A 142,542-nucleotide genomic window follows, 5' to 3' on the forward strand; every position below is an offset into this window, starting at 1 on the left:
AAGGACCCCAAAGCGCTTTACATATCCAGTCATCCACACATTCACACACTGGTGATGGAAAGCTACATTGTAGCCACAGCCACCCTGGGGCGCACTGACAGAGGCGAGGCTGCCGGGCCCTCTGACCACCACCAGTAGGCAACGGGTGAAGTGTCTCGCCCAAAGACACAACGACCGAGACCTTTACAGCGAAGCGTGACTGCATGTGTTATTGCAGTGTCAGAAGCACGATGATGAAAGAAGACAACTGATCAAAAAGCTTGACGATATTAAAGTAAAACTGGACTTGGTTGATTTATTTCGCAAGAACTCAGTGAGTGAAAGCTAGCAGGCCATATTTTCGTTTTTAAGGCAGACTCGTTTGTTTGGGAGGATTTTTTTTATTTATTTCTCTGTCATTTCGGTCCACACTCCACGCCACTTGGTGGCGGTAATGCACCATTTTGCTGTTTGCTAACCGCCAGTAAACCCTATAAAGAAGAAGAAGAATTTGTTTCCAGCAGCTTCATTTCCTCCCTTTTGCCCCAAAAGTCTGTTTTTAACCACAAGAACCGCTTTAATGTCCGCTAAGCGAAGACACGATGACAACGATGCGGACGGAGCTGCTTCTTCCGACATGAAACAGAAGAAGAGACAAGTAGCTGCTTCTTCCAACAAGAACCAGAAGAGACATGTAGCTGCTCTCATTTTGGCACGGGGGGGAAGCAAAGGCATTCCGCTTAAAAACATCAAGCCCTTAGCCGGTGTCCCCCTCATGGGATGGGTGCTGAGGGCTGCTGTGGACTCCGAAGTGTTTGATAGGTACGTTGCAAATGTGTGACGGTGATTTCAAACTGAATTAGAGCTGCAAGGAGCTCATATCTCTGTCTGCTGGACTCGAGACTCCTCCATGTCCCTGTGGAACCACCAGTTCAAATTAGATCCACATGGGATGATCATTGTACCCTACTGCGCATTTCCCTGTTTCTTATAGGTGGCTCTTTAAGTATTAACGAATGGCTTATCAATCTACTCTGAGTCGGTGTTCCAGGCTAACTGTTTTTTACGGGTTATTATTACTGGTTAGATTTGTTTACATATTCCACTCTCCGTGTTGCATCCACAGATTCGTCATAAACACAATCAAGAGGGATTTATAAAAGAAGAGAAAGGGAGAAATTGGAGAACAAAGTGCTTTGAAGTAGCGCAAAGGACTATGTGTGTGTATAGAGTCCATGTGTGAGCGGTCTGAGTGATGGGGTTACTCAGCCGACTTATTTGTTGGTGGATATGTTTGCCCACTGTTATCAATTTGTCCATCTGTCAGTATGGGCCTTTATAGTGTCCGATAAATAAAAATGAAACGTGAAGAAGAGAAGCACCCTTCAACCATGCTATGAGTGTTTATATTGTGTAGTTTTTTCACCAGAGGGCTCTCTACAACTTTCTTGTTGTTGCAACATGCCTCTGTGAAATGCAATAAAAACAACAGCAACGCGTCTTTTCTTTCACAGTGTGTGGGTATCAACGGACCATGCCGAGATTAAGAAAGTTGCTGAGGCATGGGGTGCTCAGGTGCACCAGAGGAGTCCTGAAGTCTCCAGAGACTCTACTTCATCATTAGAAACTATCCAAGAGTTCCTCGAATACCATAATGGTAGGTACACCTGCAACCCACAGCTGCCCCTCCCATCACGCAAAACTGCTGACGTGTCAAAGAATCAGTTTTTACGCTGTTGTTTCACGAGCATCATTCTTCTGCCACACAGTTGAAAATTCTTTGGCTTTTGTTTTCACAGAGGTGGATATAGTTTGCAACATCCAGGCTACATCCCCGTGCCTCCACCCGTTTGATGTGAAGGAGGCCTTAAAAAAGATCACAGAGGACGGCTATGACTCCGTCTTTTCAGTGGTCAGGAGACACCAGTTTCGGTGGAAGGAGGTAGATGAATTATGTAAGTTAACACATGTTTGACTGTTATGTGCATGCTGAGTTCACAGACAGTTGTTCATAGCATTCACTGTTCGTGAGCTAGTCTACAGGCCATGTTAGGTTTGGAGGTCTGAAGCGACTGGCAGCCTCTGCACACTGTGTGCCTCACCATTAGCTGAGCCTGCTCTGTGATTTTATGTGGCCTACCACTTTGTAGGCGAGTTGCTGTCTTTCAGTCGCTTCCACTTGGATATAAAACCACAAACAGCTGACTGTGAAATATTTAATAGCAAGGAAATTTCACAACTGGACTTGCTGCACAGGTAGCATCCTGTAGGTGTAATAGTAGGTGTTTGATTTTATACACCTGAATTCAATTATTTGGATAAGTGAGTGAATAATATTGACATTATATTGTATCTGTAAATGACATTACAACAGCCTATTTGAAGTAATTTTAGACAGTCTTGGTTCGTTGATGTTTTATTTGTTGTTTTGCTAAATAGATCTATGTGCATATCTTTACAAGTTGCAGTCTGTCAGTTCTGCAAAATCTTTTTTCTTTTTTTTGTCAGTGTGGACCTACTTTGAATGTGCCAGTGGACCTCCACCTTAGTAACTTATTAACTGGGATGAAACAAATCCTACCAATGCAACTCGAATATTCTCCTGTCTGAACAAACAACTGATCACTCACATCCTTTGAATTTTAGATGTTAGAGTGACATCAATTAATTAATTAGATATCAGTTGGTATGGTGGTATTGTGTGTAGGTTGTCTGTCACAGCAGGCCCAACTTTACATGTTAAAGTGGTTTACTGTCTTAGAGGGGCTTGGCCTCAAATATGAGGAACAACCATCTGGCTGTTTTTGTTCTGTTCCTCCAGTTAAAGCTCTTTGCATTAAACAAAGAATTTTGCTCCCTAAATTCCCACAGTCATCCTCACTGTCTAGTCAAAGACTTATAGCAATGCAGGACTATAAATGTTGCATTAGTTGATGTCTGGAAGATCAAGAAATCTTTTTAGAGTTGCTTGTTGTTCTTCACTAGAAATCTGAACTCCTGGTGTAACTGCAAAAGGCTTTCAGGAAGACTGGCGGACTGAGGAGTGGCAACGTGCTGTTCTCATTTTCGTGGAAAACTTATGTACACAAGTACGGATCGGGAATGCTTTGGGCTCATGTTGTAGCTAGTACCACTTCACCAATAGAGGAAAGAATTGATTACCTGAAGGTGAAACTAAAAATGGAAAGATCGGCGAGATGAAGATCCTAGTCCTGAGTGATGAAGGTTTTGCCTTGGCTTTTAAAATTCTGGATACATGAAATACAGAAAATGAGCACTCACTATCAAATTGATAACAACCGATAACTCTGTTATTAGGTTCATTTTATGTTTTTCCTCTTTCCAAATTTAGTTACATGGCTGCTGCAATGATAGCCTGAGTTTCCACTATGTTTGATTTTTGAAACTCTATTCAGTCATATGCTTTTAATCCTTCAATTTATGTAATTGAGCGTCTTTCCTCCTAGCTGATGAAAAAACTGAGGCTATAAATCTGGACCCAGCCAACCGGCCGCGGCGTCAGGACTGGCCCGGAGAGCTGTGTGAGAATGGCTCGTTTTACTTCACCACAAAAGATCTCATTAAGACGGGACAGTTGCAGGTAATGGGGCAAAACTGTGCCTCAAGTACCAGTGCATGAAACTACACCATCTTTCATTCAGGTAACTGCATATTTTTCTCACCCTTGCATTTTCACCTCTCTAGGGCGGTAAGTCGATATACTATGAGATGCTACCGGAGTTCAGTGTGGACATAGATGGAGACATCGACTGGCCTGTTGCAGAACAGAGGGTTCTCAGGTGAGAAGCACCTCTCAGTCTGCTTTTAATCAACTATCGACTCCTTTTTCTCATTTAATCTGTACTTCCTCAATCAGGTACGGGTACCCCGGTAAGGTAGTCCGCCTGCTGTTCTGCAATGTTTCTGCATGTTTAGCAGAAGGAATCAACGCTCTGTCTAGTAATACCAGAAACACATCTGCTATTCACATGCTGCAGGAAAAACAAGTGGAGGTTGGCTTTTTTTCATCAGCTGTCTGAACAGAATTGAGTAAACTGACCCGTCATGTATAACATTGCCCACAAACTGCCCTCTGTCTTGTTTCACAAGGTCATTCTGTTGACCTCCAGTGATGACGCTGTGGCCCAGTCTTTGGCTGCCAAACTTCAAAAAAGGACAGGGTGCCAGGTCATGGAGGTGGGAAAGAAGCCGCTGAACGATTTGCAAGAGGTCATGAAGAACAAGAGTCTGGACTGGAAACATGTGGCATTCATGGGTAAAACAACTGCACTCTTATTTCTTGAGAGTTATCATTTCAGTTTAGCCTCACTATGTTTTTCTGTTCCCCCCCCTCAGGTTTTGATCAAGCAGATGAGAAATTGCTGAAGCTGGCAGGTTTGAGTGCAGTACCCGGGGATGCTCCAGAGTTGGCCTCAAAGGCTGCAAAGTACATCTGCCCCCTTTCTAGGGGATCGGGAGCTGTGTGGGATTTTGCTGAGTACATTCTCCTGCAGAAACCAATGGCAAAACCTCAGTAGGACCACAGAATTTGTAAGAACTTCTAATGGCAGATTAATTTTGATAAATGGAAGAAATAAAAATAATTAAAATTAGTCATGTATATGTTAGAAATGTCAAGAGACTGGTTTGTAGTAATGGTAAAAAAGCAGATCCTCATTCAATTCTAAGGGTTTTTTTAATATCAGGACATAATAAAATAATCATCTGGTCCTCACCAGTTGTTAAAAATGGGGAAAGGCAACTTTGGATGTGTAAAAACACACGGCCTACTACACTTTGTCCCAATTTAACAGAAGCTAAGCCAAAATGCAGGAGGTTAGCAGCACCTGCTAGTCAAATTCATTTGATTAATTTATCATCAGCATGTGTGTGGACCTCTATAAAAGCAGAGGTTTGACCATTTTTAAGGTCCAGAGCTCTCACCTGTGAGTTAACACAATGCCACACGCTTCCCAGAAGTTGACGTCTCATGATCCCAAGGTCGGACTGTGCGATGTTCAAAGAGTGCAAAAAAACAAACAAACAAAAAACAGAAAAAGACTTGACGAGTATGGCTTGTTTGGAAGGGTTGCTAGCAGAAAGTCTCTTCTGCTTCTAAAAACAATGTGACAGCATGGCTTAGGTTGATTAAAGTGTATCTGAACAAGACTTCTGACCCGGCCAAGGTGGAGATGTTTAGCTATAATGCACAGCACCATGTTTGGAGAAAACGAGCACAGCATCAGCAGAAACACCAATCAGCTGTCAGACATGGTGGTGTGTACCAAACTATTCAAATGTGAGGCATCTGTCTGTCTTTACTGAAACTAGGTCTTGTGTTGCAGAGAGTTAAAGTCCAGCTCTGAACCCTTTAACTGTGTAAAGAATGGTGAGCTAAAATTCCTCTACAGTGATTTGAGGCTGCTAAAGTGCATACGTACTCATTCCTGCTGAAGGTGGTTCTACAAGCTACTGATTCATAGACTGCATTTGTTTTTTTGTTTTTTTACACATTGTTTTTGAATTTCGGTTTAGTTTTATTAAACAAACAATGTCATGTTGTAATATGTTGTGTTTTTGTTCATCTGATGTTGCATTTACCTAATTTTAAGATCTGGTAAGGGCCAGAAAAGTTTATAACATCCTGATATGCAATTTTTTATTACCATCTCTAAGCAAGAAACCTTTCCTGTGTCAAGCAAGAGGAATGTCAGCAGTGTTTTGAAAATTAAATCAAATGTTAAGAAAGGCTGTGTTTGCATATGATCACATAAAGTGAAGTATAAACAGGAAGGATCACTCATTTTACTGCAAGGACACCAGAGGCCTAGACTATGGAGCAGAATCTGGGTTTTATTCTGAGTTTCTGTACTACGAAACACATTCACATCTTATCAGAGAACATCACCATGGTACCACATGATGTAGAAAAGAAGGTGAGGTGCTAAAATCAGAATCGTGTTTATTGGCCAAGTATATGTGCAGACACATACAGGGAATTTGGTTCCGGTAGATGGTGGCTCTCAAGCACAGCAATATAAATCACACACACACACACACGTGTCTATATACACACATTACACATACATACACAAAGCTGTGTAAACCAACTATAAATATCAAATCTAAACTTATATACATAAAATACAGAAATGAATGAGGTGGAATGAATACTACAAAATGTACATAAGGTGCAGCTGCAGTCTGGCAGTGGGAGCAGTGTGACAGGTCAACTGTTAAGAAGGGAGATGGTGAGGGGAAAGAAACTGTTCCTGTGTCGGGTGGTCCTGGTCTGCAGGCTTCTGTACCGTCTGCCAGAGGGCAGCAGATCAAAAAGTCTGTGTGCAGGGTGTGAGGGGTCTGTGATGATTTTCCCTGCCCGTTTCCTGGTTCTTGAGAGGTACAGATCCTGGATGGAGGGCAGGGGGGCGCCGGTGATCCTTTCTGCTGCCCGTACAGTCCGCTGCAGTCTGCTCCTGTCCTGTTTAGTGGCTGCACCATACCAGACTGTGATGGAGGAGCACAGGACAGACTCAATGACCGCAGTATAGAACTGGATCAGCAGCTCCTGTGGAAGACTGTACTTCCCCAGTTGTCTCAGGAAGTACATCCTCTGCTGGGTCTTTTTGAGGATGGAGTTGATGTTGGTCTCCCACTTCAGGTCCTGGGAGATGGTTGTACCCAGGAACTTGAAGATCTTCACAGTCGACACAGGGCTGTCTGATATGGTGAGGGGGAGCAGAGTTGAGGGATGTCTCCTGAAGTCCACTGTCATCTCTACAGTCTTAAGAGTGTTCAGCTCCAGATTGTGCTGACTGCACCAGAGTACCAGCCGCTCAACTTCCTGCCGGTATGCAGACTCATCACCATCTTGAATGAGGCCAATGACAGTGGTGTCATCTGAAAACTTTAGGAGTTTAACAGCCAAGTTCTTGGAGGTGCAGTCGTTAGTGTAGAGGGAGAACAGTGGTGAGAGGACACATCCTTGAGGGGCACCAATACTGAGGGACCGAGTTTCAGAGGTGATCTCCCCCAGCCTCACTTGCTGCTTCCTGTCTGTCAGGAAGCTGGTGATCCACTGACAGGTAGCTGGTGACACGCTGAGCTGGGAGAGTTTGGAGGAGAGAAGTTCAGGCACAATGGTGTTAAAAGCCGAACTAAAGTCCACAAACAGGACCCTGGCATAAGTTCCCGGGCGGTCAAGGTGTTGCAGGATGTAATGCAGCCCCATGTTCACTGCATCATCCACCGACCTGTTTGCCCGGTAGGCAAACTGCAGAGGGTCCAGCTGGTGGCCTGTAATGTCTTTCAGATGGGCTAACACCAGTCGTTCGAAGGATTTCATGACCACAGACGTCAAGGCGACAGGTCTGTAGTCATTCAGTCCTGTGATGGTGGGTTTTTTTGGGAACAGGGATGATGGTGGAGCGTTTGAAGCAGGAGGGAACTTCACACAGCTCCAGGGATCTGTTGAAGATGCGGGTAAAGATGGGAGCCAGCTGTTCAGCACAGGTTAGGGAGGAGGGTGAGATGCCGTCTGGTCCGGGGGCTTTCCTGGGCTTCTGTTTCTGGAATAGTCGGCTCACATCCTCGGTGTGTATTCTGAGTTTCAGGGAGGAGGAAAGGGGGGTGAGAGGTGTGGTGGAGGTCGTTGAGTCTGGATTGGAGAGGGTGGTGGTGGTCGTTGAGTCTGGATTGGGGAGGGTGGGGGTGATCGTTTGGTCTGGATTGGGGAGGGTGGGGGTGGTCGTTGAGACTGGATTGGGGAGGGGAAGGGTGAAGGGGGGAGAGGTGGAAGGTGTGTTGGGGGTCAATGTCTGAAGCAATGTCCCTGAGGAGGGGAGGGTGGGGCGTGGGAGTCTGTCCGTCTCAAACCTGCAGTAGAAAGTGTTTAACTCGTTGGCCAGGTCTTTGTTTGCTTCAATAGTGGGTGGGGGGCGTCTGTAGCTGGTGATTTCCTGCAGGCCCCTTCACACTGACACTGGGTCGTTGGCTGAGAGCCGTTCTTCCAGCTTCTGGGAGTAGATGCTTTTAGCTGCTTTGATCTCCTTGGTCAGTGTGTTCCTGGCTTGCTTGTACAGGGCCCTGTCACCACTTCTGTAGGCGTCCTCCTTGGCCTTACAAAGATGTTGGAGTTTAGGAGTGAACCATGGTTTATTGTTGTTGTATGTGCAAAAGGTCTTTGTTGGCACGCACACGTCTTCACAGAAACTGATGTATGATGATGTATGAGTTTCTGGAAGTAAAATTAGTCAAATGTCACATAGTAAGGTATTCAACACTCAGTCTTGAAAGGTTTCTTTGACTGTGTGCTGACGTCTAGTTCCAAGACGGACAAGAACATATCTGTAGTCCCTCAATAACCTCAGGAGCTATGTAAGCTACACTATATTATGCTGGACAACATTTTCTATCAAACATAATTAAATCTAAGGAGCTTGGAAAGAAAAGTTTCTGTACTTAAGTTTCTTGAAGACATTTCACCTCTCATCTGAGAGCTTTCTAGAGTTCTGAAGAACTATGATGACCTGGATGGGCCAGGTCCATCCAGCATTAACTACAGTGTCTTACTACCTCTCCTTATTACTGCAGCACCTTGTTTCATGCACTTTTAAGGTGACTGTCGCTGTGTGCGCATAATCTTATTGTCCACGCACTTGCAACAATAAGGAGCTGTAGCGAAGCATTGAACTGACAGATAGGTCCTCTGAATCCTTGACAGAAGACATGCAAGAAGCGAACAATAAAAAGGTCAGTGTGGGAAGAGAAAAACATTTCACAGTTATCATGCTGCTCATATCCCCTTATAGCACTGGTTCTCAAATGGGGTTTGCAGGGCTCAGAGTTATTCAGTCCATTCTCTCCTAATTATCCAAGTCATCAGAGAGACAGACGTTCATACCAACAGTCAGTTTAGAATCACCATCTTACATAAAGCCATGCATGTATTCAGGAGTACCCAGAGAGAGAACACAGATATGTGAACATGCAGACTCCCCAAGGAAAGATCCTAGAGTGAATTTGAACACTGGATCTTTTGGTTGTGAGGCTGTAGTGCAAACTGCTGTGGTCCCCTTTGCAATCAATTGTAGACCCTGTGCATCTCCATGATTGGCAGGACAGGCTCAGGCAGCTTTTGTTGCAGACCTGAGTTCCTCTAGAACATTTCTGTGTTTAAGATTGAATTTGATAAAGTAAGGCTGGAGTTCTCAAAGTTCTTTAATATGCTGCTTTTCCTGCTGAGAAGATTGCTGCTAGCTACATCTACTAGCCTGTTACACTTTAGCCTAACCCAAAGACCAGAAATGACATGGTGTGTGCTGGAAAGACCTTCATATATAACCAAAGGTTTTTTTGTTGTTTTTTATATTTTTGTTTTTACTTGGTAAAGTTTAGACTTCATGCGGGATTTTGCCGCTTCCACCCACATTGAGGCTTTATGCTTGGCTAAACTGCTCATGATTTTGTTAAAAATGTATTTTTTCTGTTTGCAGTTTCATTTCTCGGAGGCGTCTGCTTTGTTGGAAAATCTCATGAATCATTTCTGATTTTAATTTTATTGAACTGATCATTTTGTGATTCTTTTTAAATCATCAAATAAATAAACTTGCTGATGTTGACGGGGATATAGTTGACATAGTTCCATAATTAGATTTAGGTTTTAAACAGCACAGTAAAAACTAATTTGAATTATAAGTGTGTGTGTATATAATCTATCTATCTATCTATCTATCTATCTATCTATCTATCTATCTATCTATCTATCTATCTATCTATCTATCTATCTATCTATCTATCTATCTATCTATCGATCGATCGATCGATAGATAGATAGATATGGTAGGATATTGACACCAGTTGAAAGTGCAGTCAAAAAAATAAAGAAGTTTGTTGATTCAATTTCCAAAATGACCAGTGATGGACTTTAAAGCTGTGCTTTTACATTTTATGTACAGATGTATGCGATAATTTGCAGGTTAGCCAGCAGGTGGCAGTGTTGACCTTTACTGACTTTCTGTAAACACAGCGAATCGTTCTCCAAATCGTCGGGATGTTAAGCCTCGGGAGTGAGAACGGCCTGCTGTAATTTCAGGGAAACCGCGCTGAACTTAGTCTTTCTGTCTCATGTGGAAAAGCATACAAGTTGATGTAAATGCTGATTATTAATTATAAAATCAACTTTTGTAATATAATTAATATAAATAAATGGTCTGGTGTGAAAGACTCACAAACAAAACCATTCTGTAATGTTGACTCCTGATCGTCATCTGACCTGTCACAGTGTAGTTATGTAGATTAGTTAGAAACAGTCAAAGGATAAAATAGTGTAGACTTTAGCTCAGGCAGGAAGTGAAAACACTGTGTGGACGGAGGATCTGTTGATCTGGGTTAGCTGTGGAGTAACACCCACAACAAATTCACAGAAATAAGAAAGTCATGTTGATGAGTTCTGGTGATTCACAACTGAGCAACTTTTCTCTGCATTCACTTTTTTTTTGCTCAACAGCGCCACCTTTTGCTTTTGGACCGACGAGCAAATCTGCTTTTTTCCTGGATAATGACTGAATTTCTGGACCTTCCCTTTTTCCTTGCACATATAAGTCATTATGTTTAGTCATGTGCTGCTGCAGTAATAAAGGCTACTATCCTTTTGTATGTGGTTAGTCATATAATCTAGAAACAACCTGTCCACAAATAATATAGTTTCTTCCAGGTTATTGTTTATACAGCCTTCCTTTTGTAATTAAAATAAACAGTGTTGTGATGACTGTTGAGATTTTCAGACTGTCTTGTGTTATTAGCAGAAAACTACTTGATCCTATATTATGTAGGACAGTTGCTAATTATGCAGAGAAATGTTGTTTTTAATATAACAGTGATGTAACAGTGAAATCTACTCTAACAGCTCCAACAGGAGAAGAAGAAGGAAATTGGTTATGTTCTAGTTTATCAGAGTCTATCAGCGTACCAGTGAAATACTGTGATTATTATTGGAGCAGTCCTAAAGATTTAGACTGGGACACTGTAGTATACACTTCCTGGCCACTTCATTAGGTACACCTTGCTAGTACTTGGTTGGACCATTTTGGCTTTCAGAACTGACCTAATTTTTTCATGGCATTGCTTTAACAACATCTCAGAGGAAAATCTTCTCAGAGATTTTGGTCCATATTAACACAACAGCGTCACACAGTTGCTGCTGATTTATTGCCTCCTAATCCGTGCAGAAGAGCATTCAGAGATGCTCACTGCATACTGCATGCTCACGTTTTCTTTTTCAGATTCAGATACTTTTGCTGTAAACCCTAGAGATAGTTTTGTAAGAAAATCCCAGCCTGTTTTCTTCCCGGTTCTGATGCTCATGTGATTGGTTGACTTTGTTGACAGAGAGTCTAATAGAGTAACCACTAGTGTACACTTTAGTCCGTATTTTGGTCTTTGGTCTCTTTTGTCAAAATTTCCTCAACAGTGTGAAGTGTTTGAATTGGACTGACTTCAGTAATCCTTCATGCACATTTATATTATATTCAAAATGAACAATTTATTGCTGAAGCAGTTTGTTTTTTTCTTTCTATGAGGCAGAAATAAAAAGAAGAACAACAGAGGAAAAGCTTATCAATGCAAAGGTTTGAATAAATACGCCATAGTGATTCTGATTCAATGCATCACACTGCAGAAAGGAAATGAACAAAAAGGGAATTTGAAAGCATTTAAAAGACACAAATGACACAAACACTACAGATATACAAAGAACTACAAGTCTTTACTGATGGATATATAGTAAATGAATTAATAATCAGTTAATAATCTAAAGATTTATGGCCTGACAACCTTGTTGACCTTTTACTTCCCAATAGAAATATCACAACACAAGATTTCTTTTACTGAGTCATGGAGACTGCAAAAATATGAGGATTAAAGTAAATTCCTCTCCCTTACAGTTTAAGTTTAGCCATTAGTCGGTTTTAGTTTGTTTTTGTAGAGCACCACACAGACGTTCATAAATCCCACATGAAAAATGACGTATCTAAGAAGTGCTGACAGTAGCCGGTGCCTCTTCCTTGTAGCTGTCGAACTCGTTTTTTTCTTTTCATTTCGTTTCATCTCTCCTGCAGGCCCTTTGTTACATTTCTTCTCAGGATTAAAGAGAAACATTGTGCATCTGTCAGTCAAAAACCAAAATATACTTCACCGGTGCTACACCCAACACTTGGAAAAATATGCTGTGCCACGGCAGGCTTTTCTTGTCAACAACTGCACACACACACACACACAGGTATGCTACCTGACCAGTGCTCCTACCTATGGTTATATATAAAAAAAAAAAAAAAGCAAAGGCTATAAATATGAAGTACCCAAACTGACCTACTGCAATAATATATGACGGGCAAAGACGATTAAAGAGGATTAAAAGTAAAGAAAGAAATTAAAATAAGTAGGTCAGTAAAAATAGTGGCCGTGATGAGCCTGAAATTGGATTCACCACCTATAAAACACCAGAGGGAGTATTTTTAAATATTAATAATTATTTTGTATTTTTGCTGTAGCTGACTGAAGATAAGTGGGATAACTTACAAATGGCGTGTTCAGATATCTTAAGTCTTAGTTTAGCATCTCACCTTTTGGGAGCAAACACAGGAAAAACCAAGGACACTAACTCCCATCATCCTCTGATATGTTAACACGCTAAACCAACATTGTTCAGATGCTTTCTGGTGGGATACACAAGCTTGAAGGTGTTCATGTCATACATTTCAAAACCGATCAACAATAAAAGATGGATCAATGTTCTCTTACATACATCTTACATCTTTACATACATACATACTTACTTGAATAATGAGGCCCCATCTTATCTTAAAGACCTCTCAAAACCATATCACCCCTTTAGAGCACTTGGCACTCAGACTGCTACCTTGTGGTTCCTACAGTATTAAAAAGTAGAATGGGAGACAGACACTATCTCTACTTTTAATATTAGGCTTTAAACTTTCGTTTATGCGACAGCATATAGTTAGGGCTGGATCAGGTGACCCTGAATCCTCCCTTAGTTATGCTGCCATAGGTCTAGGCTGCTGGGGATTCCCATGTTTCTTATACATTCACTTTTCTTCACCCAATATGTGTTTTTACACTTCTCCACATTTGTAACAATTCTGCAAATATGAGTGGACCATTATTCCTCCACAGAGCTGTAAAAAACTCATCACTTATCACAAAAAAAAAGTTCAAAACTATAGTAAAAAAAAAAGAGAGATCGGGTAAAAAGAAAATGTAGAAAGGAGAAAATCTCTACAAATCAAATTCTAAATATGACACAATGTGAAGCTTGGGTCCTAAAAGAACGCAGGTTTTCAGCTAAAACGTGGGTTAGACAACACGTTCAGCTGTGTGTCCATTAAGCGGTTGGGACTCATTAATTATCCACAGCCACTGACGTTTGGATGACTTCTGCATTAGCTGATGCCGAACTGGCTTCAAACACCCACAGGAATAACAGATTCCCTCAGCAAGACATATTGATGCGTTCCAAACAGGTGGCAGTTCAACATTCAACCCACAGAAACGCTCCTTCACAGTAACACATCTAGGATTACACAACCAGTGTTGTCCCTCCATAATTCATATATCCACTCTGATTAACTTTCACTCTGTGACACCTACTCAGCCACAACAATAAAAAAAACATATTGATTAAAATCTTGTTAGAATACAAAGCTCTGCTGGGAAACTTAGTTCCTGCCAATAATGTGGATGTCACTTTGAAAAGTACCACCCACGTAAACAGAGACAATTTGTTATAGGCAAAGCACAAACCCCAGTGTGGCAAAGGACATCACAAAGATCCCAAAGTGTCAAAGGGTCCCCCCGATCCATGGGGAAAACTCCACAGCACATCCCAAAAAAGTCAGACAAGACCCTGTGCAGGTTATAAGTTTGGCATCAGTTGTATGAAGAATTACGCTCCCCAGGTCATCTTAGCTGAAACTTCTCCACAGCCTCAATAGCCTCTGACATTCATGTATTACAACTGTTGACTGTTACTTCAGCTGCTGTTGTCCGGTCATCATCTTTGGGTTTCTATGAGCATGCACATCTGTATTTTTGTGAATCATCTCTTTTGAGACGCATGTGAGTTCAATAGTAAAACGTAAAGTTAGCCAAAATGTGACATACATTCTCAGTAAGAGGCATAAATAATAAAAATGCTGTGCAGTCTCACATAAAGATGGATGCCAGGTATGTGGGCTTGGTGCGCCTAAGCAAAGGGGAGTGATCGGGCTATTTTCTGCAAGAAAATCAGCATACTAACACTTTGATTTGTATCTTATTTCCATGCTCTCCGATTTTTGCCACTCAGAGCTGCTGAACTTACACATTAACCAGTTTTAACACATGAGGCCTTTAAACTTACCAGATCAGGTCAGTCGTGTATGGAAAAGCACACTGTGAGGTGTCCTGACACAAATGATAGCAAATCGAACAATCTAATATTTTTACTCATAGTTTACACAGAAGAACAAAACTTATGGGAATCTCTGCCTGTTGTGTGGTAACACACAGTGAGGGGGAAACTCAACAAATTAATGTTCACGCGGAGGCGGACCGAGAAATTACAAGGCCGTTGATCAGGTCCAACTGGTGTAAAAGTTGGCTTTGATCCCTCTGGTCTTGCTGGTTTGAGGTTAATGGGCAACCAGGAAAAGTAACGCTGGGATTTCAGGTGATAAATTGGGATAAGTTGCACCAAAGTGTAGTGTAGTCTACACAAGTGTAGATGGCAGTTATGAAGAATGAAAGTAAAGGAAGAGAGGGGAAGCCACCCCAACCCATCTTCTAAAACTCCTCCAACAGCACGGGCGACATACCGCTCATTCATTTATCCTGCACCACTCCTTTTCTTCTTCTTCTTCATACCTGGGTCTGATTTCTCCTCCTCTGTTCAGACACTGCGTAAGTTTTGCATAGGTTTTTTTGGATGGGAAAGGTTTTGTTTACTGCGTGTCAGAGTGAGGGCGTGCAAGGTAAAGGAGAGGAAGACATCCCAGCAGAGGTGGACAGCGGAAGGAAAAAAAAGAGTGAAAATGGCACTTGGTAGTAAACAAAGAGGGTAACTGAGCTGTACATGACAACACAATGTGTGCGTACAAGCCTTAAAATATTTGCTTTGAATAAATTCTTACATTTAAAGACACGTAAGCTACCAGGAAATGAAAATGACTTCTGCTTGTGACATGTGAAAAAAAAGGGTTTCTCAGGTAGTTCCTCTGATGCATAGTTGGAAATGATCCAAAACAAACACAACCAGGGTTGCATCTATCAAAGGCGACTCTTCTTGGAACACAGTTTGTGTCCTTTGACGTGGAATTCATGAGCTGATTTTACATTTCAGTCACATCGCGACCTATTCCAAATCCAATGACCAAACCTTTAGTGACATCACAGGTTTAAAGACTACTTACAGTAAGTATAATGTTGCTTTTAAATCTGTGCGATTCAGAGGTGCTGATAATGTGATTTGCTTTTTAACTGCATCTGTGCCCAGATGCAGTCAAGCAGCATTCGGTGCTCATTCACAGCTCAGTATGTCGAGTGCCAGTATGTTACTGTTACTTTCAGTTCAGTACAAACACTTCCCGTAATGTTTATTGTTCAGCAGCCTTTTATTTATGACAGGTATTGCAACAACATTCTTTATGTGGTTTTCAAAGGCTTTTAATGAACTAAATCGATCACTGAGCCTTCAACTAATTTATACTGAAGCTGTATGATTTTCCAGCATATTTTATAGTCCATTGGTTTTTGGCAAGTGACCTATATTTTTGGCAATTTTGCCTCAACTCGCGCAGCCCGGTACCATGAGGCCTCACCGACCGCTCCATGGCCCGGGGGTTGGGGACCGCTGAGGTAGGATTATCACTGTCAACGTCTACAATCAAGAGACACATTCATGAATGTAAATACAGAGGCTTTACAACAAGGTGCAAACCACTGGTTACACTCAAGAACAGGTCAGATTAGAGTCTGCCAAGGTTATCTTATATTTTTACATGCTGTAGAGCCATTTTTGGGAGCATTTCAAGTTGTTATACATCAATACAACCGTTATAGCCCAGATTTTAATAAGATGTATGCATTAAGTCCATAGGAACTACATAAATTGCAAAAAAGTGCAATAAACTACAAAAAAAATGAAAATCGTTTTTGTTTTGTTTTTATACATATATTTCTAGTTAGAGAAATGTAAGAGGTTTATCTCTCAAAACTGTAAATACAAAAAAGGTGCACAAAATAGTTTCCAACCACAGGAAATTTATTTTGGGTGTCTTCGTAGTTTTATTTTTGAGATACACCAATTTTTATACACTGCAGGAAAAACAAAAATAAATATTATAATGCAAAATGCAAGAAAAACATCATATGCATCAAAATAAAACTATTTCCAGCAGTGCAATTTAAGTTCTAAGCATCCCAGAAACGATACAGAAAAGCATAAAGTCGAACATGACTTCTAAAAACACGAGTGTAGGCTTACAAGGTCCTGAAGGTTTAAAAAGAAAAATGACATCATTTCCGGTTTCTGGCAAGTAATGGCGGACATGCGATAGTAAGCACTGACATCTATTCCAGGGTAGGACTTTTTATGAAGAGCTGATCAGATCGGCAAAGCCTGTTTCTGGAATATTATGTTGTTATTGCTATAAGTGCTTTTTATGCAATTTTTGCAAAGCTATATGTGAAAGGAAACTGTGAGAAACTGATGGCATAAGATGTAAGTGCAACTCCTCCAGTTTCATATGCAAAAAAATTTATTGCGCTAGCTTATGTGGCTGCAGTTCTACAGGGATTTGAAAATAGTTACGCAAAACGGAGCGTGCCCTTGATAACAGTCACTGTCATTCGGATTAGAAATACTTAGTAATCCATTAAAGTTTAAAACACTGCATAAAAGTTTAACGTTCTCTGTAATATCCATGAATGTCCTCCAAGGTCTACATCTTTTCCTCCTGCCATTTCTCTGTGAGTGCTCCAACTTCCTCCCACAGTCTAAAGACATGCATGCATTTAACTGAACCGCGGTTACTCAATGGCTTTGGATAAATGGTTAAATCTGAGATGGATGGAGGGTCCAGATCAGCAGTTTCTGTGTTTCTGTGTATTGCCTTTAGGTTTCAGTTTTTTCAAGCAGCCATTAAGAGACTAGGGTGGGTCTGAGTGGGTGTGTTAGACTACTTAAACTCCAAAGATGAGGGAACAGTGAGAAACCAAGAGGGGGCTGTAAACACACAGCAGGGATGGAAAGGTGGGGGGCACACTTGCAAATTTGCATACCTAAAGGCTGAGGTTTGTCCCTTTATTAGTGATAATGTACTAGATCAGTGGTGTCAAACACAAGGCCCGGGGGCCAGAATTAGCCTGACAAAGACCCCAATCTGGCCAACTGAACAGCTTTGAAACGAGGGCACAGATTTTGGACTTTTAACTGTACTTTAAAGGTTTTACAGCATTTCCTACTTTCTAAAAAACTCCCCCACTACCATTCATACTACAACAAATTAATTAAGTAACAGATAAACAAAAACAATCAAATCACAGAAAGGTTCCTGTTTCGTTCACTATATTCTATTTTACAGTGGGTCCACAGGGGGACAGGGCATTTTCTGTTCAGTGAGCTACGGGAGCTTTGGTCTGTAATTTTACGGATTTATTTATTTGTGCTGACAGATTTCTTTCATTTAGTATGGCAGCATTTCTTTATTGAGTAGAAAAACTGAGGAATACTGTTGATATTGCACTGCTCTTTATATTGAAGCGGGTTAAACGTGTAGTTACACATCTTTACACTGACAGAAAGGGCAATTTTGTAGTTTCGGCCCACTTAAGATCAAAGTGGGCCGTATGTGAGATGTACTGCACTAGATCAGCGGCCATGACGTCACTGTCACACTGCTGCTGTGGATATGTTGATGTCTGCATGATTATTAAACAGGGAAAAAACACAAAACATAAACAGGGTTGCCAGGTCAGTGGTTTTCCACTGCGTTGAGCCTTTAAAGTGTTTTCACAGGTTAATTGTTTTGTCCATTGGTTGTGAAAATCTATTTGGCATTAAACGTAGTAAATATTTGTTATCCATTAAAATTATCCTCAGATCATAACAATTTAAACGCCCATGATCTCAAATGACAACGTGCCGCCCACACACCCACACAGACAATGCAGTTACATGGCATTATAGCGTGTCTCCTGTTACAGCCAAATAAATACTTTGCGTACTAGTTGTCTTGAGAAGCATTTCTTTTGCTATTAGTCATGAGAAGAACAGACAGGTAAGACGTGAATCTCGCTGTACTGGAGTTTCCTGTTGTATTTAAAGGCAGCGTGGAGAGAAGAGACTCTTTACACCCCGAGAGGTCACCGCTGATGTCCCTAACCTTCACCCAGCACCTTCGTGATGTGTCATTTTGATTCTTTTTTAATTGTTTTGCCAAAGTTGTTGCAAAATTTTGGCAATCGGGGCACAAAACAAAGTTCCGACACACATCAAAAACTGGCTGTGGCAAGTTTGCTGTCACGTCTCTTTCATTACACAGAAACACAAATTATAACATCATTACATGAGGTCCTGGTGTTCAATATATTATGCAAATACATGTGTGTGATCTGATCAGGCCTGCACAGGAAGCCTTTTATAATGTCACAACCAGCCAGCACACCTGTGCAACCAAAGAGAAGTGTTATTTAAAAGGGAGCTGCAAGCCTGCATCAGCTGATTAACAGTAAATGGAGAGGACAAAATAACAGAAATATAGGACCACACACTACATATTCCAGAGCATTTTTTAAGGTTTGAATATCAAGACTGTTCACAGTAGAATTTACTGTTTATCTGCTCGGACTGCAAAATGTTTTTGCGTGTTTTAATAATAATAACTGTCTGGGCATCATTTTTATGATTGTCAGACAGGACGGACTACATGCTGCTCCCTCCATCAGTCATCGTGTCTTTGTTTTTCTCAGTGTGCGTGATGTCAGGAATGAGTTACTCAGTGTACAATGCCAATCATGTTTAATATCATCAAAAGTTTCCAAGACTCTGGCTACAAATCAACACTAGATGTTCACACTGGAGGGATATTCCGGTTTTCACAGCACTGCCTGGAAATGACTACATGGACACTTTAACACAAGTAAAAGCTCCATCATCCAAAGAAGAAGCCATATGTGAGCATGATCCAAAAATGCTGCCATCATCTCTGAAACAAAGCTTAGTAAAAAAGAAAAGAAAAGATTGAAGCAACTGTTCTGTGGTCAGATGGGTCAAAGTCTGAAATTCTTTTTGGAAGACCAGATTAAAGAGGAGACTGGCTGCTGGGCTTGTTTTCAGCACGTCCCAACAGGTTAATTCTGGTCATCTGGACGTAGCGTTTTCAATGGAAGAAACGTTTCGTCACTCATCCAAGTGACTGCTTCAGTCTCAGCTGGATGATTGAGTATGCATCAAGATGCTTTCAGCAACGTTTTCAACAGGCCTATCTCTGCTGGTACGTAGGCATGTCAGTGCCCACTGAATCAGTAACTTTCACATCTGGAAAGGCGCTGTTAATGCTGAAAGGTATCTATAGGTTTTACATGTCCTCATCCAGATTACATCTTTTTTAAGGAAGGCCTTGAATACTTCAACAAGACGGTACTAAACCACATACTGCATCTATTACAGCAGCATGGCTTCATAGTAGAAGAGTCCAGGTGGTGAACTGACCTGCCTGGTGTCCAGACCTTTCACCATTTAGAGTATCATGAAATGAAAAATATGACAACAAAGACTGTTAAACTCATCTATCAGACAAGACTGAGGCAAAATTCCTCCCCCGGCAGCTGCTCTCCTCAGTTCTCAGACCATCACAGGCTGTTATAAAAAAAGAGGGGATGCTACACAGCGGTAAACAAAACCCTGTCCCAGGTTTTTTGAGACTTTTACCTGTCATGAAATTCTAAACAAGGTAATATTTTCTCAGTCTAAACATTTGATATGTTTTCTGTGTCCTAGTGTCAACAATAAATTGCTGTGCTGTCCGCTTGGTACAGGCTGTTGACTCCATTTCCCAGTTACACCTAGCTACGGCGATAGCATCATTTACACAATATGTACACAGTTAATTGAAGGAAAACACTCAACAGCTGGTAGAGAGCTCTCTGTTCATACTGATCAACCGTACAGCAGTGAGGAAACCACAGAGGAAGACTAAAACAAACATCACAACACACGAGTCTTTCTGATGCAACAGTACCGAGTCTTCCCAGCTGCAGTGTAGGTTTTCCTTTATTATGACACACTAGATGACATAAAAGGACTGACCTACACGGTCCTGTTTTTGTGAGTGTGTAATCTACACCTGGTCTGATGATACGTCTACAACAAGGAATAAACAGGAAAATATTGCATGTGAACAAAGCAAAGCATGGTGGCTTTTATTCAAATTCACAAATAACTTTGTCCTGCAAAATCTCAATTGCAGTTTGTTTTCCTTTGCTGGGCCTATCTGAATGAAGTCGGCACCTTCCTGGCAGCAGATCAATGCACATGGAGACCTATGACCTTCTAGAGTAATCAACTTAAACAGTAATGAATTGTGTAGCCAGTTTAGACATCTCGGAGACACTTGATAGACACAATGGTGAATTGGGGGGTGTGGGAGGGGTCTATTTCAGCTCCCTGACTCTGATCTAATCACTCAGGACACATTTAAAATAAACTGAAAACTTCACACACAGCTGAGCATCCTCAGAGATCAATCTGCAACATGCACACTCAAACTTGACTGTTGTTTTCACTTGTTACAGCAGATCCATGGTTATACCTCTCATAGGTTCTCTTCGTTTCGCCTGAGATTCAGACGAATGTTCGTTTCTGTTTCAGTGATTCATGATAAACTGGTTTTTTGTCACGTCTCGAAACATTAAAATGTTCCTGACTGTGAAGATTTTTCATCTTTTAAGTACTCCGACAAAAAAAGATAGTAAGATGAGCATTAGACTCTCATATTTAGCAGATATTTGTCTATATGTTCTACAAATATCTGCTAAATAAGTGTGACTGTGACAGTGATAAAGAAATAACGAACTCCTCCATTAGTCTCTTTATTCTGACTGCTGTGTTTGTGCATCTGCACAGTTAAACTGTGCCTCTGTCTCTTTGTGTCTACAGTTTCTTGTATAACTGCCCTTCACTCCTTCACACACACACTTCCACACACACTCTCAATCTTTCACTCTTTCTTCTCGTCATTTTCACCGTTCCCACACCTTAAAGCGGAATGGAGAAGAGGTGGAGAAAGAGAGGATAGGAAAGGCCGAGACAGAGAATAAAAGGAGGGGTAAACCGGTTCAGCAGGTAGAGGCCTAACCTAGGCTCTCTCCGGCTTGTTGTCACCGTTATTTCTCCCGCGCATGCGCGCTGCTGCCTGTTTCCTGCTTTTAAATGAGTACCTGTGCAGCTCTCTGACCCACCTCTATCGACACTTGTGTATGTGTGTGTGCGTGCGACCAGGAATATCTGCGTTTTTTTCTCCCTCCCAGCCCCGCTCCCTCACCTAGTGACGCCACACTCCCGTTATTTCAGGGCGCTGTGGGCGATATCTGTCTGTACCTGACCTGGTAGCTCACCTGAGCGGACTCACCTGTCCCGACGCCGAAAAGACTTTTGTTTAGAGCTCGAAAACAAATCTGGTAGAGAGGAAAGGTGTGCTGGAAGGAGGTGAAAAAGCGGGACGAGGCTTGCGAAACGAGAAGAAAGGTGCGAAGAGGAGGAAGAAGGAGAAGAGGGGACCGACCTTCCAGTTTTTCCTCTCGGTTTCCTGCTTTTTTTTGGTCACTTTTAACGTGACTTTACGTCGCCACAGCGGCTTTCCCTGCACATCGCTTTCTCTCAAAGGGACTTTGTGTTGACTGAGCATGCCGAGGGCCTTTCTGGTTAAAAAGGCGAACGTTTCGCCGGGAAAGCGGAACTGGAGTGAACTCCCCGATCATGAACGAGGGGACGTCTACATCCCAGGTGAGTCCACTGCCGTGATGAGCCATTTTTGTTGTTGTTTAAAAAGCAAAAGAAATGTTGGCGATAGCGTGTACGGGCTCGTTTTCGGGCGCCTTTACGCACGGATTTGTGGATTTTTGTTATTTGTTTGTTTGCGCGGTTTGCGCGGTTTGCAATCCAGCGGGTATACCGATGTGACAGGTGGCGGGGGAAGGGGTGTCCGGCGGTGATTGTAACGGGGCCACGGAATAACGGGAAACAGCAGCGGCCCGCCGTGCTCGGAGAAAGTAGTTCCTGTTTTGTGGGGTGTCAGAGCTGTGCTCTTCTTACTTTAGATAACCTTTTATGTTAAACTTATTTCATTTTAATGAAAATGTTAAAAACCATTCCTCGTTTTTCGTGTTTTTGATGATTCACATATAAACAATTTGAGCAGGGTGTCACAAAAGCAAACAGTGACAGGACTAATGTGTTCTTACACCAACTCCAGTGTTGTGGCCTATAAGCGATCGCAAAGGCCCGGTGTTTGTTTTTTGTTTTTTCATATCGACCTTCAACCCCTGATTGTTCTTCCTTGTACAGCATAGCACCGGCCTGACTTATGAAGCACAAATAACGACCTATTAATCGGCTTCTGATTAGTCATTCAGCACAGTCCAATTAATAAACACTTGAATTCAAATCTCTTCATTTTCTTAGTTTTAAACGATGAGATGATGTTTTACACCTTTAATTTTTCGTTTGTTTGTTTTTTGTTTTTATTGTATCTACACGTGTTGGTCTTACTTTTTTTTTTTTTTTTTAAAGAAACTAAACACATCAGCTTTCCTGACCTGCACAATGATTTTCATACTTTTTCACTGAGCTGGGTGTCCAAGTTTGATTCTTTGAATGCGTTACTTTACATTTAAATGACACGTTGAGGTCCCAAATGACTCCTTCTGCCCCCTCCGCATCCCCCCAGTTTTCGTGAAAACAATCCCCATTGTTGCCATCGGCGGAGTTTTTATTGTAAGACCCCGCCGGTATCAGATAACAAGTAACGGACTACACCCTAAACGTCTCTCTCGCTCTCCTTTCTCTCTTTTCCCTCCCCCCTCTTTCGTTCCCTCTCTCTCTCTCTGTCTCTCTCTCCCTGTGTGTGTGTGTGTGTGTCCTTTTTCTGTCCTCATCCCATCACCGTTAACTTTTAATCATTGACTTTTACATCCTCTTGGGATGTTTGCAACCGGAACACTTGGATGAACTGAACCAGGATACGCTTCAAACGGTTTTTTACCCAAACAAGATCGATAAAAAGAAAAAAAGGAAAAGAGGAAAAACTCACGCTCACATAGGATGTAACCACCTAAATAAAAGCGCGCGGGCATTTTGGGTTTGATTCAGGCCTTATGTGAAGCTTTCGTGAGAAGAGCAAACATGATTTCTCTCTGCAGTTATTTCCACCTTCCCCTTCCCCACTCACACACAAAAGGAATCTGCCGTGTAATGTCTTTATTCAGGTTATTTCTCAACATCCACGAGCCAAAGAAACGTCGCAGAAAGTTTCAGCAACTAGTTTTCCAGGAAAAACCTTAAGATGAAACCTGAACGTCAGTGCGTAATTGTGCCGCGTACTGTTAACGCTTTGCCAAGCCCAGCAACGGTCTCAGCTAAATCTTCTGGTATGTGCCGTTACTTGATGTACCTGCCCGGCGTGTATGAGAGACGCACGCACAAAAACCTAATAACAAGCTGACACACTCAGATGTGATAATTGTCTTCAGTAATCTGCGTGTTGAATAATTCTGTGACACGCCACATGCCATGGCTTTGGACACTTTTGCGTGTGTGTGTGTGTGTGTGTGTGTGTGTGTGTGTGTGTGTGTGTGTTTTCATCAGTCTGAAATCAACCTTTGTTTCGAGTCTGTATCATCCCTCCTCCATCTTCCAGACACACATTGAACCGCTGCGTGTGAAAAAGGCAACAGAGAAAAAAACATATTCCTAAATAGAAATTAAAGATATTTCGCAATTTTAATCTCCCAGTGGCTATTGAAACGAAAGCTAATTTAGACAGTACGTCATAATAACTGCCCTTGCAAAGATTGCTGGTGTTTCAGCATCACTGCCAAGTAGGTATACTTTCTTCTTAACTTTTACATAAATTAAAATACTACTGAGTACCGCTGTTAACATGCGCAGGTATTTGCTGCCTATGCGCTGATTCTGAACTTGTGCGCCGGTCGGTACCAGTGTTTGAAATAAAAGTTTATTCCCTCCTTATACTGGTGGCAGAGAAAAGAAACAAATCTTCAATATACATAAATAGATGCTTAAAAGTGTTTGGGCCCAGATGTAAGGACCAGATGGTTCACTGGAGAAAATCAACTTGCATCTCATCAGTATCCGCCATGAAACTCATCAAACCCATACAGCGTTGATTTCAAGCGCAGTAGACGAAACATCCCTTTTTTTTTATTCAAATAAAAGTTGTAATTGAAAATATATCGAAAGGTCATTTAAGTGTTTTACATTTTGAAAGAAATTTAAAAAGTAAGAAAACTGAAGTAAAACTGAAAAAGAGGGGAAAAGAATGAAAAATGGAAATGAAAAAATCTTCTCCTACACGCCGCTTTTCTCTAATAATAATATTATTAATTATTAATTATTAATTATAATAAACCGTAAAAATTTGCTTATAGCATACTTAGTTTTTGAATAAGTCTATGTATCATTATGCCTTATTTTTCTGTTACACTCAGAGGTCACATATAATCTAATTATTACTTTCCAAATGTATATAACTTAGCTTTTATCTATAAAGCTAAATAATATTCTTCTTTTTGAGGTTATATTATAACACAAAAGTTTTGTTGTTGTCGTGTTGACTTCATTCTGTAGTTTTAGCAGACGTTAGTTTCACCTTTACACAGACGGGCTCATGTATGCACACACAAGAAAGATGTTGCGAAAAACGACTAAACGTGTTCCCCAGAATCTCAGAGCAGTCCAGGAGGAGCTGATGTCTTGTTTTGTTTGGGGGGTTTGTTGCATTGCACCAATAGTTTCCACTATCTGCTCAATGTCAAGGTTAATGTTTATTGGATGGAAGGAAATGTAACGGACCCTATGGACAGCCTGCTGCTGCAGGCAATACGCCTTAAGCAAACACACACACACACACACACACACACACACACACACACACACACACACACACACACACACACACACACACACACACACACACACACCCTCTGTTTGATCAAGTTATCTACTGATTGTTGACTCTTTCTACCAGCTGAGCGATGTTAAATGAATAAAAGAAAAATATTACAGAGCATTTAAAGCAGCACCACTCCTCCTCCTTTACTTGCTCATGGAGTAGAAGCCTTGAGTTGTTTTAACCCTCCACGTTGCCCTTTAACTACCACACACACACACACACACACACACACACACCTCATTCATTGGTCAGGGGGGCAGGAGAGGTGAACAAACAATACAAGATGAGATTAAATGTACAGCCAGCAGCAATCACCACAGAAACTATCAGCACTCAGGAGTAATTAAGAAGGATTTGAAAACGTGGTAAAGAAGTACAGTGAAAATTTCTGATCATCTCGGCGGCTTTTAATCATAGGATTAGGCTCTCGGTGGCAGATAGCACACGTTTTGTGTCACACACCAGAAACAGGTTCAAAAAGTTTTAAACTGCAGATGAAACTAAATGTGGAGATCAAGTTCCTCATGGAGATAATTTGATTAACAGATTTGTTCATGAAATGTGAAATGCTAATGTTGAAGATGCGAGTCTTTCAGGCACTGAAGCGAGGATACAGTCATGGTACAGACATGTAGTGACTTAAAAACAAAAGATCTCTCATTTTAAAAGTCATAAAGTCTCTCTAAGAACTTTTATCATTAAACCTCATTTATAGGAAAATGATTGGCCAATAAGTTTGTTAATCATTACTGACTTTATAAGGATCTATAAGCAATAAACTCAGATCATTGCCACTTCTTTCTTTGAAATGTGAGGCTTCACTACCTTTGTAAATGATTGTAAATATAAACTCTTTAAACTTTTAAGAGTTTATTGTTCAATTTTTTTCAACAAGAGCATTTTTCAAAATGCTGTTTATACACCAAAAACATCAAAATAAGTCCATTAACCATTTCATTCACTGACAAAGTCGTGAATATTCCACAGCTGGATTGATCACTTGCTATAGACAGTGATTATGTCCAGCGACATTTCATTTTTTTCTTAAATTCCTCTAAGCCCTCAGTCACACAGGCTGGCAGATCAGCCTGACAGCCCTTTGGAACTACTGAATAATTAGTATTCCCACACTGGTTGCAAGTGGTTGCTGGGAAATAACTTGTTATCAACATCCTGGTCACCAGTTGGCCACAACCTGGCAACTAGAGTTCACCAAGGAAAAATTTGTATTCCCAAAGGTCTCTAGCAGCATGCCTGTAGTTTGCATGTAAGATGCCAACTTGTCTGCAAACACTTGCCAACTGCTCACAGAGTAGTAGTGAAACTATGAAGACTGTAACAAACTGGAAATGAAGAAAATTCTCTTCAAGTAAAAAAGTTCTGCCTTTGACACATGTTGGTAGCAAACAGAGGCCGCAGCATTTACTCTGAAGGTGACCACTCTTCGTTTCTAGCTTGCGCTGCACTTTTTCAAGTTTTACAGGTTTCTCGGCATTAGTTGACAAGTGTTTCCAGACTAGTAGAGACTTGTTGGTCACCAAAGCAATCAAAGAGGTTGTTGGTGCAGCAACGTCTTTACGACTGATTTTTATCTGGCAAGAGCCAGTTACCTCCAGTAACCAGTCTCCTACCAGTCGGGGGATTGCCACAGCGACCTGTGGTTGCTGGGGATCACACGCCACCTGTCTCTAGGCCAGGGGTGGGGAATTCCAGGCCTCAAAAGCCGGTGTCCTGCAGGTTTTCGCTGTATCCTTGATCCAACTCAGCTGATTTAAATGGCTAAATTACCTCCTCAACATGTCTTGAAGTTCTCCTTGAGGCCTGGTAATGAACTAATCGTTTGATTCAGGTGTGTTGACCCGGGGTGATATCTAAAACCTGCAGGACACCGGCCCTCGAGGTCTGGAGTTCCCCACTCCTGCTCTAGACATTTGTGACTGAGGGTTTAAAACACTAGAAAATGCTCAGTGAGGCATCTTACTGATGGTCTGATGTCCAATGTGTTTCACAAATGTTTCTTCTATAAATAAATCCGACTTTCAACTATGAGTTTCACCAAGTTGCCCTCTCATCTAACTGTCACCTTTCAATGCACATACTGAAATTCAGCTGTTTGTACAAATAACCTGCAGAGCTGGTTTTGAATACATGATTGGAGGAGTCTCTTCTTGTGTGGAATGATCTCAGTGTGTGCCTTAGCTTGATCTATTTTAATCAGAATCGTAGGGAGAGCAGGGAGGTTAGTACTACAGCACTGAATGCGTTTGTTTAACCAAATAATGCTCAAGTCTTTCACCGGGTTTATTTTGAGCCGTTGGCCTGTTTGAGCCGTCACTGTAAACCCAACCCGGAGACCCACAGAGGCTGGAAGAGTGATATGTCTTCACCAGTTGTGGCGTTGATGTTGCATAGAGCTGTCACTGTTTCTCTCAGCGTTCCGTTAATCCGGCTGCTTCACAGACTGGCTTTATGTCTTCTCTTCATATAGCTCACTTCATTTGCATTTACATTTGGGTTTTATCTGATTGAGGCCCGACGGCACATTCAACTGATTCGTTGTCTCGGCTGAGCTCAGCCACGCCTGCCTTTGAGTAACACACACCCCTGCACACCTGCACGCCTCTCTGTGTTTTACTGTCAGTTGAATGGCTTGTCTCTGGTTCTTTCAGTGACGTTTTGTTGTGTTTTGCACAAATCATACATGCAGTTGGTTCAGTGTATGCACACACACACTCACACACACCCCTGCGGAGGTGGATTGTTTGAGGAAGGTAAAAAGCTGGTGCTGCAAGACTGTCTGGTCAAACAAGTAATGGTAATCTGTGTGTGTGTGTGTGTGTGTGTGTGTGTGTGTGTGTGTGTGTGTGTGTGTGTGTGTGTGTGTGTGTGTGTGTGTGTGGTGAGGGTGCAGAAGTCGTACTAAACAATAGGAAAAAAACCTGTGCACACCCACACACACAAACACAAGTACACACTCCTATTTAGCTGTGGTTCTTTGCTAATTGTGCAAATATAAAGCAGTGCAAGCCGACCGCTTGTTGTGAAATTCTGTACATTGGATTGAATTTGTCCTCATACGTGACTCTCTCACCCTCTGACCCCTTTTAAAGACATTTCTTGTCTTTTTTAACCTTTAGTTAAGCTTATAAGTTGTGTTTTGCAACAGTGGTAGAAAAAAATAAAAATTTCAGATTAAGACTTTTTGGGTTATTGTCCATGCAAAAATGCATTTGCCTGTTTTTCTTTGTAACTTAGTAAAAGTTTAGTAGAAGCACACAATGTGAGCTTCTATGTGAGGTTTTATTTCGAATTATTAACATTTAAGAGACTTTCTGTATAAAAGAATAAAATATACAATCAAAGGCAAGTGGAATTAAATTTAACTGCTGTCTGTATGTCTTTAATAGGCTACAATTAATGTTAATGTAAGTAACATATCAATAATGAAATGACACAATAAAAGAGACAAAAGATAATCTGAGGAGAATTATGAAGCCAAGAAGAATCTGAAGTTTCTCCTCGGCTTTATTGCTAATTTCAGGTCAGTGCTGCTAAAAGGCCCCTGTAGTAATGTAACATCCATACACAGGGGATCATTTGGAAGCTGAATCACCGGATTTTTCCCTCAGGAAATTTTGGAGGTGTCAAAGAAGGAAATTCAGACATGACACATGACACTTCCTCTTTCTCTTTCTCTCCTCTCTGCAGTCTCCGTCTTTCCTCTGTCCATCCTGACGATGGAGGTGGAGGCCAGCCCCGCTGAGACAACTCAGATGACCACGCCCCTCTGCCTCACCAAACACTCTACCATTGACACACAAACTCACCCAGAACTGCCCTCCAGCACGGTGCTCGGCAGACCCCAGAGCCCGGCGGGTTTACCAGAGGGGAGATCAGAGATCAAGAGGAGGCCGCAGGCCAGCTCCACGTACGTCCGAGCCAAAATAAAGGTAAGAACTGAGAGGGACAGAGCACAGCACAACGTGTCAAAATATTTTTGATTGAGTTTACAAGGTAGAATTTTGTGTTACTGTACAAGGTTTTAGACTGATTTATTATTATTTATGGATGGCATTGTGAATCATGTCTTTCTTTCCCATCTCAGGTAACTACAGGCGAGTTACCCCCAGATCCAGCTCCCCTTGCTCTGGCTCTTCCTCTCATTCCCACTCCGCAACCATTAGCTGCACTTCCTCCTGCACCGACCCCACCCCCCCCAGAGCCGGTCCCAATGGTGACCAGATCCACGGGTCAAAGTCAAAGTGGGTCGATGGGAGCGTTCGTGTGCCAGGTTCGTTTCCCTTTTTTTTTTTTTTTTGTGCGTTATGATCGTAGAACCTGAAATACACATTTCAGCTTTATTACTTTTGTAAAACTAAATGATGTGTAGAAACACTGCCATCATAGCTGCCAAATGCAACCTAATTTTGTCTCAAACACCCACTGCATTAAAAAACCCTATAAATTGTGTTATTATATATTAATTACATATATAAGATAAGACGTGGTTAGAGACGTGTTACATAGGTGCAGTTTGCACAGAATGCCTCACACAAAGATAAACACTGACTGTAAACTTGGCTAATGTTTGTCCACAAGAAAAACGAAAGGTGGCTGAAGGTCGGCGAAGTGTGGAAGTGCCCTGACCTGATTGTCGTGTTGTTGCTTCATTTACAGGTTTGCCAGAAGACTTTCCAGTACCAGCGGATGTTGAACAGACACATCAAGTGTCACAACGAGACAAAGAGACACCTGTGTAGCTTCTGCGGCAAAGGCTTCAACGACACCTTCGACCTCAAAAGACATGTGCGCACACATACAGGTAGCCACTCACTTTGTGTGTTTAGACCATAAAACAAGTGTACAAAACGTACACAATTAAAATTTTTAAAATGACCTAATAAGTGAATAATTTTTAAAAGTGCAAGTATATATTATATTATTTTTGGCATATTCAGACCTCCACACGTACACAGAGGTAACGGATGATGTTCCTTTCATTTTCCACACAGGCGTCCGTCCATACAAGTGCAACTTCTGCGACAAGGCCTTCACCCAGCGCTGCTCTCTGGAGTCCCACATGAAGAAGATCCACAGCGTCACCCTGAAGTACGCCTACAAGGAGCGACGCAACAAGCTGTACGTGTGCGAGGAGTGCGGCCACACGGCGGCAACTCAGGATGCGCTGCTCATCCATCTCCACTCACTTCACCCTGACAGCGCCCTGCTGAAGAGCAAGGCCGCGAGAAGAGTGGGAGAAAGAGACGGCGGGTCGGTCGGAGGATCCATTCCCGGTTCTCCGCAGGGAGCTGAAAGCGATGATACCACTGGATCGGCCGAGCAGTAAAGGGAGAAGATACAGAAGATACTCAGAAATTAACTCAGGGGGCATCGATGAAGGACTGTGTTGAGTGCAGAGGTGACTGTTTGAGCCAAGATGCATAGCCATGGGAGAAAGAAAGCTACTGATTGCACTGTATAGGTGTGCATATCTACGTGTGTGTGTGTGTGTGTGTGTGTGTGTGTGTGTGTGTGTGTGTGTGTGTGTGTGTGTGTGTGTGTGTGTGTGTGTGTGTGTGTGTGTGTTTGGATTTGGGCATCTACTGTAAATAACTCAGTGGAATAATGCATTAAAGAAGATTAAGTTTGACTTTTACAAAAAGCTGTTGGGGTACTCTACTTTGTCTTGAGTAAAGTGCTCGAGTAGCGCAACATCAGAACTTTTAAATATAGGAAACCGTGTTTTGGAGTTGCTGCAGATCAAACTTGTTGCAACACACACCGCTGGTACTCTCCTCTGCTGATCAGGAGTACTCACAAAAACACAGTGCCGTTTAGGTGGTCGTGTATCAGGCCTTTCCCATAGACTGTATAGCAAAGATGGACATGGCCCCCTTTTTTTTTTTTTTTTTACTGTGTTCATAAAATGCTATGTTGAAGAATAATTGAAAGTGTTTACTAAGATCTCAGAAAAATGAGAAATGTTTTTTTGTGTTTTCATAGACTTCCGTGCATTCAGGCTTGTTTTGCAACCTGCCGTTTGTTTCAAAGACTGCAGGTGTCAGGGGTTTCACCAAATTCCAGCAACCTGATTTACGAGAAGACCGGTCCTAATGTTTTGGCTCATCTGTGCATTTACATGTGGCATTTTGATCTGCATGAGAATCGCTATCATAGATAGAATATTTTTACATATTTGTTTTCATGTGAATATTACCAGTGGGTTTATATGTACAGCAAGAAACTATGAAAATGTGCTTTTAAAAAAAACAAACAAACAAACAAACATTTATCCATTAAAGGGACTAATATATTACGAGGATTTGTTTGGTCACAGTTTGTCCTTTACAGTAAGCCACACTGCAGATGCAAGCTAAATGAGGATTTGAGGTTAACTAAGTGACTTATAAGTAGCTGCCTGCTGGTACTGCCAAAGGAAGGGACTCCTGAGACAAAAGTACAGTTACATAGTAATGAGGTCCTTGAGGTGTCTGTGAGTTTGAAAGCAGTGCCCTTGAAAATGTTTAGTACAGGAAATATATGTAAAATATATTGAAAAGCAGCCGTGATGAAGTAAAAGTAAATAAAGTAAGAAAGTAAAGCATCTTTATTGGCCCTGAGGGGAAACCTGAACATGAATCGTGGGGAGAAGCTTGAACGCATTTTGGATTTTCTCCAATCCACACAAGGTCCAGAGTATAAATACAATAATTTAAATATTTAATAGATATAGTGCCGAATGTTCTACATTGTCTTTAAGTTTGACAAGGCCAAGGTGTGTTAACTCCTCTCCAATAATCATGTTTGACTACTACTGGTAGTTTCTCTTTGTCAGCTTTGTCAGCTGACTGACCAATGCTCATAACAATGGGAACGTCTAAAGAACCAAATGAGGATCTAAGAAGAAGAATTGTAGATTTACACACATTGGGAAAATCTCTTGTAGTCGTTTCTGAACAAATGCAGATTTAGAAATCATCAGTTCATTTTTCCGAGATCTGGAAGAAGAACAAAGTTTTATGTTCAGACGAGACAAATATGGAGCTCTTTGCCCTCGCTGAATAACAGGTATGTTTATAGGTATAAAGGTGAGGCTGTAAACCTAAGAACACTGTACCAGCTGTGAAGCATGGTGGTAGCATCATGATCTGGGGCTGTTTTGCTGCTAGTTGTACTGGTACATACATGGGTGAACCGTGGACACAGTTGGGTATTCCAACAGGACAATGATCCCAAACACAGATTAAAACTGGTTTTGGAATGGATAAATTTAAGCTAATATTAAGCCCGACCTCAACCCTACTGAAAATATGTGGACTTCACTTCAAAAGCTGGGTCTGTCCCAGGAAACTTATCAATTCTGCCAAGAAAAGTGATCGAATATCAAGTTAGTATTATGACAGAAGCTTCCCACATAGCAAGCAGGTCTGGCCCGGATCTGGTATCAAGCCGGCACTGCTGACTGACTTCTGGCATGATAAGACGTATGTCATCCAGATAAGGGTCAGGCCTGGCATAGATGGCACTGTCTATGTGATGGCAGCCACACCTAGCCCAATTGTGGTTTGGTGTATGTGGCCCAGGCTCATAGAAAACAGGTCTTGCCCAGATCTGGCATCAAGCTAGCACTTCTGACTGACCGGTGTCATGGCAGGGTGTATGTCAGCCAGATGTGGGCCAGGTCTGGCAATGATGGCACTATTTATGTTCCTATTTTCCTATTTTAGTTAGAAGACCCAAATGCCATGTTGCAATACTATACTGCTATGGTAGCCAACGTTTCAAATGCAGGTTTGACAGGTTTGTGAGTGTACACTTAATCCAAAACCTAGTGAGAGTTTGCTCAGGTTTACCAGTGGGTGGCTGTAGCTCAGGAGGTAGAACAGGTCACCTACTGATTGGAAGGTTAGTGGTTCGATTCCTGGCTCTTCCAGTCTGCATATCAAGAGTGTGAATATAGTTAGGAAGCACTCAGCTTAGAGAAAGCGTGGTGTGATTGGGTGAAGGTGGCATGTTGTATAGAGCACTTTGAGTAATCTGGGAGAGTAGAAAAGCGCTGTGTAAGATTCAGTCCATTCACTGTCTGAACAGAGTTTTGTTATGTTGCTTTTGCACTATTATGTTCTGGCACATGTTGTTATTACATGGCTTGATTAAGGTACACATTAGGCTGACACACATACTGCAAAGAATGACGGCCCTTTGGTGGCCCAGATCAGGTTTGCCAGAGGTAATCCACACACGGGCCAGCACAGGACTAGCAATGTGTCTGCAACTGGCCTTGTGCTGGCCCATGTGTGGGCCAAATCTGGCAAACCAGATCCGGACCATACCAATTTTGCTATGTGGGTTGATGATGGCTATCAAAAGCTTCTGGTTGACGCATAACTTGCTAAGGGACATTTAACCAGATATAAGTGGGGGTGTTTTGATCTGTGTCGATTAGAGAAAATTCAAAGCAGATTGCAACTTGTGCACCCAGTTCTTGTTTTTCAAAGTCATTTAATATGCTTTATGCTGTAAAATCATTCCACCCTGGAAAAAGAACAGTTCAAAGAAATCATTAAAAGCCCAAAATCACCACAAAGTTTGGGCCCATGATGATTGGATGTACATTTCTGACCACAGCTTTAGTTGCTATTACTGCTGCTGAGTTCTTGGTACAATTGACTGTTAAATCTTTAAGTCCATATTTCTACATAGGGCTGTGTGTTCAGTATCATTATATCCGCTCAAATATGAAGCAGTAAAGCCAATATTAAGTCTCATTGGTGGATTTTCTTGAGCTTCCTGTATAAATCCTCAAATAGCTTTATTATTCTGCCTTTCAGTCCACCCAGACCAACCCGTTCCAATACACCGCAAATGCTTCAGCAACAGCATTTCATTTCACACCACCGCCTTGTTTTGTTGCTGCTAGTCGCTAATTATGCTACCTTTCCCAAGTGTTTGGCTGTGTGTGTGCTAGAGAGAGGTAGAGGCTGTGGTTGGGAGGGTGAGGTCGGATTCCTGATCTCTGTCCGGTCTTGTTGGAGGATTCCAGGAGACTGCTTTCAGCCTCAGGATATGTGTAAAAAGACTCAGGTGACGACAAGATAACGGTCTTGAAAGTTAACTGAAACAGAAGTTTGAGAGTCATACAGTTGTTCACACCTTCCCTTTTCACACATTGTTAATGAATAATGTTCCACATAGCAGCACTATTGACATTTTCCTGTATCTATCTTTTTATGTGCTTTCTAAGACTGTTGAATTGTTTAGGTACATTAAAGTGTAAAGATATTTGTGTTGACCTGAAGATTAATGCTACTGACTTGTAGTAACTCCACATGGTTGACATTGTGGTTTTAGGAAATTTGTTTCTACCACTTCTGTTTGTATTGGTGTCAGAAGTTATTTGGGATGTAAAAAGAGCCTCTCAATGTTTGCCAGGCACTCTTCAAACATGAGTGTGAGCTTAGAGGTTAGTTTAGTTTAGCAAAGTTGAAATCTGTGCGAGGCTGAAAACCAGTCATAAATGGTTATGTCCTTTGAGCCAACAGGTGGAACTACATTAAAAACAATTACAAACAGATATTATTCAGCAGCGGAAATCACTACAAAGCCTCAGAAAGACTTCTAAAAACTATTGTCAGTGAAAACAGTTCAGTGCTGAATCCATTGATCTAAGTTAAATGTCCCTTTTAAGTATTCTTTTGGCTTTAAAGGCCACTACAGTCGATGATCTGCCTCCATTTCGCCCAATCCATAACATCCTCCTCTGTAACACCAAACTTTAACCTGCTGCTTGCGTCTTAACCTTTCCACCAGCTTCACTGTTACACCTGTCTCCCTCTCATTCAAACGAATGTATTAAGTCTTGCTTCTACTGACTTTCACTCCCCTTCTATCCAGTTTATACCTCCACCTCTCCAGCCTCTCTTCCACCTGCTCCCGACTCTCACTGCATGTCACAATGTACTCTGCAAACATCATCAGATGACACTCCTACCTCACCTGTCAGCCAATCCATCCCCACTGCAAGAAAGTAGTAATCCCACCCCCACCTTGAACCCATCTGTCTTGCTGTCCTCATGCATGTCCTGCACCACCCTCACATACTTCTCTGCCACTCCTGATTTCCTCATGCAGTGCCACAGTTCGTCTCTTGATACCCCATCATATGTTTTCTGTAAATCCACAAAGACACAGTGAAGCTCCTTCCAACCTTTTCTATACGTATCCATCAATACTTTCAAAGCAGGTATCACATCGGTGGTGCTCTTTCTCAGCATGAAGCCATACTGTTGCTCACTGATCGTCACTCGCTTCTTAGCCTTGCTTAACAACTCTTTCCCCCAGTTTCATGGTATGACTCATCAACTTTATCCTTCTGTAGTTAATACAGCTCGGCACATCACCCTGTGCTATAAAAATAGGTACCATTACACTTCTCATGCACTCTGTAGGTATTCTCTCATTCTCCAGAATTGTTGAACACTCTGGTTGAAAAGTCTCATAGACATCTTCATACATCTACCTCTTCAAAGGACAACAAAAACCAAGATGCTGAAACACTGCAGCATTCTCTGAAAACTGCTGTGGTCTAATTAATCAAAATCTGAAAATCTTTTCTGGGAATCATGACATCATCCCAGCTAAAGAAGAGACAGATCATGTGACCTGTTATCAGTGAACAATTCAAAAGCATCTCTGATGGTACGACAGTACATAAGTGCACCCGTCTGAAGTGCTGCACATTTTTGAGTATATGTGCTAACGTCTACACATCTTTTTCAAAGGAGAGCTTTACATATTTCAGTAAGACAACATCAAATTATTTGGCGTGTGATGTATGCTGGAAGGCTCTGTGGAAACATGCATCCACTGAATACATCTGGATAATTCTGAAACAAAGGAGTCCACAAACCATTTCAGACAGCTGGAGACCAGCAATTCTTTTTTCTTTTTCTTTTTAAATTAGTATCATATTTTTATAAAGGTAAAAAATGTCTCTGTGTTGCCTTTAGTTATTAAATATAAGGTTGGATTTTAAAATAAGTTTTTTCAGATTACAGGTTTATTATATCACTATTATACTATTATTGCCTCCTTTGCCGCTAGAGGCCACTCGTCACATTAGGAACCTTTGGGGCTTCCGTCCCTTTTGTGTCACGTGACATATGTCAACAAGGAAGTGGGCTGTGTCTTTGAATACAAGGCGCCAGTAGCCGTTCCTAGTCAACAAGTGAAAGGTAATCAGCATTATAGGACATCCACACAACTTCTCTTTACATTTCTGTCTGATCTAACTGTCTGTACACACGTCTTTGAACCCGCAGAGCTCCCGTAGCTTGTTTGAAAAACTTTATTTGGGGTTGACTTTATCTTACACAGGCTAAATCGATTCCTGCTTTTCCCGACAGATCCCGAGGGATGCCCGCCACCGAGCCGGTCCGGTTGGGTCGGAAACGCGCCCTGCCCTCGTGCCCGAACCCGCTGTTCCTCAAGTGGCTCACCGAGCTCCGGGACGAGGCGAAGGAGAAAGGACTAAAGATCCAATACACCTACCACAAGGTACAGAGGATGTAGCGGTTAGCAGGGGTTAGCACTCTCGCCTTAAAGCAAGAGGGATCCTAGTTGGCTTCTGGGTGGAAGCTTACCTCAGCTATCACTGGGTACATCCTGGGCCGACAATCCACCACAGGGCTAACACACAGACACAGGCACACCCAAGATCAATTTAGAAACACCAGTTAATCTGAAATGCATGCATGGACTGTGGGAGGATGCTGGAGTACCCAGAGAGAAGCATGCAGGCACAGACGACATATAAAGAGGCTCTAACTGGCTGGCAAGTTCAAACCATAAACCTTCTTGCTGTGAGGTGCACAAACCACCACTGTGGACAAATATAACAAATAAAATCCTTCCATGTGTCTACAAGCTTTCCGTTTTTGATGGACAATGTGGAATTAAAAGGGATATAAATCACCAGGAAAGCAGAAATGGCTAATTTCTATTTATTTTTGTGTGCTGCTGTCTTTTTTAAGGCCATCAACTCACTGAATAAATATCCACTGCCGCTCAAGAACGCCAAAGAGGCAAAGATCCTCCAAAACTTCGGAGACGGCATCTGTAAGATACTGGATGAAAAGCTGCAACGGTATTATAGAGAGAACGGTAAGAAGCAAACGCATGGGTGGATAAGATGATCCAAAACACACGCTAATATGTTTACAACACAGAACTAGACTAGATTTCACTGTATGTGTACTTGTGTGTTACTTTTCTTCACTGTTTCAATTCAGTTCTTTATACAGCATCAATTAACAACAGCCGCCGCTTCAATGCACCTTAAAAGTGATAGGGAGGAACAATCAGGCAATACCCTATGAGCAAGCACTTGGCAGCTGTGGTCAAGAAGAGCTCCCTTTTAACAGGAAGAAACCTCCGACAGAACCAGGGTCAGGAAAGGGCAGCCATCTGACATTAGCAACACAAAGAGACCAAGGACTAACTATGAGGGAGACGAGACAAAAGTTTCAGAAATGCAGTTGTGGCATTTAAAAACATCAGAAGTGAAAAGAGAGGAGTGGAGAAAAAAGGCTCAGTGCATCATGGGAAGTCCCAGAGTAGCCTTTCTTTAGAAGTTTTTAGAAGCACTATTAAAGGACGATTCAGGGTCACCTGATCGAGCCCTAACTATTTGCTTTATCAAACAGGAAGGTTTTAAACCTAAACTAATAATTAGATAGGGTGTCTGTCTAATTAGAAGAGGGGTCTGAAAGCTGAAGGCTCTGCCTCCCATTCTACTTTTAAATCCTATCCTAGGAACCACAAGTAAGCCGGCAGTCTGAGAGAGAAGTGCTCTTTTCAGATATAATGGAGCCTGATCATTCTGGCTTTTGTATGTCCTCAATGATCAGGCAATCAAACAAAATGAGCTTGTGATTAAAAAGTAGAATTAAGAGCAAAACTGTAGAAAATCATACAAAAAATGCATCATTGCAAAGTTTGCTTTGCAAATCTGGAAGTTTGTATTCATGTAATTGTTGACCTCTCAATAAACTTATGTTGTGTTCAATGTCTGTAGTTTTGCATCAAATCATAAAACATTAAAGGAACAAATATTTAGTCTGTTTAAAGTAGAGGAAGTGAGCTTTTAATGGACGCTTAACCCCAGATCACTGAAAGCAGTTTTGTAACATTATCATTAATGTCAGGTATGTTTTACCCTGTAAAACAAACAAACATCAACATATATTGAGCTGAAAGAATACATGGCAAACTGAAGTAATCCTCTTTTATTTCTCACTATACAGCATCTCACTAAACAAAGAAGGTATCATGGTGGGACTCTGTAAAGAGATTCTGAGATTAGTAAAACTTGGGAGTTGTTAACAAAAAAGATAAATAAAAAAATAATCAGTGGAACTGGTAACGTGTTCTTTGGTCAGACCATTGCAGAGACGTGTGAGCCTTGTCGAGTGACCTCTAAGTGATATTTACTCTGTGAAAATCACGTATCACAAACCAACCAGTTTACCCAGCTCCCGTGTCTTCACCTGTTCCTCTGCTCCAGGTGCTGACGCTTCTATACACGCTCTCCCCAAAGGAGCGCCCCCTCCTGGCCGATCAGACAATAACATCATCCTGGCTCCATCCAAAAAGGTAAAGTTGGAAACAAAGAGGAGATTCATGGAAATAAATATTTTCCTTCACACCAATAAATGCGTTTTGTGATTACAGTAAAAGTAGAAGCATCAGAAACGACAACAAAAAAACCTCAGCCAGATATTTGCAGTATGAGGGGATGTTTCCATTGTCATTACAGTGTGTAACTATTTTTTCCTCATAGAAAAATGCTGCAGGTGATCAAGGAAAGGATGGAGGAGGAGATGGAGGGAGGAAGAAGAAGAGGGAGTATGTCCCCCAGAAGAGATCCGGGGGCTATGCTGTGCTGCTGACTCTTTACAAAGAAACTCAGGTAGATTTTTCGTCTTTCTTCCAACTACTGCAGCATCAGTCAGTGTTAAACCGGTGTTTCATTACCGCCGTGTGCTTTCTGTCTAGGTCCCTGGTAGTAAAGGTTACATGTTTAAGATGGAGCTGCAGGCAGAAGCTCAGCATCTCTGTGACAAATCGTTCACTGTGGTGAGTGCTTTCACTTCGATCTCATGTGTTCTTCATCCGTCTGCATGCACGCCGTCTTCTTGTGAAGTGTCCATCCTTCATTTTCTCTGTCTGCAGCCTGATTTAGGCAGTAAGTACACCGCCTGGAGCTCAGTCAGCACTCTGATCCAGAAGAACCTGGTGATAAAGACTCACAATCCTGCAAGGTACGGCTGCTTGAAGCGTGTCAGTGCTTTTACTGTAACCTCACGTCTTTTCTTTTAGTCTTGTAGAAGTCGGCTTATTTTCGTATTGAGTGTTTTAAGTGCAGCTAATTTAGGTAGTAAAATGTGTTTTTTAGAAATTAAGCTTTTGACTTATTTGGACAGGATTAGAATGAATGCATCAGAGGGACAGGCTGAAGTCTCAGGCTTGAAGACAAAGAGGTGGGGCTGAGATGGATAGTAGATGCTGAATGTGGAGCTGGCAGGCAGGAGGAAAGGTGGCCACAGAGGTGCTTCATGGATGTAGTGTAGGAGGACCTGCAGAGGGTTTTGGAGGAGGATGATAGGGTGAGGTGGAAGCAGATGATCTGCTTTGGTAAGAAGAAAAAGAATCGGTGTAATTTTGACTGAAATTAGGATCAACTTAGTAATCAGACTGTTAACAAATCAAATAATTTCTAGTCTCTCTCTTCTGCTGTATTTGACAAAGATGCTTCTTAGCTGCTTTTTGTTGTCGCACTTGCTGCTAAAACTTAACAGTTGTTGCTGTTTCAGCTCTACTTTATTTAAACTCTGCCAACGACCACAAAGATGTAATCCACCATGCAGTATTTTTTCTTTGCCTTTGTGCTTCTTTCAGGTATTCTCTGACAGAAGGAGGTCTGACTTTGGCCGAGCGACTGGCATCCGCAGAGCAGACGAACACAGACGGGGACAGAGAGGCGGTTAGGAGTGAGTTAGAGGCGACTGAGGAAGATGATCCCGTCGTAGACCTCACTGGTAGTGATGAAGATGAAGAAGAGAAGGAGGAGAACAGAATACAGTGAGTGGAAACTAAAAGATTGAATCCTCATCTCCTTATTTTTTTCCTGTTTTATTTCCCTCTTGGAATAAAGCATTCCTCTTCTTTTCACAGCCCTGCAGAGAGACAACCCACCGTCACTGAGGTTAGCTGCGACGTGGACGACGTGCGTTCATCGGGGAAACCACAGGATTCACAGACGACGATGACGACAAGCAGAAAGCCGAACGCAGAATGTCTCCTACCCGGAACGTATGAAATTATGCTCTGTGTTGACTTCATCGAGACCACTGGGTAAGAGATCTGCCTTCTAACATGTAAGAAACACGCTACTGATGTTACTGATGAATTTAAATATATTAAAAGCCGTGTACGTATAAAAATGTGTATTAATATCAGCAGTATTTATCACAGTCATTCACATTTACTGACCTAACTGTTGTTACTGTGTTCTCATGCGATAACTGCTCTTACAACCATGTTGTGCTCCATTCAGTCCTCGAGGTTTCTTCCTGTTAAAAGGGAGTTCTTCTTCCCACTGTCGCCATGTGGTTTCTCATAGGGGATCGTCTGATTGTTGGGTTTTCACCGTATTATTGTAGGATCTTTATCTTACCATGTGAAGCACCTCAATAAATAAAATTGAATTGTGTATGTATTTATTTGTTATGTAGTGGGAGTCACCATCGTAAGCAGGAGCTGGTGAAAGAGCTTCAGAGAAATGGAGTCAACTTTGACATCAGGAAACTAAACGTCGGGGACTTCCTGTGGGTGGCTCGGGAAAAGGTGGCACCTGTTGCAGGTAACACATACAGGAGGAGAGAGTGGGAGTGTTGATGTTTGATGGGAGGGATCCCGCGCCACGCCTGTTTAACTTACAGGGAGGATTGTTCTGTCTCAGGTCAGTTGCGAGCGCCTGTAGGCAGGGAGCTGGTCCTTGACTACATAGTGGAGAGGAAGAGGATGGACGACCTGTGCGGCAGCATCATCGACGGACGCTTCAGGGAACAGAAGGTCGGTGTGCAGCCCGGTTTTATCCAATACAGTTATTAATCGGTGAGGTGGCACGCCGCCTTCAAAATTACAGGTGATGATTTGTGCTTTTTACAAGCAAGATGAACCCAAACTGAGTTCAATTTATATGAGTATGAACTGGAAAACATAAAGTAGTGACATCATCAGAACCCGGTGCTTGTTCCTCGTCTCGCGTCGGCCTGCAGCACCTCCTGCTTTTGTTCATTCGTCTGTTTTCTTCCCTCCGTCAGTTCCGACTGAAGAGGTGCGGTCTTCATAAGCCCATCTATTTAGTGGAGGAGTGTGGATCAGCTGCTTCTCACCTGAGCTTGCCTGAAACTACACTGCAGCAGGCCATAGTCAACACACAGGTAGAGTGCACACGTGGGGCCACATGGGTCACTCTCAAACTGAAACAAATGTTGTGGTGTCCTGCTGGACGCAGCCATCAGAAGATGGTACGCTGTGGCACCTGTGTAGCATCTCTACCATACTAAGGAGCCGAAATTGTGCCAAGAAAATATCCCCACACCCTTACATCATCAGCCCGAAACTTTGGCGAGAAAGATCCATGCTTTCCTGTTGTTTACTTTAAATTTTTATCTTTCCATCAGAAAGTTGCAGCAGAAATTGAGACGCGTCAGACCAGTCGAGCAGGTGTAGCTAGTGAGGCGACCAGTGACAGTAGATTTATATTTTGTCTAATTTTTGTTTCCTTGCCGATATTTGAGTTTCATTAATTTTCTTTTACCATTCGTATCATGATTAGATGTAATCACAGCATTGCTCGTCTGGCTCTGAGCTATTAATGACCAGCGCCATAACAAATAAACACACAAAACACACAACATAGTTATTTTCTAACCTCGACTTTTAACTAAAAATTAACCATGTTTAATGTGTATGGTATTTACATAGTGTGTGTGTGTGTGTGTGTGTGTGTGTGTGTGTGTGTGTGTGTGTGTTAGGTGGTTGACGGTTTCTTTGTGAAGAGAGTGCAGGATGTGAGGGAGTCGGCGGCGTACCTCACCATCATGACACGATTCCTGACTAAACTGTACCAGGTAAACACAAAAAGATACATGTTCCAATTTTACATTGTGGAGTTATGTAAGGGCGACATGAGAGAGCCCAATATTTTAATCTCGGCTTCACACAGCTGAACACTCAAGGCGTGAAAACTCTAACACACTGGGTGTGAGTGGAGCCACCTAGTGGTGCTTCCCTCTCCCAACACCCAGTGGGGTCTCCTATTAGTCCAGGACCCTGGGCTTAAGCAAACGGCTGAACCTGGGAGGCAGAGAACTGGTAGAGGAAGCTCTGTCCTGAGAATGAGGCTGGTGTGGGCGGTCAGGAAAGGCTGAAGAAAACTCGAGCTCTGTCGGTTGAGCGGCGCTCTTAGGGGGAAAACCCTTAACCCTGTGGAAGGTGGGCGGCTGCGGCGGGGGACCTGGGCTGTCACTACTTGATTGTCCGCAATAATGTGTGCGGGTTTAAGTGTATCAACACATATAGTCTCCCTATGTCGAGTCTCAGACGCATGGTGTCCTGTGGGCATCATGCCTGACGAAAACAAACTTTCTAAAGTTTCTGAAGTCTTTTGGGCAAAGGTGCACCAGACCAGGAGCACGAAGCAAGTCCACTTGAATCAAAGCACTGGGGTGGGGGCACCAAGATCCTCCTTAACTGCAGAGCGCAGCCCCAGCAAAAGCCCACTGGAGGTGGTCCAACCCAGTTGCCATCTGTTAGAGAAGCATGGAGCACAGCCTTAAGCGACCTGTGAAACTGCTCGCACATCCTGTTAGCTTGTGGGTCATCTGCAGTGGTGCGGTGGATCCTGACCCCCCCGTCAGTCATGGCAGACTAAAGCTCTGTAATGAACTGAAACGCGAAACCCAATTTGTCAAAAATGGCCTGGACACCACCGCCGCAGTTGTGGATGGCAAGGGGACCACCTCTGGCCACTGGGTGGTGCAGTCAACCACAGTCAAAAGGTGCATGAAACCTTGCAACTGTTTCATCCTCGTTTCCCACTGTGTCGATGTTGGTAAGATTTACATCTGAATATATGCTGTCACATTGAGATTAGGCAGCACCAGTTTCCACCTGTGCACACGTCTCTACTGCATGACAACACTTGTTAATTGAGCCATAAGGATCATTTTACTGTTAACATAACATAAAACCAGCCTTACATCTTTCTTAACTGTAACTTTTGCTTTTTTCCTGTTTAAACCTTTTTCAGAACCGAACGCTGATCTGTCGCTCCAGAGAGCTGGAGGGCGATGGAGGCAGTGACGAAGAGGAGGGAGGGCTCCCCTCCTGCTCCCTTATGTCTTTTGCAGAGTTCAACCACGGTGCAGTCAAAAACAAGGTGTGAATCTGCTTCAAAAGCCTGAATTAAACTGGTTGTCTTGGTGATCGTCTCTAATCCTGGCTTCACTCTTTCTTCCCCTGTAGTGTCAGACGGTGAGAGAAGTGTTTGCCAGACAGCTGATGCAGATCAGCGGATTGTCTGGAGACAAAGCAGCTGCTATACTGGAACACTACAGCACGCCACACAGGTAGCTGGTAGTACAGCATACTGCATACTCCACAGCTCACCGGGGTTCCTGATTTGCTTATCTTAAGTTAACAGCCAAGAGAGAGACGAAAATAAAGACAAGGAGGGATTATGATCTCCAATAGTTACAGTTCCTTATCTATTGTTGCTGCCTGTTAGATTAGGGCTATTTCCTCCTGTGCGTCATAAAGAAGTGTACAATCAAATCAACAAGCAGCTTTAATCCGTTAACATTTTAAATGATGGCCAGTGTGGTCGTCTGCCACCAGGTGGAGCTGTTGTGGAGAATTCTGTTAATTTGTTTGTTATTAGTTATTTTGAACGTAAAAGAACGAAATCATGGATACAAGCGGCAGAAATGAGCTTTCTCCAAAGAGTGGCTGGGCTTTCTCTTAGAGATGGGGTGAGGAGTTCAGTCATTTGGGAAGGGCTCAGAACGGGTGGACGGATGGATGATCTATTGTTTTGTTATCATTTCAAGTTTAAATTTTTGTTGAGGTAGTTGCCACATTTTAATAATACGTCTTTTGCATTAATGCATTTTCATATCATATCGTTTAGTGTGTGGCTTGTTTTTCTTCTTTGTCTGGAGTGTATTGTGCACATCTGTAATCGGCACAGATTTAATTGCTCTCTGATCAGCAGGCAGTTTGTTCCAAAAAAACACACTAACTGAAGGCACCCTCAGGATATGTGGATCTGATTGCAGGAATATTTAAAAGATCTGCACCTGATGTTTAAAAAAAATCAGTATGGCAGTAGGTCATTAGATGCTGACTGAATAGCATGGCCCCAGAACAAAATAACTAAATATGTCAGAGCAGTCACGCTGTGTCTCCATACTAATGTAAGATATGAAGGATTATTTATTAAATCTTTGTCTTTTCTGTCATTTTCAGTCTTCTGACAGCATATGAACAGTGCACAAGTGAAGCAGAGAAAGAGAAACTCCTCTCCTCGATCCGATACGGGAAGCTCAAAAGGTTTGTAAATACAGTTTCACATTTTTTCCTGGCTTCTTCCAGTGGTGTTTGTAGTATTTGAGTGTGACCAGAGATGCCAGGTCTGAGGAAGGGGCTCGTAGGCAGAAATATGGCTGTGGAAGGAGTTTGGAAAGGCAATGGAATAAAACTTTTTGTCAGTCTTGAAGTGATTCTGACAGACACGTCAGGAAGGGAAAGAAGCTTCCTGCCCATGCTGTGGTATAGTGGATGTGATACAAAGTGCCCTTTGACTGGAGTGGCGTTCCCCCTTTTTGAAGAAAGGGGACCGGAGGGTGTGTTGAGGAAGATCAGCTTTGATGGAAGGTCTGTGGCAGGGTGCTGGATCGACTAGTTCAACCTCAGCTTCAAGAAAAATAATGTGGCTTAAATTCAGAGCCAGTCTGCATCTGGTTTGCAGACGTGGAGAAGACATTTGACCTCTCACGGTACAAGTATAGAATATCTGACTTTCTGATCCTTGTACAAGTGTGATAAGAGCTTTGTTCAGATTGCCGGCAATAAGTTGGACTTGTTCATGGTGGACACACTGGAGAGAATATTAATACGCAACTGGATTAGCATGGCTGTGGAGAGAAAGGTAGCGATGGAAGAATTACAAGAGAGGTTTAATCAATGTCATGAACTTCCAGTGTTGATACTTTGACCACCACAAACCACTACAGTACCTTGAGTGTGTGTGTGTGTGTGTGAATGCTTCATGCTTTCTCCTGTTGGCTTGTTTTTCAGGAACCTGGGTCCAGCTTTGAGCAGAACAGTTTATCACCTCTACTGTACACAAGGAGCTCTGACATGAAGGCGGCCCTGGAGGTGGTCCCAAAGTATACTCAACAATGTGAATTATACAGTCATTAACTTTTAAGTCCTCCTTTACTTGAACAGCATCATTTTGAGTATGATTATGTAAAAGTGTATATAAAAGTCAAGACACTGCTATATTTTGATATTAATAAAAGATTCCTGTTTGAAGAAGTTCACACGGCCCATTAGTGCACAAATAAAGTTTATTTTAAATAACTTTTTCTAGTCAGAATCCAAATCCAGTGCCCAGACGCTGAAGTCTTAAAGCTGTAAGCCAGCTTGCACCTTTCCAGCTTGTCCAGCGTTACTGCTCATTCGTGCACACTTATGGGAGTGGAGCCTTGTACCCAGGAGGTCTTCAGGAGCTGCTATTACCTGATAAGACCTTTTAACACATCAAACATGAAGAGCCAAAGTTTAACCTTGATTTGAAAACTGCATTTCTGAGCATGGTAAGTATTAGATTGCTACACGGCCACAGGTTTTATCGATGAGTTTACTCGCTGCTGGTGAAATTAAACTATTAAAACTCAAATTTTTCTACATCTGTCTAATATGGGCGATGAGGTCTTTTTTTCCTTATCGTCTTTACCTTGTTGCTTTGAATTCGCGCTATTTAAATGAAATTAAATGATTGAATTTCTTAAGGACGTAACTACGGATACCGCTCATCAACTCTATAGTTTTTTTAGGCCTGTTGCTTCTTTGGTCCTTCACTTACCAAGTTTTCTCAAATTTTTTTAAGGACACACCAATGCTGACACATGCTACGTCAACTAAGGGAATCAGCTTGGGAGTCAACATGTTGGTGCAAGAATACTTTTATTCCTGGTAAACTGTGTCCTCTTTACCATTTTTAATAGAGTCGACCAAAGAAATAAGGACAAATGCATTTTGTGATGGGCTGCTGGTGAAGATCCTAAAGATACTACTCTTTTTTTTTTTTTTTTTTTTTCCCATGGACCTCCGGCCCAAAAACAAAACATGATGTGACATCGCTCTGTCTCGTGACAATGGAGTTTAATCCCAGAAAACATTGAATATCATATTTCAGTGTCAGACCCATAGAATCGATCTCTGACATTCACCCACTTTACAGAAAGAAGTCAATCAGTGATCCAAGAGGCAGAGACAGACTGCTGCATGCCGACTGAAGCACTGTTAGACCAGAGCGCAGCACGGGAACTGTTTGTGGCACGATCACAGTGAAGAATAATTCAGGGCTGGATTACTTTCTCAGTTTAATTCTGAAATAAATATACAGACAACAAAAACCCGGTATGTTTAGTGACACCTGACAATCCCCCAGCAATGACGAGAAGAAACTAATGGCAGCATAGAAGGGAGAGTTTTAAAAAAAAAAAAAAAAAAGAGGGGAGGGCACGCTGTCTTTATCTCCTGAACAGGTCAAGATTTTTATTTTCACGGTTAGACTTAATGCAGATATGTGTTAGCTTCTAAACTCTGCTCAACTCCTTACTTCTTCAATCAAAAACCCAAGCCGTCAGTTTAATGTTAAGGATGCTACATCACCTTAAAATTGCAGTCACACAGATTGCATTCATAAGATTGGCTGTGCAATCTTTTCTACCATCCTCAATCAAAAATCAGGAGTGCATGATTGACGTTTACTTTTTTACCCCCACCCACCCTCGTCAGCGCTATGGTCCCTAACTTGACAAGTTGTGTTATTTACAAAAACAAAAACTAAACAGGAATAGAAAAATCCAACGAGTCAAACTGGGTTCCTCCTGGAACATAGTAACAAAGTGCTATTTCCTTTTCTTTTTAAAGAAAAGATGCTTTTTTTCTTCAAGGGTAGTCTTAAAGCAATGCTTGCAGAGTGCACGAACGCTTTGGAAAACAAAACTTTACTCTTTCCTCCCGTTTGGGGTGGCTGAGAAGAAGTTCCCTCTTAGCCAAACTAATTCGTTTAAACAACTTGCATGTTTGGGGCAGAGTATTGGGGATCGTGTAGTTTTGCACAGCCCTACATATAAGCCCTGTGAATCTTTTCTCCAAATGTGCAATCAGAAAGCAGCCCAACAGCTGCTTCAATGCACTGACACACAAGTATTGCTCCAAGGCAGCCCTGAACAAAAAAGATAGAAACTTTTCCTCTGAGCCCCACACCCTTTTTTTTTTTTTTTTTTTTTTTTTTACACCTAAATGATGAAGAGAGAATTGAAAGGACAGGGTTACATTGATCCCTGTATGGAGCCTCTCCAATGGTCCCCGTCACAAACCCAAAAAGTGTTGATTTTGTTTTTAACATCCTCTGAACATAAAGCAAAGATCTACAGCAGTTCAGAGCAAACATTTAAAGTCTACACGCATCCAGTTCTCACTGATGTCAGCATCATGTCACCCTGAAGTTTAGATCCAATAGAGTCTTGGATGTTTCCTCACCACAGATACAACTGGGAGTCAGCAACAACACTGTGGCTCCAGCGAGAGGTGAAAAACAAAGCTGTCCCTTCGTGGGTTCCATGATTTCACCCTTTAAAGGCAGCAAGTCAGGAGGACAGCGGGGATCTTGGATCCATCGCCGTTTTAGTTCAGGTGGATTGCCCGTGCTGGGCATGCTGATGCACAGTTCAGGGTGGGGGGGGACCAAAATCCTTCAGTGGAGAGTGGATTTAAAACAAAACAAAAGAAACAGTCTCTGAAGCGGTTTTGGCTTTTTTAGTTCGGCACCCACGACTGCTCATGCTTTGACCCGCCATTAGTCCGGCATGTCGATGCAGAGTTTGGGTGGCGGGACGAAGTATTTCCCGGGGCTCTGCGTGATCACCACGCCGGTCTTCTTGTGGAACATGGGGGCAATCTTTGGCGGCGGTTCAGGGACGGGCAGATCCTCGGCCGCCTCGGGGTCCTCACTACGTTGAAGGTCATAGGACACGTTGCCATACTCTCGCAGGAAGGGAAGGAGCTCCAGCAGAAAGTGGCAGAAGTCCTTCCGGATGCCGAACCACCCTGATCGGAAATAAGGACGGAGCAGAAGAGAGAAACAATGAAAAGCTTTTGATTTGCAGACAAAGTTTAATATTATTAAAATATGACCACATAAATAATTAAAAGGAAATTTACCCTCCTCTCATTTACTCTCAGGTCAATCAAAAAGTCAAAATATAATCTTTTCATTTATTTTTCCTCACATTTTACAGACCAAATGATTTACAGAACCAGCAGCTTCATAGAACATTATTTGCTGGAGTCCGAGAAATGACAAACATCGAAAGATAAAAGTTTTAATGAAGCTATATTAAGGGAAAGTTGTGGGATTTCTGAAACAACAGCAGCAGCAGGGACCACAAGTCCAGCTGCAGATACTCACAGTGGTTTCCTCCCTTTTGGCCGAAGGTGGTGGCCATGAGTGTGAGCAGGGAGAGCCACAGAGGGACGAACACGCACACGTAGCTCAGGCTGTTGTGACCGTCTAGCTTGTGCACCAGAAGGATCTGTAAAGACATGTGAATGTTATCAGACATCCTGCTGCTGGGAGGAAAAAACATGCATGTGTGCAGCGATTTTTGACTCTACCAACCAGACACCACAGGAGCGTCTGTCTTTATGGTCTAAGTGCCTGCGCTGAGCATGGTTCACAGCCCACTTTAGACTGTTCAACTGTGCCTTAGTTCGCAAGGCTTTTTATCCGCCATTCTCTCCAGCTCGCTTTACAATATATTTTAGTTTAGTTTTTATTTTAGTTTATTAAAAACAAGAAAGAAGAAAAGAAAGAAGACGAGCATGAGCCAAAGACTGTAACAGTCTAAGGAGCTTACAAAGAAAAGCGTCTGGACTTCTTTAAGTTGCTTGAAGACGTTTCACCTCTCATCCGAGAAGCTTTTTCAGTTCTGGGATCAAATGATGGAGAGTCCCAGATTTAAGCCCTGTGGAAGTTTCCCCCCCGAGAGGGACAAAAGGACCCCCTAATGATCCTCTACCTAATCACATAAGCCTAGATGTGTAGGTCACAATCAGCCAGGGTTTCAGGTGAGCTCACTGGGAAACCTAGCCCACACTATCATGTGATTTCCTGAGGTCAGATGGCCCAGGATGTGAGTTGGCGTTAAGGGATCTCAAAACTGGATTATAGATGGCAGAGAGTTGGTGTCGTAAACCCCCGCCTCTGTTCAAAGATGGTCGCTCACAGTGGACATAGATGCCTTCTTTCACTCCTCTTTCAAACCATCTGTCCTCTCTGTCCAAAATGTGAACATTGGCATCCTTGAAAGAGTGTCCTTTATCCTTAAGATGCAGATGGACTGCTGAGTCTTGGCCTTTACATTGGAGACCAAACAGCTAGCCATTTTAAACAACACGAGATGATGCAGACTTCACGCCTCACCTCAAATGTGAGAAGCGGTACGACGATAGTCATCCAGCTGATCGCCATGGTGATGTGAGTTCGCCGCTGCTCGGCGATGATGTCGATGGAGCGGAGAAAGAGGACTGACCAGATGATGTAGTAAAGGACAACAAGGCACAGGAAGGACATGAGGATCCACAGTGGGACACACACCACCTGCAGCACACAAACACAGGCAGGGTGTCATTAAAGCAAGTTCAAAGAGGGCTTCAGGACCAGCACAGATTGTGGTCACAATGGAAGCACAATAAGTGGCATGTTTTGTGTGCCTCACCAGCCAAGGCCAGTTGATGATCTTGTCCAGCTTCAGAGCGATGAAGATGAACTGCAGAATATTTACTGAACACAACACCTCCAGCTGAGGAGAGGAAGACAGGGAGAAACAATCAGGACAGAAGTTCAGGACTGTACTTTGATTAAACTGCCTATTCTGTTACACGCATCCTACATATGAACACTCTCAGTGGGATTTAAAGCCATGCAGAAGATGCAACAAAAACAACCAGTGTTGTTGGAGACCAAGAGTTACGCCGGCATTGGGAGAACATACAAACGCTTCACAGCTGGCCAAGACCTTCACACGTCACGAACACCTTCAACTCACAGAAAGCACTACCCTTAAGACCATTTCTTGCTTTTTCATACACGATGTTTAAAAAAGTGCAACTTTGCCTGAGTTGAGTCTGATAATGCAAGAACAGTATGCAGAAGACTTCAGACACGGATCAGGCTTTAATTCAAACAACTCTGACTAAAGATTGATGAATAAAACATTTGAGGATAACAAAAATACAAACCCCTCACTGTTGTATCTTTTGACACTGAATCTTGACAAACAGCTGGAAAAGTGTAGTTTTGTGATATTTTGCGATCATAGTTTCTGAGTTTCCTCATAAAAATCAGACGCCTTACCTCAAGAGAGCGGTCGTGTCTAAACCCCCAGACGCACGCTGCTACGGAAACGGGTGACACAAAGAAGAGTGGCATGAAGACGAGAAGCCAGAAGTAGTTTCCTCTCGCTACCCGATCGCACACCAGCACCTCGAACATCAACAGCAGGACGTGGAGCCCCACCGCTATCAGCATGGCCTTGAACTCCACACACGTCTCCCCCTCAGCCCTGACAGAGGTCATCATAAAGGTTAAAACACTTCAGGTGCCCTGATCTCAGCATTCAAGCTGAACCTGGGCTGCTGCTATCACCATACTTAAATGTATGTTCCCAATCTTCTCCTAGATGAATTCATTAACATTCCCCAGGGTAATGGAAATGTCAACATCCTTATAGGGTGTACAAATCATTAATATTGGCAGTTACATTGAGCACCATGTGACAAACTTATGACTGTGTTCACATGCCACATTCGTTAAGCTATGAATTTTAACCATCAGCCCAAATTTTAATATTTGTAGTACAGACCAGCGACCGCTGATTATATCTGTCAAATGATCAAAGTAAGCCACCGATTTAAGTCTAAAACGAGACGACAACAATAAGAAGATGAAGTCTGGGTGAGCATCATCATATTTACATATTTATTTTGTCTAACAAATTCATCACTCTAAAAATCAGTACTGCTCTGGTAAATGTAACAGTATACAGTTGTTTACCTAACACCAATGCAAAGAGCTGTGCACAGTTCAGGGTCTGCTAGTTACTTTAAACCACAGACAGCAAGAAGAGATGGACAGAGCTTCTCTCTGAGAAAGTGAAGCCGACCCTGCATTCTTTTCACTGTCCAGCAGGCAACAACTCCTCTGCTTGCAAAAAAACATTTCTGATGCTACAGGAGACTTTGGGAAAACTGCCCCGCTTCCCTCGCTCTGTTACCCCAGTAAACACTTCCATTATTTACTTTACAGATTCAATCACTACACTCAGGTCAGACTAAATAAAAAATGAATTGTAAAAATGACTACGAAAATAAAACAGAGCCTGAGGAAAAGCTTCACAAGGGGACTTCACTAAGCAATAGTGAACGTCTATCTTTTTACAGACAGTCTACACTAACTACCAATTCACATACAAGTGAGAGAGTCTAACCTGTACTGAGGGTTGTGGGCCCAGACTCCGGTGCCCACGGACGCCCCGATGATGACCAACAGCTTCCACAGCCATATTGGCGTAAACACAGCCCAGTAGCTCCACTGGATAACTCCATCCAGCCTCAAGGACAGCAACACGGAGAAGAGCAGCAGGCAAGAATAGATTAGGAACTTGCTGCAACAGAAGAGAGGAAAAATGAAAGACATGATGATGAAAAAAGATGCAGCTTTGCAGTTTTTATAGTTAAAGGCAAATATGGAAAGCTCATTTTCTCCCACTTGAAAATTTATTATAAGATGCTTAACAACTGTATTAGACAGGTTTATACCACAACTGCCATAACCCAATGGTAATTACAAAAATCCCTTTTAAAACTTTGTGTAATGGTTAACGCTTAGAGCAGAGGTGTTGAACTCCAGGCCTCGAGGGTCCTGCAGGTTTCAGATGTGTCCTTGATTCAACACAGCTGATTTAAATGGCTAAATTACCTCCTCAACATGTCCTGAAGTTCTCCAGAGGCCTGGTAATGAACTAATCATTTGATTTAGGTGTGTTGACCCAAGGTGATATCTAGAGCCTGCAGACTCTGGCCCTAGCGGCCTGGAGTCAGACACCCCTGCCTTAGAGCTTAGAATAGTTTGACAGATTTCTAAAACTTTGTTTTCTGACAGGTAGTTTGATAGATATGTTGAGTGCAGCATGTAGGGTATTGAGTCTTAGCTGTCAGCAATCATGTGGACAAACTTGCTCCAATTTAAGAAAAGCAGGCCAACATAAGAACAACTTTAACAAATACAATTTTGGTTACATTTTAGAACAGTATTTCTTGAGTACCCATACCTACCTACTATATGTGCACAAATGCCAAATAACTTTATTTTAATCATTTTTTATTTTGTTTGTTTGTTTTTACCGAAAAGTGGCAATTGAAACAAAAGGAAACATGACATAACTAGAGCCACAATCCACTGTAGACAACACTAAATTGTCTTTAACTAGCAAATCATCGGTGGTAACAGCTAGCCTGCTAGCCGGGCCTTGGTTAGGTTTTAGTTAGCATTAGTGACTTTATTGAGAGGTATCCCTGTAGGTTAACCAGAAACCAGAGAACGTGATTTCCACACGCATAATGAGTCTTCTTTTTACTTTTTCTTTTCCAAACAGCAGAGAGACGATCTCACCGAACACTTAATCCATGCTAACTAGCTACGGTGCTAGCTGAGACGCAGCTACGTTACCTGGGGTTGAAGTCCTGAAAGAGCCCTCGTAAATTCATGGTGCACAAAACAATGCGATACTGGCTAACATTGGCTTCCCCTCGGTGTCCGCTCCTTCACCTCCTAATCCGAACGCTACACATAGTAATATCAACGGTAACTGAGCTTTATGCCTTGGCTTCATCACAACCTCTTTGCCATACCACCCTGTTTTGTTATTTTTTTCTTAACGTTCCGCCGGAAATCATGTGATTTAATTTTATCGGCCGGATCATCGCCACCTAATGACCTGGAGGAAAAACTACAGAGACTAAACTAGTAATAGCATTACTGCTCTTTATACTATTACTAATTGTATTATTATTCAAGGTCTCTGCTAAAGTGATTTCCGGTATTTGTTTTTATGTAAGTTTTTTTTTCATCTAAGTTTCTTGAGGCTTCACGTGCACACAGCCCCTCCCTGCTGGTCACAAATCTTGTCACTTAGTGACGCCCTCTTCTTTAAATAAATCCAATCAGACAGGAGACGTTTATGTAAAACTTTTGCAGTGTTTTCAAATGATGACACAGTGATTGTGCTCCTGAAAACTTTAGTCAGTCTTATTAAGAAATAATATATTTTTTCCCACTGTGCTTGGACTCAGTGAGTTTCCCCTTTTTTTTTTTTTTTTTTTTTCGTAATAACCCCTCCAGCTTCAGAAAAAAACACTTTCACATGGCACTGAGGAGGCAGGGGTGCACAAGTATCCGACAGCAAGCCTGTAAAGGTTTGGCTATATGCACCTCTATAGATGTTATCCATATATCAGGTGTTGATGCACCCAATTTGTTAGTAATATCAAGCCAGCACTAAAAAAAATCTAACACTCTGCACACATGGCGCAATAAAAAAAATGTATTTTTTTTATTTCGTGTAAGACTTACGAGATGTGAAAGATATTTTTTGGTTTTTTGGTTTAATTTTACACTGATTGGTAGCTTACATCAAATTGTCTATTTGATTTAATTATGTTCACCATAGAAATGTTAAATTATTTTGTTCAAATTAGAAGTTTCAATCTTGTAAATCTAACAACCACCCAATTTCATTTTTTTTGAGTGCAGATGTTTGATTAGTACACTCTGGAAAAAGCATGAAGATAAGTGCATTAACCCAGTGAAACATCAAAAATTTGTTTTACATTTTTGGTGATAATATATAATTTTTTTCGTAACACTACAGATTTCTGACTTTTTTGTGTGAAAAAAGTAGCTTCCCTGCTGCCCTCATGCCACCCTAAGAACATTTCTTTAGGTCTGCCCCTGAGAAAGTTGTTAAAAATAGGTGATAAAATGTTGTTTTACAAAATATAGCATCATTTATCATTTATCATCAGTTCGACATCTCCATTGTGACATGTTGAAAGGCACAGGTTTGCCCGGGGCCCCCTACACTTTGCCCAAGGAGTCCACCCCTACCTTTGTCTGCTAATTCAGAGTGGAGCTTCCTGAGTGATGATGAGTTGTGGCTACTAGTCCCTGAAGTCCACTTGGTCACATATGGTTCTGCGGTGTTTTGGTCTTTAGTTAGTTTGATCTTAATTACACGAGTAAGTATATTTCTAAACTATGTGCAGTCCATTTAGTTTGCCATTAGTGGAACAAGTTCTATCACATCTCAAAGGCAAACTAGTTTCTGCTGCCTTCAGTTTGGAGCGTCACAACAAAGACTTTAAGAGTTTTAATATATTTTTAACATGCAAAAGTATTTTCACATTGTGAATCAGGTTTACAGTGCTGTTTGCTCTTTTATCTCATTGTCCCTACAGCAAGTTAAAAAAGAAAGAAAGAAAAGTGCCATGTTCATGAAACTTGATGGAAAAGTTTAAATTACAGAAGCTGAAGTAATTTCAGGGAAACTAAAAACACTCATGTTTTTTTTTCTTACATAATTTCTTTCTTCCCCGAAACTGACACTGAAGACTAAGAAACAACTCTCAAAGATAAGCCTAGTCTTATTTTCCACACATACTTGGTACTTTTCTTTTTTTAATAAAAGTGTTTTCAACACTGACAAACATGAACACCCAGAAAGACAGCTTTAAGGTGAAAAATCCTGAACTATCTAAAAAGTCCCGACTTTCATGTTTCATCACTGGTGATTTCAGTTGTTATTGTTTTTGTAAAGAGATGATGTAGAGTTAGACGGATCCCTTTCTGATGGCTAAACTGGAACTAGGTCTCAAAACACAAATCTAGAGCCTCTATAGTCAGAAGCCTGTGATGACTGATATATTGACTTTCCCTCTTTCTTCCACACTATAACTGGCCATTTTTTCCTACTTTACCTCACCTTTAAAAATTATTTACCTTGCCTTGTTTTGTACTATTCTTTTCAGCACAATCTAATATCTGGATTTACTTTTAATTTTTCATTTTGACATACTGCATTAACGGGATTGATCTGAGACTAAATCTAAATCCAAGTACAAAAAAAGTACTTTATTTTTTACTGTAACAATCACAAATTTAACAAATAATTTTCACAACTTGAAATTAAAAAAACCTATGCACAAGTTTTGCAAAAAAGATTTTAAAACTTTTAAAAACTGCAATATAGCTTGAAGTCTGCACTTTCAACACAAGTTGAAATGGAGGCTCTGGTTGGCTACATCTTGTTGCTGTGTCGTCTCAAATTGGTCAAGTGATTTGGACGCGCCAGCACATCCATTGACCCCAGAGGGTTAAGTCAGCTACTGCATGTATGGAGGAGTAAGGGCAGAGGTGGGTTGCAAAGGGACTTGCATGTGAGCAACCACCGTGTGCAGGAGAAAGCAGCTTTTATGAGATTAAAAATAAAAATAATAATAAGATATATAATTTATGACTACATATTTTATAATAAATAGACAAAAGACCCAGGTGTGGCATTTTAAAAACCAGCGCAGCAGCACAGCAAGCTAGAATGAGGCCAGTGAGGTTTGGAGGTGACCACTCTTACAGCCTTTGAGAAGAAGCTGTGCATACTCCTGCCTCAGGGGGGAGGTCAAAGAGTTTCTGGGTTGGGTGTGTGGGGTTAATCGTGATACAGGTTGGACTGCTCCTGCACCTGCTGACGTAAATGCCAGACAATAGACAATAAAGAACAATGGAAATCAAATCTCATCTTTAAACAAAATATCAGTAACAGTCGAGCTGTAGATTTAAATTTCATGAAAAGTGAGAACTCAGCTGTTTGTGAGCTTTCATGCCAAATCAAGTCTAATATAAATCCTGATAAATGTGTTTTTGTAATATCTTTATACTTTGGTACAGACATACATTATAGCAAAAAGCAGCCTCTGCTGTACTGTCCTTAACAAAATATTCTAAAAAACCCCACTGTAAAATAATCCTGACCTCAAAACAAAAAGCACCATGACTGATGCGTTTGCCACTGTGCTCAGTGACGTCTCTGACTTTAATAACAACACAGCTGAACTCCTCCACAGATCATCGCTGCTAAGGATGAGAAGAGGACTTTAAAGTTCACACAATGAACAAGTTCTTCCTTATAAAGAAAATTTAACTTTGATGACATCCAAATCCTTAAAACTGAAACCAAAATGATGTACTTCAGACAATAATCAGTGTGTCTGTGTGTGGCAATTATGAACTTTCATAATTACAAAACAAACATTTGGAAAAACACCTGCAGCTCCAGGCTGTGGTTAGAAAAAATACCTAGTGTCCAAACATGTTTACATCCTAGCTGCTGTAATCACTTCAAGGCAAAAGGTGTTGGAAATCTTAGCTCTCTTTAGAATACATGCAGACTGCTAGATGTGGTACAGTTCTTAAACAGGCTGACTTCTTATTATCTAAACCAGTTTGGTCCTCAGGTTTTAGTCTGAATATGTATGGGTTAAAACAGAGAAAGACAACCATTCTTGCCTATGGGCAGCTTAAAATCACCATTTAACCTAAACCCACTGACTTCATGTCTTTGGACTGTGGGAGGAAGCTGGAGTACCCAGAGAGAATCCACATAGACATGGGAAGAACATGCAAACCTCACAAAGGCCCAGGCCAGATGAGGAATTCAAAACCAGGAGTTTCCTGCTGTGAGGAAACAGTACTAACCCCCATGTGTGCAGTTAAATTAAGAATAAAAAGTATTAAATATTTAGTGAATTTAAGACAAGTTGTTATTTACAGGTTGTGCAAAACTTGTGCAATGAGCATTTAAGTGGCATTTTTGAAGTGGCAGTGTGTAGAGTCCTGTAATTGTAATGAGTGTGTAATGGTGTGTATAGAATGTCAGCAGTTCAAAAGTCTGATGGCTTGTGTGTAAAAACTGTCTCTGTATCTGGTAGTGCGGGTCTGGATGGTCCTGAACCACCTGCTGGATGGCAGGAGTGTGAAAAGTCTGTGGCTGGGATAAGAGAGGATCCGCTGCGTCTTCCTCATGCAACGGCTGGTAGTTCAGTCCTGGTGATGCGCTGTGCTGATCTCGCCACCCTCAGCAGAGCTTTGCTGTCAAGCCCTAGCTAGGTCATAAAGCTAGGTCTCAATCCCTAGCTATTAAAAGGAAAAGTTTTACACCTAATCTTTAAAATAGAGAGGGTATCCGTCTCCTGAATCCCAACTGGGAGTTTGGGAGCAAGGCACGTCCATGAGCAAGGCACCTAGTTAGGAGGTCCTTTCTCGAGCTGGAGTAAAGAATGAAATAAATTTTTTTTAACAACAATGTCCTTTCATTTCCATCCTTCAATCATGAGATAAATGCATAAGATCAACATACTTCTGTTTTTTTACACTTTGACTCAGTGAACCAGCCTCCTGCGACTGCGACACAGAGCAGCATAAAAACACAGAAGACCACAAGTGGGATCAGTCGGCTCCGACGGGACAAACCACCTGCCAGGAAAAACCAAACAGAGATGAGATCTACTGTAGGACACAACATGACATGTCGCATTTATTAAACTATCAAGCACAGACGTTACCTGAAGTTACATAACAGTGAAATGAAGTTAGAATTACTGAGTCCCAGAATTCTCAGGGCAGCAAACATGACTTTGTCAAAAACCACAGGAGAATAACTGATACATTTACTGCTTCACAGAAATAAATAAAGAGATCTGCAGAGCTGCTCCCAGGATATTACACTACACTTCCTGCATCTACTTCAAAGTAAAGCAGCGCACATTAAACATTTTGAGGACTACACAGAGAGGCTGCCATCAGTGAGAGAAAACTGCATCATAAAGGTGATTTAGATCCATTTCAAGACTTTTTAATTGTCTTGATTTGTTCCTCATGTTCTCACCTTTACTGTGAAACTCGTCCTCAGGAGTTTGGAGAGTTTCAGGATGCAGTGGCGTCTCTGTTGTCATAGTTTCAGCTGAATATAAGATTGTAAGAACATTTAATTATTTACAATAAAATAATATCCAGAAGTCTTTAAGGAGCAACACCAAAATAAGTTGTTGGTAAAATAACCCAAGCACACCAGTCTTTAAGGCAAGTTTGAAACCAAACAACAAAAATCTTTTCAGTCTGACTCACCAACAATCAGATGAACAATTGAAGACTTTGTTCGACTCTTTAACTTTGGGATGAAACATCTGTATCTTCCTTCATCTTCTTGTGTCACATTAGTGATTCTTAGTGAGATGTTTCCTTCTCTCAGGCCGTCTGTGAACAACGCCGTCCTCCCGACGTACGATGGGATCTTCATGTCGGGGACCTCTCGGGCGTCTCTGTAAAGATGAACATAATCCACTCGACTCAGACGGTCGTTGGGGTCAGGACGACGATCGGGCCTCGACCACTCCACCGTCAACCCCGCCACATTAAACTTTGGCTCCACGCGACACGGCAGGATGACATCATCACCTGGAGCGGCCAGGATAGGCTGAAGTGATCCGACCACATGATAGTGACCTGAGGAGAAATAAATACACACATCCTGCTGAAAACCAAGTCTGACGTTTTCAAAAATGTCTTCCTTTCTCATCAAACACTTCCAAGTGCAATAAAAAAATGTTAATGTTAACTTTTTAGCAACTCTACACCTGTGTCCAATGTTCCCTCTAATTTTTCATGTGTCTGAGCGAACACACAAACTCCCTGAGCGATCTCGTGGACCACTGTGAGCAACAGCAGACATGTGCACTGTGGTCACGCCAGCATTGAATCCATCCAAGTTACATGGTTTATTAAAAATAATCAAATTACAGCATTTACATTTATGTTAGACTACTTTTAATTAACTGCTTTAGCCCACTTACAATGAAAATTTAAAAAAAATCATTGAAATTGTTCATGACCTGTGTAGTATGTTAACACTATTGGAAGTAAAAATAACTTGAACTCCAATTTTGAAAACACAACTTTTTTTTTTTTATATAAAGCTCTGACTTGTATAATGAGTCTGTGGTCTGGGAGAGAGTCTGTAACTCTCTCCTAAAAATGCAGCCAAGGCGTTTTTTAAATAAACATTTCAAACTATTTACAGAACAATCAGCTGTTCTGCATCAAATCTGATGCCACACAAATTATTTGTGCCACTCCAAAAAATAATTTCTGTCCACTATGAGACAAAGGAGAACAACAGCCTGATACCTGCAGGCCTGGCAACAGGAGATGTATCACTGCTGTAACACCTGTAACACTCAGCCGTCGCCTCATTGTTCTGACACACACAACAAAACTATTGACTACACAACACACTAACTACACAAGATTTGCACTAAACGTCGCAAATCTCTCACATCTCAAAACACTGCCGTCACTCCTAAAACTTCCCTCTTTCCTAATCATCTAAATGCCATGTTGCCATATCATTCATTTTTTGATTGGTCGACATGGTACATTTTTTGACAAATAGGAAAAGCTGGGGTTTTTTTGGTATTTTTTTTTGCTCACAGGTGGAGAGTGCTTTCGAGCGTTTTTCTTATAAAACCTTATAAACCTTATTCCTTATAAAACGTCGTTTTTACAGTTTCTTCCCACAGTAAACATAAACAACGATAGTATTCAGGAAGAAAACCAAACATTGCAGATATTTTTATCATAACTCTGGTTTTATGTGGTCTATCAACACAATTTAAAAACTGGTATAACGTCCACACTTTTTCTGTCAGTTGTTACTCTCAAGTGTAAACACGGTGACAGCGCATCAGAAGCACGGCCAAAAAAAGATGATTAACATGAATTAGAGCTTAAACAAATCTAAAGATATGAAGTAACTAGTATTTCAGAATTATTACTTTTTTAATTGCAGTGAAATCTTACCTTCAATAGACTTGAGAGCAAAATGCAGCATAAAGCTGAGAGAGACACACTGAACCTAAACTCTGCTACATCCATCTACAGTGAGAGGGAGGCAGAAACTGTCTCATGGCAGCTGATAAATGCTGAAAAAGTGCAGCTCTAACAGTGTTAAACATGCATCTCAGTAAAAAGTGCAACATGGACAGGTTTGGGTCTCTGAAATCAGCACAGCTTTAATTTTAGACCCAAAGCTCCACACAGCTGTGGGGCAGGCTTCAGGTCTTTACATCGTATTCTTGCATTGAATGTAAGTTACATTATTCTAAAAGTAAAATAATAATGGTAAATAACACAAAAGAGCACCTGTAACTTCAAAAACAGTGATTAAGAAGATTAAGACGAGCAAAATCAAATCACTGACAGAAAGATTCCTCTGTTTGCAAAGCATGTGGAATCCAAAGTGGATCCTGACTGTCACCGTTTACACGTCAGTTAACAAAAAGGAATCAGTTGCATGCACTTTATCCTTGTTTATAACCTGAATGTTTTGTGCTTTTCCTTCTTTATTTACATGTTCCAATTCATGTATTATAGCTTAGTGGCTCATTTACAACATGCACCAAGCTAGCTTGGCTCAGGCTGTAAACACTGTGGAAATGTAGCTTTGGTTAATGCTACATGTGTCTCTGTACAAGCAAGCATTAATAAAATGAATCATTTTCACAGCTAATTATCACCACCATCCCAAAATAACTGACCATTTCAGAAAGTTTCTATTTGGCTGTTTAGCTACAGGTTTAAAAATAAATGAATTAAGTTAGTAAAAATCTTTAAACTGACACAGAAACTAGAAACTTCTATAGTGAAATGCTCAAACCTGACTAATAGATTCAGCTCAGTTATTTATGATTTAAACATCTGTTTTATTTCCGAACACAATATATATAGACCTATAAACTAAAAGAAATAGCTAAACTCTGATAGCATAATAATAAAAAAAATTGAGCTTCCTTTCTAAACCCCCAACATAATTTTACACAGAAGAGTAAGGCACAATTTTTGGTGCAGTATTTTTAGACTAATTTACACTTGAATACAGCGTCTGCTTTTATTTACAGTGTGAAACATCTGCAACATCAGCCAGTATAACAGACTGCTGCTACATCATCACTGAGTTTGCCACTGTTTTTAAATACTCCCATTAAATTATATTTGTAACTAAAGCAAGTTTAATAATTTGCATCATTGACAGACGCTCAAGGTGCATCGGAAACAAAAATACGACTAACATGAATTAAAGCTTAAACAAAACTGGACTCATATGGCAGAGAAATCTTACCTTCAACAGGTGAGAGAGCGAAAAGCAGCATAAAGGTGAGCTTTAAAGCTGAGAGAGACACACTGCACCTAAACTCTGCTACATCCATCTACAGTGAGTGTGAGACAGACGCTGACTGACAGCAGCTGATAAATACAAGTCTGTCTCTCTCCCTCCGCCCACTTCGCAACAATTTTAAAGCGCTTATTTTTTTGTCCCAGCCCCCCCCCCCCTGCCCTCTGTATTTACCTCTTTCCAGGTGCCATTAATAATAATAATAATAATAATAATAATAATAATACAAGCTTACATAAATGTTAGCAGGGAATTTTAGTGCCAGAAAAACAGGAAGTTTTCTGCAACAGTAAAGGAAGCCTGAAAAACTCCAAATCAAGTGACGGGAAATTCCTATTAATTACAGTAAACAGTAAAAAGTTAACAGCCCACAAAAATCAAAAGCAGCAGTTAGTTCCTCTTTATTTCGATTTTTAATTAACCTGTAGTTCAAGAGCGCGGGCAAAGAAAATGACAAATATTTACAAATCCCAGCAAGAGTTGCACAACAGCTGAATGACAGAGAAGAAGCAGCTCACCTGTTCAGACAGGAGCTTAATTAGCTGATCGTCAGCACCATTCTCTTCATGCAGACGAGAAAAAATGATAAAACAGGCTGTTTTCTTCAGTAACATGAAGGAAGGAAGCGCTTCATGTGCGGCTCTGAGTCTGAAAGTGAAAGTAAAATAAGAATAAGGAGCAGTGGCTTCATGCTGACGTGCGTTTAGTTTCTATTTTGTCTACTCCCGCTTTTAAACACGTTTTTAAGTTTTAGTTATTCTAACTGTGTTTCCAGCGTAATAATCTTAATCCACACACATATTAATTCTCTTTACATCTTATCCAGTTCAGGGACCTGGTTCAGGGGAATTTAGAGAGAGGGTGGATGGAGTGAAGCCGATGAAACAAGAGTGAAAGGTCTACACATCTACACCCACACTGTAGTGGGTAGGTGTAGATACTCACAGCCAAAGTCAAAGACACAATTCAATGCGATGCAACACTCTTAACGACCACATTTAAAAGAACCTAATTCCTGTCAATGACTGCATCATGGACATTTTGCATGATGTCATATTTCTGCACATTTAAATGTTAAGGTTAATTACCAGAAGTGCATGGTCAAGTGCTGCCTGGATGTGAGGCTCCTTTCCAACATAAGCGAGAAGTAAAGATTAAAGTAATGTTGTAAAACACCATGTGACATCCCAATACACAGAGTCAAATTGCTAATTAGCCAATATTAGCCCGAATACTTTATTAATCCCCCAGAAAATAAGGTGGTCACAGTTGCTCCAAGACTGAACTGTAACTAAGTAAACAAAATGAAATTATTAATACAATATTTTACAAAGTTACAGAAATATAATAAAAAAAACCCCTAAAAAAATACAGATAGCTCTAATTATAAATATCTCAGTGTGTCAGACAAAATTAAATATATATAGGCAACAATGAGGTGCCCATCTTTTTATACTGATGGATGTGATCTAGAAATGATTTAGAAAACCTGATATTTCTTCAGACATGTATTATGTACACAGTAAAAGCATTTGGTCATCAAACATTTCTTCACATTTATTTAGAGTGATCCTGAGCTCTCCAGGACTTCTGAGGATCCTTCAGAGTGTTTATTTGGACAGTGGAATGTGTGGAGCAGCCTCAGGTGGTGTGAAGAGGAGGCAGAGTCGCAGATGTGGGCGGGGGAGAAAGTGGGACCTGAATTAAAACATATGAAAAACAGATTACATTTATCCACCCACTCACTCATCCTGATTGAGGATGACTCGCCTAACCTCAAACCCTTACTATAACCCATTCACCACCATGGTCCAAAGAACCACACTCCTGTCAATGAGTGCATCATGGAAATTTCTTATGATGTCACATTACTGTATTCTTTAATGAAATATTTAACATATTTAATGTAAATACTGATTTTATTATGTGTAATAATGAGAAATGACACAGGGAAGAAGTATTGAACACATGAAGACCGAGGCATCTAAAAGGGCATGGAAAGTCATGACACCAGCTAAAATGTATCACTAATTAAAAAGTAATCCTGTCACTTAATATAAATTAATATCAGCTGCTTTCATCCCTATAAAATGTATCATTAGCAAGGTGCCACACAATAAACATCACATGATGGGTAAAACCAATGAAAAGCTTTACAGCCTTATTGCAAAACATGCGAAACTTACTGATGGCATTAGTTATTGAAGAATTTCTAAACTACTGAAGGTTCCAGTGAGCACTGTCGGGCTCATAATCTAGAAGTGGAAAGAACATCATTTTACCATACCAGGTGCTCCCCACAAGATTTCAGACAGTGGAGTGAAAATGATCAGAGGAGTTGTACAAGAGCCAAAGACCACTTGTGGAGAGCTACAGACAGACCTGGACTCAGCAGGTACAGTTATTTCAAAGAAAACAAGTAATGCACTCAACCACCATTACCTGTTCTTAGTTAGCCAGCTGTATCTATATGTACAGTACTACATAAAATACAGGGTCATCAAAACCCATTTCTTCACATTTTGTATGGTGTTGAGCAAGAGTTTTCTGAAGTCTTTTACAGTTCTTTGAAAGAGCTGACAAACCTGAGAGATGCATCTGCCCCTTCAGCTCATCCAGCTGCTGTTCACCGAAGCCTCATCAGACATGGTCTCAGTGGAAGGGTGGCTGTCAAGAAGCCATTCTTAAGGAAGGGAGACAGGAACAAAAGGTTTAGGTATGCTAAGTTACACAAGAACTGCACTGAAACTCAGTGACACTGGTCCGATGGAGTGTTTCTGTGTGTCATAATTAGTCTCATCAAAGAGAGGTGGAGTAAAGATTTTCAAAGATCTCATCGGCTTTCAGTAGTGGATTGAATTCAGTCATGGGCACCATTAACAAAAAGAAAAGTTTACAACTGTTTGAATGAAAGTCGTTGCTCACAGTATTTCAGTAACCTTACTGTAACATGATTTACAGTAAGGGTGCAGTAATTAGTGTTGCTAGTAAGTTGTTGACAGGATTTTCCCTTTTTTACTGTGAGACCAGATGAAAGATTGATGTGCTTCACACATGGTGATGCAGCCTGCCTCGTTTCTTTGTGGGCAGCTAAAAGTTTAGAGTTCACAGCTTGGTTGAGACAAAGATTTGAGATTAATGCAGCTCACTTGTAATCTCCACGTTGCTGGTTAGAGTCCCTGTTCAGATCTCTCTGAGATGACAGTTTTTGTACATGATCTCTGACAAGACCAAACTACTCATGAATAAACTCATATTTAAAATCACTCCTTTGTTCCAGCGCACAGCAGTCACTGCGGGAGTCAATATCGGCACATGTAGGGACAGGTTTCCCAAGCTGGAAAAATTCGCTTGTGGCAGTGGACATTTTGCCAACCATGTAATGTTAGTGCATACAATGTAAGAGCAGGTTTGAACAATGTGTTTGTGAGGCACGTCAGATCAATGAGAGGAATCTGAAGGAGGATCAATACGTCACACATGTAAGGCAAAGTATTCTGGTATTGTTTGAGACTATGTGAGTGAATGTGTGTGACCCTGTGTGAAACCCGTGTTACATCTCTGACTATATAGTCTCGTCAACGCGCCCACAGGCATTTTGTTTTTCCAGCGGGTTGTGTTAGAAACTTTTGTTTAAAAAAAATCCGGGGCAGACTGTGGGCTGCTCACGTGTCTCGTTATTTTAATTGTAATTTTTTATTTTTTTATTTTTTTTGGGGGGGGGGGAGACAAAATTAGAAAACGGTTTTAAGTTAAAAAAAAAAAATATAAATAATAAAAAAAATAAAAAAATAACAATAAGGTGAGGTGACAGAGCATTGGGAGGTAAATCTTGTCCTTCAGTAAAAGCATCCTCCAATAACAGCTGAGATTTCACTTTTAGTGAAACAAATCTGTAATACGTTTTTTTACTTCAGTACAGACATAAATGAATGTGTAAATCAGCCCCTGCTGTACTGCTGTTGGATGAAGCACTGTTGTCATGCTGAGCTAATCTAACAAACAGCTCAGGTCGGCATGTTTTCATGTGGATGACCTCTGTGAATTGAACAACATTGCTGACCTGTGATGATAACACAACAACACAAGGCTGAACTCCAGCACAGATGTTAGTCACTGAATAAATGATGCAAACACACTGAAATCATTTGCAAATGAACTTTATCTGAGAAGCAATTGTCTGGAAACACTTTGCCTCAAATTTAAGTTTAATTAGTTGGAAAGTCCAAAATAACAAAAGGTTCAAAATATAAAAATCAGTGCGCTGCTGCGCTGGGCCCCGGTCTGGATGGGCCTGGGCCCCCTTTCCCTGGCGGGTCGCGGAGTATGGGAGTGCCTACTGGGGTCAGCGGGGGAGCTGGCCCCAGGGAGGGGTCACCTGCCCCTCCCTTCCTTCCCTCCCCATCTCCAGCTGCCTCCCCCTTCCCGCTCCACCACAACCACCCACACATGCAGGACCTTGGAGTAGGGGTATGTCACCTGGGTGCAGAGGAGCCCCCCCCCCCCCCCGTCCCCTTCTGGCTGCCTCTGCCTCAATTTTATCCCACAACTTAGACATTCACATTACTCACACTCTCATTACACATACATATAGGATCTTGGGGGTGGGCACGATACACGGAGTCCAAATTACCATCAGGGTGTACACCTCACCCCCGGCGTCGTTGCCCACCTCTCAATTTTAAATACACGTAGACATTGAGGGCTAGCAGGAGGGACCATGCGCTTACCTGCTGCTCTCTGGCAGGTAGCTCCATGCCCTCCTGGGTTTTAAATGCACCTTAGAACACACATGCATCAACACTACAATGAGCGGGTGGAGGGAGGTTTGGAGTCTTCTCTCACCCCCATTCTCTGCGGCCTGCTGGAGCGGGGGGGCTAGGAGGAGGAGTTGGCCGTCCGACTGCGGTCTGGAGTGTGGGGCCTCCCTGCTGTTGCGGAGTCGGGGGGTCTGCTTCTCCCCACCGCAGGGAAAGGGGTAACACCACCTGGGTCTGGGTGCAGTCCCCCCTCCAGGGGCAAGGGTACCTAGACCCGGTTTGTAGAGTACGCTTGGGGAGTGTGATCGTGTGTACAACGTCTCTTTATGTCTGTCTCCATGTTGGTTGAGTGTGGAGTAAGTGCATATGAGAGCATGAGGGTGGGAATGGATGTTTGTGTCTGTGTGTGCCTGTATGTCTGTGTCTATATGTCAGGTTGGGTATCAGACGCCACCTCTCTGGGGACATCTCAGGCCCTCCAAGGTTTGGAGGCCTATCTCCACCCACCACCACTTCCCCTGCCAGTGGCGGACTCCCTCAGGTATCGGTGCGTTGGTGGTTCTTTGTGTCCGGGGATGGGCGTCCGGGTACACACCGGACGCCCTCAACCACCATTACCTGTTCTTAGTTAGCCAGCTGTATCCATATGTACAGTACTACATAAAATACAGGGTCATCAAAACCCATTTCTTCACATTTTGTATGGTGTTGAGCAAGAGTTTTCTGAAGTCTTTTATAGTTCTTTGAAAGACCTGAGAAACCTGAGAGATGCATCTGCCCTTCAGCTCATCCAGCTGCTGTTCACCGAAGCCTCATCAGACATGGTCTCAGTGGAAGGGTGGCTGTCAAGAAGCCATTCTTAAGGAAGGGAGACAGGAACAAAAGGTTTAGGTTTGCTAAATTACACAAGAACTGCACTGAAACTCAGTGACACTGGTCCGATGGAGTGAATGCCATCTGTTTCTGTGTGTCATAATTAGCCTCATCAAAGAGAGGTGGAGTAAAGATTTTCAAAGATCTCATCGGCTTTCAGTAGTGGATTGAATTCAGTCATGGGCATCATTAACAAAAAGAAAAGTTTACAACTGTTTGAATGAAAGTCGTTGCTCACAGTATTTCAGTAACCTTACTGTAACATGATTTACAGTAAGGGTGCAGTAATTAGTGTTGCTAGTAAGTTGTTGACAGGATTTTCCCTTTTTTACCGTGAGACCAGATGAAAGATTGATGTGCTTCACACATGGTGATGCAGCCTGCCTCGTTTCTTTGTGAGCAGCTAAAAGTTTAGAGTTCACAGCTTGGTTGAGACAAAGATTTGAGATTAATGCAGCTCACTTGTAATCTCCACGTTGCTGGTTAGAGTCCCTGTTCAGATCTCTCTGAGATGACAGTTTTTGTACATGATCTCTGACAAGACCAAACTACTCATGAATAAACTCATATTTAAAATCACTCCTTTGTTCCAGCGCACAGCAGTCACTGCGGGAGTCAATATCGGCACATGTAGGGACAGGTTTCCCAAGCTGGAAAAATTCGCTTGTGGCAGTGGACATTTTGCCAACCATGTAATGTTAGTGCATACAATGTAAGAGCAGGTTTGAACAATGTGTTTGTGAGGCACGTCAGATCAATGAGAGGAATCTGAAGGAGGATCAATACGTCACACATGTAAGGCAAAGTATTCTGGTATTGTTTGAGACTATGTGAGTGAATGTGTGTGACCCTGTGTGAAACCCGTGTTACATCTCTGACTATATAGTCTCGTCAACGCGCCCACAGGCATTTTGTTTTTCCAGCGGGTTGTGTTAGAAACTTTTGTTTAAAAAAAATCCGGGGCAGACTGTGGGCTGCTCACGTGTCTCGTTATTTTAATTGTAATTTTTTATTTTTTTATTTTTTTTGGGGGGGGGGGGGGGGGGGGGGGGGAGACAAAATTAGAAAACGGTTTTAAGTTAAAAAAAAAAAAATATATAAATAATAAAAAAAATAAAAAAATAACAATAAGGTGAGGTGACAGAGCATTGGGAGGTAAATCTTGTCCTTCAGTAAAAGCATCCTCCAATAACAGCTGAGATTTCACTTTTAGTGAAACAAATCTGTAATACGTTTTTTTACTTCAGTACAGACATAAATGAATGTGTAAATCAGCCCCTGCTGTACTGCTGTTGGATGAAGCACTGTTGTCATGCTGAGCTAATCTAACAAACAGCTCAGGTCGGCATGTTTTCATGTGGATGACCTCTGTGAATTGAACAACATTGCTGACCTGTGATGATAACACAACAACACAAGGCTGAACTCCAGCACAGATGTTAGTCACTGAATAAATGATGCAAACACACTGAAATCATTTGCAAATGAACTTTATCTGAGAAGCAATTGTCTGGAAACACTTTGCCTCAAATTTAAGTTTAATTAGTTGGAAAGTCCAAAATAACAAAAGGTTCAAAATATAAAAATCAGTGCGCTGCTGCGCTGGGCCCCGGTCTGGATGGGCCTGGGCCCCCTTTCCCTGGCGGGTCGCGGAGTATGGGAGTGCCTACTGGGGTCAGCGGGGGAGCTGGCCCCAGGGAGGGGTCACCTGCCCCTCCCTTCCTTCCCTCCCCATCTCCAGCTGCCTCCCCCTTCCCGCTCCACCACAACCACCCACACATGCAGGACCTTGGAGTAGGGGTATGTCACCTGGGTGCAGAGGAGCCCCCCCCCCCCCCGTCCCCTTCTGGCTGCCTCTGCCTCAATTTTATCCCACAACTTAGACATTCACATTACTCACACTCTCATTACACATACATATAGGATCTTGGGGGTGGGCACGATACACGGAGTCCAAATTACCATCAGGGTGTACACCTCACCCCCGGCGTCGTTGCCCACCTCTCAATTTTAAATACACGTAGACATTGAGGGCTAGCAGGAGGGACCATGCGCTTACCTGCTGCTCTCTGGCAGGTAGCTCCATGCCCTCCTGGGTTTTAAATGCACCTTAGAACACACATGCATCAACACTACAATGAGCGGGTGGAGGGAGGTTTGGAGTCTTCTCTCACCCCCATTCTCTGCGGCCTGCTGGAGCGGGGGGGCTAGGAGGAGGAGTTGGCCGTCCGACTGCGGTCTGGAGTGTGGGGCCTCCCTGCTGTTGCGGAGTCGGGGGGTCTGCTTCTCCCCACCGCAGGGAAAGGGGTAACACCACCTGGGTCTGGGTGCAGTCCCCCCTCCAGGGGCAAGGGTACCTAGACCCGGTTTGTAGAGTACGCTTGGGGAGTGTGATCGTGTGTACAACGTCTCTTTATGTCTGTCTCCACGTTGGTTGAGTGTGGAGTAAGTGCATATGAGAGCATGAGGGTGGGAATGGATGTTTGTGTCTGTGTGTGCCTGTATGTCTGTGTCTATATGTCAGGTTGGGTATCAGACGCCACCTCTCTGGGGACATCTCAGGCCCTCCAAGGTTTGGAGGCCTATCTCCACCCACCACCACTTCCCCTGCCAGTGGCGGACTCCCTCAGGTATCGGTGCGTTGGTGGTTCTTTGTGTCCGGGGATGGGCGTCCGGGTACACACCGGCTCACTCCTTGGCGGCCGCTTATCGGAGCCTGGGGCTCGCTCGGGCCACTTCGGAGGTGGGGTGCCCCCAGCCTCTCGGCCTGGGGCTCGGTCACTCAGGCGCAGCTGGCTGCCGGCGGAGCTCACGGGCGCGTCACTGCAACCCCCCCTGGCTTCTGCTCCGCGGCTGCTGAGTGAGCCCTCATCTGGGACTCTCCTCAGCTCTTTCTGGAACAGTGGCGCGGCTGCCCCTCTGTTGGTCTTCCATGGTCTCTTGTGTTCTGGGGGCCTCTGGATGTCTGGAGTTTTGATCTCCTCCATACCTGCTTCATACCCTGGAGGACGGGGCTGTGGCCCCCCCACACTCCCTAGCAGATCGTTACATGGAGAAACCTTTGGAATGCAAGCATGCTGATCCACACAGGTATGCACACAGGTGTACACATGGGTATTCACAGACGCGGACTGCAGCTTTCTTGGCTGCTGCCTCAAAGCACATTGTGCGCTGTCTATCTTGCGTGCTGCACAATATTGTTTATTATTTAGTAACTATTGATATCTACTGCTAGCTAGTTTATTGTGATGGTGCTGTTTTTTTTACTATGTTGCTCTTTGTTGTTTGCTTTCTCTTCTGTTTTTTTTCTCCATACAGGTGACCCAGGTGTTTTTTTTGTTTTTTTTAGTTTTTTTTTATTTCTTCCCCCCCCCTTCTCACCGTCTCTTCTCCCCTTTGGTTTTCTTTCTCTCCCTCTCTTTCTTTCATTCTTTCTCCCTGTCCTATCCCGTTTGTAGCAACTGAAAATAAAATAAATTCATAATTATAATAAAGGTCAATCAAATGGACCAATATGGCAAGGCCATGATGATCCACTTGGTAAAATAAATCCGCTTGGCATCTTTCTTGGCCTTAAGACTACAATTCTGATGGCTATAGATCCAAACGGGACACAAAAAAAAAATCAAAAAAAAAATCAGTGTTTCAAAGAGAAGACCTGCTTTTCTTTAAGAGACATTTTTAAATAGAATAAGGCCTAAAACAACAGAACTATGTATTAGATATTCCTTCCGTAAGAAGGAAGCAGAAAGTTGAGCTTGATAAAACAATCAGTATGTCAGAGTGACAGTTAGGAACTTTAACAAAACAAACACATGGAAAGCACCTTTAGCTCCAAGCTGTCCCGAAAGACAAATTAAATACCTACAATCACATCACAGCAAACATGTTTACATGAGTTCAACCTGATCTAGTACTGTTGTAGTCCGCTCTCTAAAGGGCAGAATAAAGTAAGATTTCACCCATAATACAAAACAAAGTGCAAATATTCACTCATATCTCCTCAAAAATACAAGATGACTCTAAGAGGCTCTTAAACAGGTTTCATTTTCTTAGTATCTAAACTAGCATTTCATGTTCCCACAAGCTACAAAAAAAGTTCAAACTAACGCAGGTATAAATGCAAGAACAGTTAAAGCACTTCAGATCTAGTTCTCGTGAAAGGACATCCAATTAGACTTAAGTGTTTCTTTGTAAATAACCTCACATGCAAGAGAATTTATATGTGAGGTTATTAAGATTTGATCAAAGTCTCACAAAACAATTTCAGTCTTAGTGCTGCAGTACAACCTGTGGTTAAACCCTTTGGAAGTCAACAGACCAGTCATACAATCTCAGGCACCATCACAGGGATTAAAGGTAGAATTCAGGTCCAAACAAACTGCAGTACGTCATGATATTCACCTGCTGCAGGCCCACTGTGCCCACAGGAGGCTGGAAAAGTTCTTCGGCTCCTCAAACAAATAAGAAACATCTCAAAGTAAGTAAGAAGTTGGCACTCTCTCTCTCTTAATGTTTCCAATGTGCCCATGAGCAAGGCATCAAAATTTTAGGTCCTCACGCTTTTAAAGTTTGATCCCACAAGTCGAATTTGGCAAAAAGGATGGTTGTTGTTGACTCCAAGAAAATTACAGGACATAGTGAAATCCTCCTGCTGCAGAGCTGCTGTGTCCAAATGAGGCTGGAAAAATCAATGCTTTTAATTAACGTTCAAGTAAAGTGGGTGATGCTTGCGCCTCTGTTAATGTTTCCAATGCGTCCACCTACAAAGCTGCACTCGCAAGCTGGAGTAACAAAGAACAGACACACAAACAGTTTTCCTTAATTTCCATCCTTCAGCCATGAGGTAAATGCATAAATATTTAAGATTTAAGGCTTACTCATACTTCTGTTTTTCAATGCTTCAACTCTGTGAACCGGTGTCCTGCGACTGCGACACAGAGCAGAATAAAAACACAGAAAACCACAAGTGGGATCAGTCGGCTCCGACGGGACAAACCACCTGCCAAACAGAGATGAGATCTACTGTAAGACACAACATGACATGTTTTGACATGACATGTCACATTTATTAAACTATTAAGCACAGACGTTACCTGACAGTGAAATGAAGTTAGAATTACTGAGATATCAGTCCTGATGGTCACTTTAGTGCTACAAGTCCCAGAATTCTCAGGGCAGCAAACATGACTTTGTCAAAAACCACAGGAGAATAACTGATACATTTACTGCTTCACAGAAATAAATAAAGAGATCTGCAGAGCTGCTCCCAGGATATTACACTACGCTTCCTGCATCTACTTCAAAATAAAGCAGCGCACATTAAACATTTTGAGGACTACACAGAGAGGCTGCCATCAGTGAGAGAAAACTGCATCATAAAGGTGATTTAGATCCATTTCAAGACTTTTTAATTGTCTTGATTTGTTCCTCATGTTCTCACCTTTACTGTGAAACTCGTCCTCAGGAGTTTGGAGAGTTTCAGGATGCAGTGGTGTCTCTGTTGTCATAGTTTCAGCTGAATATAAGATTGTAAGAGCATTTAATTATTTACAATAAAATAATATCCAGAAGTCTTTAAGGAGCAACACCAAAATAAGTTGTTGGTAAAATAACCCAAGCACACCAGTCTTTAAGGCAAGTTTGAAACAAAACAACAAAAATCTTTTCAGTCTGACTCACCAACAATCAGATGAACAATTGAAGACTTTGTTCGACTCTTTAACTTTGGGATGAAACATCTGTATCTTCCTTCATCTTCTTGTGTCACATTAGTGATTCTTAGTGAGATGTTTCCTTCTCTCAGGCCGTCTGTGAACAACGCCGTCCTCCCGACGTATGATGGGATCTTCATGTCGGGGACCTCTCGGGCATCTCTGTAAAGATGAACATATTCCACTCGACTCAGACGGTCGTTGGGGTCAGGACGACGATCGGGCCTCGACCACTCCACCGTCAACCTCGCCACATTAAACTTTGGCTCCACGCGACACGGCAGGATGACATCATCACCTGGAGCAGCCAGGATAGGCTGAAGTGATCCGACCACATCAAACTCACCTGAGGAGGAGAAATAAATACACACATCCTGCTTAAAAAGTCAAGTATTTTCAAATAATCATTTACTGGTGTTGTCCTTGCAAAAATAAATAAATATAAATATATATATATATATATATATATATATATATATATAAATATATATATATATAAATATATATAAATATATATAAATATATATATATATATATATATATATATATATATATATATAGATATATATCTATCGATTGATCGATAGATATATATCATTGTTTTAAATTGCTTTGTTAAATTAAATGTTGTATATATATTACTGTATCCATACATACAGGAACGCTTCACATTAGAATATAAATCTCGTTTAGTTAGATCATCAAACCCAACTACATGTGCGAGCCATCCTATGTATAGCTTTATAGCTTACCTTCAAGAGACACGATGGGGGAAAGCAACAACAAGAACGTGAATATAGTAGAAACACTGACACTTGACTCTTCTGTGTCCATCTTCGACAGGACTATGTGACTGCAGAGCAGCTGATGAATGACCGGTCTGTGGGCATGTTGGAACTAATCACGTGACAAAGGTTGAGTCATGCTCTGGGCCATGAGTCAGCTGCCTGCCAACATTATGTCACGCGTCGACGTGTTTTCAGGTTAAACATAACCGTTCCGTGAGAATAAAGTAATTTTAATCTTACTTTTAAAGAGAGGTTTGGAGTGCTGTAATATTTTAGCCAATGCGTAGAAGATGTTATACATTCAGACAGGAGCGGTTTGAATCCAGGAAGCGCTCGTTCTCATTAATGATCAAACAGTAGATCAGAGCAGAAGCGGCTCACCTTTTCAGTCAGAAGCTTCATTAGCTGATCGCGACCATCGGGTTCTTTATCGAGGGGAGAAAACTTTATGAAAAACAGTAGTGATGGTCCGCCTGAAGCTGACGCACCGGTGCGTGTGTGTGCAACGGTGTGCAAGGGAGAGAGAAAGACGAGGAGGAGGGAGTGGCTTATGTTTCCCTTCCAGGTTATGCTTCTTTTTAAAAAATACATTATTATTATTATTATTATTATTATTATTATTATTATTATACTTTCATGTTTCCATACATACTCATGTCTTTTTTTCTTCATTTTCGTCTGCTTGTCCAATTCAGGTTTCGGGAGGGTGGAGTGGTGGAGCCTATAGCAGCTATCATAGTGCTCAGAGGTGGATTACACACACTTAAATGCCGTGTTTAACAATCACTGTCTAGTCCTCCTCCACCTGATCTCCTAACAGCGATGAGAATCACTTTTCTTCCAGTCCTCTGCTTCCTGACGTATGGACAGAGGTGAGGACTTTTAACACATGGTCATTATTTCTAAAGCTCCATTGTTGGGTCACTAACACCTGAGGCATGACACCAACAGTAATCGTGTATGTAATAACAGAGAGAAGGAACAGAAAGGTGAAACCTTAGAATAGGACAAACTGGCTTCTGAGAAGTCTGAGCTGGAACAAAATGCCAACATTCAAAGTCAATTACAAGAAGTGCTGTGTAAGGTGGGGCTCTGAAGTTGTGCGATTTGAGTTCCCAGGCACAAACTGCAGTGTGTGCAGGGACTCATCAGCTCATCGACAAAGGCTTTCCTGTGTCACGGTTTGGCTGATTCAGGCCTGTTGATGGACTGCCAAATCTAAAGATAATGTCTCGACTTGTTGAGTTTACTACCACTGGGACCCAGTGTATCCAGATCCGAGTCATGCTGCAAATATGTTTTAGATAATCTGTTTTCAGTTTAAAGTTGCAATCAGTGACAACCACCTGACTCTGGTTTGTGTGGTCTGACATATTTAAAAACCACTTTGCCTATTTTCTGTTGAAGGTCATCGGGAGATGGTTGTGGGCAGTTTTTAGGTTTCATGTTAAAAACTATTGTAACCCTGTTTCAGAAGGGTTCAAACTGAACAGATGAAGAAATGAAAGGTACAGTTTAATTTGCTTTTAGAAAATGTTATTTCTATAAATCAAAGAAATCAAACTTTTATCTGATTATGTAATCTACTTGTGTGTGTCTAAGTGTTCTTATTTCCCTTCCTACACATTGCAATGTCACAAAATTCAGAGCTCTGCCTTACTCGTCCAGTGTGGATGTTGGGTGCGATCACTTTATTTCTGCTCAGGTGCCTTAAAGCTGTCATGTCTGGGCCTCCTCTACCTCATCTCCTGACAATAAGTCTGAGTCACCTCCCATAATCCTGAGTAACATCCATCCTGCCTCTGTCAGCCCTTTCCTTCCTAAAGTATGGACTAAAGTTGAAAATTGGAGTTAGTGAGTTCCTTTCACTACAAAATTTTATTTTGAAAGGGGTACGATTACTGTACATTTCACAAATCCTGTTAAACTGAATTTAAAAAGTGTGTGTGTGTGAAAGCTTACCTCCAATGCTTTCATCCCGCCTAACTGATAAGAAGGAATATGACGGAATATATAAATGCTGTATGATATTTATTCCCTTTTTATCGCTGTCACATGCAGCGTGGTAGTTTGTGCAGAACACTGGGAGTACAAAAGCTTTCTGATGCTGAGAACCACAGCTTTAATAAAGAATGGACTGTTAAGTGTTCATTGAGTGTGTCGCTGTATGTGTCTCTGTCCCTACGGTGCATCGACTTCCTGCTCATACCAGCCATCCCTGCAATAGATGGACTACTGTAGAATACAACAGGAAATTCCTTTGCAACATCTACAGCTTCTGCTGAACTACTCACTTATTTTTTTCTACAAGCCCATCCAAATATAGCAACCACAAACCAGCAATTAGAGGAAATGTAGGATAAATTTAGCACATACAGATTAGGCAAAGAGGATGTTTAACCTCACTGAACTTCTTCATTTGGCCAAAGACTAAGATAGCTGGTTTACTAACACACTCTTTATATTTACACATATTTTAAAATAGCATCAGCTAAAATGTAACTGCACATCCTCCATAGAGTGATGAACATTTACTTTATTTCAGCTCTCCTACTCCCCTCTTACAGAATAATATATTGTATATATTCGATTGTCATTTAGACATGATGATAGTATTTGGAGTCACAGAAGAGAAAACTCAGCAGAGCTGTTCCATGAGTCTTTAACTCAATCTGTGAGTTTACATCATCATCTGAATGGATGCCAAATTTGTATTTTTTTTTAATTCTAGTACTGTCTGTGTGTGTAAACTCCAGAAATTAAGGGATATCACATAAATATCTGGAAAAAAAAGACATTGACGTTCTCCTTTAAGTGTTGTACAAATCACCTTCCCACAGTGTGTCAATTGATCTTCATGCAGGATTGAAGTTTTCTCCTAATAACATTGCGCTATTTGAATTCAGAGTTTAATAAATATTCCATAACTTCACTTCATTGTGATACACTTCTTGGTAAAGACAGTAAACATTTGAAATTTGTGGTATCGAAGATGAAACTGTGACATACATCCTCCACAAATAGGTTTACAAAGCCGCTCTGACACTGTGAGCTCACCAACTCTGTGCACCATTATTGAGCCAAATGTGTGAAAAGTCAATCATGTGTCTGTGTGTGAGCATCTGGTTTTGCATTTTATAAATAGATGTAGCAACAAACTGATCAGCCTGTGATGTTTTACTTCAGAATACCAGAGGAAGCACGCCTCTGTATTTCATATGAATTCACAGGAGACTCATTTAAATGCTTTACAATAAATGATTTAAATAGCTGTACAAAAAAAGACCATTACAGGTTTGTTTACCACAGAAGTTTACTTTGTGATTACTATGTTACTATGATCATTTTTTATAGTTATGGTTTCAGTCTCATGGTATTAGTCTTCCTTTTTATCCTTAACTCAATAAGTTTTGGTTCATTTTGATTCACTCGAGCTCATTTAGACATTTACCTACAAAATGCTGATTTAAGTTAGTGTGTAAACTCACTGCTGGATGGCAGTTGATTGTACTGAACTGACTTCTGTTTTATTACCCCTCCCAACTTAAGCGCAAAATTGTAGCTATGGGGTCCTCTGTAGGACACACATGTATTAATCAGCCAGAAGACATCAGAAACATTAAATTTAGACTGTTCCCATAATGGAATAATAAGGAATAATAAGTCATAGTCAGGAGGTCAAGTCCATCCCTCTTAAAGTGACCTCCTCCATTACAGCCACTGTTGTTGTGATTTTATATAAATAAAAGTGACTTGAATAGAAATGATCTGATTATGTACTCTACTTGTGTGTGTCTAAGTGTTCTTATTTCCCTTCCTACACATTGCAATGCCACAAAATTCAGAGCTCTGCCTTACTCGTCCAGTATGGATGTTGGGTGCGATCACTATGTTCCTGCTCAGGCACCTTAAAGCTGTCATGTCTGGGCCTCCTCTACCTCATCTCCTGGCAGCAACAAGTCTGAGTAACATCCTTCATGCCTCCCTCAGCCTTTTCCTTCCTGACATATGCAGAAAAGTTGAAAATTGGAGTTTTATTTTCACTTTCACTTTGTCCTTCTCACATGAAAAAGAATAGGTTTCATGAAATATAGTAAATGTTAATTAATCATTTCTGGGTTTATGGGGTAAATATGATACTCAGAGTTGTTTGGTGGGAGGAAACCATTTAGTATTAATAACTAGAGCCTGGCTGCAATCAGAATCTACACTGGAATCAACAATAATAATGGCGAATAAACGAAAAATATAATAATGGAGTAAAGAAGAGAAAGAAGGAACGCTCTTAAAATATAAGTGTTGATGTTGCATCGCTGGTCCACTAGAGGGCACTCTGCAACTTGTCATAAACACAAACCAGCTGAATCATGCAGAGCATATGTGTAACCCTGGACTTGTTGTGACAATTAAATTATATAGCTAAAATTGTTATATAGCTAAAAATTTCAACTAAAAATTAATTAACAAGCATTTTAAATGAAAACAAAATTGTGTGATCTCTTGTTTGTTGTGGTTAGTGGTATGCTCAGGCTTTGGTCTTCAGTAGTTGTGGATGCTCCATGGCTCTGTCCTGAAAATCTGAGTTTGATTTGATCTGCTTGAACAAACTCAGTTTGTGGGATCATAAGACGATTTTTTCTGCAATATTGTCGAATTTAAAAAAAAAAGAAAAAAAGAAGAGGTGTTTACTTTATCCTAATTAAATGCATTATTTATTCCAATACAGCCTATTAATAACCCTCCTGAGCCTATATTTGGAGTAAGTCTTTTAAGTTCTCATCTGAACTCCATATTATTCTGTACTGGCCTGATTTCAAGCAGCAATTACTACAGCAAGAAAAAAGATCCAGCTTTACCCCCAGTCAGATATGCACACTGTTAGACCTCTATGTTACCACCATTAATTGTAAATACAATGAGGCCATAGATTTGCCACAGGCTGCCCCGTGTTACCTATTGTAGCCAACCTTTACATGGAGCAAGTGGACAGTAAAGGCTTTTTAAAGGGACAGCACCAAGCTGCTGTTACAGGTATGTGGATAATACCTGGGTCACAATCAAAACCTAAGAAGTAGAAGCCTTTACTGTTCACATCAACTCAGTGGGTAGAAATATAAAGTTCCCCGGGGAAGATACAAAGGATAACAGTTTGCTATTTCTGGAATGTGCTTTGCACCTTGAGCAGCATGGAAACCTCAACATTGAAGTTTACCAGAAGCCTCCACACACAGAGCAGTGCCTCCTCTTTGACTCTCACCACCCTCTGGAACACAAACTTGGAGTAATCAGGACCCTACAGCACTGGGCAAAAAATGTTCCCTCTAAGCCAGATGAGAAAGAAAAGGAACACACACATGTAAAGAAAACTCTTAAAACATGTGGAAATCTGAGCTTTCATCAAATCATCAAAGATGCACAGAAAAGAAGATCAGGGAAGACACATGGTTTGAAAGAGGAGTGAAAGAGGCCATCTATGTCTACTGTGAAAGGCCATCCTTGAACATAGACACTAACTGTTTGCTACCTACAATCCAGTTTTGAGACACATCTCAAACCTTCAAGAAAATTAAAGAATTCCAGTGGCTTTCATAACTAAAAAAAAAAAAATCTAAAAAAACCCAAAACTTTTGTGCACAGTTTTTTCTGTTTAACATTTTTCAACCGTGAAGTAAGTGGGTAAAATCAAACATACATAAACATATACCTTTTTAATAACACCCCGGCCTATGTTTGGAGAAATAGATCCACCTAAACTCCAGATACACATATAAATTATTCAGTTTTGGCCCAAATTAGAAAGCATTAGAACCTGATGAAGCAGTTAGTTTTTATGTCTGGATTGGCTGCAAACATAAAGTTTATACAGAATCACAGAAAGGAAATGAAAACAATATGATGGGATATGACGAAACACGGTGGATGTGAAATTTCACCCAACAGATACGTTTACAGTTTCAGTGAAAATGAAATCTACTACAGATTATGATGTAAGGTATAATTCTTCGTAGATGATAAATTCGTTTCTGTGATATCTTTATAATTCAGTACCGTCATAGAAGAAAGCATAAAGCAGCCTCTGCTCACTTTTAGATAAAACACTGGTGCCATAAGCTAACACAGTGCTATGACCTATGTGCTGACTTCACATTCTCACCCACATTACTCATCCATGATTCCTTGATGCTAACACAACATAAGATGCCTATCATGTGATGTAACAGCTGAACTCCAGAACAGATTTTAATCACTGAATATATGACGCAAACACACTGCAATCACTTGGAAATGCACTTTATGTGGCTGTTTTTTGTTGCATGAAACCGAATAAACACTGTTTCAAATATCACATAAATTCATTTGATAATGCAGGAGTGACAAGAGTTTCAAACTTCAAAAATCAGAACAATCGTTAAAAAAAAAAGACCAATTTTTTAAGAATTTAAATATGAAGAAGCTCAAATAAACAGAACAATGAATATTTAACTTTGATGATATTGGCTCTTTTCTCCATAAATATAGCTGCGTGGCTCAAAAGCCCGTTAATTGTCAGTGTTAAGTAACTGAAAAGCACTTTAGAGTTCAGAGGATGGAAAAGTTCTTCCTGATAAAGGAAACATACCTCTAAAATGACATCCAAATACTGAAATCCTAAAACTGATACAGAAACAATGTGTCATTATAAGAAAACTAAGAGATGAAAAAGCACCTACAGCTCCAGGCTGTCTCAATACATTACTGCTGGATTTGACTCTTTAAAAAAACACAAACACAAAACTCCCCTCAGTTCCCACCAATCTTCAGTTTTTCATATATCCTGCAAGTGTGTATATATGCAAAACACTGAAGTCACGTTATATGTAGTGCAAAGTTATGTGAACAGAGCTAAATCTTTCCTTGTGAGCAAAATAACTTTGACATAAAAGTAACAAAAACAAATTCAGCTTTAGTGTCGACATGTAAAACACAAAGTGCTGCAACACATCACTTCAACAGATTTAAAGTAACCGTATACTCTGAAGCCAGAGTTCAACTTTGGCTCAGATGATGGATCCTGTTTCTGTACTCGAAACTACTTGACATCAGCTGACCAGTCACTGAAGGCACGGTCAGCATTTACAGGAGTTAAAGTTCATTTGGGTCCAAACAGATTATGGGACACGTCCACTGTGTCCAGAAGAGGCTGGAAGAGTTAATGCTTCGAATCTTCAAACACATATGAAAGATCCGCAGGTACGTAGGCAGCACTCTTCTCTGTTAACAGTTCCAATGCGCCCTTGCACAAAGCAATTAGATTGGACGTTTCTTGAGCTGGAGAAAGATTTTTTTAATCACTTTTGTGTTCAGTGATATTTCAAATATTTCAAACATGAAGTAAATGCATAAAAACAAATATTTAAGACTTTAACATACTTCTGCTTTTTGTGACTCTGTGATCAAACATCCTCCAACTGCGAAGCACAGAAGAATAAACACACAGAGAACCACAACTGGAATCAGTCGGCACCGCTCGGACGAACCACCTGCCAGGAAAAACCAAACAGAGATGAGACCAACTGTAACTGTCAAACTCACGAAGTTACACATTTTTATATTTCAATATTTTATTGATAGAATTTTTATGTCTAATCATCAGAATCAGAATACTTTATTAATCCCTAAGGGAATTATATGAAGTTTAATTTTTGGTAGACGATAAGTTAGTTCCTGTGATGTCTTTATAATTCAGTACAGTCATGAAATAAAGCATAAGGCAGCCTCTGCTGCACTTTTAGATACAACACTGATGTCATAAGCTAACACATAGCACTGCTATGTGCTGACTTCACATTCTCATCCACCCATATTATGGGTACCAATATAAGATAACAATTATCTTATATTGGTATATTGAAACTGTCTTTATAGTAGTAGAATCATAAAATCACTTTCTTTTTCAGTCCACCAGATCATGTTGTTGACTTTTTTGGGACATTTTTTGTGAGGTCAGCAAAGGTGGAGATAAACTGCATTATTTGACAATGATGAGATAAAGATTTCGCGCATGGATTTGCAAAAGACCTGCATCTGTACTACAATGTGGAAAGCAAAGGCTTTTGTTACAGGCTTAGATCTAGCTGTGTGACAGTGTTACAATGACGAGAGCTGCATTAAATTTGGCATGCATAGAGGTCTGCTCATTATCTCGCAGAACACTCGCAACCACTGCCTTACATTCATAATACATGTACTCGTGTCGTAGACCACACATGTATTCAGCTAAGTTGGATTAATATGAATGGTTCAGTGTCTCAGGCACTTGCAACATTTATGGTAGGTTCCACATGACCCAAGAGCAAAAAAGTGCTAATTTCAAGACTTTTTCATATTCTGTGTTGGGTGTATGATGGTCTCATGTTCTCACCTTTATTATCTATCTCTTCATTTAAATCAGGAACATGGAAATTTTCAGGATCCAGTTGTGCCTTTGTTGTCACAGTTTCAGTTAAACTTGGGTCTGAAAGAACAAAATAAATTAAATAAAAATATGTATTTATCATCCATAAATTAGCTGATATAACTAAAGTCATTGGTCTTATAGGTTTTTAATACTTTTGAGAAAAAATAAACTGAGAAAAAAATGATTTTATCAGTCTGACTCACCAACAATCAGACGAACAATTGAAAACCTTGTTTGACTCTTTAACTTCGGGATGAAACATCTGTATCTTCCTTCATCTTCTAGTGTCACATTAGTGATTCTTAGTGAGATGTTTCCATCTCTCAGGCTGTCTATGAACAACGCCGTCCTCCCGATGTACGATGGGATCTTCATGTCGGGGACCTCGTGGGCGTCTCTGTAAAGATGAACATATTCCACTCGGCTGAGCCGGTCGTTGGGGTCAGGACGGAGGTCCGGCTTTGACCACTCCACCGTCAACCTCGCCACGTTAAATGCTGGTTCCACTTGACAGGGCAGGATCACATCATCACCTGGAGCTGCTACAACAGGCTGAAGGGATCCAACCACGTGTAACTGACCTGAGGGACAAAAAGGGAGATTTTAAATCTGATATAAATCAAATCAACATGCAACCAATTAGGCCTTGTTTATATAGCACTTCTCAGACAAATCAGATGCTTTTGAAAGAGCTTTTCAAGTGATAGAACGCCCTCCTACAACAGTCATCTTTCTGATTCATGTTTTAGATAACATCAGGCTTATAACTGTCCACTTTTCTTCTTAGTGAAGTGAACATATCATGCATTAAACACACACACACACACACACACACACACACACACACACACACACACACACACACACACACACACACACACACACACACACACACACACACACATCTTTGTGCAATCTGTCTTGGCATTTATTTAATCTCAATGTTGCTCAGTTGCTCCTAAATTCCAACCAAACACTGGCCCAGTCCCATCTCCACCGAAAGTCTAATCACTAAGGCCTAATCACTTAATCCTCACAGACTTTACTGACTCAAGAGGCAACTGACATAAGACCTTGAGGGTTCAAATCACACCTCTGGTATAAGTACAAAATCTCATGCAGTTATACTTATATATGGTATAGAAAACATGTGTTCCTAAGATTTAAATAGGCCAGTGGTACCCAAGTTATAGTAATACAGATTCCAATTCTTTGAGCCTATCCCAGCTAAACAAACTGCTAATGAAAAGGTTCGAGTCAAACATGCAGTCTTAGTATTTCTTCTTCTAACCATGCAAGTATGTAAGTTCATTAAAAAAAAGAAAATAAATCTGTCTAAGATTTTAAAAATGTTTCCAATAAACTTTTCATTCATCAATTTTCATTTCTTAAGGGAGTGATTGTGATAGATGAATAATTTATGGGTTATTCAAAAGAAAAAAAGCAGGCCTACTTGCTGTTCCTAGAGTATTTAAAAGTAGAATAGGAGGCAGAGCCTTCAGTTTTCAGGCCCCTCTTCTGTGGAACCAGCTTCCAGTTTAGATTCAGGAGACAGACACTATCTCTACTTTCAAGATTAGGCTTAAAACTTTCCTTTTTGCTAAAGCATATAGTTAAGGCTGGACCAGGTGACCCTGAATCCTCCCTTAGTTATGCTGCAATAGACGTAGGCTGCCGGGGGATTCCCATGATGCATTGAGTTTTTCCTTTCCAGTCACCTTTCTCACTCACTATGTATTAACAGACCTCTCTGCATTGAATCATATCTGTTATTAACCTCTGTCTCTCTTCCACAGCATGTCTTTTATCCTGTCTTCCTTCTCTCACCCCAACCGGTCGCAGCAGATGGCCCCGCCCCTCCCTGAGCCTGGTTCTGCCGGAGGTTTCTTCCTGTTAAAAGGGAGTTTTTCCTTCCCACTGTCGCCAAAGTGCTTGCTCATACGGGGTCATATGATTGTTGGGTTTTTCTCTGTATCTATGAAGCGCCTTGAGGCGACTTTTGTTGTGATTTGGCGCTATATAAATAAAATTGAATTGAATTAAACCAACCAAATATTTTTAATGAAAAACAAAATCAACAGAGATTTGTGGACAATGCTTTATATCAGTTCAATTCAGCCAAATATTTTTCAGTGATTTGTTTTATGAGGGTAAGATTTGACCAATCAAATCCAAGCAGCCTACTGCCACCAAATATCAATAGAAGTAAACTGAAACGTTACACACAGGCATCACAGCATCTAACGTCATTAGTATCAAAGATGCTGACATGTTTACTTTTTTTTTGTCTCCATAGAAATTAAAGGGATTGCCTCAGTCATGTTTATTTAATTGGCTACGATAACAGTACAGCCGCATAAGTCTGACAGGTCTCTAAGAGCGCTACATACGAAAACACTTCCATAACACACACACACACACACACACACACACACACACACACACACACACATATATATAGAGAGAGAGTAGCAATAATATTTGGCTGCAAAGCAAGGATACCTTACATGTACTTTAAAGCTTACCTTGAGCAAGCCTGAAGACGAAAAGGAGCGGAAAGACGACTATTAGAGTTGAGATAGAAATCCTGTAACTGAACTCTCCTACGCCCATTTTAATATGACAGTAATGCAGAAAATAATTAAAGCATCTCGAAACCAGCTGAATATAAGTCTGAACACGAGCTATAAATACATGAGGGGCGTGTCCTAACAGGTGAATTCCCCAGAAACACGTGCTTTTAACGTGATTAATTGTACAGTATCAAACTTCAAATGGAGAAAGTAAGTGAATATTTATCTCTACTTTTACTGAACTTGAAGTTTGAGAAAGCGAAAATTGAACGACACATGGGTGAATATAAAAACCAAACTTCATAAGCAGCTGTGATATCACAGAGAAGAGACTCACCTGTTCGGATCGCAGATTTGTAAATTCACGGTGACCATCTTATTCTCGGAGCAGTGTTTATAAGAAAACTACTTTATTTGGTAAAAGAGAGAGACCGTGGAGCAGCTGCTGCCTCGTTGGTAAAATGAAAGTAAAAAGATCAGAGGAGCGGCAGCAGGGATGGGGGAGGTTACGAAATCAAACACCTCCGATCCTCATTTTTAGTGAGCAACAGCGGGCAACAACTGAATGCAGTAGCTGCTGAAAGGATCAACATGCAAAGGCCTCACATGGTCCAAGAATGAGCTCCTCTGTCTCCACCGAGTCTGTACTATGTGTGCAGTTTGTCTTTCCTCATGGATGCGGCCATTCATTTAAACTTTATTTGCTTTTATCTTGTCTATGTGATAAATACGAACACGCTGCCAGTGAAACATCAGTGCACCACGGTGTTTATTTGTCGGTATCACCTTGTGTTCAAACATCCTTGTCAGCTGGGACTTTTCTGTGTGGGGTTAAATAGAAGTTGTAGTGGATTTCCATTTCATAGAAGCTCTGCTTTTTCAACCTGGCTGGGATGTGAGAGTGTGTGGTTGCACGTCTCTGTGTGTTAGCTTTATGTTAGACTGGCATCCAGTAAAATCTCACCAAAAATGTATTTGAAACACCCACAACTTCTCCTTAGTTGTGAGCTTGACTTTCTAAAGCCCATCCTGCAGGTTCAAACTGGACTTTAGAGGAACTGGTACAGAGATTCACCACAAACCACATCTGTACACGTTAACACTAGATTTACTAAACCTGCCAGGGAAATTTGTTTTGGAGTTTTTATGCTGGTAAGTATGGTAACTATAGCCACAGGCCAGATGATTTGGAACTGTACAGTTTAGATGATTTAAAATACCATTATTATCTGTTATATACACACCATTCTGCATTTCATCAGTAGCTATTATTCGTCTCTGACTCTCTTCCACAGTGTGTCTGTGTCTCAACTTCTTCCGCCAATCCCAGCTGGTCATGTCAGATGGCTGCCCGTCCCTGAGCTTGTTCTGCTGGAGGTGTCTTCCTGTTTCTTTTTTCTTCCCACTGTTGCCACGTGCTGGATCATAGCGGTCAGCTGATTGTTGCGGTTTTCTCTGGGCTATTGTAGAGTCTTTACAATAAAAAGCATCTTGAGATGATTGTTTTTGCAATTTGGAAAAATATAAAAAAAATTGTAATTGAACTGAATTATCTGCTAAAGTATGACTGCACATCCCACATGTTATTATGTAACCCACTGCTACGCAATAGTATATTATGTCAGTTAAAAGATAAAAGGAGCAACAGGAAGAATAAGACAACAAACATAGATGAAATCACAGAAAAGAGCTGTGGTAAGATGTTGGTATCTTTAATCTCTGAGATGAGTATTCCTCCATAATCTTACAAATATGAGTAATCACTCATATTTCAAGTGAGGTTAGTTAAGTTATTTACTTGGTAACCTGAGTAAACCAATATTAGAAAAAAACGGATACATTTGGAGAGAAATTTGTCTCAAAAGTGTTAGAAAGTTGCTTAAATGGATGTTTACAAATGTGCCCAGTGATTTGTGTGTAACTTTTGAGGACCCGCACATGTGTGTAATGCAAATTTCTCTCCATAGATGTGGGCCAGCGACCTGTGTCTGGTGAGGTTAACATTTAGTTCAGATGTTGTAATGTTGTAATGTCTTCACTAAATGTCTCAACCTCTGCTTCATACATAAATATAACTCCTGAAATACACCCCGTGTCTTTAAAGTCACGTCTCCAGCAGTTGTGTCTGATCATCACCTGCTCTGTATCACAGCAGTCGCTGAATTGCTTCAGAAACAAGGCCCATGGACTGCAGTGAGTCTTTTCATTGAAGAGTAATTAGATTCCCTTAGTTCCTGCTTGACTTTACTCTTTTAACAAGGTTCCCGTAAATACAGACTCAGCACACTTTGAAGCAGTGGAGTAAAAGACACTTTTGAAACACACCACACCGCCTCTGATGGAAGTTTCACTGCTGCAGCTGTGTTTGGCCTGGTATATTTCAGTGCTTGTACAGTAGGGTCAATAAGTGTTATATGTTTTAAGACAGGATTTTTTAAATTGTATTCATATATATATAAGTACCCAAAATGATACTTTGGGCACCTTTCCCATTCAATCAAAACGTAAGACTTTTGCTTTCTCACCAGTATGATTTCAAACGAATCTCCCTGTAACTAACTGAAACCCTCTTGACACAAAAGTGTAGAGGTTTGAAAGAACGCCAACCTAGTGTGTGGGAGTGTGCAGAGTTGTTTAACTATCCAACTCAAAGCAAACACTGCCGACACACACCAACATAAAGCTGCTTGGAAATAAATAAATGAATAAATATATGTAGATACATATATATATATATATATATATATATATATATATATATATATATATATATATATATATGTTTGAAATCGTACTGGTGAGAAAACAAAAGTCTTAAGTTTTGATTGAATGGAAAAGGTGCCCAAAGTATCACTTGTGATAGTGAGCCTCATCAAGCCAGGCGCTCTGGGAATTTTGCTGGCAAACCCTGCGTTACAGTTACCTAATCAAGTCAAATCTGGAGTTTTTGGGGGCGCTGAGGGAAATGCTTTTAGTTGTGCCATTATTGAAAAACCAAACAAAAACAAAAAAAACTTTAGGGGATATCTGCTTTTCTTACCAAAATCCTGCCAGTAACCTGACTCACTTCCAAAGTCTTGTGACATGAAACTTCTTTTGCAACCTGCATGTGCAAACTGCACAAATCAACAAATGCAACTTTAATATAACAGTAACATACTTCCAGACATCAAAATAATTACATTTCTTCTCTAAGTTTTATGCAATGTTTGAAGATTGTTATGCAAGATTTAAGTTTTTCTGCATGAATCTCAGGGCTGTTTTGATTCAGGTCTAATACATTATTAATATACTTCAGGTCTTCAGGGTGAAGAACGTAAACATTTTGCATTTGTGGTTTCAAAAATAAAACTGTGACATACATCCTGCATAATTGTCTTTTTCACTAAGTCAGCACTGAGGTGTGATGCAGCCCCTCCGAAACTCTTCAGTCTGAGAGTCGAACACCAGCCAAGCAGCATGGAGATCACAGCTCTGTGCACAATTATGGGTGAGTACTAGAATGTGTCAAGTCTCCAGTGAGTCTGTGTGTGGGCTTTAGCTTTTGGCTTTAATGAACAGATGGATGAATAGTTCAGCCTTTGATCTTTTCATAACATTAAAGAGAAATCAAGTTTTTGTATTTCACATGAATTCAAACATACTTTACAATAAACTGCAAGCTTTGTGATTATTTGATATTACAAGGTAATTGTTACTTTATAGTCGTTAAACCATCTTGCAAAACTGAGCAACTTTTACAAGCAAAAAGTTGCCTCATTGTTGCTAAACTTCTTACATTTTATTGCTATCTGTGTTTAGTTTACAGCTTCAGTATTTTAATGTAGTTTCTAACTACAGAAGTTTTGCTTCATATTTTATTAATTTGAGTTAATTTACCTATGAAGTTGTTTTTAGATAATGAAGTGAAATTCAGCAAATGCTAATTAATTATTGATGTGCTCATGAGGTAAATAATACAATAGACATAGACAAAATAAAAAGAATTGCAGCTGAGCATTTAATTAGGGCATAAAACCGTATTTGCACTCTGACATCCTGATACAGATCACATATTCACCCATAAAGAGCATCGTTCAAAAACCCCACATGTGTTTCATATGAAACCTTGTAACAGGAGATGCAGATGTATCTGTTTTGTGGGTAATATGTGAAGCTTTCATTACATATGTCACGTAACAGAGCTGCAAAGAGGAGACAAATGGTGTCAGTTGTGTTTCTTTTGATTTTACAGTGCATTGTTGTTTCATGAAACAGCAACTGGTGGAAACCATTTAGCATTATTAATTGCAAATACTCTACACTCATTTGGTTTCTGTTCACCCACGACAATGGAGGGAAGCACCTTCTCATCAGTGTTTGGTAGAGAATTTTCACAGAACAGATGCTACAGCAGCTTCAAGAGCAGCTAGACTCAGTTTTAGGTGGTGGTGACTACCTTATAGCTCAAACCTTATATCTGTTATTGTAAAAGTATTTAATTGTTTTTCACCTTTCTGTTTGTTGTTTCTTTCTCTGTTTCTTTCAGCCACTTTGAGTATCTTTCCCAACAGATCTCAGTTCTTCAAGTACGATCCTGTTACACTGAGCTGTGGAGAGCTTAAAAACTCTAATTGGACAATAAAGAGAAACACGTCAACAAAAACAAATGAAGAGTGTTCCAAACACTGGGGTACAAAAAATGAATCAAACTGCTTCCTTCAAGATGCTTACCCATCAGACAGTGGATTGTACTGGTGTGACTCTGGAGCTGGAGCCTGCAGTGAAGCTGTCAACATCACTGTGACCGGTGAGTTTAAGTACTAAATTGAAGAGGCCGTCATTTGGATTTAAAAGCCAGATTACAGATAGTTCTCTTTGCAGAGTTTTGATTGAAATATGACACCAACATGCTGGTGGGGTGTTCAGCAGGTTTATGAAGTTTAGCATATTAAAATAGTGAAAAATGTCTAATTAGAATTAAGCACCAATCAACACAGATTTGAACCTAATAGAAAATGTCACCGAGTGGACTGAGGGTATTTAAATTAATGCATCAAATTTCAGGGAAATCCAACCAGTAACCGTTATAGTGGGTCACTTTATGTTATAAATATGCACCATGAGAATATACACCATGAGAAGCCTGACATGAGGATTTGTTGAAACAGCTACAAACCTCATTTATGTTTTCCAGCCAAATGACTTCTTATCCATTGTCTCATATTAATACTGACTGTGGCCTCCTGATAGCAAACAAGCAGATTCAAAAAACAGACTTTTGCTAAAATACAGAAAAGAGCAGTATTATTGTTTTACTTCTTTAAATATCTAATATAAAGCTAGAACCTGCACCCTGTTAGCTTAGCATAAATCATTTAGTTCAAAATAAACAAAAACTTGTATCATGGGGTACAAGCATGCTAACCAGAGGGTGTAGTTCTGGAGTAACTGGGTGAAACATGTAAAGGATAACTCAACACCTGCAGTTAGCTAAAGAAATTAGCAGAAAATCTAATGGCAGACTCTAATGGGTTTTGAATTAAAGTACTGCAATAAGGGTCATTTAGATATTAGTGCATGGACAAAGCTTATTCCAAGCATGGGTAACAGTTAAAGCTTTTATTTAATATCATAGCTTCGCATAATCAATAATTATTGATGAAATGCTGGAGCTAGCTAAAATTATGAACAAAAAGTTATAAATTATTGACCTAAAAGTATGCCCTGCCAGTTAAAATGTTTGGATAAAAATGCAAATTAATATTTAGAACTAAAAATCTAGCTCGGTAAGCAAAAAGGATACATTAGTGAAATTTATCGCTATGTGTAATGAAATGAAAAGCTGTTAAATGCAGTAGTAACTTAAAATGGCATCTGAATGGCTGAAATAGCTGAATTCATTCAAACATGACAGATGTTGAGGAGGAAGTTTTTTTCATTTTGAGCTTATCTGATCTGGACTATGTCTTGGTTTAAGGAAGAAGGATAGTTTGGATTGACTATGTTTGATTTCAGTTTTTTTTTTTAACCTAAGCTTTGAGTCACCTTAAAACTAACTAATTGATCATTTCTGTCATGCTGTTGTTCAGGAGGCTCTGTGATCCTGGAGAGTCCGGTCCATCCTCTGCAGGAGGGCGATGCTGCAACTCTGCGCTGCATGGATAAACCGACTTCTTTTATCCCAGCTGAATTTTATAAAGATGGCCACCTCATCAGGAACAGCTCTACAGGAATCATGACCATCCTCAAAGTTTCAAAGTCTGATGAAGGTTTCTACAAGTGTACCATCTCTGGTAGCGGAGAATCACCGGACAGCTGGCTGTCTGTCACAGGTGAGAGGACTGAAAAGTAAAAAGGAAACAAACTTTTTCACACAGCAGATATAACTTCTGTTTCCACATTTGTTGGTGCTTCTATTTGAGCGTAGCACAGAGATCACAGTCTACCAACGCGATAGCCCAAGCTTGTTGTTGCGTTTGCATCAAGAACAAACTGTGGTTTCTGTTTTCTATTGTGTTTAAGCTGGGCGGCCCAAATCTTTTCACTCCCCTCCTATGTATGTTGTGCTTCCTGTGGTGGGTGTCTGCCTCTCGCTGGCTGTGGTGTTGGTTGTGCTGGTGCTGCTGTTCTGCCTCTGGAGGAACCACAAAGGTCAGTCTGTTTTTGAAGTATATCTGTTAGCCACAGCTTTGCACTTACAGTCATATTCTTTAGTTACTGTAAACACACAGTTTATATCGTTCAATTTCTCATACAGAATCCCGCCGCTAAAATCCAAAAGTGCACTGCTGGTTAGAGTGCCCTAAGTTTCCAATAAATTAAGGTACTTTACTTTATGAAACTATGTACATATTAAGATTATATTATAAGTTTCAAAGAGATTAACTGTTAGTTTTTCAGCGTGGCGATAAAGAGTAAGTTTATCTGTTGTTCTTTCAGCTGTCACAGCAGCAGAACCGCGTATTTGATTTAGTCGATTATTTTCCCCTGGATGGCATTTCTGGGAGGGTTGTGTCACATCAGATAACACCCTGCAGTTTCAAAGAGTCAGATTATGCAAATTTCCAGAAGAAAATTATATGTGCGTAGTCATCGCATGCAAGTATCAGCGCATCTCTGCACACTGAACCTTTGTGGCTCTTTATTTAGTAAAATGAGAATATTGAAACTTAAAAAGTGATCGGATGTAAACAGTGTCTTTGATGCCTTTTTTAAATCTTGGTGCTAGCTTTTACACTCTTAAGCTTAACAACCAATAAAACATCTTAAAAATGATGATACAGTCTAAACAAAGGTGACTGAGAGCGTCATTTCCCGCATAGTTTCTATTCATTTCTAGCAGACCAATTAACTTTGCCTTTCAATAGATAAAAGAACAATCTTTCAGGTTTTAGATCCTCCCAAATTTATTTTTGAACTTAAAAAAAGAAGACATCTTTTGCTCACAATATAAATATAAATGCACATTTTAAAAATGTGATTAAATCAATTTAAAATGATGATTTAATATTTCTTATGTGTACTGTTTATATACACTTAACGAACACTTTCTTAGAAGGGCTGTAATGAAACTGGGCTAGTCATTGGACTATTTTTGATTTTGCTGAGTGTTGATATGATTCTTAGTTATTATTTTCCACATCAAAAATGTGTTTTGCTGCATTTCGTTGTGGTTATTTTGCAAAAGCCATGTACTTTCGCTTTGTTCATATCTTCCCCTTTCTGATTGAAGATTTTGGGTCAATTGTTGGCACCAGACATGGTTTTAACACAGGCCGGTACATACATGAGCTGATATACTTAAAACACAGTGGTGCGACTAACGTAAAAAAGTATGAGTGCATTGTGTCTTACATATTCTTCTGTGTTATCAGCTGTTCGATCTCCTTGGTATGTCTTTGTGTTTCATGAGCTCACTGCAGATCTGATCTCTGATTAGTCACTATTTGTATGATGAAAGTGTCGAAACTCGCTGCACAGAAACCGTTTATGTTGTATTTGTTTGATTTGGGTCAAAACAGAGGGCCTGTGTGAAAAAACACAATCAGAAAGTAATCGGGTCGTTGTTGGTTCTGGTGTGTTTAGACATAACTGTAAGACCAAAAATAATACTTGTAGTATTAAACTATGAAACTATCAAACCCTCCCCCACACTTTTACAGGTTTATGTAAAGACTGCACATGTTCTCCCTGTGTGGGTTTCTTTCGGGTAGTCCAGCTTCCTGCTCACACTGCAAGCCTTAACTGAACTTCCTCATCTGTATCTGCAGGAGTTTATGCATCGCTGAGAGCTCATTGTTGGGAGACAGCATAAAAAAGCAGCAGATGTTTCCTGGTAAAACAGAGAGTGTCATGTAAAAGCAGGTCACTGAAGACAAAAACCTGGAAGAGCGCTACAGCTTTAAGAATCTAATTTTGATGAATCAACAGCAGGATTTACGTTACAAATGGTTTTCTGTGATGTTCTCTCTTTACTAAGCTGATCTATATTTAGTGATTTAACCGAACAAACTATATACCATACCACCTTTATTTATAAAGCACTTTAACATAAAACCAGAGTTCACAAAGTGCTGTACATGCTAAAAGCATAAGTAAAGAAAATTAAAATGAGATAAGATAAAATAAATAACTAAAAAACAAAAATAAATTGAAACATGTCAAAACAAATTGAGTCAACCCCTCTAATCAATGCCAAAGGCTTTGAGAAGAGATGAGATCGATTACATGTAGCAGAGAGCTACATATGTTTAACTTTTTACATGGTTGTTTTATGGTCGAGAATCATATTTCCAAGCAGATGTTTAACAGTGAGAAGTGTTGTGCTGCAGGTGAAACTGACCCTGATGTTTCCTACACTGATGTCACCATCGTACCGGAAGTGCAGCCAAAGAGTGACAAAGGTAAAAACACATGCAGAGCTCTTTTCCCACACGTACACAAGAGCCTGAGGCATATGTATGTTATTTATATTACCTCAGTTTTTCCCTTTTGTGGAAAGTTATAAAGACTTTATTTGTGCTATGTTATCTGGTCATGAGTGAAACTTCTTTGATCTTTGAGTCAAGTGTAAACGTCTGCATGAAACTACGACCTCATTGTTTAATGACACAAGAGTATCAGTCGTTATCAAGGAAGCACACGAACAAGTTTCATTTTGTTAATGATTTATAGAGTCAGTGGAGTATCAGCACATAATAAGATACAAACGATAACTAAACATAGAAAGAAACAAATACAGGTGGGTGGCTCACAGGGGGTTCAGAGAGTTCTAAAAATGTGGTTTCACTTGTGGTCGGGGGGATAAAAACCAGACAGAGAGCACCCATGAGTAATAAAAATATCATCAAAATCTGTTGTGTTCCCAGATTGTTGCGTTTAATGACTTTTGGTTTCTATTTAAATGTTACTATGTTTAGTTTCTCCGGGTTTACTTCTGCCTGGTCTATGGGCATTGCTCATTATTCTCCTATGCTCCTCTCCTCGCATCTTAGTCCCCCCTACCATGAGGAGAGACTACTCATATTTGACATTTAGGGCCCCGATTTAAAGTCACAATATGACACAGTGTGGCAAGATAGTATACAGTGCTGTGCAAAAGTCCTGAGCTAACCTAATTTTTTTATATTTGGTTTCCAAGGGGTCAGACTTCCCTGTAATCTTTCTCAAAGCGGTCTTGAGCAGTAGTTCTCCAGGCTTTCTGAACGTCTTTCAAATATTTCTTTTGGACACTGGCTGCTTTTTCACTCTTTTTAATTTTTTTAATTTATTTTAATTTTTTAGGGGAATGTGTTTTTTATTTGTTAAGCTACTTGACTCAACTATTAATTACTGAAGTATAAGGAACCTAACCCACTGATGTGTCAACACATAACAAAGGATTAGCAAAGAACACATTTTTAATTGCATCTTTGTTGCACATAAATATTCCCATTTTGTCATCAGATTCTACAAAAATGCCAAAGATAACACAGTTTGAGAAACACAGCATTTTTGCACCAACACGATGCTTCCCAAAGAACCATTAGCCGAAAATCTTGGAAATCTCTGCACATTTACTGATGCCTCATCAGAATTGGTGTTAAGTGGTAGGGCTGCCATCAAGAACCCATTCTTAAGGTAGGAAAACAGGAAGTGATGGAGTGAATCCCAAATTAAAATATTTGGTTCAAACTGTCATCAGTATGTACAGTGGAAGTCGTGAGAGAGGTACAGTGAGTGTCTACAGCCACCTGTAAAGCTTCCTCATGGTTTTTCATTTCACTTCAGCCAGTGTTTTGGAGATCTTGTCAAAACTGCTGAAATTATGAATACAGAAAAAATACCATCAGGTTTTGATCCACTACATCTGAAAAGCATCTCAAAGGCAGCAACTTCATTTTTCAGCATGGCAATGATCCCAAACACTGACAATGCATTAGAAACAGAGTGTTAGAAAAACACACAAAGAAACACTGTCAGTCATGGACTCGCCTCCCTGAGCCCAGGCCTCAACATTGTTGAAGTACGGGATCATATAAAGGTAGACAACATCTAAAGAAGAGCTTTGAATGTCCTTCAAGAAGCCCGGAGAACTATTCCTGAAGATGACGTAAAGAAACAAGAACGCTGCAGAGTTCAGGCTGTGTTGAGGAATAACACAACCTTCAACTTTGTAAGACCTGTACAAGCTTTCATTGCCTAATATACTGTGATTCTATGTTTGCACGTTTCACTGCATCATTGCGTCCATTTTCCATATAAGACAGGCTGAACTCTGTCCTCTCTCCTTTAAATGCATTTTAGGGATTTTTCACATGGAGTACTAACTTTACTTTCTGGTCATTGCTCAGCCTCCCTCAGCGCCTTGCATTTGGTTCCTCTACCAGGCCATGACGTGTCTTAGTGACAGAAACAGAGAAAAGTGGCTTATAAATGACTGCTGTGTCCTGTACCATCACAGAGATTCTTTTAAATATAAAGACTTACTGCATTTCCTATTATTGGTACACAAAGATCTTCCTTAATAATAATGTTAAAAATGTTTTAGCATCAAAATGTATGCAGTGCTTACAGTAAAAGTATTCATTATAAAGAATTGCCCATTACTACAAGTGAGTACTGATTCACTGCAACACTTCAGCGCTGAATGTAGAGGCAGTCATATTTTAAGGGGGCGGGGACACCCCCTTCATACTGTGTGAGAGTCACTGAAAAATGAAGCGTGAAACAAAGAAAGCCCACACTGCCTGGTGTCACTGCAAGTAGATGTTTTAAAAATGTATAGCATGTGATGAAGTGTAGTTGAACTTTAATGTCTGCATGTTGTTAGTAGTTTAACAGTTTGCATCTTTGTGTCTTTAGCAGAAACAGATTCTGAAGCAACTTTCTATTCAACAATCAAACCAGCAGCCAGCTGAGCGGAGGCATCAGAGTCTGTGCTGGGATCTATTTTTGTTTCGTCTTCATGTATAAAAACTGTAAATGTAAACTGAGCCGAGTCCTGCTGCAGCTGAAGACCCGCTTGTTTTGCATGCACTGCTGTAAAATCATAGACTTTTGTTCTTAAACTATTTATTGTTTATTCTTTTTGTCATTTTTTTGCTTGTGATTTTTTTAAATTAATTTTTTATATAACTCATGAATAACAAACAAACGCTTCCAGCTTGGCAGTTGAAGAAGTGAATGAGAGAGTGCTCAGTTTCTGTTTTTCAGCGGTGTATTGAGTAACCTGTTCTACTGCTATGAATGAAGCTCGGAAAATAGAAAACTGGAAAATGTACTCCAGAATTACCCGACTGAGCCAGTCCCTTGCAATTTCTCATTACAGTTTCTGCTTTCACGTGTACAAGTGAAACTTCCTTAATATGTTTATTATGTGTCGATCTGTTTATAGAAACTGAGCAGACAGGGACTTCCCACTAATTTACTCATGATTAGCTCACTTCCTGTTCCTTCTTTCCACTGTATCTGATTTCATTCAGATACTCAGAGCTCATCAACAGATCCTGTCAGGCTCTAATTTTAATCAGGTTTTTAGAAATGTGGTTTTCATTTAATCATTGTTTCAACTGCATTTAAAACTTCTTCAATTTTACCATTTATATCTTTAAATCACTGAATTTATGCTTTGTACTTTCCCGCAAACACTGACTCATCCACTTGTTTGCCTCAGGCTTCTCCATGTGAGAGGAAACTCAATCCACGTGTCCTAGAAATATCTTGTAATCATACTAATGAAAGCAAGTCATGACAAAGCATTTTTTTTTTCTATCGCATTGTTACCCTGTTTTTTTTTTTTTCAGAGGCCAAGTTTCTGTCATTTTGTTATTTAACAGTGAGTGTGTCATATGCTAGTCAGGTGAATGTAAACTATTGTCTTGTACTTTCCCGGCTCTCCAAGAAAATGAATTATTATTTTAATCATAAAGTTGTTTAACATTTAATTTAAAAAGGGCAAATTTGTGGTCTAAATAAATAAAATATATAAATATTGTTCTTCTCTTTAAATTGATCTGTCAGCACAAAGGACCACTTCATTGAATGAAAGAGCAAACACACAGTAATTTTATTGTATTTGTATAGTACTTATTCTATTGTATTCCGGTGGCTGGTATGATTTCTATTTTTGTATAATATGTTATTCTGTTTATCTTATTCTATTCTATTGTTTTTCTCTCCTAATTTTTACAGCTCTTGTACTTTCTCCACGTGTGGGTCTAATAAAGGTTTATCTTATCTCTTACCTTTCAGTCTGAAACCTCAGCTTGTGCAACATTTTAAGACAAAAACCAAACAAAAAGCAGATTTAATAATAGGTTAATTTATTTACGTGAAAAAGTGAGCTCTGCAATCTCAAAACACTATTTACTGAGGTCATTTCTAAGAGTTGCACTGATTTTGACAGTATAAAGTCACATTTCTCACTCACGCCACCTAGCGGGCCCTTTTTTTATTTGCCAAACATGATTCACTCATAGTGCTCTCTCTCCCATGTGTTCAAATGTTGTTCTTATCTTAGTCGGAGTCTAAGGGCAGAGTTTCCTGTGCAGATATGAAAAAGATCAGAAAACATGTCACATTAAAATCGGTTCTGATTAATTTTTCTAGTATAAGATTAATGGCTGAGGTGGCAGGAGATATTGACGAGAGCAAATATAAAAACTGGCTTCACTTTTTAATTTTATTTATACATCCAAATCTCAGCAACAGCAGTTTCTTCAATGCACTTTATGTAGTAAGTTAAAAGGAGACTTTTGAAGTGGAATCTCCACTTACAATCATCGCTGCAGAGTGTGAAGTCGTTCTAAAATGGAAAACGACTCTGCCCCCTAGTCGTCAGTGTATTGGTGGTTCTTGGTGTCCGAGGCTGGGCGCTAAGGTATGTACCGGCTCACTCCTGGTGGCTGCTTGACAACACCTGTGCCTCAGTCAGGCCCTCTGCCCTCTGGGCTTGCGGATCGGTTCACTCTGGCGCAGCTGGCTGCTGGCAGAGCCCGCGGGCATGTCAATGCAGCCCCCTCAGGCTTGTTCTCGGTGGCTGCTGGGTGACCCCTCGTTCGGGGGCTCTCCTCAGCTCTTCCCAGGAGGGTGACACAGTTGCCCCTCCAATTGTTAGTGTGATGGTGGTGTGTTTATTACGTTGCTCTCTTTTTTGCTTCTTCTTTTTTTCTTTTCTTAACAGGTGATCCAGGTGGTTTGTTTTTAAGTGCCCTTTCTCACTGTCCCTCTTCCCCTCTGTCTCCCCCCCCCCCTTCTTTGTTCCTTTCTTTCTCTCTTTCCTATCCTCCAGTCATGTCTGTCCCGTCTGTAACAAATGAAAATAAAATAAATAAATAATAATAATAACCAAGGTCAATCAAATGGACCAATCTGGCAAGGTAATCTACTTGGATAACCTTGATCCATGATGATCCACTTGGTAAAGTAAATCCATTGGGCATCTTTCTTGGCCTTCAGACAACAATTCTGATGCCTTAAGAACCAAACAGGACAGGCCAAAAAGCAAATAAACAAAAAAATTACTCTGCCCCCTGGTGATCATTTCCAAACTGGGATTTCTCTTTGTGTTTTGATGTTTCACACACTTAAGCGGTGACACGTTTGGTAGTTTAAGACGAGACAAAACATCAGGATAATCTGAAAAACCTAAATGCAGGGCAGAAAATACAGAAAGTAATAATAAAAATAATGAGGGATTGCATTTATATAGCGCTTTTGTAGGCACCCAAAGCGCTTTACAATACCACTATTCATTCACTCACATTCACACACTGGTGGAGGCAGCTACAGTTGTAGCCACAGCTGCCCTGGGGCAGACTGACAGAAGCGGGGCTGCCATGTCTGGCCAACACCAATAGGAGTGTCTTGCCCAAGGACACAGCGACCAACGACAGTGCTGGGGATCAAACCGGCAACCTTCTGGTTACAAAATGAGCTTCCCAACCCACTGAACCACAGTCACCCCAAGCAGAAGAGCTAAAGAAGAATCTGACATTTCAGCAGATGTTTTTCACCAGAGCAAAATCACAAAGTGAAGCTGTTGTGAAAGTTTTATTGTAGCAGAGGAGATAGCCAAATCAGCCCGGCCGTTTACCGTGGGAGAGTTTCTGAAGAGTTGCATGATGAAGGTGTACAAAACGCAGATTTTCGCAAATGTGAGCTTGAGGAGAAATACAATTGCTGATTGGGTTTGTGAGATGGCCACTGATTTAAGAACAGAGTTGTGTGAAAGAAGCAAAGACTGTATTGCACACTCTCTTGCGGTGGATAAAAGTACAGACATGATGGACATTGCACAGCTGGCCATCTTTATCTGTGGAGTGGACTCCAATTTGTACGTTACAGAGGACATATTGGACATTAAATTGATGCACGGGACAACGACAGGAAAATACATTTTTGAAAACTTATGAGACAAAGCAGAAAGAGAAAGCGAGTCAAGGACAACAACAAGAGACAACATCGTCACATTGGAAAGGTAGGATAGTAATCATCCACAATTATTTTCAGTTGCAGATGATAAAGAATTCAGAAAGTTTATTCATGCAGAAAATCCTATGTATGCAATTCCAAGCAGGAAAACACTCTCTCCAAAAATCATCCCAGGCCTATATGACAGACAATGTGCATCTTCTTTCAATTTTGCATATTTTAATTTATATTTATTGTGTTGTGGTTTGCAGTGTTTTGTGTTGTTTTGCTTTAAATTTGTTTAAAAGAAAAAAAAAAGCTGAAAATTGAAATAGTTAAAAGTTCTCTCTCTCTCTCTGATTGTCTTTAGACACTGTGACAACTGAAGAAACACAAAGTTTACAAGAAATGTTTTTGAGCTTATCAGAGTCTCTGATGTCAGTGTCCATAAACAGTCTTGAGCAAGCAGAACAGAAAAAATGCAAAATAATGGATATCACTGAAAGTGTCTTCTTATTACCAATGTAGAACACGTATGTAACATTATATAAACAATATACATGAAACCATACCGTGCGCCTCTTGGAACACATGCAGAAAAGCATTAACGTTGAGGTTGTAGATGCATGTGTAGCTCTGTATCCATGCTAGCTCCACAATGCCATGGTTGTGCTCTCAGCCAAACTCTGGTCATTTGACCATTACAAACTCTACCTCATACAAACTTTACAGCACTTTACATATTTAACAAACCCATATTTTGTAATCACATATTTTAGACATGTTTTTTAATCAGTGTTACACTTTTAAAATCTTATCCAATAAATAAAGGATACGATGATAATGAAAATGGAACAAAAAGGAGGGCGTGGCAGACAAGGTAAACAAGCACATTTCTTAGAGGAGGAGAATGTGGAGAGTGAGGAGGAAGGAGCTAAAATGGACCACATAAAGGCAAGTAGTGTGACTATGTATAATGTGCATGAGGAGATTAGTATCCTAAGGTTCTCCCTTAACTGCAGACAGAAGCTAAAAGTAAATGGACACAATGTGACAACTGAAGTAGACACAGGCTGGGCTACACTGCCATGTTGAAGGAGTCATTTTAAAAACCCTTTGAAGGCAGTAATGCACCCAAAGTAAGCAAGTGTGGAATCAAACTGAGAATGTATGGAGGCCACAAGGTACCCATGTGCAGGGACAGACTGGGACTAAAAAACAGCCCTGGACTTTGACTGGGCCCGGACCAAAGTAATCGGCGTGCGGAAACTCGGCAACAATAATGCTTGGCATTAGTGTTACACAGTGTTGGGGAGTAACGGAATACATGTACCGCCGTTACGTATTTAAAATATAAAATATGAGTAACTGTATTCCGTTACAGTTACCGTTTAAAAAGGTGGTATTTAGAATACAGTTACTTTGTTGAAATAAATGGATTACACTGCGGTACTTTCCTGTTTCATTTTGTTGCGGGTCAGGACTGTTTGGGTTTTGTTTGACAGCTACGTTCTGTCGTTCCAGGTGGCAGCGTTACGGTTGCCATGGTTACAGGGCGACGCTCTCTCTCTCTGCGACTGTGTGTTTCCTGGGTGAGAGAGAGCCTTTTCGTTGTTGTTGTTGTTGTTGTGCTAAGCTAACAGGCAGAATGCTACAAGCATAGCTCTAAAGAATGTAGCATCATGGGCAGTGTAGTCCGTGCTGCAGGGAGAATGGACTGCCATACACGTTATGTGTCTGTGAGCGCGAGGAGGGACAAAAAGGGGAGTGGAAAGGTACGAGTTGTCATCGAGGAAAAACGGGAGCTGGAAGCATGTAAATGTAATAATAACCACTTCAGCCAAGAAGAGTGCCTGACGAGCCCAGTTGTAAGTACGCTATTAAGACTCAACTGTACACCGTGTTCGTGTTTTCCTCCGAAAACAATAAGTTCCGTTGGAGCAGCCTTTCAACGCCTCTCTCTGTCTCTCGCAAGAAAAGTTGACCCACACAAAAAAGTAAAGCTATTTTTCGGCTACGAGCCGACAGGGACCCCGCCGTATTAGTCAGAGGTCCCTTTACTACAGTTCGGAGTCGCGGACCTTCAGTAACAGTAATAAATCACACAGCAATAGTACATTCACGTAGTTGTAAAAAGCATGATAATATATTAAGTAATCCAAAGTATTCAGAATACGTTACTCTCATTGAGTAACGTAACGGAATACGTTACAGAATACATTTTAGGGCATGTATTCTGTATTCTGTAATGGAATACATTTTAAAAGTAACCTTCCCAACACTGGTGTTACAAGACTTTAATTGTGGCCTATGCTATCAAACCATCAAAATTATAGCAACAGTGCTGATGTTGAAAATAAAATGATGGAATGGATTTAAAAAAGGTTTTCTTCCAAGACAGCATGGAATAGATTATATAAAATGCTGTTAGATAATGTCTTAAAATGAATTTATTACTTGATAAGCTTAATAATTTATGCAGTAATTACTCTTACTGCACAAATAATACCACATCACAGAACAGCCGGTACTTCCTGGAGTACCGGCTGTTCTGTGATTCTCCAAAATACACAGATGCAAAGTCCACCCCTGCCCGTGTGGGGAGCAGCCAAAGAGCAGGTGGAATTCAGAGACAGTAAAAAAAAACCTGGATGTGGTGGTGGCTGAAGGGGCTGGAACTAGTTTGATGGGTCGGGGGTGGATTAAGGCCCTTCAATTAGACTGGCAACCTGTACATAAGATAGAAGGCAGAGACGATGCCTTACAGTGGATACTGGCCAGATATGAAACAGTGTTTAAGGATGAGTTGGGAACGCTGAAGGGGTTTGCAGCAAAGATACATGTAGCCAAACCGTGCTTCTATAAGCCCCAATCAGTTACGTTTGCTATGAAAAAGAAAGTGGAGCAGGAACTGGAGAGACTGTTTGGAGGAGAAGATCATCCAACCAGTGAAATTCTCAGAGTTGGCCGCGCCCATCACACCCATGCTAAAGCCAGACTCCAGCGCCAGAATTTGTGGTGACTACAAACAGACTGTTAAAAAGGTGTCGCCTGTAGAACAATACCCATTCCAAGAATGGAGGACATGATAGCGGGGCTGGCGGAAGGAGAAAAATGCACCAGTTAGATATGAGTCACGCATACAACAGGTTGATGACTAATCTCAAAAGTATGTCACAGTAAACACACACAGGGGTTTGTTTACATACACCAGGTTGCCATTTGGTGTAAGTTCAAGTCCTGCCATTTTTCAGCGCACCATGGAGAGTGTGTTGCAAGGTCTGACCAATGTCGCAGTGTATCTGGATGACATCATTCTGACGGGAAAGAATGACAAAGAACATCTTCAAACACTGGATGGAGTGCTGCAGCGCTTGGAGGAGGCGGGCCTTAAAAAGGAGCAAATGTCAACTCATGGAGAAGGAAGTGACATTTTTAGGACATCGGGTGGATAAGACCAGTTTACATCCAATGGCAGCAAAAGTGAAAGCAGTGCAGGAGGCGCCACCCCCAAAATCAGTGACAGAGCTCAAAGCTTATTTGGGTTGTTGAACTTCTGTAATAAGTTCTTGCCAAACTTTTCCACACTGTTGGCCCCACTGCACAAGCTTCTGAGAAAGGAGGAACCATGGTGTTGGGGACCAGTACAGGAGAAGCTTTTCTGCAAGTCAAAGACTGTTGCAGTCAAGCAGTGTATTGGTACACTATGATGAGCAGAAAGATTTAATTCTTTCTTGCGATGCGTCCCCCTACAGAGTGGGAGCAGTACTAGCTCACTGCACGCCAGGTGGTCAGAAGAAACCCATTGGGTTTGCATCACGTACCCTGAATGCAGCAGAAAAGAACTACTCACAGCTGGATAAAGAACGATTGGCTGTAATATTTGGTGTATAGTATTTTTCACAAGTACCTGTACAGCAGGAAGTTTATGATTATCACGGATCATAAGCCATTGATAAGTTTGTTCCATGAGATGAAGGCCATCCCTCAGATGGCATCACAGAGGATCATGCGATGTGCAGTGTTATTAAGATCATATGAGTATGTCATTAAATACAGAGAAGGCAAGAATAACAGTAATGCTGTTGGTCTGAGTCGTCTTCATCTTCCAGAGAACCTCCCTAAAGAGGTGGCAGCTGAGGACCAGGTGTTGATGGTTAATCAGGACCAGGAGGGCATGATGACATGTGAGCAGCTGCAAAGATGGACAACCAAAGATCTCATTTTCTCCAGAGTGTGTCAGTATGTTTTGAGAGGATGGCCCACTATGGAGCATCCTAATTTTCAGCCCTACAGACAGAGACAACAGGTGCTGAGTGTGCAGGATGGGCGTGTGCTGTGGGGGGCTAGGGTGGTGATACCATAATGAGGTCGACGCCCCCTTTTGGAACAGCTACACACCCGGGAATGAGCCGCATGAAGGGCCTGGCCAGAAGCTACATGTGGTGGCCGCATATGGAAACTGACATTGAAGACAAGGTGAGGTCCTGCAGTACATGTCAAGAACATAGACACAAGTCTCAAGAGGCACCGCTACACCCCTGGGAGTGGCCAGAAAAGCCCTGGAGAAGGATACATATCGATTATGCTGGCTCGTTTTGAGTAAAATGTTCTTAGTAATAGTGGACGCCCACTTCAAATGGTTAGATGTGTATCCAGTTCCATCCGCTACATCAGCTGCAACCATAGACTGCCTGAGAAACTCTTTCAGCATGCACGGCCTTCCTGAGATGGTGGTCTTAGACAATGCCCAGTGTTTCGTAAGTGCACAAACTAAAGAGTTCAGGGCAAAGAATGGAATCACTCATGTCACCTCCGCTCCATATCACCCAGCATCCAATTGGTTAGCCGAAAGAGCAGTGCAAACTTTCAAAGAACTCATGAAAATGAGTGCTGGAGACACACTGGCAACCAAGTTAAACAGGGCTCTGCTTAGTTACCGAATCACACCACAGTCCAAAACAGGGAGGTCTCCCGCTGAGTTGATGATGCTGGAAGTTGAGGTGTACTCTTGATTTCATACACCCTGACTTGAAACAGAAAGTGACAGCAAAACAATATAGCCAAAGACTGTATCATGATACACATGCCAAACACAAGTTTGTTATTACAGACACAATATTGGCAGAGGACCCAAATGGATACCAGGACTTATACAGGAGATGACAGGGCCTGTTTCCTACTTGGTGATGCTGGGTAATGGGGCAGTGGTGAGGCGTCATGTAGAAAAGTTGTTTGCCTGCCTGGAGCCGTGCCTGTGAGCAGGAATGCCTGAAGGCCACCCGGGCAAGAACCCAAAAGCAGCACCAATCATCAGCGCTGAGGCAGGAGACAATGATGAGAAAACATTGAGGTGCAAGTTACACCAGTGGTGAAGCCACAGATGGAGAGTAGTGATTCACAGGAGTCATCAGCCACTGTGTTACGGTGATTGCAAAGAACCAAGAGACCTGAGCATCTGAGAGACTTTGTACCGTGATTGACAATAATAAAAAGGAGATTACGGAGAACTGTTATAGTTTAAGCTAAGACTGTTGGACTAAAGGTTCATTATTATGGAGTGAAATTTCCATAAAGGCTGGGGACGGGGTTGTTGCATTTTAATAAAGGTGAAGTTTTTGTTTATGGGTATTTTATGTTGTGATTAAAACTACAGAGTAGTTTCAGTTTAAGGGGGGGGGGGGGGGGATGTTTTGTGGTAGCAGAGATTTGTCCACCAGGGGGCAACAGTTGTTTGAGAGTGTGTCAGCGTGTGTGGCGCATGCCCATGCCCCAGTTCATACAATAAAAGAAGTGACTGTGAGGTCAACACGGTCTCCGTGGTTCCTTAGTTGTAGGATATCACAGTGCCTATGCCATCTCCAAAATACGCTTGCTGATGTCGGGGCAGCATGAGTACGAGCAACTTTTTTTTGGAGATGCCCGTGATGCTGCCCCCACCTCGATCGTTCAAACGCCACATCAAAGAACACTGACTATCGTAAACTCATTCCACTTTTAACATATTAGCTCACTAAGCCAGTAAACTGAGGATGCTCTAATGACGAGAAGACTGTCACAGGGATTTTTACACCACTACTTTAGTTTTTACTTGCTGATGTGGAAAATTGTGCAAGATAAGGTATAGGTAGAAGGCTGATTGCGGCATAGCATGTTACTGTCACATTAGAAGTGACTGTGTAATTCTGTCGATATAACACATTTGACCTAACAGTCCTATTGCCAATGTGGGGAAAACACTAAACTTTGAGGGGAAGAGGTATTTCCTCTCCTTTTTCATGAGTCAGAATAGTGTCTGCTGTTTTTCTTTGTTTTTCTATTGTTAGTACTCACAGCATTAGTCATATTAAAATCAGAATCAGTTTTCCACTAGCAAGATAAGGCTAATGTGGCAGCTACATTCATGTTTCAATGTCTCACTGCTCCTCTGATTATATGAGAAACAGACATGGGTTTAAAAAAATCGATTTCCTAATTCAAATCTATTTCAATTTGAATAATCCTTGATTTTTAAATTAGAGCTATTTTGTCCAAAATGTCAGAATCTCAGCTAAAAGCTCACAAAACTATTTCAACAACCACCAAACAGCTAAAACAGCAAATTTTTTCTGTGTTTTATCCTGAGTTACTCTGACACAAAGGCATCTGCTGTGTTTATACCAAGATCGTTCACACTGAGTTTGTAATTGCAGTTCACTTTGAACATGTCATTTTCCAGCAGGAACCTCAGAAAAAACCCTGGGCCTTAATAGGTTAAATAAAAAGTGCAAAATTGTAGATGCTTTAGAATTTATTCTTACTTTGGAAATCAACATATTTAATTTACAACGTTAGAGGGTTCTTTCAACAGTACATATCTAAGACAAATCATAATTATAAAATTTCTGACTGACTCAGAACTGAATCTGTTGTAGAGGTCAGTGACTATACCCAGCCCTGATAAGAAATGCTTGTGCAGCGAGGCGTGTAAAGACAGTGATATGTTTTTTGTTTGCTTGTTTCTTTGTTGGAAGAATATTGTGAAGACATGCACCAACAGCCGGCCCGAGGAGGTGTAGCTTTGAAGTCCTGTCTGCTAAACTGATTTCACAAAAAATCCCAGAATCTCTCCTTACATGAATGACGGAGCTGATGGAGACAGTTTGATCTGTTAATTCATTTCATTTCATTTTTTTTCCTCACATTTTTACACTGACTTGCTCACAACAGCTCAGGTTACCTGTTAGAAAATCTTCCACACAAAGCCTGCTTTTTTTTTTCTTTTAAAGGATAAAGGGAACTTTTGGCCTTAGATAAAGTTATATATCTTGCTTTATACAACTTGGTGATTTTTTTGTTCCTGACCCAGGACGCTGAAGAGGATAAGATGTGTGTAAGTGTTACACTGAACACACAGTAACACACAGTAACAAGTTAACAGCAGAAGTGAAACAGGTTGTGTCCCCACGCGCACACGCTTCTCTGTTCACTTTTAGACTCAGCTGCTGCAATCAGCTGCACTTGAAGCGCGTTCAGATCTGTGACGGAAGAAAACAACCTGTTTTATAAAGTCCGAAATTTATCAGCTGCTGTGACTCAGTGTCTGTCTGACTGTCACAGCAGATGGATGTAGCAGACTTCAGGTTCAGCGTGTCTCTTACAGCTTTAAACCTCCTCATTATACTGATTTCCGCTCTCGCACCTGTTGAAGGTAAGATTTCACTGCAATATGAGTCCAGTTTTCAAGCTGTAATTCACGTTAAGCTGGGCAGACACTGTGCGATTTTTTTCAGTCGCGTTATTCAGCTTCTCCTCAAACTGCACGATTGACTCGCAGGGGTTAGAAGTTCGTAGGTCACGATGCAGGGTCTCACACTATACTGCTCTGATGCGACCTGAGTGCTCACGCTGTGCCTCCATAAAATGAAGGTTAGAACAGAAAATATGTCGCTCGCTTTCCCTCTCTGTCTTTCACTCACACAGACACGCACACTACCACCATCAACTTGGCTAAATTGCTAATGAAAAACATTGATCAAGCAGCTGCACCAACACGCTAAGATCGTCAGTTGAGCTGCAACATAGTAATCTTTCAAACATGGGAACCCCAACCCCCCTTTATCTTTAGCCAGCTGGATAGTTTGGTACTTGATCCGTGGTCTTTTCCCCTGCCATATGACCCTGAAAATTATTTTGTCCCACTCCTGAAATTGTTTATCAGTTATTTCAACTGGGAGTGTTAGGAACAGATAAAGCATCCTAGGCAAGACGTTCATTTTGACTGTATCAATACGTGACTCGAAATTTAAAATTGGTATTAAGTTCCATCTTTTAATATCCTCATTTATTTGATAACACAAGGGTTTAAAATTTGCATGATATATTTTAGAGAGATCTTTAGTGATATTTACTCCAAGATATACTTCATTTTCTCCAACTCCCAATTCAAGTTAAATTTAGACTTAATTTCCTGATTTGGCTCATAATTAAAAGTTAATATCTGAGTCTTTGATATATTTAGTTTATAACCTGATAGTGAGCTAAAGGTCTCCAGGAGTGATAACAGCTTGGGGAAAGTAATATTTGGGTTTGTCAAGTAAATCAAAATATCATCAGCAAACAAAGATCTTATGTTCTCGACCCATGATCTTGATTCCTGTAATATTAACACTTTGTATAACACTTTGACTCAGGGCCTCTATGAAAAGGGCAACAAGTGGAGGACTAAATGGACAACCCTGGCGTGTCCCTCTCTGTAGATCGAAAAAATTAGAAAGTGCCCCGTTGACTTTGATTCTTGCGCTTGGTGATTTATATAATGCTTGAATGATGATGATAAACGATTGATGAAATCCAAACTTGCCCATAACTTCCCAGTTAACCCTGATCAAAAGCCTTTTCAGCATCTAGCTCATAAGGACCATCTGAATTTTATTTTTCTCTACATAATCAATAACATGTAGTATTCGGCGAACATTATCTTGCGTTTGTCTCTGCTTAATAAAACCATGATCTGATCCAAGCTAATTATCTGAAGAAGAATATTTTCAATTCTTTTAGCAAGAATGTATGTAAATATCTTATAGTCCTGATTAAGAACACTAATAGGGCGGTAATTTCCGCAGTCAAGCCTGTCCTTTCCTTCTTTAGCTATTAAGGAAATAGATGCCTCATTCCAAGATGGGGAAATTACTCCCGTCTTTAAGATATTAGTAAACATTTAAGATTTAATTAATGTTAATCGTCTTTTTTTGGCCGTGCTTCTGATGCGCTGTCACCGTGTTTACACGCGAGTTTATGCGCAAATATAAAAATAATGATAAAGCAAGTGATATAAAACCATGATCAAAGTCAGTGATGATATAGCACCAGTCTGAAAGTGTTACACTGGTAGAAAACGTGTAGTGTATATTGCTTTTGTGTGTATTTTCTTTAGATTTTTTCTTAACTCGATAGCGTAGTGATGACAATATTTGCCTTTGGAACTTGTTAGACCCTAACCAAAGCAAACCACAAGTTACTCAAAAGAGATGAAAAAAACCAAAAAACTTTTGTTGATCTTTTGTTCATCTTGGACTTATTTTATTTTCTCATCCTTTGCAGCTCTGCCTTTTCTTTTTCTGAATCATTTTTTAAATTGTCATACTTTCAGCAGAATGCGTTTATTTATTTCTCCTCCTCAGGTCAGTTTCATGTGGTCGGATCTCGCCAGCCTATCATAACCAGTCCAGGTGATGACATCATCCTGTCGTGTCACGTGGAGCCAAAGTTTAATGTGGCGAGGTTGACGGTGGAGTGGTCGAGGCCCGATCGTCGTCCTGACCCCAACGACCATCTGAGCCGAGTGGAATATGTTCATCTTTACAGGCACAACAAGGAGATGACTGACATGAAGCTCCCATCATACTTCGGGAGGACGGCGTTGTTCACAGACGGCCTGAGAGAAGGAAACATCTCACTAAGAATCACCAATGTGACACAAGAAGATGAAGGAAGATACAGATGTTTCATCCCAAAGTTAAAGAGTCAAACAAGGTCTTTAGTTGTTCATCTGATGGTTGGTGAGTTGGACTAAAAAGAGTCTTGTTGTTTGATTTCAAACTTGCCTTAAAGACTATTGCAAAAATGATTGCAAATAATTTCAGATCTTTTGTTCTGCCAAACTTAAATTCAGCTAAAACTGTGACAACAGAGACACCACTGCATCCTGAAACTCTCCAAACTCCTAATCTGGCAGAAGAGTTTCACAGTAAAGGTGAGAACATGAAGAACAAATTAAGACCATTAAAAAGTCTTTCTCTCACTGATTGCAGCCTATCTGTCTAGTCCTTTACACGTGCAGCTCTTATTTTGAAGCACATACAGGAAGTAGTGTAATACCCTTAAGCAGTTCTGTTTTATGTTTTCTGCTCTGAGAATTCTGTGACTTGAAGTATTAAAGTCAACATCAGGGCTTATATTTCAGTAATTCAAACTTTATTTAACTGTTATGTAACTTATGTGCTTGATAGCTTAATACATGTGACCATTATGTTGTGTCTTACAGTAGATCTCATCTCTGTTTGGTTTTTCCTGGCAGGTGGTTTGTCCCGTCGGAGCTGACTGATCCCACTTGTGGTTTTCTGTGGGTTTATTCTCCTCTGTGTCGCAGTCGCAGGAGGCTGGTTCACTGAGTCAAAGCGTCAAAAAACAGAAGTATGTAAAAAACAGGCCCACTAGAGGGGTCAGATATAAACCAAGTTTAGGTGGAGTTTATTTTCGTTATGCTGACTTTTTACAGTCAGTTACAATAACTCGTACTGCGTACTAGCTAGCATGATGGAGTTTATACACAGCTGGGCGGGTGCTATGATGTTATTGATGTTGAACTTGTTTTATCTTATTTTATTTATAAGGTTAGTTATTAGAGTTTCCAACCGTCCCATAAAAAATGGAATCATCTCGTATTCAGAGAAAATATTGCACGTTTCGTTTTGAGGTGAAAAGGAGCACAGTTTGTCCCGGTGTTGTGCCAAAAATTGATTGCTCGTATTTAAACTGCTATAAGTAACTTGTTGGGCTATAATATATGAAACAGATGTCAAATGCATCCCTCATGGGTGACATAAAGTCATCTTGAGCCACAAACAACATTTGTGTAACAAGGTAGAAGCCGCAATCAGTTTTTGGCAGTGACTTTTATATAACCTTTATTTATGCAGTTAAAAAAAATCTCATTAACATTAAAAATGTCTTTTGTAAGAGTAAGTTGGCCAAGAGGACAGCAGAAATGGCATCAAATATTACAATAGTTCTGTAAAAATATTTTAAGTAGGGATAAAGGACCGGATTGGTTATAATGTAAGTACAATAACACAGAGTTGTGAAGATACTTGAAAAACGGATAACTTTTTAATTCTATATATAACCCCTTTGTAAACCCTGTTCACCGAAGTCTATTTATGTACATACGTAAAGATATTACACAGAAAAAATACACAGAAACATTGGAAATCACTTTTTGGCACAACACCGACTTCAGCTACAATGAAAAAGACACAAAGCTGGATTTATTCTGTGTCTTTGCTGCACAGCTGTCTCTTCTTCTCTCATCCTCTCCCCCTCCCTCTCCTGTTGCTACTTCAATCATGAAACTGATCAATGATCAGCTGATCGGCTTTTCTCTCTTGTTTGTTTATCGCCCACTTTGCGCCAGAAAGAAGAAACCGGCGGATGTCGCACTTAAACAACAGCAGCACTTTTAAGCTTGATCAGCTGTTGTTAGAATTTATTTAATATTAATTTCTAGTATCAGCTGATGTTTGCTGGAGCCACAGCTGTAAAGCTGCTGGTCAGGATATCGGTTTGGTTATCTGGTGAGAGGCAAACATGAAGATGAAACCAGGAGATGTCCTTACTGAATCATCAGAGCTGTGATGGAGAAACAGGTTTACCTTTTAGGTGACATGAATGAGTTGAAGGGAAGTTATGAACTGTTTCTGAGAGACAAATAACACCAGGATCCTTTTCTAAGTAGCTGACAACTGGTAACTGTGCAGGGGCGGATCTAGCAAAGTTTTGCCAGGGGGGCCATGTAGGGCATTAACAGGGAGAGGTGGGCACAAAGAAATATTTTTCTTTGTTATGTCATTTAAAAACTTTGAATAAATAATTATCTGAATCTTACAACAAACGTTTTCATCTGATGTAAAATGTATAGAAATCCATTATTGTACATAGTAATTTTTTTTCAGGGTCCCATCATAATTTGTTCAGAAGTAGCTAAGTACTGTAAATGATGCCAGTATTTTCCCTCATTTTCTAGATACTGTACCTGTACTGTGTGTAAAATGCCATCAAAAAGTCAATTAAGTTTTATTCTTTCTCACCTGTCTTTCTGTCTCCTTTCACTTTTTAAAGGTTGCCATGTTAGAAAAAATATTTTGCCCTGCCATGCTGTTTATTGATGTGGCAAATGAACGGTTTATGAAAATATATTTAAATCTGTCATCAGTAATGAGTAATGAACATGTCTCACCTCTAGTCTTCTCTGTCTTAATTTCAGGTTTTCACCATGTGTTGTAGATAGTTCAGGAGGTTAACTCAACCAAGCAGTCTACTTTTGGGTACTGTTTAGAATACCAGAATAGGGAGGACGGTGTAGGTTTAAGTTTATTAGACTGATACATATACACCAACAAGACAGTGTACATCACTGTGACAACAGCGTTTGTTTTCATTCAAAGGATTTATGGTTTTTCCTATAATACCTGGTGGGCCAGTCTCTAGTCAAAATGCCCGGGCCGATTTTTTTTGTTCCAGTCCAGCCCTGGGGCGGTATCTATACTTTTGTTGTTAAAATGTTACGTCTCAACCAAGTACCTAATGCTTTTTATATTTTTAGTAGTGTGTCACACAAACAGCAGACATTGTCAAAAAAAAAAAGTAAGAGATCTTTGGGGGTGCTTTGATTAATTTTGAATGGGCTAAAATCGCCCACTCTTTAAAATGGCGCCGGTGAGGTCGGCTGCCGTGCTGGATGCTCTGCCCTAACTTCTCCACTTTTTGCAGTTTTTCGTCACTTTTTGCTATATCTGCGATAATCTTGCATGGGCATCATGCAAAACACACAAATCCGCTACAGTAGAGACACTTTGGTTTCTATTGGTCTGCAATACACGAACATTTCACCATGTTTAACTCCGGACCCAACCTGGCCAAAGGAGATCCTGAGAGAGAACAAAGGATGCGACCCTAAGCGACGGCCTCGAGGTAAAAGAGCCGGCATCAGGAACAGGCTACGGGCTTGCGCACACCGCGCACCCATGCCCAGTATCCTGCTAGCCAATGTTCAATCCATCGAGAACAAGCTTGATGACCTCAGAGCCAGAATCAAGTTCCAGAGAGACATTCGGGACTGCAACCTCCTCTGCTTCACCGAGACTTGGCTGAACCCAGCGATACCAGACCACGCCGTGCAGCCGACGGGGTTCTTTTCGGTTTACCGCATGGACAGGACAATGGAGTCGGGGAAGAAAAGAGGTGGTGGAGTGTGTTTGATGGTGAACAACAGATGGTGCGACAGCACAAACATCTCCCCACTCACACGCTCTTGCTCGCCCAATCTGGAGCTTTTGATCGTTAAGTGTCGCCCTTTCTATCTCCCTCGGGAATTCACTGCGGTCATTGCCTGCACTGTTTACATTCCGCCTCACGCGGACTCGAACACTGCCTTATGTGAGCTACATGAGGCTCTCACACATCAACAAACACTTCACCAAGATGCCGCACTCATTGTTATGGGAGATTTTAACAGAGTGAATCTCAAACGGACATTTCACAACCTTCACCAGCACATCAACTGCCCCACCTGGGGCACGAGGACATTAGACCACTGCTACACCCCGTTCAAGAACTGTTACAAGGCTCAGCCCCTGCCGGCATTTGGAAAATCGGACCATTCCGCCATCTTCCTCATGCCTGCTTACAAACAAAGGCTAAAGCAGCAACCACCAATCAGGAGGGAGGTCGCTCGCTGGATGGACCAATCGGTGGCCGCGCTGCAGGACGCACTGGATGACGCAGACTGGGACATGTTTCGGCGCAGCTCTGATGATATCAACATGTTTACGGAAGCGGTTGTGGGATTTATCGGGAAACTAGCGGACGACACAGCAGAAAGAACTATCATCCGAACGTTTCCCAACCAGAAGCCGTGGGTGGATAAAAACATCCGTGACGCTCTGAGATCACGCACCGCTGCCTACAATGAAGGGCTTGTCTCCGGTAATATGGAGCTATACAAGGCTGCGTCCTACAACGTGCGCAGCGCGGTCCGAAAGGCAAAGCAGAGCTACGGGGAAAAACTAGAGTCACAGCTACGACAGTGCGACTCTAGGAGCCTGTGGAAAGGACTGCGGACTATAACGGACTATAAACGACCAGCTTCTTCAATGATGAATGCAGATGCTTCACTGGCTGATGAGCTGAACACGTTTTATGCTCGCTTCGACGCCGCAGCAATTAAAACGACAAACGGCTGCGCGCGCTCGGAGTGCACCAGTGAAGAAAATGCATTCGTCATCACAGAGCATGCTGTGAGGAACACCTTCAGGAGGGTGAACACCAGGAAGGCAGCAGGACCAGATGCAATCCCTGGCCGGGTCCTTAGAGCCTGCGCTGATCAACTAGCACCGGTGTTCACGGAGATCTTCAACCTCTCCCTGGCCCAAGCTGTGGTTCCCACGTGCTTCAAACAGTCCATCATTGTCCCTGTTCCAAAGAAACAACAGCCCGCTTGCCACAATGACTACCGTCCAGTAGCACTGACTTCAATTGTGATGAAGTGTTTTGAAAGACTGATGAGAGATCACATCACTTCTTCACTTCCTGCCACCATCGACTCACTTCAGTTTGCTTACCGGACTAATCGTTCCACAGACGATGCCATATCTCACCTGCTCCACACATCCCTGAGTCACCTGGACACTGGCAGAGGGAATTATGTTAGGATGCTGTTCGTGGACTACAGTTCAGCATTCAACACAATAATTCCCTCTAAGCTTTTCACCAAGTTGATGGATCTAGGACTCAGCTCATCACTGTGTCAGTGGATCCTCAACTTCCTCACAGACAGACCCCAATCAGTGAGGGTGGGAAAACAAGTCTCCCCCTCCATCTCACTCAGCACTGGAGTGCCTCAGGGCTGTGTTTTAAGCCCCCTGCTGTGCTCACTGTACACTTATGACTGTGTAGCCACATCCGACACCACCTCCATTGTCAAGTTTGCTGACGACACTGTTGTTGTGGGCCTGATCTCCGACAACATCGAGACGGCCTACCTGGAGGAGATTAGGAACCTGGAGACCTGGTGCCAGGAGAATAACCTCCTCCTAAACATCAGCAAGACCAAGGAGCTGATCGTGGACTTCACTACAAAGCAGGGGAGGAATTACAAACCCCTCATCATCAGTGGCACGCCAGTGGAGAGAGTGGACAGTTTCCGATACCTGGGTGTCCACATCACTCAGGACCTGTCATGGTCCTGTCACATCAACACCCTGGTTAAGAAAGCCCGTCAGCGTCTCTTCTTCCTCAGAAGACTTAGAGACTTCCATCTGCCACTGAAGGTGCTCAAGAACTTCTACTCCTGCACCATCGAGAGCGTCCTGACGGCAAACATATGGACCTGGTTTGGGAACAGCACCAAGCAGGACAGACGAGATCTGCAAAGGGTGGTGCGCTCGGCAGAACGCATCATTCAATCAGAGCTCCCTGACCTGCTGTCCATCTACACCAAGCGGTGCAAGTCCAAAGCTAGGAAGATTATGATGGACCTCTCCCATCCCAACAATGGACTCTTCTCACTGTTGAGGTCTGGGAAGCGCTTCCGCTCCCTTAAGGCCAAAACAGAGAGAATGAGGAGGAGCTTCTTCCCCCAGGCTATTCAGGGCCTGAACCAGGTGTAGGACTGGACTCTCCCAAACACGTCACCACACATGTCCTATAATCCTATAATTCCTATAATTTATAATCCTTATCTTTATAATCTCTTCTGCTATTTGCACATTCTTTACTGTAAATTCCTAAGTTAATTTGTAAATTTTTGTAGTAAACTGTAAATTGTAAATATTGTAAAACTTTTCTTCTGTCATTTAATGGTCGGGCATTGTACAGCTACAAGCATTTCACCCCCATGTCATACTGTGTATGGTTGTGTGTGTGTGTGTGTGTGTGTGTGTGTGTGTGTGTGTGTGTGTGTGTGTGTGTGTGTGTGTGTGTGACAAATAAAATTTGAATTTGAATTTGAATTTGATGCAGTCATTGACAGGAATTAGGTTCTTTTAAATGTGGTCGTTAAGAGTGTTGCATCGCACCAAAAAGGTTGTTGGTTGGAATCGTTTAGGCTGAATTGTGTCTTTGACTTTTGGCTGTGAGTATCTACACCTACCCACTACGGTGTGGGTGTAGATGTGTAGACCTTTCACTCTTGTGTCATCGGCTTCACTCCATCCACCCTCTCTCTAAATTCCCCTGAACCAGGTCCCTGAACCGGATAAGATGTAAAGAAAATTAATATGTGTGTGGATTAAGATTATTACGCTGGAAACACAGTTAGAATAACTAAAACTTAAAAACGTGTTTAAAAGCGGGAGTAGAAAAAAATGGAAACTAATCGCACGTCAGCAGGAAGCCACTGCTCCTTCTTCTTATTTTACTTTCACTTTCAGACTCCGAGCCGCACATGAAGCGCTTCCTTCCTTCATGTTACTGAAGAAAACAGCCTGTTTTATCATTTTTTCTCGTCTCCATGAAAAGAATGGTGCTGACGATCAGCTAATTAAGCTCCTGTCTGAACAGGTGAGCTGCTTCTTCTCTGTCATTCAGCTGTTGTGCAACTCTTGCTGGGATTTGTAAATATTTGTCATTTTCTTTGCCCGCGCTCTTGAACTACAGGTTAATTAAAAATCGAAATAAAGAGGAACTAACTGCTGCTTTTGATTTTTGTGGGCTGTTAACTTTTTACTGTTTACTGTAATTAATAGGAATTTCCCGTCACTTGATTTGGAGTTTTTCAGGCTTCCTTTACTGTTGCAGAAAACTTCCTGTTTTTCTGGCACTAAAATTCCCTGCTAACATTTATGTAAGCTTGTATTATTATTATTATTATTATTATTATTATTATTATTATTATTATTATTATTATTATTATTATTATTATTATTATTATTATTAATGGCACCTGGAAAGAGGTAAATACAGGGGGCAGCGGGGGCCTGGGAAAAAAAAATAAGCGCTTTAAAATTGTTGCGAAGTGGGCGGAGGGAGAGAGACAGACTTGTATTTATCAGCTGCTGTCAGTCAGCGTCTGTCTCACACTCACTGTAGATGGATGTAGCAGAGTTTAGGTGCAGTGTGTCTCTCTCAGCTTTAAAGCTCACCTTTATGCTGCTTTTCGCTCTCTCACCTGTTGAAGGTAAGATTTCTCTGCCATATGAGTCCAGTTTTGTTTAAGCTTTAATTCATGTTAGTCGTATTTTTGTTTCCGATGCACCTTGAACGGCTGTCAATGATGCAAATAATTAAACTTGCTTTAGTTACAAATATAATTTAATGGGAGTATTTAAAAACAGTGGCAAACTCAGTGATGATGTAGCAGCAGTCTGTTATACTGGCTGATGTTGCAGATGTTTCACACTGTAAATAAAAGCAGACGCTGTATCCAAGTGTAAATTAGTCTAAAAATACTGCACCAAAAATTGTGCCTTACTCTTCTGTGTAAAGTTATGTGGGGGGTTTAGAAAGGGAGCTCATTTTTTTTTTTATTATTATGCTGTCAGAGTTTAGCTATTTCTTTTAGTTTATAGGCCTATATATATTGTGTTTGGAAATAAAACAGATGTTTAAATCATAAATAACTGAGCTGAATCTATTAGTCAGGTTTGAGCATTTCACTATAGAAGTTTCTAGTTTCTGTGTCAGTTTAAAGATTTTTACTAACTTAATTCATTTATTTTTAAACCTGTAGCTAAACAGCCAAATAGAAACTTTCTGAAATGGTCAGTTATTTTGGGATGGTGGTGATAATTAGCTGTGAAAATGATTCATTTTATTAATGCTTGCTTGTACAGAGACACATGTAGCATTAACCAAAGCTACATTTCCACAGTGTTTACAGCCTGAGCCAAGCTAGCTTGGTGCATGTTGTAAATGAGCCACTAAGCTATAATACATGAATTGGAACATGTAAATAAAGAAGGAAGAGCACAAAACATTCAGGTTATAAACAAGGATAAAGTGCATGCAACTGATTCCTTTTTGTTAACTGACGTGTAAACGGTGACAGTCAGGATCCACTTTGTTCTCCACATGCTTTGCAAACAGAGGAATCTTTCTGTCAGTGATTTGATTTTGCTCGTCTTAATCTTCTTAATCACTGTTTTTGAAGTTACAGGTACTCTTTTGTGTTATTTACCATTATTATTTTACTTTTAGAATAATGTAACTTACATTCAATGCAAGAATACGATGTAAAGACCTGAAGCCTGCCCCACAGCTGTGTGGAGCTTTGGGTCTATTTTAAAACAGGCTTTGGTTCTAAAATTAAAGCTGTGCTGATTTCAGAGAACCAAACCTGTCCATGTTGCACATTTTACTGAGATGCATGTTTAACACTGTTAGAGCTGCACTTTTTCAGCGTTTATCAGCTGCCGTGAGACAGTTTCTGCCTCCCTCTCACTGTAGATGGATGTAGCAGAGTTTAGGTTCAGTGTGTCTCTCTCAGCTTTATGCTGCGTTTTGCTCTCAAGTCTATTGAAGGTAAGATTTCACTGCAATTAAAAAAGTAATAATTCTGAAATACTAGTTACTTCATATCTTTAGATTTGTTTAAGCTTTAATTCATGTTAATCATCTTTTTTTGGCCGTGCTTCTGATGCGCTGTCACCGTGTTTACACTTGCGAGTTTATACACAAATATAGAAATAATGATAATGGAAGTGATTTAAAACTGTGATAAAAGTCAGTGATGATGTAGCACCAGTCTGAAAGTCTGTTATACTGGCAGATGATGCAGAAAACGTGTAGTATATGTGGCTTTTGCGTTTATTTATTTTTAAATATTTCTTTCGCACACGTATAACTGGATAACGTAGTGGTGACAACATTGGCCTTTGGAACTTGGTCGGGGGTCCAACTCCGAGTTCCTCAAAAGAGATTTAAAAAAAAAACCCCAAAAACACCAGGTCCTAGGAGATTAAAGACATTTTTTTGAATTGTAATACTTAACTTGGTTTTCAGCAGGATGTATTTCTTTATTTTCTTTATTTTTCTTCTCCTCAGGTCAGTTACATGTGGTTGGATCTCCTCAGCCTATCGTAGCTGCTCCAGGTGATGATGTCATCCTGCCGTGTCACATGGAGCCAAAGTTTAACGTGGTGGGACTGACGGTGGAGTGGTCGAGGCCCGATCGTAATATGGAATATGTACATCTATACAGGCACAACAGGGAGATGACTGACATGAAGATCCCATCGTACGTCGGGAGGACGGCGTTGTTCACAGACGGCCTGAGAGAAGGAAACATCTCACTAAGAATCACCAATGTGACACAAGAAGATGAAGGAAGATACAGATGTTTCGTCCCAAAGTTAAAGAGTCAAACAAGGTCTTTAGTTGTTCATCTGATTGTTGGTGAGTCAGACTGAAAAGATTTTTGTTGTTTGGTTTTAAACTTACTGCGTACTTGGGTTATTTTACCAACAACTTATTTTTGCTCATTGAAGAATATTTGAATATATTGTAAATAATTTAAAATCTTCTGTTCTGCCAAACTTAAATTCAGCTAAAACTGTGACAACAGAGACACCACTGCATCCTGAAACTCTCCAAACTCCTAATCTGGCAGAAGACTTTCACAGTAAAGGTGAGAACATGAGGAACAAATCAAGACAGTTAAAAAGCCTTAAAATAACCAGTTTACAGCTGGATCAAAATCATCTTTAGGGTGTGGTTTTCTCTCACTGGTGGCACCCTCTCTTTGTTGTCCTTAACATGTGCACCTCTTAAATTGAAGCACATACAGGAAGTGTAGTGTACTTTCCTTAAGCAGCTCTGATCTGTTGTCTTTCTGTGAAGCAATAAAGCGACCAGTCCTGACCATCAGCAGTGATATCTCAGTAATTCAAACTTTATTTAACTGTTATGTAACTTCTGTGCTTGGTAGTTTAATAAATGTGACATTCATGTTGTGTCTTACAGTAGATCTCATCTCTGTTTGGTTTTTCCTGGCAGGTGGTATGACCCGTCGGAGCCGACTGATCCCACTTGTGGTTTTCGTTTTTTTTTTGCTGCTCTGTGTCGCAGTCGCAGGAGGCTGGTTCATTGAGTCAAAGCGTAGAAAAACAGAAGTATGTAAAATACTTGAATCTTTGATTTTATGCATTTACCTCATGGCTGAAGGATGGAAATCAAGGAAAACTGTGTGTCTGTTCTTTCTTACTCCAGCTTGCGAGTGCAACTTCATAGGTGACTCTTGGACAAATTGGAAACATTTACAGAGGTGAAAGCATCACCCACTTCACTTAATTTTTTGTTTAAGGATTCAAAGCAACAACGTTTCCAGCCTCATGTGGATACGGTGGCTCTGCAGCAGGAGGATTTCACAATGTCTTGTAATTTATTGGGAGTCACGCTGAACCCCTGGTTTAAACAAGACAGTGAAAGAACAACCATCCTTGGTGCCAAAGTTGACTTCTGGGATCAAACTTCAAAAGCGTGAAGTGGTCTGCTGTAGAGCAGAACTCTAAAAATATTTTTCGTGACTGTTTGAGCAAATCTTCTGTCCAAGTTAGTTTCATGTGAGGAAACCTGTACAAGGACACAGAGAAGCATTTAGGTCGACGTTCTTTTCTGTGGTTATTTTTAGTTTTATAGATGGATGGATGGATGGATGGATGGATGGATGGATGGATGGATAGATAGATAGATAAAAATAATATTTTTAGTGGTAGATTTTTGTTTTTTTTAATCTAGTGAACTTTAAAAAGCCCTTCAGTTACTTTACAGTCATAACTAAAGTGCTTTGAGCAGGGCAGCTGTCTTTGACTAAAATAATAACCAATGTCATCAAAGCTGATTTATGTTAATGCTGTTTTTAAGAGGTTGCATTTTTTTTTAAATTTTATTTAAAAATAAAGGTCGGTCTCTTTCAAACATTGCTGTTTCTGATTTATAAAGTATGAACTTTAACGTTTCCTCTCTTTATTCTTATGGCTCAGAAATCAATTTGTGTTGCAATTTAAAAAAAAAAAATTAAAAATTAACTGCAGTTCATTTTAATTTAACAAAACCTTGATGCACTGAACCAGTGGCGGAGCGGGGGGATGGCTTACTGGGCTTAAGCCCGGGTTGTTTTTTCAGAAGCCCGGGGTCTTTTGGAGTGTAATTTTTTCATAGTTAGATGCCTGGCTGACAACTGTATAAAACAAAAACTACACACAATATTCGAAGCACATAGTGCACACTGTGGGAATTTACGACTGTGCGTGAATCCCCCATATTGGTATGATCCGAGCTCAGGCACTAAGTGACTGAGCGAGGGGGCGGGGCAGCTGCCGCCTGTTAGTGAGCTGTTGGAGAAACGGAGCCAGGCAGACAGAGGAGAACTGAAGTTTGACAGGAAAGCAAATCATTCGTACTGTACAAATAATGTAAATATGACGGTGTATCACGAAAGATTGATATCAAACTGATCACTTGACCAATATTACGTTACTTGTTCTTCGAGTGAATCAACAAATGGCGAAATGAAAATCCGAACAACAACAATGCTGTTTCTTTAGAGAGTCTTAGCTTACATGTGTTTCATATTTTCAGTTGTTTCCCTCCACGGCTAAATAAATCAGTTTCAGTAATGCACTGATATACAAGAATGGACATAAGGGGCTTCTTTCAAAGAAAAAACTCTGGTAGTATTTTATATATTATGCTTTGTATGTTGTTCAGTATATTTCTATGCAAAACAAGAGGAACTTCAATACACAGCAGTATATTCACAATTTAAACCAGATATTTACATACACTTTATGGAAAACACAAGAACATTTTTTACTGTACAACATCAATTTAAAGTAAACTTGTTTTGTTTTGGATAAATAAATATTGAAATATTTTTTGAATTAGTTAAATGTCAGAATAAAGAGAGACAGAGCTTCTATTTTTTATCACTTTCATCAAATGTAGGAGTACATGTACACTAAGTTTATTGTTAATTAATAAGAAAACTGCAGACGATTCCATTCTGAGCTGACGAAGCTTCTGATTGGTTAGTAGAGTCCATGTGAGTAAATTGGTGGCACAGCTGTGGATGCATATAAGGCAAAACACAGAGCCTGTTTCTGTGACATGGGAACATCAGGAGATGTCAACCAAAACACCAGAAGAAGAATTGTGGAGCTCCATTGTGGCTCAATTTTGAATACAATTTGGTGCCATTTACAATTAAGAAACACAGATAGTTTCTCTCTTTACTCTTAAAGTTAACAAATATGTTTTTATATTTATCAATCTAAAAAAAATAAACATTTAGTCTGATTTGATGTTATAATTAAAAAAGTGTTTTGATCTGAAGAGTTTGTGAATATCTGGTTTCAACTGTATATTTGATGACTGTCAGCACAAAGAGGGAGAGAGAGGAACAGAGAGGGAGATGGAGAATGAGGACAGAACAGAGATGAACAAGAGCAGGTGAGACACACATGTTAGTCAAATGGTTGTTTACCAAAAGTATCACCGTATCATAGGTCCTCATGTATCTCGTACCTAGTGTTTCTTTTTAGGTTTGTTATTTTTCAAATTCTACATTTACTAAGTTATGCAGGCTTGTTTGCACAACGAGGCTAAATAATTATATAAACCTTTCTCAGTCTAAATAGTGTACTTTGGTAGAATTAAAAAATAAGTGTAGTGCAGGTCTATGATGATTTTTAGTGCTACTTTCATCTAGTTCTGATTGTGGTTCTGTCTTGGTTAAGTCCCAAGTAGTCCTGATTTTGAACTGTTGTAGTCCTGTTTTAAGCCCCAGGTGTATCAAATGTCTGCCCCCGCCTCTGCACTGAACAATGATGCGCCTTCTTTAGCAGCAGGTTTAGATGGGGAATTCCAAATTATTTAACTGGTTTATTCACTTATCCTCCAACCTCTGCCAATTTCTTAGAATTAAATGCATTAAATGTATAAACCTGTTTCCAGTCATACGCTTGCCCTCAGCATTTAGCAGCAGAATTCAACCCACAACACTGACCTCAAGTAGTAATCTCGATGCCTACACAGTGCTGTTGGCCCTGTGTAGGCACAGCCACTCAGGGCTTGTGTGAGACAAATGTGGGTTTTCCCTATCCACACAGCCTCATCGTTCAGCCGCACCGACTCTCCTGGTATCTTTGGTCAACTCAAATGCCCAAGAGTGCCATCAGTGCCAGTGGAGAACCTGCTTTTTAAACTTATTATTCAAAGTTCAGAAGTTGAAGCTTCACCACCAGCTTATTTGAATCAACAGCTGATGTTCACCATCCAAAGCTCTGAAACCTGAGCTACCTCTAGAAACTAACACAAAAACACAAGCCTGACCCTGGTTTCTGGTTGTGTAGTGTTCTTCGGTCTCTCTGGGATGTGAGTGTGTGACAGGCTATGGTTTCTCTTAAAATGTCTTATAACAACAACTTTTTTACTCAGTTTTTTTTGGTATATACACCAAAATACCAAAAAAAGAACCATTATTACCTCTCACAAGTTGCCATAATAACTACAGTAATTTAAATGTTACACATAAAATTGAAAGGTGAGATAAGTGATAAAGAATTGTACATGTGAGCAGTTACAATTGACTGATATTACTCATCGCGTGAGCCTGGACTTAACCACAGAGCATTACACTCTGACTGGATAGGTGAACCTGCTGCTTCTCTGTGATTCAGTTTTCACTTTGTGTCAGAAGGAAAGAAGAGACTCATAGCTGCTGACCTACTTGATTCAACTGAAGACGTCAGGTTTTTGCTGTAATTTCATTTTTTTTTCAGTAAATCAAAAGGAGGAAAAGACAAAAAAAAAAAAAAAATAGATTAGATCTTTATTGTCACTGTTACCAGAACAATGAAACACAGTTTGGCATCTCTCCATTGGCAGCATGTAGTTTTACATTGTTTGTTTTAGGATAAGAGAAGTAGATAAAAATAGACATAAGTTTCAGGAATATCTACTCAGGGAATGTGTGTAACACACTATAACATAAGTATCTACCCAATAACACAGGCATTTACATTTACACCAGAAAGATATGCACAAGTTATACATACACATGCGTACATATGAGTACATATACACTTATACACACATATATATGTATGTACACATATGTAAGTTTGTGCATTTGTCACTCTGCAGTGTGAATGTTGAAGAAAAAGCACTTAGTTGAATGTGCATGCATGGATGTGTAAATGGGACATGTTGTATAAAGTGCTGTTCATGCACACATTGAGTACAAAAGTGCTGTACTCTAAAATAACATGTCCATAGATGTATCACATGCTGTGTCCATGCAGGGTGAGATGGAGACAGAGGGACGAGAGGTGACTCATGTTCATCAGTGACTCAGTTTCTTGTCTCTTTCTCATATTGAAGATGCGATCGTGGCTCAAGAGTTGGGCGTTCGCCTTGTAATCGGAAGGTTGCCGGTTCGAGCCCCGGCTTGGACAGTCTCGGTCGTTGTGTCCTTGGGCAAGACACTTCACCCGTTGCCTACTGGTGGTGGTCAGAGGGCCCGGTGGCGCCAGTGTCCGGCAGCCTCACCTCTGTCAGTGCACCCCAGGGTGGCTGTGGCTACAATGTAGCTTGTCATTACCAGTGTGTGAACATGTGTGTGAATGGGTGGATGACTGGATATGTAAAGCGCTTTGGGGTCCTTAGGGACTAGTAAAGCGCGATATAAATACAGGCCATTTACCATTCAAGATGCTACAGTTACTGAAAAAAAAAGACTTTTGAAAGCATCATCAGGAAAACTTTGATGATGGCCTGTGTGATTTTGATGCGATGTTTATCTGTTTAGAATTAACACAAAGCACAATAATGTCTGAGTCAAGATTGTTTCCAATGTGTATCAAAAATAGATGATTAAAATACACAAAACACAAAATAAAGTAGGATCACCACAAAACATATAAAATACAGCACGAATCAGGAGATCTGGTGACTCTTTGACTGATTGCTCTTTTCAAAGAACCAGTAGTTATGTCATTGTCATTTACATCTCTGAAGTGACCACATCTTTTTTTCTTGGTTATGTTGACAAGAAAATGGATTGATGCTGCACATTGTAAACTTTGTTCTTAATCTTCTTTTAATAAACTTACAAGTTTTTAACTGCACAGGGAAGTTCAGCACCTATGAGGACTTTTTTCTTTTTGTTTTTAATTGCCAGACTTATTCTGAATTTAAATGACCAAACAAACAAATAAATAACTTGATAAAACAAAATGTAAAAACTCACTTCCACAAACTCTCCAGAACATGATCAAAACAATGTGATTTTGTCATTAATGAAATACTACAATCTAACAGCTCACCTGTCACATGTGTGGAAGAACACATTAAAAAAATAAATCCATGTTATTTCAACAGCACTGTCAAGTTTCCTCTGTGTGGTAACGTTCATCCACTTTTTCTTAAACATTTATATTTCAGTTTCAGCCATGATAATGATGAAGGTGAAAATTTAGCTCTTTGTTTCACAAATCTCACTGCCATTTCAACACCTAGGTCACCTTCCCCTGTTTTATGTGAGAGTGCAGAGGCTGAAGTTGAAGTAGGTCAACAAAGTGAGAGAGCCACCATCAAGTTACACAACAGGTTTTACCCTTTGTCAAATAGCTACAAGCCTCAGGTGGGCAGGCTGAGTTCCTTGAAAGCACAACTTTTAATGTTTGCTTTTCATATTGACATGAATATTGTGGAGTTAGAGTATTTCTCAAATTTAATTGCTGGCTTTTTAGTTTGTTATTGCCCTCCTACCTGTTGAAGGTAAACTACAATGCATATACACACAGACACACACATTTATGTGTTCCTTTATTTGTAATGGTAGAGGTGGTGGGGTAGTATTTGGTGACTAATCAGCATGGGTGGCTCTAGGCTGCAAAACTTCGTGTTCAGCTCCCCCTCTTTCATGAGTCATTACTCTCACACTCTTCTTTCTGCTACTAAACACTGCTGCTCCTTTACACAAACAGAGGAGAGGAGAAAGAAGAGGGTCCCAATGCAAAGCACGTAACAATGGTTATTGCAGGCAGCCACTTTAATTTTTATAAAGACCTGATGTTTTTGGGTTTCAGTTGTGTCTCTTCTCTGGGGTGATTCAGCATGGAAACAATGATATATCCTGGAATATTACGTGGCATCCAGTAATGTCCTCATTTACACACTTGACACTGTTACGATTAAAACAAGTATGCCCAGGACCTGACTGTAGAAGATGATTTGTCTTCTTGTGAAGATGTTCAAACAGGCAGAGACGATTTTAGGATCTGCAGATAAAGCTAATTTGATAATGTTAGCAGTTATTGCTGACTCATATCACTCTGCATGGGTAATCGTGGGCTCTACCACAGAGCAATACGCCTTACCTTTCAGTGACAAGTTTCTGGTTTTTAATCTACCAGCCAACTGTGAAACATGCCTGTTCTCTGTTAAATTGACTTATTTAAAAAAAAAAAAAATAGGTGAATTTTGGGGTATGAGTCATGAAAAAGTTTTTTCAAATATTCCTGTATATCTATTATGTAGGTCATAGGGACAGCAGTCTAAGCAGAGATGCGCACATCTCTACGTGCATGAACAACATCCCCAGATTCAGTTTTCAGTTTTATTTGTCATATGCAAGTTAGCACAGGGTCAACAATGCAATGAAATGTGTTTGACGAGCAGCAGTCACTCAGCAGAATGGTACAGTAGGAGAAAATATAAGAAAATATAAGAAAATAAAATAATAAAAAAATAGAAAAATAGTAAAGAGCAAATTGTTAGAGAGACATGGTAAAAGAGAAAAGATGACTAAATATATATGTATCTATAAATATAAATATATGTACACTAGTGATTAAATAAGAAAATCTTGAAAAGAAATATGACGGGAGGGCAGATGGGATATTGCACAGGAATGAGCAGCAGAAAATTACAGTATTGCACTTTTAAATATAAATATCAATGACAATAAAGTGAAGTTGTTAGGATGCCTGGGTCGTTGACCCAGGGTTTTTGAGTTTACGATATTATTTATACTGTCTAGTTTTTGGTTTCTTTGAGTTCTGACTTATGGCTTATGTCTCTGTCTTCTTTAGTTGCTCTGTCTCCCCTATCACCTGCATCCCCTTGTCTAGTTCGCGTCTATGTGTATCTTAAGTTCCTATATCCCCTTGTTCAGTCAGTGTTTGTGTCTGCCCTGTTCCCACGTCTCTGTTCCCTTTGTAGTGCCTGCATATGAGTCTGTGTCTTTGTTCAGTCTGTGTTATGTTTCCTGTTTTACTTTGAAAGTCCATGTCTGATGTTAATGTGTCAGGTTTTGCTTCCTCTTGTCTCGTTAGGCCTGATTTGCCCCAGCTGTGTTTCCCTCCTGTTACCCATTCCCTGATTGCTCCCTCTGTGTATTTAAGCCCAGTGTTTCTCTGTGTCTGTGTCACGATCTACTGTTTTCTTAGCTGTGGGTTCTGTCATTTCTCTAGTTTAAGTTTGTGGTGAGTTTTTTTTAGTTTTGTTATATTTTGAGTTCACGTCTGTCTCCGGAGTCTGCACCTTGGGTCCTATTCCTGCCTGCACACAGCCACACCTAACAGAAGTGACCAGTGCAGATTAAACAGAGTACTTGTGAAGCTGCAGGGTAGCTTCTGAGTGCTGTGTTGTGTGTGTGTTTAAGTGTTGTGGTTGAGGTGTTGTACGGCTTGGTGGTAAAACTGTTTTTAAGTCTTGTAGTCCGAGCAGACAGACTCCTGTAACGTCTGCCAGATGGTAACAAGGAGAACAGCTGATGTGCTGGGTGGCTGTGGTCCTTGATGATGCTGTGTGCTTTACGGAGGCATCGATGGAGATGAATGTCCTGAATGGCAGGAAGCCTCGTACCAGTGATGTGCTCTGCTGCCTTCACCGCCCTCTGTAGTGATTTACGGCTGCCGGCAGAGCAGCTTCCGTAACAAACTGTGATGCAGCTCGTCAGCAAACTCTCAATTGCACACCTGTAAAAATTTGAGGTGATGTTGGCGTTCATGCCAAACTTCCTCAGCCTCCTCAGGAAATAAAGCCGCTGGCGAGCCTTCCTGATAGCAGTGTCTGTGTGAAGGGTCCAGGAGAAGTCCTCGGTGATGTTGACTCCAGGGAATTTGAAGCTGCTGACCCTTTCGACCTTGACACCGTTGATGTGGATGGGCTGGTGTTCCCTGACCGGTCGTTTCCGGTAGTCCACTATTATTTCTCTAGGTTTGCTGATGTTGAGAGTCAGGTTATTTTCCAGACACCACTCGTACAGCGCCATCACCTCCTCTCTATAGGCCGTCTCATCGTTGCCTGTGATGAGACCTATGATGGTTGTGTCATCCGCAAACGTGATGATGATGTTGGACTCGTGATTCTTAAACCGCTCCAGCTTTTCCAGCTTAGGACCATAGACTCAGATTTGGAGGTGCTGATGTTCATTTCCACCGCTTCACACTCTGCTATGAACTGCTCTAGCACTAGGACACCACCTAATGTAGTGAATAGAACCCCATCATCTGCAAAAACCAAAGATGATATTCTGAGGTCACCCAAAGTGGAAACCTTCCATCACCTTGTTACGCAGTAAAACTACCCATAAAAATTAGAAACAGAATCAGTGATTTAGAACCCCAATGGTGGAGTACAACACTGACAGGGATCGAGTCAATCTTGTGAAGCATTGGAGCTCCTGCAATAGTTGTACAGGGACCAAATGGCTCGTAGCAATGGGCCAAACACTCTATATTCAAGACGATCAAATGCCTTTTCCAGGTCCACAAATTCAAATTCCCACACACCTTTAAATATCCTCAAGAGTACAAAGAGCTGGTCCAGTGTTCTCCAACCAAGATGAAAACCAGTAGTTTTATGTTCCATCTTTGGGGACTGAGAGAGTGAGTCATGGTGCTTTCCAACGTATGTCTCAGATCATTCATGATTGTGACTGATCTTTTTGTGAAGTTATAAAAGTTATATATAAAAGTTGATATGAAGTCACGGACAGTGTTGGGAAGGTTACTTTTAAAATGTATTCCATTACAGAATACAGAATACATGCCCCAAAATGTATTCTGTAACGTATTCCGTTATGTTACTCAATGACAGTAACGTATTCTGAATACTTTGGATTACTTAATATATTATCATGCTTTTTACAACTACGTGAATGTACTATTGCTGTGTGATTTATTACTGTTACTGAAGGTCCGCGACTCCGAACTGTAGTAAAGGGACCTCTGACTAATACGGCGGGGTCCCTGTCGGCACGTAGCCGAAAAATTGCTTTACTTTGTTGTGTGGGTCAACTTTTCTTGCGAGAGACAGAGAGAGGCGTTGAAAGGCTGCTCCAACGAAACTTATTGTTTTCGGAGGAAAACACGAACACGGTGTACAGTCGAGTCTTAATAGCTTACTTACAACTGGGCTCCTCAGGCACTCTTCTTGGCTGAAGTGGTTATTATTATATTTACATGCTTCCAGCTCCCGTTTTTCCTCGACGACAACTCGTACCTTTCCACTCTCCTTTTTCTCCCTCCTCGCGCTCACAGACACATAACGTGTATGGCAGTCCATTCTCCTGCAAGCACGGACTACACTGCCCATGATGCTACATTCTTTAGAGCTATGCTTGTAGCATTCTGCCTGTTAGCTTAGCACAACAACAACAACAACGAAAAGGCGCTCTCTCACCCAGGAAACACACAGTCGCAGAGAGAGAGAGAGCGTCACCCTGTAACCATGGCAACTGTAACGCTGCCGCCTGGAACAACAGAGCGTAGCTGTCAAACAAAACCCAAACAGTCCTGACCCGCGACAAAATGAAACAGGAAAGTACCGCAGTGTAATCCATTTATTTCAACAAAGTAACTGTATTCTGAATACCACCTTTTTAAATGGTAACTGTAACGGAATACAGTTACTCATATTTTATATTTTAAATACGTAACGGCGGTACATGTATTCCGTTACTCCCCAACACTGGTCACGGATAGTGTTTAATTTTACTGAGAAGTTCAACACCAGTGAGAATTTTCTTCTTTGTTTTTTTTAATATAAAATTTAAATTACTTTCATTTCCCCCCCTGTACTCAGGTCAGTTTTATGTGGTTGCGGGTGTCTGTGGCTCAGGTGGCAGTGCAGATCAACTACTGATTGGAAGATTGGTGATTCGATTCTTGGGTTCCCCAGTGTGCATGCCAAATATTCTTGGGCAAGATACTAACCCCAAGTTGCCCTCCGATGAGTTTATCAGAGTGTGAATGTGTGAATGTTGGTTAGATTGCACTTGATGTTAGAAGTGCTTATATGAGTGGGTGTGAATGGGGTGAATGAGGCTTGTTGTACACAGTGCTTTGAGAACGGGCGAGTAGAAAAGTGGTATATAACAATCAGTCCATTTACCATCTCTTCAGCCTATCGTGGCTACTCCAGCTGGTGATTTCATCTTGCCTTGTCACATGGAAACAAAAGTTGATATAACTGAGTGTTCTAGCCCCACCTCCAGCCTGAACCCCACCGTCATCTGAGTCGAGATGAATATGATCATCTCAGCACAACAGGGAGGTGACTGACGTGAAGATCCAATCACACGTCAGGAGGAAGCTGTTGTTTACAGATGGCACGATGGAAGATACAGAAGTTTTATCTCAACATCAAAGACTCAAAATCAGTCTTCGTTTCTGCTTTTTGCTTGCTGGTGAGTTAGAAAGAAAATAGTTTTTCTTAAAACTGAAGAAAAAACACTCAGAGTCATTTTGGTAGTAACTTATTGCTCCTCAAAGAACTACTAAACATTGTTTTGTAAATAATTAAATGTCTTCTGATATTTCACAACCAAATTCAAACTAAAAATTCAAACTAAAACCATGACAACAGAGACAACTCTGAAACTCTCCAAACTCCTCATCTGATATACAGTGGGGCAAAAAAGTATTTAGTCAGCCACCGATTGTGCAAGTTCCCCCACTAAAAATGATGACAGAGGTCAGTAATTTGCACCAGAGGTACACTTCAACTGTGAGAGACAGAATGTGAAAAAAAAATCCATGAATTCACATGGTAGGATTTGTAAAGAATTTATTCGTAAATCAGGGTGGAAAATAAGTATTTGGTCACCTCAAACAAGGAAAATCTCTGGCTCTCACAGACCTGTAATGTCTTCTGTAAGAAGCTTTTCTGTCCCCCACTCGTTACCTGTATGAATGGCACCTGTTTGAACTCATCATCTGTATAAAAGACACCTGTCCACAGCCTCAAACAGTCAGACTCCAAACTCCGCCATGGCCAAGACCAAAGAGCTTTCGAAGGACACCAGGAAAAGTATTGTAGACCTGCACCAGACTGGGAAGAGTGAATCTACAATAGGCAAGCAGCTTGGTGTGAAAAAATCAACTGTGGGAGCAATCATCAGAAACTGGAAGACATACAAGACCACTGATAATCTCCCTCGATCTGGGGCTCCACGCAAGATCTCATCCCGTGGGGTCAAAATGATCATGAGAACAGTGAGCAAAGATCCCAGAACCACACGGGGGGACCTGGTGAATGACCTGCAGAGAGCTGGGACCAAAGTAACAAAGGTCACCATCAGTAACACACTACAACGGCAGGGAATCAAATCCCGCAGTGCCAGACGTGTTCCGCTGCTGAAGCCAGTGCATGTCCAGGCCCGTCTGAAGTTTGCCAGAGAGCACATGGATGATACAGCAGAGGATTGGGAGAATGTCATGTGGTCAGATGAAACCAAAGTAGAACTTTTTGGTATAAACTCAACTCGTCGTGTTTGGAGGAAGAAGAATACTGAGTTGCATCCCAAGAACACCATACCTACTGTGAAGCATGGGGGTGGAAACATCATGCTATGGGGCTGTTTTTCTGCCAAGGGGACAGGACGACTGATCCGTGTTAAGGACAGAATGAATGGGGCCATGTATCGTGAGATTTTGAGCCAAAACCTCCTTCCATCAGTGAGAACTTTGAAGATGAAACGAGGCTGGGTCTTCCAACATGACAATGATCCAAAACACACCGCCCGGGCAACAAAGGAGTGGCTCCGTAAGAAGCATTTGAAAGTCCTGGAGTGGCCTAGCCAGTCTCCAGACCTCAACCCCATAGAAAATCTGTGGCAGGAGTTGAAAGTCCGTGTTGCTCGGCGACAGCCCCAAAACATCACTGCTCTCGAGAAGATCTGCATGGAGGAATGGGCCAAAATACCAGCTACTGTGTGTGCAAACCTGGTAAAGACCTATAGTAAACGTTTGACCTCTGTTATTGCCAACAAAGGTTATGTTACAAAGTATTGAATTGTATTTTTGTTATTGACCAAATACTTATTTTCCACCCTGATTTACGTATAAATTCTTTACAAATCCTACCATGTGGATTCATGGATTTTTTCTTTCACATTCTGTCTCTCACAGTTGAAGTGTACCTCTGGTGCAAATTACTGACCTCTGTCATCATTTTAAGTGGGGGAACTTGCACAATCGGTGGCTGACTAAATACTTTTTTTGCCCCACTGTAGATGTAAGCTGCAGGTGAGAGCATGAGAACAAAAAAAAAAAAAAAACGAAGAGAGTCCAAATAATTTATCTAACACATTTATAGCAAGAGAGTAGAACACAATACACAACATTAAAAGACCAAAATAAAAGCAGACCTGATAGCCAGCTGGAGATTGGACCAGGGACTCTGCTCTGACCACTGACATCTTTGGGCCCAGTGAGTTCTTTGAACTGCCTCCCTAGGCCTGGCTCCAGGACGAGGTTTTAAGATCTGAAATTCCTATTCATTTTAAAATCTCCAATTAAAAAAAAAAAAAAACTAAGGAACTACAAAAACAATATGGGAGCCAACCATTTAAAATGATGTTTAACAAGAAGTCACTCTCATGCTGCTCTGTGTATTTTCCTTTTGACAAAGCAAAGCTACTGTGCTTGAATCACTTTTAGAAAACATCTACTTAAAAGCAGGTAAAAGTGCTGACTACCCAATTATTCTTTATTACTAACTGTCTGTTAAATTTCAAATGTGTGAGATGACCACAAGGATTCTGCTGTGCAAGCATGAACAGGAGGCTGCAAGCTTGACTGCTCGTCACTGCCTTTGTTGTCCTGTTATATTTTAGATAGCACAGAGCAGACGGGTGAGTTTATTAAACTTCACTGAACAACCTGCAAATTTCATTAAAAGTTTAATAAACTGTGTTATGGTTCAAAAATATTGGAGATGGACACCAGAGGAAAAACCCACAATAACAACACTGGTCCGGTCGGGTTGAGTCAAACGATGATTTAATGATCACACACGTGGGAGATGGACACTGTATGCAGACAGTCTCAGATCTCATCTCAAAAAACACATCTCCATAGTTTTATGAAATCAGGGTATTAGAACGCCCCCTCATGCGTAGTGACAGGTGTAATACAATCAATGTTGACAATTTTATTTAACACAAAGAATAACATTGTCTCCTTCCCGAGGGCAGACGCTAACTGCCCCCCTTCTCCTGGAACCGTCTGTACCCTGCTGAGACACAACATGGCAACTACAAGGACTCTTTCATTTATTAAGACCATCAGTGTGTATTGCTCTAAATCAAGTATATAATATTAAATGAATATGGCTGGATCAGCTACTTCTACTTAAACCCTCTGATGCATAGTGGTCACTGGAGTGGACAGCTACTAAAACGTACATATCTCTTTAATGCATTGGTTTCTATGGTGGAACTGCATATTAGCTTCTAGAGTGCTCTCTGCTGCCATGCTCCATTGAGGTCAATTCAGTGTTCAGTTAGTGCAACTGCAAGTAAATTTCCTCTGAATCAAAGATGGCAGACAAACTGTCACCCCTGCCGACCACTGCTGGCATATCCTGTCAATCCTTCTATGCTAAAAGAACCCAACAGGTAAAAAAAATATGATGATATGCAGTAACATCTAGGGAAGGATATTATCTGTTTGGAATAAGAAATTGTTATGTCTAATATGTAGAAAACTACGATTAACCATGTGTCCACTGTAGTGGACATCATGCATTACCCACTATATTTTTTTAACATAAGTCATAAATTGTCTCACTGTTTTTTGGGACTGTTTTGGTTATAAGTAAGCATATAATTGTTACATTTATAAGCTACTCATTTAAAATATATATTTCTGTGCAGATCAGCTGTAGTTTGAGTTACTATAATAATTATTTTATCATATTTTGTAGACTTCAAATGCAGCAAAGAATAAGGCAGCGTACAGAATAGTCCAGGAAATTCCATCCAGCTCCAGTGATGATGATTTCATTGATGAGTGCAGTGATGATGAGTTCAGTGATAAGTCCAGTGATGATGAGAGTGGCTGCCAGAGCAGAACAGAGACATAGGAACTACAGACAGCCTAGGTGTGATGAACACAGAAGTGTTTGGAGATGCAGAGACTAAGATGTCAGTTTGTGTTTTCTTCCAGCATGCTACTAAGGGCTTGGTAATACTGTCCTGCATCGTTATAGAACTGTGTAGACTCAAAAATGTTTCTCTTGTTGGAGATAGTTTGCCATATTCAGGTGTAGGATTCACAGCTAGGACTGTTGATTGGTTTTGTTATTTACGTCTAAACATTGGGGCCTTATGAGTTGAAAGTTCCAAAAAAATTGCTGAGATGTTTTTCAAAGGATACAAGCAAACAAGTGTTTGTATATTTACAATAGAACACAAGGTAATTAATTTTTATAGTAAATTCACAGTATTTCATGCTAAGTGCTCAGGCGCATGTAGTCCACTGGAGTGGACAAGTTTATAACTTTATAAAAAAACATATTTTTGGGAAAAAAAGAGTTGAACATTTTTTTTCATGTCCTGAGAAGAATAAAAGCACTTAAGAAAAAAATCTTGACCAAGGCTTTCATAATTCACTCTCATGCTGCTCTGTGTATTTTCCTTTTGACAAAGCAAAGCTACTGTGCTTGAATCACTTTTAGAAAACATCTACTTAAAAGCAGGTAAAAGTGCTGACTACCCAATTATTCTTTATTACTAACTGTCTGTTAAATTTCAAATGTGTGAGATGACCACAAGGATTCTGCTGTGCAAGCATGAACAGGAGGCTGCAAGCTTGACTGCTCGTCACTGCCTTTGTTGTCCTGTTATATTTTAGATAGCACAGAGCAGACGGGTGAGTTTATTAAACTTCACTGAACAACCTGCAAATTTCATTAAAAGTTTAATAAACTGTCATCTTGTCTTAATTTTTAGGTAGCACATACCTTAAACACTTCAAGCTTTAAGCTAATGATAGTTATATAAGTGCTGATGCATGCTGGTGCAATAAGCTGAGAGGATTTCTATCATTTTTTTGGACCCAAGTGGACTTTAATCCCTGTAAGTGGTTTGACCAAAATAGTGACAACAGGTTGAAGTACTGAAACAGCATCAATCATCATCATCACCAAAGCAGACAGTTCATTTCAAAAGTGTTAAGTGGTGTGTTGTCCAAGTTAGTGTTTTTCTGGGCTCATCTGCACACGCACATCAAAAAGCATTTAGTGTGTTGTGTGGTGTTTTTCTGTCTGTTCATTTTGTTGCAGTGACAGTTCACAAAGGTCACAAACACAAACTGATTGTGGTCACAACTCAAAGTTTTAGCTTTGGTGCATTTTGGATTTTATAATGTGGATGTCATTTTAGAGTCACACTTCCTCTATGGGTGGTATGGTGATCCATTAGCTTGCACTGTTGCCCCTGGGATTAAATCCAGCCTGCTGTGTTTCTGTGTGGAGTTTTTAATGTTTTCTCTGTGCTTTGTGCAGTTGGGGTTAGGGAAGGAAGTCATGAGACAGACACACTGTGCAAGAGAGCCAGAGATGACTGCTTGTGGTTTGTGGATTCACCACAAAGTCCGGTTTGAACCTGCAGGACCTGCAGGATAGGCTTTAGAACGCCAAACTCACAACTAAGGAGAAGTTGTGGGTGTTTCAAAAGAATTTTTCTCCATCATTTTACAGACTGTCGGTCTAACATAAGGCTACCACACAGAGACTTTGCAACCACACACTACACAGTAAGTTAAATAATAACTTTGAAAGCATGTGTTTCTCTGTTGCTCTTAAAAAATGCCAAATGTAACTTGTTTTAATCAATTAGTTTTTCTTCTCCTCAGGACAGTTTCATTTATTTTATGCACCTCACCCAGTCAAGGCTACTTCAGATGATGGTGCCATCCTGCCGTGTCACATGGAGCCAAAGTTAAATGTGGCAGACTGATGGTGGAGTGGTTGAGGCCCGACCTCCACCCAGACCCCAAAAATCGTCTGAGCCTAACTGAATATGTTCATCTTTACCGGCACAATTGTGAGGTGACAGACATGAAGATCCCATCATACATCGGGAGGACAGCGTTGTTCACAGAAGATAAGATAAGATAAGATAACCTTTATTAGTCCCACACGTGGGAAATTTGTTTTGTCACAGCAGGAAGGCCTGAAAGAAGGAAACATCTCACTAAGAATCACTAATGTGACACTAGAAGAAATTAAGAAAGATACAGATGTTTCATCCCAAAGTTAAAAAGTCAAACAAGGTTTTCAATTGTCCGTCTGACTGTTGGTGAGTTATACCTAATGCCAAAAAACAGTAAGCAAATTCAGTGCCTCAAATAATTTTGATAAAGGTATTCCAATTTCAGCAACAACTTTTTTGGCCCCATGACTATTGTGTTATAAAATCTTGAACTTTTCTCAGCTAAACACAGGACAACAGAGATGCCACTCAATCCCAAAGATGTAAAAGGTCCTGACTGAACAGATGGTTGGTAAAGGTGAGAAAATGAAAAAAACAAAACAAAGCAACACCTCGTAGATCAACATGTTTCAGTGTTATTTTTAAATAACAACTGTATAGTAGTGAGGTTTTCACAGTTTTTACTTTATTTGTTTATTTGTGTTTTGTTTTTTCCACGCTTTTAAAAAATGAAATAAATTCTGGTTATTATTGTTAGCAGGTATCTGGCACTGTTATATGGATGTATGGTCAGGATCATAAGGATACAGGGTATAATGCTTTATGGACATCTTGATGATTTTTTTTAATCTAACTGAACACCAAATCTTCATGTCCTGTCTGATGTTACTGTACGTCTCATCTCTGATTTTTTCCTGGCAGGTGGTTTGTCTGATCGCAGCCAATGGATTACTTACAAAAAGCTGTTTGGATCTGAATTCATAGACAATCTGATGAAGGAATGGTCAAGTGACACCCAACAAAAGCAGTGATAGACAGTTTCAGTGATGTGGTGTTTCTTGGCACCTGATCAGGAGAAAGGTCATCCTGTATCAACTTTACTTTTGACACCTGTAAGATAAGAATAATAGTGAAGAGGGGGGCAGAAACAGGTTTCTAAGTGCAAACAGGTGGAGCAGCCTGGGATGTTTGTGTAAGATATTCCATTTATGGTAAGCTTTAGTGTTCTTTTCTTTCACATGTGCACAGGTCATTATTTATCTGTTGCTATTTCATTAATGGAGTGGCAACAACATCTACATATATATCATAATAGAGCCCGGGGTTATCAAGGGGGGCAATGAATTGAATTGAATTCCATTTTAGTTATATAGCAAATTACAACAGATTAGTTTCAGCATTACTTTGAGACAGGATGTTTCTAGTTTTAGAGATATTGTCCAAATGCAAGAAATAAATCCTACATATTTGTTTAATATGTGCATTGAAGTGCATATCCTGGTCAAAAATGATACAGTGAGTCCATTTAATCTCATATATAGAAATCTTAAAAAAAAGAAAAAAAGAAAAACTATTCCAATCTTGCAGTAGAAGAAAAGGATGACAGAGTGCTCAGTCTTTGTTTTTCAGCATGTGCTGGCAGTGTAGATAACAGCGTGATGATAAACCTGTTCTGCTGCTTCGGAGGGAGCTGACTAATTGAAAAATGTACCTGATCTCATGAGAGTACTCCAGAATTACTTGACTAAGTCAGTCTCTTGCAACCCTTTTCTTTTCACGTCTCCAAATCAGAGTGAATATTCATTAATATACTTGTCACGGGTGGGTCTGTTTATAGAACGTGGGCAGATATGAACTTCCCACTAATTTACTCATGATGAACTCACCTCCTGTTTGATATTTGCCTTTTATTTTCCCCAACAGTTTTCAGAAACTGCATTTAAAACTCTTCTTCCATTTTACCATCAAAAGCTTTAAAACACAAAATTAATGCTATGTACTTTCCTAAAAAAAAAAAAAAAAAACTCCCCCACGTGGCTCAGGCTTCTTCACATAAGAAGAAACAATCCACGTGTCTTGGAACTATCTTGTCAACATGACATCATCACAAAAGTCTCCTTATGAGAAAGCTTTTTTTTTCCCATTGCGTTGTTTACCTCAAGGAGAAAATGTGTCACATTAAAATCTGTTCTGAAGTATTTTTTCTAGTAGAAGATGAAAGGATGAGATGGCAGGAGACTTTAATGAGAGCAAATATACAAACTAGTTTCACTTTTAAGGGTCGAATTACAATCTCTGAAAACTCCACCTTTAGTCAGCGCTTCCAGACTGCGGACTTTTTCAAATACAATACGGTTCTGCCCCCTAGTGGGCATTTCGATCTAAACCTGTTTACTTTATTTTTCATAACACAGATTCACCTGTGCAAAAAAGAAAAAGAAAAAAATACTAAACCTTGTTCACAATTGACAATAAATCAATAGTCAGTTAAAAGACTGAGTCATCAAAATGTTATTTTTGGCATTTTTTTTTCTTTTGTTTTTGTCAAAACCTTACTGGAAAAACTCTTTTAGGCGTGACAATCAGGACTCACCAGAAAGGAGTACATCAGAGGAACAGCTCTGGTAGGAGAGAAAGTTAGAGAGTATCGAATATCTTGTATAAATTATGCAAATGTTCAATTCTTTGCACTCTATTTATGTATGGTGTTGACTGTTTCTTACCTTTATTGCCTCAGTCAGCTTTTACTGGTCTAAAACCAACTGTGATTGTACACAGCTCAAAGGTTAAAGAAACACTGTGAAAAATATCAGATTTCAGTAGGTGGAAAATTCATGCTGGATATCCACACTCATGTGGACTGGGAAATGTGTTGGGAACTAAAGGATTGGTTAATGGAAAAGAAAATGATGAACCTAGTGTGGGCTGAAGTAAAACTGGTGGATCTGCTAAATCTGGCATTATGATATTATTCCAAATTCTAATCAGGCTCAATATGGCAGTGGGCAGTGAGCACAGGCCCACTAGAGGGCATCAGCCCCTCAACCTGAACTCATAAAGTCTGTTTCTGATTATCTGGTCAGGAAAATTCACACCAGTGTCCTCCTTAAGGGTCATTTGGAGCTCTGGCAGTGCTCGTGCTGTTCAAGCTTCCAGTAAGGAGCAGATACTGGTCGTGCTGATGGGTAAATGACCACATAGCAATGTTCAGTTCTCCTAGAGTCCTAGAGGATATGTCTCCTGGAATTTCCTCCATACTTATGGGACAGTTAAAACCTTCTGGCAGTGGCTCGTATTGATGTGCCAGACAATATTACTTTCAGATACTTTCTATCTGCTTTCGATATTTTTTAATTACACACTGCACACCATGCTAAAAATATGCCGGGAGTTACTTTAAATAGTCTTTTGGGAAATCACCTTGTTGGTTTAAAAATAGCTGATTCTTTGTGAAGCTGTTTGTCATGTCTAGACACAATACTGGTTCATCCCTCGAGTAAGATCCCCTTTTCATGCTTGAATGATTCATAGGTCAGCGTTAAGTTGCTTAAGAGACAAACATTCCTGTAAAAATGGCCACATACAAGAACCGGACTGAAAGTAAGTGAAAAAGCAGCCAGTGTTCAAAGAAAACCATGAAAAACCTGGAAACACTGTATGATTTGCTCCACAACTAAGAGTGTAATTACACTGTAAATCTAATTTCAAGGTGGTTTACTGAAATTGGAGTGAAGATGGCACCTGCGTGTGTAGTTTGCCGTCATCTGTGACCTGTTCTGTTTGTGGTCACTTTGTTTACATCTTTTTTTCTTCAAAAAGGTCTCTACTCTTCTGGTTACAAAAAAATGTCCATCACGCCACTCTTGTGTTAATCTATGCACGGTCTGAAGCATGTGTGTGGGAATGTATGTGAATGTTTTACTGTTATATCTTATTAGTATTTTAAGTATTCTATCTATTTTATTTATTGAATTTTATTGTTTTATTTATATTTTGATATTGCTAGGGATGATGCAATGATCGGGGACCATTCTTAATTTCGTTGTTCTCATGACAATGACAATAAAGTTTCTGATTCTGATTCTGATTCTGGTTTATGACTTCTAATCACTTCTAAATATCTGATGTGTCCAAATACCGACCTCACATCATTGCCTCAGATACAGCTGATTGTTTTGATTGTTTTATCAAAATTGTAATTATGCCTTACTTTTAAATAGGTCCATCAGCTTGACCCCCGATGACTTGCTTTCTCCGTTCAATTCAACCTGCTTGGAAATCCTGGATTACATTTCTCCTTTCACAACCAGGAGTCTAAAACCTGAAACCCAGTCTTGGTTGAACAATGCTACCTGATAACTAAGACAGGTGGGTAGAAAACCTGAGCAAAAATGGAAAATGGCAGACTTCAGGTGTCTTTTGATATACTAAGTGAATCTTTGTTAAATCATCAGAAGCCTGTAAGAGCACCAAAGGAAGGTACTTCTCTAAGATCGAATCTATTTATTATTTAATGTTATTTGAAATGTATGCCCATGAAAGAGTTGATTAACCTCACAGTGTGAAGGGTTAACTAAGAGGGATAGAAAGAGTTTCAGACAGGACAGGCTGCTAGGCCTTGGGTGTAGCATTAGTGAAGGTCACAGATGATCTTCTTATGTTCTCTGGCAGTGGACCCATCTCTGTGTGAGATGTGCTTGTCCTGTTAGACCTCAGTGCAGTGTTCATTACTGTTCACCATATTTTATTACATTATTTACCAAGGATATTTGGTATGCAGACAGATATCAAACCACCAACCTATAAACCACCAACCTTCTGATTAGTAGGTGACCTGCTTCATGTTCTGAGCAAAAGCCCCCCATATCTATCTGATAGACTTCAATTTGTTTCATGTAAATGGAGTCACACACTAAGGTTAAATATGGAGTTCCACAGGGTTCATATGCTGGGACCAATTCATTTTGCATTATACGTGCTTACCTTAGGCAGTATTATTAGGTGGAATGGCATACATTTTCACTGCTATGCAAATAATACCAGACTTCTTATCTATCCTATATTGAGTTTTCTGTGTTAGCGTCCTGTTAAATCCTGAAACAAACTTAAAATCTCTCTCGTCACATTCAAGGTCTTTAATATTTAGGCCCCATCTTATCATCAGAATCAGAATATTTTTTAACCCCAGGGGAAATTATTTATTATCTTAAAGACCTCATAGAACCATGTCACCCAATAGAGCACTTACCTCTCAGATTGCTTGCTCACTTGTGGTTCTTAGTATATTTAAAAACAGTATGGGAGGCAGAGCCTTCAACCGGGATTACATTTCACATCAGGTAGACTGTTAATCGTCATCATGCTCCTCATGTCCCACATGGCCATTGATGTCTTTCAGTAAGACAACTGAGTCACCAGATGAAGCACCCTTGTGAACCCCACCCAGGTCCCAAGAATGCTGGGTACTATGAACTTGTTCTAAGCACAAATGAAAGACAGGACCCATTCCCTGATTGAAAGGCACAGGGAACCACTCGCTAGTCCACTGAGAAAATCTTAATGTAGACACAGCATTCTTCTTACTGAGGGCAACTCCAGACTGGTACAAACTCGATCCCCTCTCCAGAAGTCTGATCTGTGCAAAAGGTGAGGCCAACCATATCAGTGTCTCTCCCTATGAGAGAGGTCATTTTCTATGTCCTAATAGCAAGCCTTGAAATCCAGGGATTGGACCACCAGCTCCTCCAGTTGGTAGTGGACCTACAGAAGAGTGGACTGATGTACATTTTCTCACAGGGCACTCTCTATGAAGCTCACTTCCAAGGCCTGGCTCCAGGGTAAGCCCTTAGTAAACCTATCCCAGGCAGTGCTACACAGGTCCCTTGTTTTTTCCTCTCTTATAGAGGTCAATTGAGTTGCTCTTTGTCTGACCCTTCACTGAGGACCAATTTACCTTGAAAGACCCCACCAGTGGGAGAAGCAAACTATCTGGTCAGCATAGCGCCTGGGATCACTTGGGCACACAAACCTCTCCACCGTGGTAATGCTG

At 40.7% G+C, this 142,542-nt stretch overlaps 8 protein-coding genes and 2 long non-coding RNA genes across 13 annotated transcripts; 6 read left to right on the forward strand and 4 right to left on the reverse strand.

Annotated features, from left to right (window-relative positions):
• Positions 1-455: 455 nt before the first annotated feature.
• On the forward strand, positions 456-10,754 carry LOC106676701 (N-acylneuraminate cytidylyltransferase). Of its 2 annotated transcripts, XM_024801857.2 has the most exons (9): positions 456-801; positions 1,494-1,636; positions 1,779-1,934; positions 3,447-3,580; positions 3,685-3,779; positions 3,857-3,992; positions 4,090-4,255; positions 4,336-4,530; positions 10,487-10,754. In XM_024801857.2, the coding sequence occupies exons 1-8, from the start codon at positions 560-562 to the stop codon at positions 4,515-4,517; spliced, it is 1,254 nt and encodes a 417-aa protein (XP_024657625.2). In that variant the 5' UTR covers positions 456-559; the 3' UTR covers positions 4,518-4,530; positions 10,487-10,754. The 2 variants fall into 2 exon arrangements, with proteins under 2 accessions (XP_024657625.2, XP_023011112.3); XM_023155344.3 differs by lacking the exon at positions 10,487-10,754 and having other exon boundaries at positions 4,336-5,768.
• Positions 10,755-21,417: 10,663 nt separating this feature from the next.
• Positions 21,418-31,539, forward strand: ovol1a (ovo-like zinc finger 1a). Its single transcript, XM_014413823.3, has 5 exons — positions 21,418-22,036; positions 28,932-29,173; positions 29,329-29,514; positions 29,901-30,045; positions 30,236-31,539. Exons 1-5 carry the CDS (start codon positions 21,937-21,939, stop codon positions 30,568-30,570), a joined length of 1,008 nt encoding a protein of 335 aa, XP_014269309.2. The 5' UTR covers positions 21,418-21,936; the 3' UTR covers positions 30,571-31,539.
• A 4,843-nt stretch (positions 31,540-36,382) lies between these two features.
• mus81 (MUS81 structure-specific endonuclease subunit) lies at positions 36,383-45,893 on the forward strand. Its single transcript, XM_014413826.4, has 17 exons — positions 36,383-36,457; positions 36,629-36,779; positions 37,256-37,385; positions 38,788-38,876; positions 39,064-39,192; positions 39,279-39,359; positions 39,456-39,544; positions 40,182-40,364; positions 40,458-40,637; positions 41,018-41,145; positions 41,245-41,357; positions 41,609-41,728; positions 42,326-42,421; positions 43,603-43,731; positions 43,818-43,921; positions 44,820-44,903; positions 45,651-45,893. The coding sequence occupies exons 2-17, from the start codon at positions 36,639-36,641 to the stop codon at positions 45,715-45,717; spliced, it is 1,863 nt and encodes a 620-aa protein (XP_014269312.2). The 5' UTR covers positions 36,383-36,457; positions 36,629-36,638; the 3' UTR covers positions 45,718-45,893.
• An 832-nt stretch (positions 45,894-46,725) lies between these two features.
• Positions 46,726-53,677, reverse strand: tmem185 (transmembrane protein 185). Its single transcript, XM_004574666.6, has 7 exons — positions 53,380-53,677; positions 52,139-52,315; positions 51,007-51,214; positions 50,369-50,452; positions 50,074-50,250; positions 49,060-49,183; positions 46,726-48,698 (listed from the first exon to the last, which is right to left on the reverse strand). Exons 1-7 carry the CDS (start codon positions 53,415-53,417, stop codon positions 48,448-48,450), a joined length of 1,059 nt encoding a protein of 352 aa, XP_004574723.1. The 5' UTR covers positions 53,418-53,677; the 3' UTR covers positions 46,726-48,447.
• Positions 53,678-54,988: 1,311 nt separating this feature from the next.
• Positions 54,989-62,027, reverse strand: LOC112433991 (myelin-oligodendrocyte glycoprotein-like). Its single transcript, XM_076881343.1, has 5 exons — positions 61,937-62,027; positions 58,888-59,265; positions 58,649-58,723; positions 58,121-58,236; positions 54,989-58,028 (listed from the first exon to the last, which is right to left on the reverse strand). The coding sequence occupies exons 1-5, from the start codon at positions 62,022-62,024 to the stop codon at positions 58,005-58,007; spliced, it is 681 nt and encodes a 226-aa protein (XP_076737458.1). The 5' UTR covers positions 62,025-62,027; the 3' UTR covers positions 54,989-58,004.
• A 5,483-nt stretch (positions 62,028-67,510) lies between these two features.
• On the reverse strand, positions 67,511-74,634 carry LOC101477742 (myelin-oligodendrocyte glycoprotein-like). Of its 3 annotated transcripts, XR_003023818.2 has the most exons (6): positions 74,090-74,500; positions 73,306-73,683; positions 73,067-73,141; positions 72,510-72,625; positions 72,028-72,407; positions 67,511-67,608 (listed from the first exon to the last, which is right to left on the reverse strand). XR_003023818.2 is itself a non-coding variant. In XM_024801875.2 (5 exons), exons 1-4 carry the CDS (start codon positions 74,169-74,171, stop codon positions 72,519-72,521), a joined length of 642 nt encoding a protein of 213 aa, XP_024657643.2. In that variant the 5' UTR covers positions 74,172-74,500; the 3' UTR covers positions 71,257-72,407; positions 72,510-72,518. The 3 variants fall into 3 exon arrangements, 1 of the variants encoding a protein (XP_024657643.2); XR_013096415.1 differs by lacking the exons at positions 67,511-67,608; positions 74,090-74,500 and adding an exon at positions 74,507-74,634 and having other exon boundaries at positions 71,257-72,407; XM_024801875.2 differs by lacking the exon at positions 67,511-67,608 and having other exon boundaries at positions 71,257-72,407.
• Positions 74,635-74,639: 5 nt separating this feature from the next.
• On the forward strand, positions 74,640-77,892 carry LOC143415995 (uncharacterized). Its single transcript, XR_013096420.1, has 2 exons — positions 74,640-74,690; positions 74,821-77,892. It is a non-coding gene; the product is annotated as an uncharacterized LOC143415995 (long non-coding RNA).
• Positions 77,893-80,257: 2,365 nt separating this feature from the next.
• LOC112433999 (myelin-oligodendrocyte glycoprotein-like) lies at positions 80,258-85,245 on the reverse strand. Its single transcript, XM_076881364.1, has 5 exons — positions 85,088-85,245; positions 82,766-83,143; positions 82,527-82,619; positions 81,536-81,645; positions 80,258-81,433 (listed from the first exon to the last, which is right to left on the reverse strand). Exons 1-5 carry the CDS (start codon positions 85,173-85,175, stop codon positions 81,413-81,415), a joined length of 690 nt encoding a protein of 229 aa, XP_076737479.1. The 5' UTR covers positions 85,176-85,245; the 3' UTR covers positions 80,258-81,412.
• A 3,336-nt stretch (positions 85,246-88,581) lies between these two features.
• LOC101479890 (Fc receptor-like protein 5) lies at positions 88,582-97,763 on the forward strand. The gene is made up of 6 exons (XM_004574672.6): positions 88,582-88,625; positions 89,664-89,924; positions 91,207-91,449; positions 91,640-91,768; positions 93,949-94,020; positions 96,461-97,763. The coding sequence occupies exons 1-6, from the start codon at positions 88,595-88,597 to the stop codon at positions 96,514-96,516; spliced, it is 792 nt and encodes a 263-aa protein (XP_004574729.3). The 5' UTR covers positions 88,582-88,594; the 3' UTR covers positions 96,517-97,763.
• Positions 97,764-116,712: 18,949 nt separating this feature from the next.
• Positions 116,713-120,935, forward strand: LOC101476992 (uncharacterized). The gene is made up of 5 exons (XR_003023316.2): positions 116,713-116,827; positions 119,309-119,659; positions 119,811-119,891; positions 120,260-120,375; positions 120,473-120,935. It is a non-coding gene; the product is annotated as an uncharacterized LOC101476992 (long non-coding RNA).
• Positions 120,936-142,542: the final 21,607 nt, after the last annotated feature.

This window comes from Maylandia zebra, linkage group LG3 (assembly GCF_041146795.1).
Source record: "Maylandia zebra isolate NMK-2024a linkage group LG3, Mzebra_GT3a, whole genome shotgun sequence".
Classification (NCBI taxonomy): domain Eukaryota; kingdom Metazoa; phylum Chordata; class Actinopteri; order Cichliformes; family Cichlidae; genus Maylandia; species Maylandia zebra.

Bases quoted from the DNA above. Each gene is read 5' to 3' on its own strand.
- LOC106676701 (XM_024801857.2), top strand. From the start codon at position 560: ATGTCCGCTAAGCGAAGACACGATGACAACGATGCGGACGGAGCTGCT. The intron at 802-1,493 runs GTACGTTGCAAA...TTTCTTTCACAG, and splicing joins GACTCCGAAGTGTTTGATAG to TGTGTGGGTATCAACGGACC. The intron at 1,637-1,778 runs GTAGGTACACCT...TTGTTTTCACAG, and splicing joins GTTCCTCGAATACCATAATG to AGGTGGATATAGTTTGCAAC.
- ovol1a (XM_014413823.3), top strand. From the start codon at position 21,937: ATGCCGAGGGCCTTTCTGGTTAAAAAGGCGAACGTTTCGCCGGGAAAG. The intron at 22,037-28,931 runs GTGAGTCCACTG...TCCTCTCTGCAG, and splicing joins AGGGGACGTCTACATCCCAG to TCTCCGTCTTTCCTCTGTCC. The intron at 29,174-29,328 runs GTAAGAACTGAG...TTCCCATCTCAG, and splicing joins ACGTCCGAGCCAAAATAAAG to GTAACTACAGGCGAGTTACC.
- mus81 (XM_014413826.4), top strand. From the start codon at position 36,639: ATGCCCGCCACCGAGCCGGTCCGGTTGGGTCGGAAACGCGCCCTGCCC. The intron at 39,545-40,181 runs GTACGGCTGCTT...TGCTTCTTTCAG, and splicing joins AAGACTCACAATCCTGCAAG to GTATTCTCTGACAGAAGGAG. The intron at 40,638-41,017 runs GTAAGAGATCTG...TTTGTTATGTAG, and splicing joins GACTTCATCGAGACCACTGG to TGGGAGTCACCATCGTAAGC.
- tmem185 (XM_004574666.6), bottom strand. From the start codon at position 53,417: ATGAATTTACGAGGGCTCTTTCAGGACTTCAACCCCAG. The intron at 51,215-52,138 runs GTTAGACTCTCT...GACCTCTGTCAG, and splicing joins GCCCACAACCCTCAGTACAG to GGCTGAGGGGGAGACGTGTG. The intron at 50,251-50,368 runs GTGAGGCACACA...TGTGTGCTGCAG, and splicing joins TCATCAACTGGCCTTGGCTG to GTGGTGTGTGTCCCACTGTG.
- LOC112433991 (XM_076881343.1), bottom strand. From the start codon at position 62,024: ATGGATGTAGCAGAGTTTAGGTGCAGTGTGTCTCTCTCAGCTTTAAAG. The intron at 59,266-61,936 runs GTAAGATTTCTC...ATTTCTCCTCAG, and splicing joins CGCTCTCTCACCTGTTGAAG to GTCACTATCATGTGGTCGGA. The intron at 58,237-58,648 runs GTGAGAACATGA...TTTTCCTGGCAG, and splicing joins GGACGAGTTTCACAGTAAAG to GTGGTTTGTCCCGTCGGAGC.
- LOC101477742 (XM_024801875.2), bottom strand. From the start codon at position 74,171: ATGGACACAGAAGAGTCAAGTGTCAGTGTTTCTACTATATTCACGTTC. The intron at 73,684-74,089 runs GTAAGCTATAAA...TCTCCTCCTCAG, and splicing joins CCCCATCGTGTCTCTTGAAG to GTGAGTTTGATGTGGTCGGA. The intron at 72,626-73,066 runs GTGAGAACATGA...TCTGTTTGGCAG, and splicing joins GGACGAGTTTCACAGTAAAG to GTGGTTTGTCCCGTCGGAGC.
- LOC112433999 (XM_076881364.1), bottom strand. From the start codon at position 85,175: ATGGGCGTAGGAGAGTTCAGTTACAGGATTTCTATCTCAACTCTAATA. The intron at 83,144-85,087 runs GTAAGCTTTAAA...TTTGTCCCTCAG, and splicing joins CGTCTTCAGGCTTGCTCAAG to GTCAGTTACACGTGGTTGGA. The intron at 82,620-82,765 runs GTGAGTCAGACT...TTGTTCTTTCAG, and splicing joins AATTGTTCGTCTGATTGTTG to ACCCAAGTTTAACTGAAACT.
- LOC101479890 (XM_004574672.6), top strand. From the start codon at position 88,595: ATGGAGATCACAGCTCTGTGCACAATTATGG. The intron at 91,450-91,639 runs GTGAGAGGACTG...ATTGTGTTTAAG, and splicing joins CAGCTGGCTGTCTGTCACAG to CTGGGCGGCCCAAATCTTTT. The intron at 91,769-93,948 runs GTCAGTCTGTTT...GTTGTGCTGCAG, and splicing joins CCTCTGGAGGAACCACAAAG to GTGAAACTGACCCTGATGTT.